Below are 144,179 nucleotides of genomic sequence, written 5' to 3' on the forward strand. Positions count from 1 at the left end.
GTAGAGAGAGAGAGAGAGAGAGAGAGAGGAGAGAACCGTTCGGTGAGAAGGAAGAAGAAGAAGAAGAAAATCTTGGAGATTTCTTCCTAGACTTGGATTGAAGCCTAATTTGGTAAGTACATGCCTAGATGAGTAAAATTTCTTGTTCTTGATGTTCAATTTTTGCTAGAAGTGCTGAATCTAAGTGGGTTTAGGGTAGAGATTGAAGTTTGTGTTGGAAACCCATGAACCCTGTTTAAATTCCCAGAAATTGACATGTTTAAAGTTGGTGTAATTCATGAATTTGGTATATTTGAGGCAGCCCATGAGTATGCTCTGGTTTGCTCATGTTTTTGTGAAGTTTCTGTATGAGTTTTGATGTGAATTTTAGGGTTTTACCTCAGAAATTCGTATAGCTTGTGGGTAGGCTATTTAGAGCTCCAACAGAATTGAATCTGCCTTGTTCTTGAGGAATTTTTCTCACCATCTTCCCGACCTTAATATTTTTTGATATTTTTACTGAAGATGCCTGTATGTGTTTACTTTACTGTGTAAAATTTTCAGAACCTAATTCACAATGTGGAAGAAGTTAAAATTCGTTAACCGGCCTGCTGTTGTGGTATCTGCAGTGCTGACAGCATCGTCGCTCTTTACGGGAACGGCTATAATTTTGAGCTCGGGCGATGAAATTGCGATCCGATTTCTGATTTTGAAACTAGACTCATAGACCTAAAAAAATGCATGAAGATTGTGTCTTATTTATTCTTGTGCAAAGTCATATTTTAGGTTAAAGGTTATGAACCTGCAGATTCTATGACTAATTTTTTAAGGCTAGCTATCTAATTTCATATTCTTACCATAGGACCTTATGTTCATTTAAAATAGGCTTGTTTGACATTCTCTAATCATGTTTTGTTGCCTAATTGTCTTAGGAGGTTCGGGTGACACGTGGATACGAGGTGAGTGATTAATACCCAAAACACATGGTTTGTTATAAGCTTTACGCTTCAATGATGTTTTATAATTTGATACGAACTCCATGGAATATCAATGGAAGGTGGACATGTTTTATATCTATTAATGGCATCCTCCCACGTCCCAGCTTGCTAGGGGACACGTGCTAAAAGGCTAGCAAGGCATGGCTATTATTTCGAATAACGAAAGACGTCTTAACTTATCCACTACCGGGGACGCCTGGTAGACATGAAATGAATAGAGGATGTGCATTACTATGCTATGTTGCTATGAGAAATGATTCGTTTTTTTTAAATGGTTTTATCATTGTCCATGAAAAGCATGTGAATTGCGTATTAATCATTCATACGAGCTTTGGCTTATGAATTTTTCCACCTTTCAGGCAACGGGACGTAGAGTGGTGGCATATAGCTTTCTTTTGGACGTGCTATGTAGATATGGACTTGTAGATAGGGAGTTGCTCTTGGTAAACACTTTTTTTGACATGTAAAAATGCACAACTCTGGGTGGTTTGCAATGTAGAGATCCTTGTAAAGACTTTTGGTTTGGCATATGTAATAAAATAGAATTTGCTTCCGCTTGTCGTTAATTAAGTCCCTTTAGTCATTTGCTAATGAGATGTTTAACTTTAATATGGCCTTAGTGATGTGATCACTGGCGCCTTGTTGTGACTAGAGCCTTTAGGGGCGGGCTAGGTTCGTGACAGCTATCACCAGATTGCCATGAGCAAAGGCGATGTCGAGAACACGGCCTTTATCACCCCCCATGGCATCTTCGGGTAACTTGTTATGCCCTTCGGTTTAAAGAATGCCGGGGCCATTTTCCAGCGAATGATAACCAAGATGTTCGAGCAATTACTAGACGACACTATGCTGGCTTACATTGACGACATGGTGGTCAAAAGCATGCGCGCCAGTGATCATCTAACTCACCTCGCCGACGTCTTCGAGATACACAAGAAACACAAGCTCCGCCTCAATGCCGAGAAGTGTGTCTTCGGTGTCGGTTCCGGCAAATTTCTTGGCCATCTCGTTTCTCGACGCGGTATAGAAGCCGATCCTTCCCAGATTCTCGCTATTGATCAGCTCTCGGCTGCCCACAACAAGCGCGATGTTCAGCGTCTGACTGGCATGGCCGCAGCCCTGAATCGGTTTATAAGTCGTTCTTCGGACAAATGCCAGCCATTCTTCGCACTCCTAAAGGGCAGCCGACGAAGCTTCAATTGAACAGAAGACTGTGACCGAGCCTTCCAACGACTTAAGGAGTATCTTTCCAAGGCTCCACTCCTCGTCACCCCTCGGAACCAGGAAGACCTGTTCCTCTACCTAGCTGTCTCTCTGCACGCTGTAAGCTCGGTGCTCGTCCGCCAGGAGGACCGGGAGCACCAGCCAATCTATTACTCCAGCAAAACCATGACTCCCGCCGAGACACGTTACCTCCCCCTGGAGAAGCTCGTGCTCATCCTCATCTCAGCCTTCCGAGAGCTTGCCCCGTACTTCCAGTCGCATTGCATCATCATCCTGACCGAGTACCCCCTAAAATCTCTTCTCCGGAAGGCCGACCTCTCCAACCGAATCTCACAATGGGCCGTTGAGCTTGCCAATTTCGAAATCCATTTTCAGCCCCGGACAGCAATAAAAGCCCAGGTGCTCGCCGACTTTGTCGCCGAGCTTACGCCGCCCAACACACCTGCTTCGGCTTCCACCCCGAACACCGAGGCAGTACTCCAGGCCAACCCTAGCATAGCCTGGCAGCTTTTTCACGGCGACGTTTGGAAAATGTACGTCGATGGCGCCTCCAACAGCCGAGGCGCAGGTGCAGGCGTCGTTCTCCTCTCGCCCTCCGGTGTCTTGCACGAAAGCTCACTATCCATCAACTTCCCAGCCTCTAACAACGAGGCCGAATATGAAGCACTCATCTCGGGACTCAAGACTGCCGAAGCAATTGGCATCGAAGAACTCGTGGTTTACAGCGATTCCCAATTGGTGGTTAACCAACTCTCCGAGGAATATGAAGCTCGGGATGACCGCATGCGTACCTACCTCAGCGCCGCAGTCCAGCTCATTAAACGCTTCAAAGCAATAAGAGCCGAGCACATCTCCAGGGAACAGAACGCCGACGCCGACGCCCTTATCGGGCTCGCTTCGGCATGCTCATCTACAGGACACCGTTCCATCTCCTTCAATTCCATTGACAAGCCCAGTTTTGAGCTTGAAGTACTAGATAAGGAGGTACTCAACATAGAGCTTCGCCCGAGCTGGATGGACAAAATTGTCCTCTACCTGCGAGATGACTCCCTTCCCACTGATAAAAAGGAAGCTCACCGACTCCGAAACAAGGTCGCTCTTTTCTGGCTCAGTCCAAACGGGAAGCTTTGACCGAAGATCATTTACCAGTCCATATCTACTGGTTGCACACCCACACCAAATACAGGGCATCATTGAAGAGCTCCACTCCGGCGACAGCGGTTGCCACTCCAGCGGGCGGTCCCTCGCTCACCAAGCCATTTCCCAAGGATATTGGTGGCCGACAATGAAGAAGGATTCTGAAGAGTTCGTCAAACACTGCAAGAAATGTCAAATGTTCGCTCCTATAATCCACCAGCCAGCCCGGGATCTTAGCCCTCTCACAAGTCCCTGGCCCTTTTCCCAATGGGGCATGGATATCGTCGGCAAGCTCCCCGTTGCCCCAGGAGGATTTAAGTTCCTCCTAACCGCCACAGACTATTTCTCGAAATGGATCGAGGCCGAACCCTTGGTAACTATTGAAGAAGCAGACATCATTCGTTTTGTTTGGCGAAATATCATTTCACGCTTTTGTGTTCCTTTCGCCATTATTACAGACAACGGACGACAGTTTATCGGACAGAAATACCGAGCCCTATTAGACGAGTACGGCATCAAATGGGATACATCCACTCCGGCTTACCCCCAGGGTAACGGATAGGCCGAGGCTGCAAATAGAGCAATGTCATCTGGACTTAAGCGACGACTCGAATCACGCCGAGGCAAGTGGGCCGAAGAGCTACCCAAGGTACTCTGGGGCTACCGTACTACGCCTCGGCGATCCACTGGTCGCACTCCTTTCTCCTTGGCATTTGGAATGGAGGCGGTCATCCCTCTCCAAGTCGGACTCCCGACAATGCGTACAGAAAACTTTGATGAGTCGGTCAACAATAACAGCATTGCTTCGGACCTCGACTTAGCCGAAGAGGAACGTGACAACGCAAGGATCAAGCTCCCATCGTACCAACAGGAGGTTGCAAAAGGCTACAACCGAAGCGTCCGCCTTAGGTCGTTCAAGCCTAACGATCTCGTCTGGAAAAAAGTGGTGGAGAAGTCCAAAAAGCAAAAGCTAATGCCCAACTGGGAGGGCCCCTACCGAGTTCTCAAGCACCTCGGATCAGGAAACTACAAATTGGAGAAGTTGGATGGTTCCCCCATTGCTAAAACATGGAATGTAAACAACTTGAAGAAATTCTATGGATAGTACTCGGTTACCGAAGCCCAATTCATCTCTTTTATGATTACATCTTCTTTTATATTGCATTTCCTTTTAAGTTTCACGGACAACTTGCTTATGTAATGACAGCACTTCAAGTTTGAATGAGAATTTTCTCTTCTTAGCACTGTGTACCCTTTGCCGTTTAAATTACTTACACTCGGTCCGTTCTTGCCCGGACCGTTTTACACCGACTTCAGGGATATTGTTCTCCCGTAGGTGATACCCTCGGACAAAATTCCCACAAAGCCGCCTCGGCCTCTTCGGTCGTTTGGATTTCTGGTCACTCGCTTTAAGGATACTCGGCTTCCTACCGAGCCCCTTATACTGACCCACCAAAAGTCTTTCACTGCTCGGACTCACTGCGTCCCGAACCTATGGCAGAAGCCATATCCTTTCGCGACTCTGGCCTACGTCCCCAAGCAGTAATACTATTTCGCGTCTACTCACTAGGCCCATTTCCGTTAACAAGCAGGGGCATGACAATCCAAAATTCAATAAATACTTGCTTCTGATTCGGTTCCTACCGACCCTCCTAAACGCAAGGGCCTCGGATCAGGTCACTTTTCCCTGATTAAACATCTTTTTTTGCTTGGCAAAACGCTTCGGTTAATGCTTCGGTTAAACTTGTTTTTACAACTTTTCAAGCCTCACCGAAGCAGGGGCATCGTAACCCAAGCAGCGAACCAATCATACAAGCATTTCAAAGATAACATTCAGGAAAAGAAAGCATTCATTCACAAAGCATTATGGGTTTTTAGCGTCAAACCATAAACAAAAAGGCACTGCTTCGGTATCGAACATTTACAAACCCTGGAACAACAAACTCCAAATGTCCGGAGCCGTCCAGTTAACTGTATTCAAATAAAAGATTACAGTGTTTTCAAAGTTATGAGGGATAGAGTTTCCCATGCATCATCGGGAGCAGGGGCGCGGGGGTCAGCTTGCTTCTCGGACGCTTAAAGCTCTGGGTTCGGCACCTGCTCGCTCTCCTCTCGGGCAGCACGAGCTCTTCGGGAGGGGGCTCAGGCACGGTTCGCAGCTCGGAATCTTCTGGCAGATTAAGCTTATTTACCAAGGCTTCGTGGCCATACCGAAGCCCGTCCATGAACCGATCTCTGAAGAGCTCGGCTTTTATCTCCCAGACTTGTTTCTTATATTCCACTCTAGCTGCGTCCCAGCCTTCGTCGTGGCCTTTATTCTTCGCAAATTCAACCTCCCGGGCTCCAGCAACCCTCAGGGTGTTAGCGTCCTCCTCGGCCTTTGTGGCCCTCCCCTCAGCAGCTACCCGCTCCCGGTCGCACCTATGAAAGTCGGCCAGGTAGAGGTCACAAGTCTCCCTCGCCACCTTCAGATCATCCTCTCTCTGAGCGAGGGTCTTCTTCAGCAGCTCTATTTCCTGCTCTTATGCCTTGCATCGGTCACTTACCACGAGCGCCCGAGCGCCGGCCTACCAACACAATTAAAAATAATCAAATTCCAACATTCAATTAAGGGGTCAAAGAAAAAGCAACTTACTTTCAAAAGTGCCTGCGCTATCTCTCCTATCAGATCCTTGGTACAACCCTTGACTGCTCGGGCGTCCTTCGGAAGAATACACGACCGAAGCAGCCCAAACGCCGTCCCGATGTTGGCAGATGCACTATCGGCGTGATGAATTAGGCGCCCCGCGTAATGACGAACCTCGGGGGCCCACGGGATCTCCCTCGCCGGAACACGGGTCCCCGCGTCGATTTCCCCCCCGCTCTCCACATCTCCCTCATCTCCTCTGACTCTTATTTCTTCTATCAAGATCGGCTCCCCGCTCCTCCCTTGCCCGAAGACTTCTTCCTCGATCCGAGCCCTCTTCTCTGGAGGCTCTTGAGGAGAAACTGGGACTACCCTCGAGGTTCCGGCCCCCGGTGAGCCAATCGTGATGCCTGCGCCCCGTCCTCGTGGCCTCTGGCGCAGCAGGTTGAGCACTTCCGTTCCGTGACCGCTCATCTCGTCGCTAAGTCCCGTCCTCTCTGGGGTCTCCCTGTCGATTTCTTCTCGGATTGTGCCTCGGGGACCAGAGTCACTCACTCCGTCTTCTGGCGCCCCAGCTCCTCTGCCTCCCCTCCCTTCTCCTCTCCTCGGCCATGCCCTCGTCCCGCTCGAGGAACACCTTGCTGCCTCAGCCTCTTTTTCAAATAGCTGGTGTAAGTCGATTTGTATCCGAGCAGGTCAGGTGCATACCGACTCGTGATAGGAATGGCATAAGCAGCTGTTATCCATGCTCGGATAGCCCTTTCCCGAAGCTCTGCAACAATTACCTCGGCTGAAAGAGAGGCAATGGAAGAATCAGTATACGATGAGGTTGAAAGGAAAAAAAAAATGCTAACATGTACTAAAAGTAAAAAGAGATTTCTACCGACCAGGAGCCCCAGTTTCAAACTGAACCGTAGTGGCAGTGTCCGCGCTTTCCCCGGGCCCAAACATAAAATTCCCGGTAACCGATACGTAAATGCTCGCCCATTCTTCCGAGTCGGGAAGATGGTCAATAAGGAATGTGTCATATCCCGTCCTACAGGAAAGGTAATATCGATCGCTCTCTTGGTTAACTCCAACCAGGTACACACCGAAGAGTTCCTCGAGTCCAACCGTAAGGTTGTACTGCCTCCTCAGCTCTTTGATGCTTGTGATGATCCTGTAGGAGTTCACCGTGAGCTGAGAAGATGTGAGAGAGAGGGCTCGGAGAACCCTTCGGACGAACTGATGAAGGGGGAATCTGACACCCCACTCGGTGATAGCCATCAAGGGGAAGATCAGTGCTCCCTCCCGGTGAGGAAGGTCCTTGGGGTCATTGTTCGGTAAAATCCGAACGTCAACATCATGAGGAACGCTGTACACCCTCTTGAATTCAGCATAAGAAGCCGAGGAGCCATCAAAATATTGGTTTTGATATGGACATGGCCTCATCGCCCTCCTGCGTCCCCGAACCTCCTCGGGGGCATCCGCGAATGGACCCGGACCTTGATTCGAGGTACTTGGGGCTTCCATCTCTTGAGGGTCAAACGTCGTCACCTCACGAGGAGCTCTCGAGGTATTGAGTGGTTCAATGCAATCGATTGGAGTTCGAAAAAATGCTAGACCCCGAAGTGTCTGGCGAATATCCTCGGGAATTTCGATGGGAGAAGAGCCTAAACTACTGGAACTGTCCGAAGAGAGCTCGATGACCATTCGCCTCTTCCTAATCAAAGAAAAGAATGCAAAAACCCGTTAGCTATATGCTCAGGGAAAAATCAAGGTCTAACGCTCGGGACGGAATGGTCATCACTCCTCGGAATCTTCGGGTATCGGCTCCTACAAAAGCGCTTCCCTTTCGGGAAGGATCCTTGAGGTTCAAGAAATCTATTCCTATGGTATCCGGATGAATTTAAGTCTCGGGATGAATTTAGGTCTCGGGATGAGTTTAGGCCTCGGAAAAAAAATGAGCAGCGCCGGGGAAGCCCAGCGCCGCCCTAAACCAGACGGCGGCGAGCGGTTGCTCAGCCGGAATGTACGTAGAAAACGACGAGAAACTCAAAAAAAAATGGTCAAAACATAAAGATTAAAGCAAGGAGATCGACATACCTCAAATTCCTACAAGATCTCCCAACCAAAACGCTCAAAATCTCGATCAAAAGGCGGAAGGCGACGGCGGCGGCAGTTCGACTTCAAGATCAGAAGAGCGTTATCGTCTTCTCTTTCCCTTTCTCTCTTATATACTAGGACAATTTCAGGGGACGCGCGGGAAACGAAGCGTCGCGCACCGAGCCGTTGGATCTCTGACGCGTGGCACCATCTGACGGATAAGGTCGAAAATTCTGCACCGAGGTCAGAACGCTGAATCGCCGAGCCATTGGGTTATTGACGCGTGTCACCGAAAGGACGGCCCGTACCAATCAACTGGTGTTGCACGTGCCAAGACAGCTATTGACTCATGTACCTTAGCGATGATCAACACGTGGCATCGAAAGCGGGGAATGGCGTTCCGATAATCTCCGATGTCGCTTTTTCTCTTCGGCGATTTGTGTATTGAAAGTCGAAAGCATAACGGATCACGGAAAAGATTAACTCCCTGAAGCAAAGAGCCGATGCATCAGGAAGTTAAGGGGCTATTGTGGAGGCTTTGGTTATGGCCTCGTTAACTTGGCCAAACCATCGTTAACCGAGGTCTCATGATTGGTACGATCCATAGGACAGTACAGGCGGGCCACGGCATATATCCTTCATTTATTCGCTCGGTAACAAATCTCTTGTTAATACTTCGGTAAAGTACCGAAGTAAGCATTCCGTTAGGGCCTCTTGGAAGAATGTAGCATAACAAGAGGGGACCAAGAGCGATACGTGGCAGAAAGGATCATCTAGGCCAGGTCTGGCCATGTGCTCCATAACCGCCTTATCCGATGCATCATCCATGATGTCATCCGAGACGGTTACCTGAGCGTATCCTTCACGCGCTAGCTTGAAGGCCAAGCAAACCTAGGTCTATAAATACAAAGGGATTCTAACCTAAAGAGGTAAGCCATCTTTCCCTAACCCTAACCCTAGATCTATATCCTCCCCTGAGATCTAACTTGATCGTCGAAGAGTCACTGGGCTATTCCAGCCCTAGTGACTTGTTACAGGTTCAGAGGCGGGGGAGCGGAGCAACGGAAGAAGAATACTAACTCAGGTCAAGGTCCCTCCAAATCGAACCCCTACAATATTTAATGTTAATCCAACTTTAAAAGGGGACAAGAACAGGAAACCCCATCTACAATTAATTCCATTTAGTTATGCAAAACCAGAGGGAGGAATTTGCCAAGGAAGGCATATCAACCGATTCTCATCTGTCTTTTTTAACCCGGCCCTCTCCATGAGATAAAGCAAGCCCTCAAGTCATGTTTTGATCTTGACAATAAGGTCCCCATGGCTAAGCCTCTGTCTCTTGAAAACTCGGCAATTTCTCTCGCGCCAAATACTATACACCACAGCAAACTAAATATGACAGAAACTAACAAATACTTGCTAATTAAGTTGCAATTAAAACATGTGTTTTGAGCCTTTACCCTTCCCTTCAGCCTCTACCCATTATCAAAACAATGCGAATGATCCAGTACCGGCCTCTGTATGAATTCTGCAAAATGTTGCAAAAGAAGCTATTGATCTGGCCCATGAGATAAAGATCTGACCCATGACATTGAGAATTCTATTAAGTATGGGAATTTTATTCCATAAAAGTACGATTTTTTTCTCTGTTTCGAATTTGTGAATCACGGCTAGTGGTCGATTCTTCAGTTAAAGTCATTTCCCATGGGCTTGACGGTCTAAAATTCAATTATGTTGAGCTAAACAAAAATAGAAAGTCTACGGTCACCGCATGCCTTGTGAAGCCCACTCCGGACCCCTCACAAATGATCCAAGCCGTTCAATAATTTTAAAAAAAAATGAGAGGGCAATGCGGAACATCAGCTCAATCCGATATATGTATCGGATCAAGCTTATCATCTTTCTGTACACTAGAAAACCAATCTTTCCATTTTTTCTGATTTCCAAAGATGAGAAGCTTGATCCGAGCACCTACACATATCAGATCAAGCTGATGTCCCGCGATGCCCACTCGGTTTTTTTTTTTAAATTATTGAACGGTTCGAATCATCCGTGCGGGGCTCATGGACTGCGGTGGCCGGCCACCGCATTTTTGGTGCAGTGGTTGTAGTGCTGCTCAAAAAAAAAATGCACCTTTCTATATATTTTTAATAATCAAATATTTTTCAAGGTCTGCTTGCGCACACCTCGCCGAATTTCAGAAACATGAATTTAACACTTAGGCTCCGTTTGTTTTGATGTAAAATGTTTACAATGGAAAACGTTTTCCATGTAAAATATTTTTGGGAAATTGACGGTCCAGGACGTGTTTTGATAATTAATACCCTCCAAAGACAAGCTAAGAACATTTATTAATGCTGAAAATGTCCTTGATGGGTATTAATTATCAAAACACGTCCTTAGCCGTCATTTTCCCAATATTTTTTCAAAAAACAAATTTCAAACTTTTATTTTCAGGTTTTTGGTTGGCACTTGAAAATATTTTCAGAAATCAACAAAATAGTGTAGAGAGATCTAGAGGGGGCTTAAATGGTGGAGATATCTGAAAATATTGGAATGAATGTGGGTCAGGAGTACTGAAGATCGAGGAAACTGAGTAGTGAGAATTGCTGTAGAAGGCAATGGTTCATTTCGAAAAATAACTTACGGAAGATTTAAGGGTAAGTCATTTTCATCCAATTAATGAAAAATGATTTGCATGTAAAATATTTTTCTCATTTTTTACACAACCAAACACCGAAAAATAGAAAAAAACATTTCATCGGAAAATATTTTACGCCCAAACAAACGAATTCTTAGTTTGGTTTTTGTACAAAAATGAAATGATACAAAGTATCATTGTCATCACGGAGACTATTGACAGTTCTGGAGGACGTTAATCGATACAGCATCCTTTTTTTTTGGGTAAATACGATACAGCATACTTTGGAAGATGAGTAGCACTTCCAAGTATAAAGAAAAACCTTAAATATGGCTCTTAATTTGAATGTGGGTAGCACGTGGGTGCTTCAAGCCAATGTATATATGTGTTGCTAAAATTAGAAAAATTTATAATAAAAAAATGTGCTTTTCCCCACGTTTTCACAAAATGTGGCAATAATTAGTACTGTGCCATTTTTAACTTATTCGTAATTTTTTATGCAAGTCTCGGTGTTTTTTTTTTTTTTCTCTCTGTATATAATATTTTCTCGATTTTTCTCAGATTCCAGTAAAGGACAAAATCATCTTTGTATTGAACTTTTTGTCATTCGTACTCTAATTTTTATCTTGTTCATGTGAATTTACTATGCAACCTCTTGATGAGCAAAAAAGTGAACTAATGACAAAGAGCTAACATGAAAAATTCACGCATGAATAGAGATAAAAAAGAGGGAGCGAATAATACAATGAAAAATGACTACAAATGACTACGCACCCATCAGCAAATTTTAACATTGAACTATTACTACCACCCAAAAAAGTGAAAAACTATTACTACCAATAAAGTTAAACTTCAATGTTCCACGCTAGCTACCATGTTCCTCTGCATGCAAAGATCACATTAATTGAGATTATTTTCTTCTCTATCTATTCAGTTTGCTTTTGCTCCTTTTAGTCATCCCGATTAATCAACACCAAAGCTGATCTGTTCCCTGGTTCCCTGACGGCAAGGCTCTACTTACCAATGTATTGTCTTCTGCTTTATTTGAATTTCTTATAGACAAAAAGTCGGTGCTGGGTAGTAATCACTCCATATTTTAACAAAAACACAATTTTAAAATACAACTCCGAACATGGTTATGTTTGGGGCCATTCCATGTATGTGGCCCCATGTGCATCCAACGGTGCCTCTGAACAGAGTTGTGTTTTGAAATCGCGATGGTGTCTTTCCTCATATTTTAAAGGTTGAAACCAATTTCCATATCTGTGGTGGGAAACAGAGAAGGAAGTGTCGTGCATTTTCATCTCCTTGGTTTTACTGTACGGAAAAGAACTAAACCCTTTTAGGACTTTGAAATTCTAAAGTTTTTAATTGTTGATTAATTGAATGGAATACGTCCAGTGTACGTGTTGGAAGGACTACTCTTTCAAACGTTCAGTTTTTGATATTTTCAAACTTTGGGTTTCGAAAAAGGGATAGTGGGGGTGGAATTTAGACATGGTCACGTTCACACCACAGTCCGTGAACTTTCATTTGGAAAATACATGCATGCATGTTGTTGATAAAAATATCACTATACTTAGGGGGTGTATTCGATAAGCTAGAAGTTATGACAATTTTTAGTAGCTTTTTGTAGTTAAATTGTTTTCACTAAATTAATTAATTGTAGAAAATGTGTGTTGGACCGTTAGTGGAAGAAAATGTGTTTAGCCTTCTCATGGTCCAAAGCCCTTGCTTCCTGGGATGGAACTTCTCCTCACAATTAGAATATAGCACAAGAAGCCGCGATTTCGCCTCGACTCTGCCAAATGTGTTGGATTAGTGCAAGAAAATATGTTGAATGTTTTAATTTAGTGGAAACAATTTTACTTTTGACCAAAACATTTAGATTAGTATGAGCAACTTAACTAAAGCCAAAAAATTGTAGTGAAAAAATTTAGTGGAAACGTGGCCTTTAACTTACCTATGAATATGTATGTGATTGCAGGTTGATCAACGGTGCAAAACCTACTGCCATTGGTTATTTTAAAATTGGGTCAAAATAGGGTTTTGTTATTGGAGATGCTCCTACCTAAAATAAGTTTTTCTCAAAATTTGATCCAGATTTAGGGAAGGGAAAGAGTAAAAACCAGAACTGCTCTAATACGACCAATCTTAAAAAAGACGTGTCCTTGAGCTCAAAAGTTAAAACTTGGGGATTCCCAGTTAGCTAATGGATGGAAGTCAATGAATTAATGGAAATACAAAGAGAGGGGAGTTGGTCAATTGAAAAAAAGTAACTCTTTCTCTCTCTCTAGACAGTGTACAAGCTAAGCTAAGCATTTCAAGGTAGGGGGAAGTTTTTGCTGCCTCCTCCCCTGCCACACCCACCCCGATCGCATGTAGATCCACCCCATCCTTTCCAAGAATATGCATCTCCTTAGTCCACTCCATCGATTGCTCCACTGATCGGAGTTCCGGTGACCTCTGATGCCGCCTTGTCTCTCCGTTGCCTCTCCGCTGTTTTGTCTCTCCGTTATCCTTATGCATCGGCGATACAGTGTCCTCGGTTTCAGCCATGCACGCTTCTCTCCTTGCTGGCTCGACTTCCCCCTCCGTCCCTTCCTTCCTCGTCGAGCGATAAGACCTATCTTTCTCAATCACCCAGCCGATCGACTCCCCCCTGCGATTGCCGCTTTCCTAGTCCAGTCCGATCTGCTGGATCAATCTTTCTGATCGCGCCCCCCCCCCCCCCCCCCCCTTTTGGTTTCCCCTTCTCATCCAATTGGTCTCCGATCTTCTTCCTCTCTTCTCTTCCGGTTGGATCTGACTATCCTCCACGTCCTCCCCTTCCCTGTCAGATCCAATTGGGCTTATCGTGCGTAGCTAAGTTGCATGCCTTGAAGGTTGGGAGGAGCTCCTTTAAGAGCTTAACGGAGGCCGGTTGTTAGGCAAAGGCTTCACAGTGTTTCCGAATTTCGAAGACGGCAGCCTCCTTGCGGCTGTGTTGTTAATTAGATGCATTAGCTTATTTTTTATTTTTTATTTTGTTATATTTGCTTATGTTATGTTTATGTGTTGCCGCACACATAATTTTCACACTTCCCACACTGTGCTCTGTTCCTTAGGCCTTTTGTTGACCTTCACTCGTCGTCGGTGTCCCTAGGCTTTTTGTTAGTCTTTTATCTTCTGGTGATAGCATGGTTCTTTGTGTATTTTGTATTTTGCAGGTCAGTATTTTGTGTTCTGTTCCTTAGGCCATTGTTTGGCCTTCGCTTGTCGCTGGCATGTCTTAATTATTGTAACGGTGATAGCACATTATACTTTTCTTACTATCAATGAAGTTCATTGATCTTCCAAAAAAAAAAAAAGGGGAGTCATTTCTCATAGATGGGGCAGAACTTTGACACAATGGAAACCTGAAGGATTGTTAGAGCATCTCCAACAACCTCCTCTCTTCTTCATTCTCGCCTGAGAGGCAAGGGAAACCCTCAAAAACCTTAACTAGTAGACTAGCTTAGAACTTGTCACTTTGAGGTGTTGCTACAGTACCACGCCACCAGGAGCGAGCCACTGTTCACTCGGCTCTCACTCTCTCTCCCACCAGATCTGCAAGGCTTTGGGGTTTCACGACCGTCGCTGTCGTCGGGTGTATGTTCGCCGTCGGCCGTCATCGACTTCTGTTTCTGAGCGTTCGTCGTCATCGTCCTTTGTTTGTCTGTCCGTCGATTTCATGGTGATTGTTGCTATGGAGGTGGGTATGGTGATTTTTTCTTGTGATGAGGACAGCAACAACTTACTCTTTGTGCAATTGAGGCAATTTCAGTTGATTGTTGGTGGTTTCGATTATACCTATGTAGAACCCTAATTTTGATTTGAATTTCCTAGCAAATTGTGGATTTGTAATGGCTGAGAATTGTGGGTTTTCAAAATTGAGAGAAAGAGAGAGAGTGCGAAAAAGAGAGAGAGGGGATGGGTATGGCTTGTGGTTGTGGTTGTTATGGGGATGACAGTGCCGGAGACTGTATTTTTTGGCGGTGAAAAGGAATAGAAGTAGGGGAGTTGAGTTTTGTTCGGCCTCCACTTAAGAGGTGATCATTTCCTTCTTCTTATTGGTTGAAATGATGTAGACCTCACCACAAAGTGATGTCATGCTTACCAAAAAGTGTATTGCATGGTAAGCATGACATCACTTTGTAGTAGAGTCTACATCATTTTAACCAATGAAAGAGAAGGTAATGTTCATCATCTTTTAAGGAAGGTGAACAAAATTGCACTCAGAAGTAGGAGAATCTCGATTGCTTTGAAAAATCCCTAATTTTGATTCAAGATGAACATTTGAATCAAAATCTAGAGGAAATGCGGTGGCTAGCTAAAGTAGAAATTAAATAAGTACTTTTTCTAGTCAATTTGGTTATTTTGTGCTTGAGAGTTTGAGACTATTGGAGATGCTGTTAGTGAACTTTAGCCAATTTGAACCTAAAAAAAAAACTCCAGTAGAAAGCTCCCCTTTTCATAACACGCACGCGAGGAGGTAAAATGCGCAAGATGGGCAGAAAGAGTAATCAAATATGATCAAGCCCTTTTCTTCATTTTAGAGCAACAAGTCGCTTTGATTTTCAAAAAGTAAATCTGATTTATATGCAAACAAACCCCTAATTTAGCAGTGTCCAAGTAAAAACTGGAGCATGGAAGGAAGATGACAATAAGTGGAAACAGGAAACCTGTCTGCATATAAATTGTTTTTTTAACACCCTCCCCATGGTTTTGATGAATTATTTATTAACTCTTCCCAACCATCGTCAACAAGGCTTCATCACCAACTTCTCCCCCACCCAAAAAACAAAAACTCAACCATATGATACAAACAGTTTCCAGTTATCACTGTAATTCGCTTACAAAAACCCAAAAACCGAAGTAACCACCATGCAGTTACCACGTCCAGTTTCCAATCAAATCAAACATCACATGCAAACAACATAAATAGAGGCATATATAACAAGGCAGATTGGATTCATATCGGCGCAATCAGACTGAATTTCAGACCATGAACTAGTAATTTCCAAATCTAGATAACAGCAATTTATTCATGCACACGACTGCGGCATCATGACAAAGAATTGGTTGCACTCGGTGTGTCACCACTGAACTTCTTGACCTCCACCGCCAGGAATGAAGACGTCACGACAAATTTGTCAGCCACGATTGCTGACTTCCCTTTGTGCCTCTCTCTCTCTCTCTCTCTCTCTCTCTCTCTCTCTCTCTCTAGCTACTTCTCTCTAAAATCACTCCACTGCGGTTGCCACAGTTTGGCTGAGGGCGTTCACGCCTCAGGATTAAGATTTAGGAGAAAAAGGATGGCAGTGGCGGGTTAATTTGATGGTGGTTAGAGGCAAAGAGGAAATGGTTGGATGTAGAGGGAGGGAGGACGATGGCTATCATTGGTGGAAGGGCTGTGAGAGAAGGAAGAGGGTTTGACTTTTGAGACAGACATTAGACATAACATGGGAAATGGAGGAAGGAGGGAACTATCTAGAGTGGATATGTGGGGTAAGTATACAAGACCTATTTTGACTGGTTGGACTAAAATGATGGCCAATTCTTTATTTTCTTGCTTTTTATGGTTCAGAAATATGAGCAAATCTCCATAATTCCCGTGCTAGAAAGTATAAATCGACGGTGTGGGACCACTTGGAAACACATTTTTAAGGTTGGGGGCGAAGTTAGCTGAATCGATAAATCAGGGACGACAAAAAGACCAAATTCCTACACTCAGCATATCCATCTCCTAGGCCTATATATGTAATAAAGATAATAGTTCTCCTCCTTCTTACGAGTGGAATGAAGAATGAATTGATCCCAGGTAGGCGAACGAATGAATCAGATATGTCTTCTAAGGGAAGTTGAACCCATATTTTGATATAAGAAAGGGTGCTAGAGACTTCAGCTGCACATGAATCAGCAACTTTTGAATCAAAGCGATAGGCCCCTGGTTCTATTAGTTCAAGCAGATCTAGGGGATTTCCTGCTTTCCCGCTTCAATCGTGAAACTTTATCAAAGACCGGGCTAATTGCCCTAAGGCAAAGAACTGATGCCACTTGTCCTGAACAGCTAACTGTCATTTATTTATCGAAGCGCCCCTTTCTTGATTTAGGAGTTCAACACCCGGTTAAACATGTCTATCGCAGCATAGTGTGCACCAGTCAATTGACCTTCATGAGCTTCTGGCTATGAGCAATGATTGAAAAATTGCATAAACATAAAACCAGTAATCCCTGAATCACCTACGTTGGTTTTTTTATTGCATTGATTCCCACCCATCTTAGCTATGGAATGACGTTAAGACAACTATTATATTCAAAGAAATCCTCAAACTTCAACTTATTCCCGATTGAAGTTGCCTAGATAATATAGAAAACTCAGGGTTCCAACCATGCTTGTTGCCCTATCTAGCCATATCCCCCTCTCTGCACAATGGAGGACGATATTCAATCAGACATATAACATAGTGGGAAATGGGGAGTCTTGGTTTTGCGAAGGCTTGATTATTGATCGTGACACCCTAACCGTATATAATGGTGTTAACCATATGTACCTTACTCTTCTTCCTAATTCAAAAAACTAGAGAAAACTGCCCAAAGCAGCCGACGTACGTGGGTATTCTTTCCGAACCACATAAATATCCATGTCGCGTATTCATTGTGTGTTTGCTTGATTCTTCTTCATGCGTGTTGGATTCGTTGCCCAAAAACGTCAATCCTTGTGAGTAGTGAGGATTGTGAACCTGGAAGTTGGACGAGAACCCTATTAGCTAAAAAAAATTTGTATATGGACCGTGATTCATTCGAATGGGACTCTTTGCTCCAATATTTCTACTTGTACGTGTTATAAATCACATAGAAACTTAATATAGCAGATCTTTTTCGAAGGCATTAATGCAAAAAAAGCGCCAAAAAAAAAAATCATCAAAACAAGCAACGCGACCATCTCCCATGGTAAATGTACCTATAATCCTGTCTATGCATGAAGCTCGCAATAGCAACTCGCAACTTAACAGGAGAAAGTATACCAGACTGCTAAAAACGAATCAAATCAGATGAAATTATTTCTCAACGAGTAACAAATTCGTGGAAAAAATGTTCCACCTAAGGTACCGAGGCAGAATCAAAACCTGGGATAATCATATTATTCATACAAATGGAGAACCATACTAGCAGTACTACGACAGCTAAGGAGCAAAACCACTATAACCAATTTGAGTAACAATTTCATAAAACACCTAATAATATTCATATCACACCGGCAACAAACATAGCCAACAATGTTACATTGCCTTCCCCTTCCTTCCATTGGCTCAACAATGCTAGAGCCTTAGATTAAGACAACAAAAAACAAGAAATCAAGAAAAAGCAAAAAGGGATGGAGTCCCAAGTAAGACACGAAGAGACAAAACATACCATGGGTTAATTAGGATTTTCCTTTGAGCCTCCAAAACCGGACCACAATCTTTCGAGTTACTGATGGAAAGGAAGTATACCTGTGAATTCCCAGGATATAAGCCTTTCAGTAACATCCTCTGGAAGTATCTGTTTTTATGATAGGTCATTACCAAGGTTGGATCACTCCAATCATTATAATAACAAATGGTGGGAATCTGGAATTTGCTTTAATTGGTGATGCACCAATGCTTAATGATTGCTCGTCATTAGGAATCTCCTTGTACTGCTCTTTTCTTTTAGCATCTCTATGTCCTTTTGATCGTGACTAGAAAACTGGTGAATTACTCACTATTTACTTCATTTACCCTGCCAGCGCATGTTTCAAGTATTTGTTCAATTCCTTCAGCTTTTGAGTACTGCATGTTTTGGATTCATTTAGATTTTGTTTCCTTCCTTCAGGAACTTGCCTAGCTACTGAGGAGTGCCTCCTGAATAAAAACAGGAACCCACATATTGGGCAAAGAGCAAATTGAGGATGAATTTAAAGCGTATCTTGGAGTCAAGAAGGTTATTTGGTTTCCTCACGGATTATTTGGCACTCATTCACCTTGAATACTATTTACACTGGTCAGCTCTATTTGGTTAAAACGATATTTGAGATGCCCTTTGTAGATGTTTCACCAATGATTTTTGGTCTGTATTACCAACAGCCTCGCCCACGCTGAAACTCTAATTCCCTAATTCTCTATTTTTGTCTATAATTATTTCAAATGATATTTGAGATGCCCTTTGTATATGTTTCACCAATGCTTTTTGGTCTTTATCACAAACAGCCTCGCTCACGCTGAAACTCTAATTCCCTAGTTCTGTATTTTTGTTATTTTTCTTTAGATGTTTCTGTGATATGGCATCCATATTACCACTCATGTTGGTTTCTGTGGGAAGTTTTGCATCTATTAGGTCCTATTGTTAAACAATTATGTTATACAGAAATATTTGATTTGAATATCGGAGTTTCGAGAGTTCCTTTGTGTAAAATGTTTGTGGTTTTGATGCTTCATATGAAATTTGCTTTTTCTATTGACTTCTGAAGACGAAAACATACTAAAAAGAAAACCCAAGCTTAAAAAGTATCTTATTAGTGAACTGAAGTCCTTTACCATGCCGATTTGCAGGTGATGACGATACTAATGGTCATGTTGACAATATGTGCTGTTTTGTGAAGCCTGGTGAGGTTTTGCTGTCCTGGACTGATGATGTATCAGATCCTCAATATGAGTGATCCTTACAAGCCATTTCGGTTCTCTCAAACGCTACTGACGCTAAAGGTAGAAAACTAGAAATAATTAAACTCCACGTACCTGGGCCGCTGTATATGACAGATGAGGAGGCAGCAGGATTAATTCAGGTAAATATGGTGCTTGAACTTTTTTTATTTTGTTGCATAAGGGAAATGTAGCTGAAACTACCTTTTCCGTTGCCCAAATTTACCGTTCAAAATTCAACTTTCAAGGCTTGTTTGATATTTCCTGCTGTCCTGTTGGGATTGTTATTCTCCTAAAAACCTTCCTGTGAAGATGCTGGAAGGCAGTGCTCCATTACTTCCTCTCTTTTTTTTGGTAACCAAATTCCAATCTCTTATTCTTGAACTCGACTAATGTATTTTTCTTTGTTGCAACGCACACGCACAGATGCATATGCAAAAAACTAAGGTGTCCATGTGAGTTTGTCTCCGTTACACTAAACGCTTTATGCAAGCCATTATATAACCACCTGAGGGGAAAAAAAAAACCTCGTAAATATTTCTGGAGTGCACAAATGTAGTTGTTTCTGCTGTCTTCATTTTCACTTTCCTGTTTCAATTGTATTTTAGTGACTGGTTCTGTCTTGTGAGACAGTAAATGAAATGCATTTAGTCTTCACCTGGTTAATATGTTAAGAGCAGGATGGTGAGGCACCCCCGGGCACAATGCTTGCAGCTTCTTATTTGAACTTCTACATTGCAAATGGAGGTATCATAAGTTCATAACACCACAATTTGGAGACCAAAAGTGGGATGACGAAGCCGTTCGTGTCCTCTCTTCAGCCTTTCCAGATCATGAAGTAAGTGATAATGCTGGGTTATTTGGACACTTCACAACCTTCATTTCTAGAGCGCATGGTGGATGATATATCTCTAGCTTCTAAATGGGTTATTTACCGCAAGACTTTTCCTCTGTTGTAGTCTTTGATACAACTCATTTGGATAAGTGATGATGAATAAGATGCAGATGATTGAAAAGGCTTCGAATAGTGGATCCGAACATAAGTACGATAAACGACCACTGTAGGGAACGTGGAAGGTCTTAACAATTGACCACTTTGCTAGTAATTACATGGAATAGAATTTGAATGTTAGAATTGGTGGTTTTACCAAAAAGCATCATCATTGGAGTAGTTTATTTGGTTACTTTATTATGACAATTATTAAGAATGCCATGGGACGGGGCAATAGTCCAAAATGCCCAAATGGTTTGATTTGCCAAATATGTTACGTTATGGATGGATGTTCTGCAACATGGCACTGTAAACGAATGCCTCTCTGCTTCTGAATTTTTGTAACTCGAAAATTTTGTTTTATTTACTACTACACAAGCACGTGAGATTTCCTTTTAGAGTGACCATAATTTTTTAAATCCAAGAATTGCATGTTATCCCTGATAGAAGGGAAGTGCTATTGCTTGAACTGTATTGAAAGTTTAAGGATGGTTTCTCTTGTTAAATTGTTTATTCAGTCGACCCTTTCGGCTTCTGGACATTTGGGAGTAAATTAATCTCTCTCTCTCTCTCTCTCTCTCTCTCACACAGAGCAAACTCCAGAAAGGCACCGTCGAGTGCTATGCAGCAGTGATGGTGCGCTGAGGTCCGAGGACACGAGAAGTGGTGGTGTGGCGGCGGCAAGGGGAGCGACGCAGGGGTAAGATTGGCAGAAGCTCCTTTCTCACGGAATCTCGCCAATATTGGTGAGAAACGAAATAGGGGTTTTGAAGGGATTCTGCTCTCTCACCCTCCCCCACCGTTTCTCACCTTCTTGTCCAACCAAACGTCCGAGAGAGAGCTCTCCCCTCAAAATCGTTTCTTTTCTCTCAAAATCACTGTTGGGAAAAATTCGGCAATAACAGAAAAAATTCCAGAGAACAATTCCATTGATAATTCGAAGTTACAGAATACATAACAATAGACAGATTATGAAACGAGATACAAACAGATTGAATGAAAATCAAACCGAGTCCTGTGTGATACCACAGTCTCCTTAAGAAAGATTCGCCGCCTACCGTCGGTGTTGTAGGTTCTTGTTCGGCGTCTTCCTCCCAGGGTTGGCTCGGCTAAACCGCAAGCCGTCGGAACACCGCCGTCGACCGCCTTGGCGAACTGACTACTGCCTGTCTTTCTCTCTCAAAAAACGAATTTCAGAATACGCAAGAGGATTGTGGAATTGCCTATTACTCCTCCAAACCGAGATGCTTCAATTTATAGAGTGGAAGAGGGCTGAATAACTCCTGCAGTGAATTCTGCCCATTGAATTCAGTATTGATTTCTGCCATCAAGAGCTTGGAGGTTACAAGAATAAAACAGCCATCAATTGCTGAATAAAACATCATCATGGCCATCATGGGGAGGAGTAATGCTGCGGGAGTTACGGCCACACACATCAATACGTCTATTGATTGTGGTGGTGCGTCCAGATACAACGAACCCGGGACTGGTTGCCTCGGAAGACCCTCCAAAATCTCGGTTTCATTCAACCGAAATTCCGTAAATTTCCAACAATCCCCCCCATGAATGGAATTGGCAGGCATCTGGTGCAGAGTACAAAGTTGATCCGAGAGAGCGACAACAGATAATTCCTGCATAGGATAGGTGGCTTTTGGCCTGGAACCTTCCCTTGTGATAGCCTATCGGATTTACTGGCAAACCAGTGTGCGGTCCCGCTTTGAACTGTTCCGCCGTCGATGTAAACCGAGACAATAGACGTCACACAGGACTTCTCCTGACGTAGTTCAGTTCTCACTGTTGGGTTCATTTTGGCCATGACACCCCCTACCTGGTTCTGCGAGTATTTTCTCGAGAATTTTTCCACAATTCTCAAAGAAGCGGCCCCACTTCATACTAACATAGGTGACCTTCCTATAAAGGGTATCCTGCTATACCCCGCCTGGCAATCCAGCGCATAGGAGTCATTAAAAGCAATGCTTAACCTCTTTCCAATTACAGGTATCACTATTTTACACCATAGGAATGGGCAGGAGACCGAGTCTCCTCAGTGATCGTTCTCAGCTACTCGCGAAAGATAGTCTCATTGAACCTAGATCTTGGGATCTCCAGTCAGCTAGGTTGGCTACCCCCGCGGTAACTATGAGCGTAGTGGCTTTAGCCCCATCCCTTTCGATGCTTGCTCAACTAACTCTCGGTTTAACCCTTTGGTTAGCGGATCTGCAATATTGTCCTTTGACCTCACATAATCAATAGCGACAACCCCACTTGAGAGTAGTTGTCTAATGGTATTATGTCTACGTCGAATATGTCTAGACTTACCATTATACATATTACTCTGTGCCCTACCAATTGCAGATTGACTGTCGCAATGGATACTGATTGCTGGCACAGGTTTCGGCCATCTTGGAATATCCTCCAAAAACTGACGGAGCCACTCGGCCTCCTCAGATGCTTTATCTAGAGCAATAAACTCTGATTCCATCGTTGAACGTGCTATACACGTCTGTTTGGAGGATTTCCAAGAAACAGCTGCACCACCAAGTATAAAGACGTATCCACTTGTGGATTTTGAGTCCTTCATATCGGATATCCAGTTTGCATCACAATACCCTTCCAGTACTGCTGGATATCTGGTGAAGTGCAACCCCAAATCACGAGTATACCTTAAATAGTGCAGAACCCTGACTATTGCCTTCCAGTGATTACGACCTGGATTACTCGTGTATCTGCTTAGTCTGCTGATCGAATAAGCTATATCGGGCCTTGTACAACTCATCAGGTACATCAAGCTCCCAATTATCTGAGAATACTCTAATTGAGATACGCCTTCCCCCCCATTCTTGGATAAATGTAGACTTAAATCCACAGGGGTTCTTGCGACACTTGAATCAGACGAGTTGAACTTTTCAAGAATCTTGTCAACGTAATGTGTCTGAGACAGCGCAAGTCCGACAGATGTTCTGGTGATCTTGACACCCAGAATGACATCTGTAAGGCCCATATCCTTCATGTCAAACTTTGAGTTTAACATATCTTTGGTAGATTGAATGACCCTTTCATTGCTACCAACAATGAGCATGTCATCAACGTAGAGACACAGAATGACGTACCCTTCGTCTGTGTCTTTGACGTAAACGCACTTGTCACATTCGTTGATCTTGAAACCACTTGACAGCACAGCACTATCAAATTTCTCATGCCATTGTTTCGGTGCTTGCTTTAGACCATACAAAGATCTAACAAGCCTACATACTTTCCCTTGTTGGCCTGGCGCAGAAAAACCCTCAGGTTGTTCCATGTAGATCTCTTCATCTAAATCGCCATTCAGGAAAGCTGTTTTCACATCCATTTGATGTATCTCAAGGTTCCGCAAAGCTGTGATTGCGATGATCATGCGGATGGAAGTAATCCTCGAGACTGGTGAGTAAGTATCAAAGTAATCTAGGCCTTCTTTTTGTCTGTATCCTTTGATAACAAGCCTAGCTTTGTACTTATCAATTGACCCATCTGCTATCATCTTCCTTTTGAAGATCCATTTGTAGCCAAGAGGCTTACTGCCTGGTGGCAAATCCACCAATTCCCACGTATGGTTTTGCAGTATGGAGTCAATCTCACTCTTAATGGCCTCTTTCCACAAAGGACCCTCAGGGCAGCTTACAGCTTCCTGGTACGTCCGAGGCTCATTTTCTACCAGATAAGTCAGAAAATCTGGACCAAAAGATGCTGATGTTCTAGCACGCTTGCTACGTCGTGGTTCAACATCAACTTCCTCTTCTTGGTCTTGTCTGCTTTCATTAGCCGAATGCAAGGTTCGTTTAGCAGAACTTGACTCTCCAATGGATCTATAAGGGAATATGTGTTCAAAAAACACTGCATTCCTAGACTCCATGAGAGTATTCTTGTGAATATCTTGTATATCTGACTCATACACAAGAAATCGATAGGCACTGCTATCGTCTGCATAGCCGATGAACACACAATCAACGGTTTTAGGGCCTATCTTCTCCTTCTTAGGAGGAGGTACAGCCACCTTCGCTAGACAATCCCATGTTCGTAAGAATGTATAGGTAGGCTTCCTACCTTTAAATAATTCATACGGGGTTTTACCAACATCTTTGCGAGGTATTTTATTGAGGATATAATTAGCGGTGAGAACAGCATCTCCCCACATGTTCTGAGGCAATCCAGAACTGATCAACATTGCATTCATCATATCCTTCAATGTACGATTCTTGCGCTCAGCAATACCGTTAGTCTGAGGCGAATAAGGTGCCGTGGTTTCATAGATAATTCCGTGTTGGGCACAAAATTCTCCAAATGGTGACTGAAATTCACCACCACGATCGCTTCTGACCACCTTAATCTTTCTGCTCAGTTGATTCTCAACCTGAGTCTTGTAATGAACAAACTTATCCAGGGCTTCATCCTTGCTTTTCAGCAAATACAGATAGCAAAACCGAGTGCTATCATCGATAAAAGTAATGAAGTACTTGTTACCGGCCCGAGTTTGGACATATTTCAGATCACACACATCAGTGTGGATTAAACCCAAAGGTTCTGTGCTTCTTTCAACTGTTTTAAAAGATGCTCTCGGCATTTTAGCCTCTACACAAGTCTCACACTTATGTTTTTTATCAATTTGGAAAGCTGGAATATGGTCCAAGTTAATTAATCTACGCATAGAATCATAATTAACATGACCTAGTCTACCATGCCACAAAAAGGAAGACTCAAGCACATAAGCAACAGGGGATTTCTTTTTATTGATAGTAGGGATAACAGTCATTACATTCATCTTAAAGAGACCATCGGTCATGTAACCTTTCCCTACATACATTCCAGCTTTAGTCAGAGTGACCCTATCAGCCTCGAAAACCAGGCGGAAGCCGTGCTTGCTCAACAGCGAACCAGAAACCAAATTCTTACGAATATCTGGCACAAACAGCACATTATTCAGAGTCAACTCTTTTCCCGAAGTCATCTTCAGGACCACTTTCCCCTGCCCCGCAACATCCGAGGTAGCTGAATTCCCCATAAACAGCTTCTCACCGTTAGCAACCGGCTCGAAGGTAGTGAACAACTGCCTGTCACAACAGATATGACGTGTAGCCCCTGTGTCTACCCACCATTCCTGCGGGTTTGAACCAACCATGTTCACTTCAGACACCATAGCCGAGAGGTTGATATCGGACACTCCTGTCTCCACCTGAGCCAAGTGCGCCTGAGTGCGAGGGTTTGGTGGCTTCGTACATTCTGAAGCTCTATGCCCGAATTTGTTGCAGTTAAAGCAAGTACCCTGAAACTTTTCTCTAGGTTTCTTGGCAACACCACCTCTCGGTCCCAGATTGACACTTTTGTCCTTCTGCTTGCCAGCTTGCTTGTCAGACCGCTTGTCAGAACGCTTGTCAGAACGCCTGTCATTCTGATTTTTCCTCCCACCGGAAGATTGACCATGCTCCATCATGTTTGCCTTGGCCATGTAGGAGGCCTTTGCACTCCTATCCATACCTCGATTCTCCTCTTCAATACGGAGCTTGATGAAAAGAGCCTCCAAGGTCATCTCCTTATTCTTGAACATGAGATAGCTCTTGAACTCTTTCCATGCTGGAGGTAGCTTATGGATGACCGCGGCCACCTGGAATGCTTCACTCAGAATCATCCCTTCAGTCCTGATCTCGTTGAGCAGGAGCTGCAGCTCTTGGACTTGGACTGCCACAGACTTGGAGTCCACCATCATATAATCAAGGAACCGGCCCACAACAAACTTTTTGGACCCAGCACCCTCGATCTTGTATTTCCTGTCTAAGGATTCCCATAACTCCTTGGCCGATGGAGCCTCGCCATACACAGAATACAGCGAATCATCTAGAGCATTCAAGATGTAATTCTTGCACATGTAGTCATGCTCTTTCCACCTAGCCACATCAATCCGCTTCTGAGTGTCAGGATCGTCCTCAGCAATAACGGGTGCTTCCTCGACAAGCCACTTTGCCAAGTTCAAGGTGGTGAGATAGAACAACATCTTCTGTTGCCACCTTTTGAAATCGACCCCAACAAATTTGCCCGGTCTCTCCACGTGAGACATTGGAACGGAGGGAATCCCAGGAATAGGAGCATGAATTGGAATAGCCACACCGCCATTTCCATTTCCACTGACCCCACCAGTCTCTTTGTCTTTGCCAGTGACAGTTGTTTTCTCTTGCACAGTAGTCATGCTTTTCCTGAAATTAGGAACAACCACATATAAGAGAACAAATCTCAATATCAAAATGACAAGCTATATAGCATAGATTAACAATCTATCAGATAAGCTAAGTCTAACATCCCCCACAATACCATGTAACCTGGGGGTCCCAGGGGGCGCGCCCCCTGGCGGGGGTCTCAGGGGGCCGTGCCCCCTGACGGGGGTCCTGGGGGCAGCGCCCCCGGGCGGGAGTCTGAGGGCAGCGCCCTCAGCGGGGGTCCAGGGGGTCGCGGGGGTCCAGGGGGTCGCGCCCCCTGGCGGGGGCTCGGGGGCAGCGCCCCCGAAAGGTAAACGGTATACACAATCTGCTACTAGCATGATTGTGGCCATCTGACTTCCCCTTCTGCAAAGCAGCGTAATTTGGGTACCGGCTAACACCACATAGGCCGCGCACCAAGGCTGAGTGATTCACGCCTACCACTGGCTAATCACTTCAGGCAAGGCACACACAAGGCCGCAAGCCACCTCTGGCTAATCACATGCCTAGCACCCAAATCGCCTCTGCCAAGCAGATCATAACAGTGGGATCAAGGCCAGGCGATGTCCAGGCAGACGCCAAGTAGATCACCCCAGAGGCCAACCAAAATTGATCCAAGGCCAAGCCGCGCACGACTGCCTTAGGCCGTAGCCTTTCTGTTAATTTCATTTCCGAGCAGTGGCCATGTCGCGCACGACAGGCCATGGCCGTAGCCAATTTGCAACCAGGTTTGATCGAGTGAGCAATTAATCTGCTGAACACATTGCTTTCTGTTTTATTATCTCGCATGAAAGCCAATCTGCCCAAACAGTTGAACAGATTGCTTTCTCGCCTTACACCAGTGGAACTCCACCATGGAGAACTGATCTGTTTAGAATCTGTTCTTGCAACCCAAATGTTAGTCCAAAACAGAAATTATTTTCTGGAATCCATTGCCGATCAGAGAACAAAAATCTTTCTTAAGCTTGTTGGGAAAAATTCGGCAATAACAGAAAAAATTCCAGAGAACAATTCCATTGATAATTCGAAGTTACAGAATACATAACAATAGACAGATTATGAAACGAGATACAAACAGATTGAATGAAAATCAAACCGAGTCCTGTGTGATACCACAGTCTCCTTAAGAAAGATTCGCCGCCTACCGTCGGTGTTGTAGGTTCTTGTTCGGCGTCTTCCTCCCAGGGTTGGCTCGGCTAAACCGCAAGCCGTCGGAACACCGCCGTCGACCGCCTTGGCGAACTGACTACTGCCTGTCTTTCTCTCTCAAAAAAACGAATTTCAGAATATGCAAGAGGATTGTGGAATTGCCTATTACTCCTCCAAACCGAGATGCTTCAATTTATAGAGTGGAGGAGGGCTGAATAACTCCTGCAGTGAATTCTGCCCATTGAATTCAGTATTGATTTCTGCCATCAAGAGCTTGGAGGTTACAAGAATAAAACAGCCATCAATTGCTGAATAAAACATCATCATGGCCATCATGGGGAGGAGTAATTGTGCGGGAGTTACAGCCACACGCATCAATACGTCTATTGATTGTGGTGGTGCGTCCAGATACAACAAACCCGGGACTGGTTGCCTCGGAAGACCCTCTAAAATCCCGGTTTCATTCAACCGAAATTCCGTAAATTTCCAACAATCACCTCATCCAAACGAGCTGTTAGAGGGACAATCTTTTTCGGAATATTGCAACATTAGTACAGTCAAACTGGAATCATGGATTCATTTGCCAATGTACAAAACAAAATGAACTATCTAATAGCGGTTTTAGGACTAGTAGGTTTATGTAAGTTTTATTCTTTCTGGTGTTAGATAATTAACAACCTACGTTATGCCAGGGTCTAGAACTATCATGATAATCACAATACAAACATTAAGCGGAAGTTTAAATAATCAAGAACGGCGTACCCGGATCCATTTATGCGGAACTTGAGCAATCCGGTAAGTGATTGTAGCGACCATAATTTTACTAGAGCATTAAGCCCTGGGTGGAAGATGGTTTCTCTCCCTTGACTCACTTTCTAGTTGTTTAGTATATGACGTTCAATTGATGGAACCCTAGATGCTCTTTTATAGGCAGAGAGAGGATCAGTTTCCTTAATGAACATTATACTCACTTCCCATCAAAGTAGAGTCTATTTAGGAAACGACTTCTCTATTTGATCAATAGAATAAAATCTTAGGCATAAAGATATGAAGAATCTCATTGGACCCATTATTCGTGTGTGCCATACTTAAAACATGTGGGCCACAAAGACTAATTACAAAATTTAGTCTTACATTCTCCCACTTGGCATATATGATAAACTTAAATAGGTCTAACAAGGTAAACATAAGGCGCGCCATAAGTCCATATCTATCCTTCTTAATTTGGTCACAATCATAATACTATAATTAAACAACTCACTAGTGCGAGTCATGGCAGTTCTACATCACAATGACGTAGTCCGTTCCATGTACCACAACACTAGCAAACTATTTAACATAGTCTTTAGGTGAGAAGCATTTTCATAAGGTCCAGCGATAATGTCTTTTATCAAAGACTATTCCTGTAATCACAAATCATTCACATACATGTACGTACACTATTCATTACAGGAAATTATCATAAACACATAATTGAGATCTCTCAAAGTATTGAATAACATCATCATCATATTGCAGTCCATAAGCTACAACTACTATGGGCTATGCTAGACTCATTCAATTAGTATAGTTCTTAAACGTCATTGCACTAACCCTTTCATTAGTGGATCTGCAATCATAAGCTATGTGCTTATGCCTTTAGTTACACTTTTGTTTCTGAAATTTTTCTTAGAAAAGAAAATAGTTGCGGAATCATAAACTCCTAGCGACTTGGTAATGGTGTCGACAACCCCAAGTCCTAAGATAAACTTCTCAACTACTATCCATGAAATATGGCCTCAAAGCATGGCACAATTCTATCAACATAATCGATGAAGCAATGATAGCTACTTTAAAACTTTTATTTGCTCCTTCACATAATAGGAACAACTCATCAAAAGTAGGCTTTCTACCATCAAAGCTTCAAACAAAAATCTGAATTTGAGTAGCTAATAAACTCAAGATCATCAGACTTCCTTAATGTGAGCATATAACCTTTAATTTAAAAGTTCATGAGAGAAAAAAACTTTTAAGTACAAACAATAAATATCATTACAGCAAGCAAAGTACCGTCAACATACATGTCAGAAAAAAAAAAAAACAACATAAACTTACTCCCACTAATCTTTGGATTTATACACTAGTTAATAGTGTTTTTCCTTAATTCCAAAGAAAACCAATGGTATCAGCAAACATAAGAAACCAATGGCAGAAACATAAGAAACCAATGGCAGAAGCTTGTTTAAATTCAAAGTAGACTTCTTAAATTTGTATCAAAGTGCTCTTTCACTTAAATAGAGAAACCTTCAGGTTGATTCATATAGACTCCATTATCTAAGCTTTCATTCAAAAGCTTATTTTCACGTTCAAACGTAACTCCCAAACATAAAGAGTTACCTACAAACGCCACAATAATTTTTTAGCGAGTTCTTCTCGGATACAAGAGAGAAGGGCTCCGTAAAATTATGCCTCCTTTCTGAGTGAAACCCTTGGCCACAAGTTTGACTTTATATCGTTCTATATTGCCCTCTAAGTCAAAAGTAGTCTTGAAGACCCACTTACAACATACTTTCTTGTATCCTTATGGCAATCCAACGAAATTTCAAACTTCATTATGTTCCATTGATTAAACTCATCATTTATAGCATCAATCCATTTAGTAAAAAATTATCACTTTACGTGGCTTGTGAAAATGAAATCGGATCAAAAGCATTCTTGTAGATAAATCAAATAATCATTCAAATAGCAAATCTCTTGTTCCTTTGAGATATTCTTAATGCTATCTTTTGTGATTGTTCTACAATTTCTTCATTGGTGTCAATCTCGTTGTGGAGTGATTGACAACTTACTTTGTTGTTCGAAGTCATTATGTTGTTTAACAACAGTAAGAACATCATTCTGAGTTATGGGTAAAGACACTTATACCCTAACTTTTATGTGACCACATTCCATGGTTTATCACTCCCACTGATTTCACCATTCCTAACGAATTTGAATGACCGATTTCTATAATTCTCGTACTATGGTTAAATAGTAAAACTCATACCCTTTGAATCTTCAAAAGCAACCAGCAAGGTCACCATAGCTCATTCTAAAATTCAAATTCTATCATGTGAATTAAAAAATCTAGCCTCTGCTGGACAACCTTAAACGCTCAAGTGTCCTAAATTCAAGTTCCTTCCCATCCACAGTTCAAAAGAAGTATTTGAAACTGCCTTACAAGAAATAAGATTCACATAAATGTAGAGATCTTTGGAGAATTTTTATATCCACTACATGATGGGTATTTTGGAGTTACAAATATACTTTTAACCATACAGACATACGATTACCTTTCAGCTATCACATTATGCTAAATGGAACAGACCTCTCATAATATTTATCACATATGTCCTACCTCATGACTTTAACATTATTTTCTATTTGCCTTTTCTATCTCAATAACATACACCTTAGCATTCATTGATTGAGATATTTATGTAATAGAAAAGTTTACATAATAGGAAAAGTCATCTATAGGTGATAAAATAGGTCTCTTAGATGAAATTTTTTATGTCTATATAAATCACTTTAATAAGTCTGTTATTTCTTGTGACTTACTCCTTATTGAATATGATTTGCTTGTACTTAATGCAAATCACATATACAAGATATTAACAAAAATTCAAGTCATATATTTCAATCATTCATGTCACAAGATGAAATAATTTTCGTTCATGAGGCTACTAACCAAACTAACATTACGATGCAGCATAAGGAGAGTTCTCAATAAAATGGTCATCAAATTTGAGTTCATTCAAACATAATAAAATACCATAAGACAATAATTGGTATTTTTCAATCACTATAAAATTTGGTTTTGAGACTTGAAAAACATAACAATAAAATTTAGTTCGAACAAAGGAAACTAAATTTGTAAACATTATAGAAACCAAAAAATGATGACCAACTCTTAAATACCAAATGATAAGTCATAAAGCCCTTTTAATAGAAACTGTAACCCAAATCTTTAAAACTCAATGGGCTTATGATTTTAACAATTTTAAATCTTTCCACATCTTAGTTATAAACATAAGTAGTAGCTCATAATCAAATCACTTCATAGTTGAGGGACTTACAATTAGCTAGGTTTGATTCGAAACATATATACAACATTAGTAATTAATTTCCCCTTTCGAATCACTTCCTACGTTTATGACAAACTTTCAGATAATGTCTCAACTGTTTATAGAGGTGACATATATCATTGTCCTTACATTCTTTCGAGTCCAAAATCATTAGCAGACTCATTAGTATGACATAATGCCAACTTCATGTCCCATTTAGACTTCCTCTACTTTAATTCTCAAGTACTTTAGTTGAGTAGACCAAATATAACATTTCAATGGTATCCTCAAGCATTCTAAGCACAATAAATATGATAGTGCTCACTTTAAACATTCACATGAACATAAGACTTAGTCTATTTCATTTCATTCATACTTAACCAAAATAAAAGAATTTCTCAAAAATAATAATTTATCAAGATCTAGTATTCAAAAGGAAATTAATCCTTTTCTTTTTCAAAATGAAAAATTCAATCATTTAAATTAAAATGAAACATACCAAGCATGTGAATGTGAAGTAGATATAATTAATAATGTACACATAATATATGCTCACTACAATAATGCTTTGAGTAACCAATAAGTTGACAAAATAAATTTTGTCCAAACAATAATAAATAGTGCAACAGTGATCTGCCTTGGGTTCATCTAATGTTACACTATTAATAGTTATGGTGATTCCCTTTCACCAATAGGACTAATCCATAAGGATTCATAATTAAGTAGGTTTGTTACCTTTGAGTATCCAAATCCAATCCCAATTATGAATACTTATAAATTATCCTATTCCAATTCATTAATCACTTAGAAGTGGTGCACCTTTGGGCCTACCTAATATCCATGCAAGTAGAGAACTGCGATTTGTAAAGTCATTACGATTGGGTCACTTTGGTAACTACCAAATCGACCATAATGTAGATTATCCGTTGAAACAATAATTTTTCACATAACTGTTAGGTAAATAAATAACAATAGTTATTCACAATTAGAGATTATTATCATAAAGTTCCGTATGCATAATGGTCTTACACAAAATCTCGCATCAGTTAATCCCGTTAGACAAGAATTGTAGACCACCAAATCACATACTAATAATTTACAGCCACAGCATTTGGGCTTAAAAAAATAGGTTCAAGTTATTCTCGTAGCCAATCAGGGAAAAATAATGGTTTCCAACTTCCATCAACTCATCCTCATTATGCCGCCATATAAACAATATTCATGCATATGGACACATCAGGCAAGCATTTTTTAATTTTTTAATATTTTTTTTCTGAACCACTTCATCATGGCAGTAAATACTGTGATGTGAATAAATTAGATACATGCATAATACAAGTACATACATACGTTATGTATACATGTCAAAATAACATGACTATGCATAATACACAATTAACTTGTCTCATACCAATGTGGAGCTCTTTGACTTCCCAAACTGTCATGCATGCGTACCGATGCCACGGTAAAATAAAAACTACTGTATGTATACAAAAAACAAAACTCAAAACTTTCGGTCAGAACATGAGTTGGTACATGTCCCGTAAAGGCCTTGTTTTTTTTCTTCTGTTGGAAGCCGATCAGGGGAATCGTTAATATTATTACATGAGCAAAAAATCATGATGTTCTTAAACACAAGCTCTGATACCACATGTAAGTTTTATTCTTTCTGGTGTTAGATAATTAACAATCTACGTTATACCAGGGTCTAGAACTATCATGATAATCACAATACAATCATTACGCGGAAGTTTAAATAATCAAGAATGGCGTACCCGGATCCATTTATGCAAAACTTGAGCAATCCGGTAAGTGATTGTAGCGAGCATAATTTTACTAGAGCATTAAGCCATGGGTGGAAGACAGTTTCTCTCCCTTGCCTCACTTTCTAGTTGTTTAGTATATGACATTCAATTGATGGAACCCTAGATGCTCTTTTATAGGCAGAGAGAGGACCGGTTTTCTTAATGAATATTATACTCACTTCCCATCAAAGTAGAGTCTATTGAGGAAACGACTTCTCTATTTGACCAATAGAATAAAATCTTAGGCATAAAGATATGAAGAATCTCATTGGACCCATTATTCGTATGTGCCGTACTTAAAACATGTGGGCCATAAGGACTAATTACAAAATTTAGTCTTACAGTTTATTCATTTTCATTTGATGTTCCATGTAGCATATATAAATATTGGTCCATATTACTAAAACAGGCTTAATCTTCTTGGTGGTTGTTTAGGTTGTAAGGGTAGAAGGTGCGAGGGAGATTTCTTTGGGAGGTGGAAATATACATTGCATCACACAACAAGAACCAGCAACTTTGTGAGTATTTTGAAACATGATTCTCTGTATCCAGGCATTAGCAGAACTTCTCGTAAAACAGATTGGATCGGGGGCTTATTTTAGTTATTCAAGATCACCTAAATGTGGGTGTGCATTTTTTTGACTGTCTGAGAGTGGTGAAGCCACTCTTTTTAGCCAAAAACAGGGCATCAACTTCCCATTACTTGGTGCATTTGGCAATGAATAGGATCCTGTACTGTATTAGAACTGGGAAGGCGAATTTGGCTTCATGTCAGATAAATGTTATATGGTTTAATCCCAATGAAACAATGTTATGGCGTTTTGTTCAATTTTATTTTTTGTTCCTTGTTCTTTTTAATGTGGGTATGATTCTCTCATATTTGATAGTAATAGTCAATTCAGATAAGCTAAGTGGGATTTGAATTTGGGAAGAGTTGTGTGGAGGGGTGTTTGATCGGATCTCCTTTGCTCGTCCTGGATTTGGATCATTGCCTGAGCTCCGCCTCAAAACCTGGAACTACAAGGCAACGAACCACTGTTACTGCCTGTCCGGCCGGTGACGACTAGGGAGGCACTCCGGTGGCCAAGTCCCTGAAGGAGGTGAATAAGTACATAACTCAAGTGTAGAGGGATATAAGCGGCGTACCTCTTAGGGTGGCACAATGCCCATCGAGATCTTGACATAGAAATCAAATCATCAATATATCACACCTACAACGACAATTAAACCTCGTCAAAGTGTAGTGTAGACATGAAAAATTGGCTTGGAAGAAACAAACCATGTGGCACAATTTCCATTGAGAGATCTCGGAGAAAACTTGCAAGGAAAAAAGGTATGGGTTGGGCTCCCTTTCGATCCACTCAAAGTCAAAGGAATTGTTCGGTTCAATTTTAGTAGTATTATAGTTTGTAGGTTTTTCGGGCTTATTTTATCGATTCAAATCATTTTAATACTAAGTAGTATTATTTCAGAGGTTGTCATGAATATTGATCAAATAAAAAGTACAATGATTAAAATGCATGTATCTATAGAGAGAGAGAGAGAGAGAGAGAGAGAGAGAGAGAGAGAGAGACCTATTCACCTAAAAAAAAAGAGCCCCAGAGAAACTGTGAAGAGTCCAGACAAATGTTTTTCGCAAAATTATTAGTATACGAAACGTCATCTCGTCTATGATATACTACTCCCTTCGTCCCTATTTAATTGTTCACTATGATTTTGCGTGCATTTTTAACGGCTTATATATCTTGACATATATTATGTTTTATGTTTTTGAAATCATTGTCTTATATAAAAAAATTTGAGATCTATCAAACAAGATTCATATTGCATATTTTTAGCAATATACGTCGAGAGATATACGTTGTTGAAAATGTATGCAAAACCGTAGTGGACAATTCAATAGGGATGGAGGGAGTAGTAAAAACTTCATCATTGACATTGGATAGTTTCTTAATTCGTGATAAAAGAAAAACTATGGGTACACAAAAAGTGTATATTGGATTGTGCAAGACCGAGTCACACATAAATGATCGGAGCTGTTCATTTTGTTTAAAATATGTTTTTAAGTTTTCTTGTAAAAAATACAACTCATTGGAGCATCGGTAAGAACTCGATCGATTTTCGTACCTATTCATTGGGCTGTCAATAATCTTATAAAAAAAATGAAATTAATCAATCAAACTCTAATCGGTGTCCAAATGAGCTAATTTTTTAGAAGCATGTTTAAAATAATGACTTAACCAAATTGAACGGCTCCGATCATTGGTGTAACACTCGAAAACGGGTTTCACATAATACACCGAATGATGTACCCATAGATTGAATCAAATTTCTAAAAATCTATATAATAAAACAGAGCTGCTTTTGAATCCAATAGATAACCAACGCTCAAGATTTATCCCCTCTTTCTACAGGCTCAAGATTTATCCCCTCTTTCTGCAGAAATCTAGACCGTTGGTTAATTGATGTAGTGCTCTCTCTCATCACACGCTCTCTGCTTCTCTCATTCACGTCTATTGCAAGGGGAAAAACGAAGGCAACAGCAAAAAACTAGCGGCAGCAGCAGCAGCGCCGTCTCCCTCCCTCCCACCGTTTCTCTCTACTTCAAGCCCTAATCACTGCCTTTTATCAAGTAGAAAGTGGAGCCCTAATCACTATCTTCTTTTTTCTCCCTAATCACAGTCGTTTCCAGAAATTAATTGGTGCATGCCAATACAACGTGCTTGAGGTTACGGTATGTTTCATCTCCGAAATTGAATTGAACTTTCGTTTCTGTTTTATGCTTCAAGAAACGAAGTTACAGTTTGTTTTCGAGTAGTGCCTTTTAACAATTAGAAGTTATATAGTATGTTTTTTTGGCAAAAGTTCAGGGGTAGTCTTCGGGCAAAAGTTTTTCAACCGGTTAAGAAGCAAACCAGATGTTCCTTGATTTATTAAGCTAAGGTGTTTGTAAGAATGCCTCATACAAGGTGTTCATTGGTTTATTGCACCAAGGTGTTTGTAAGAAGGCTTCATCCAAGGTGTTTATTGATCTTATTTCTTTTAGTTGTTGTTGTTCCTATGTAGACTACTATTGATGTTGGCAGGGTTATTCAACTCCCCTGTTTTGTTCTCTTGACGTGTAGTTGCTTACTCATGGCAGGGTTATATTTAATACTTACGCTTCGAAAGTTTGTGACATTAAGTTATCGAAAACTAAACATTTAAAGTTGTAGTAGGTAATTTTTTGTTTGGTAAATACACAGTAGTGGTATGTAATTTGGAGAAAAGGCATTTTGCAAACCACTTGAATTGCAATCTGACATGTTACGAAGGACCAATTGTTACAGTAGTGTGTAATTTTTTGTTTGATAAGTGACATAGCCTTCTGTCCAATTTTTTCTTTCCAATCTTGGTTTGTGATATTTTTTTAATTTTGTTTGTTCTTTTCCCTTGCATTAGGCAATGGCCAGCAAAGGAAAGCCAACACGTGTGGGCAATGGAGAAAAAGATTCACGGGTATCACCCTTTGACGTATCTTTTATCTTTATTTTAAAAAGAAAAATTGAGAGTCAATTAGCTAAACGACATTCTAATTTCTTAAAGTTGTTGTTACATATATTTTAGGAACAATCAGGTAAAGAGATATCAAAAGTGATCGGAACAACACTCGCCGATAAATACAAGTGTAAGACTCTTATTAATTAAAATTATGTTTGACTATCTACATCTTCTAACCATTTTTTTTTTTTTTTGTAATTCTTTCTCAATTGATGACTTTGTACGTAAAGATTCAACCACTCTGAGATGGAAATATTAAAGCAGAAATTCGCGATGGGCCCACCATGCTGTCCATGTTCATGAGATAAGTCTCCATATAAATATGGGGTCTCTTGCAAACCCTAATTAGTACTCGTAATGCAATTTATGTGTCTCTTAACAGGAGATACAAAGAATAAGGGCAATGGCTAGGAAAGGGAAGGCAACGTATGTAGTGAGCGGAAAGGAAAACTCCGAGGTACCACACGTTGACACATGTCTTCTACCTTTCATTTGAAAAAAAAAATAGTCCTTAAGTAATACTGCTACTTTTTTAATTAGTATTGGTATAATAATTATGACATAAAAATTGCTTCTACGCATTCTTTGGCCACAAGTTAGTAACGAGATATCAAAATTAACACCGGCACAACATGCGCAACGGGAACGAGAGTGAGTCCTAAAGCAAAGCACTGTTCGGCGATCAGAACAACACTTACTATGGGATACCAGGGTAAGACTCTTTTGAATAAAAACAATGACATGCAAAATGAAATTAAAGGCCACAAATATGATAGTCGATGCAACTGACTGAACAGTTCGCTGTCTATTTATAGACACAACCTCTACACGAAATAAATATTGGGGCTGTCCGTGATGAGCATTGTGCCAACATTGGCAACAACGTCCGTAGTCGTGAGGTATTCCTTAAGCACGTTCTTTAAGTTATAATTATTTTAATCAGCTTTGTTAATTTTACATATACATGTTTCATTATGCATTACTTCAAAGGATACACAAAGGGCAGACACAACTACTCAGGCAAGACAGAAGTCAAGTTATGCGGACAAGGGGAAAGGGCTTCTCACCTATGCTAATGAAAAAGATACTTCTTTGGTATTATTCCTACACAATACTTTGTGTCTCTTTCAAAAAAGTATGGGTGTGGAGTATTTGGAGTTTAAACAAATTTGAAATTATGTGCCATAATTATTGTATCCCTACCTTCTTTTATTGTTTGAATCTTTTGAATATTTACTATAAAATTCTTATAGGTAGAGCCACTTCGAGAAAGAAATGTTGGAGTTGAAATCCATAAAGAACGGAATGTGAACATCATATGTATTCATGAGGTACTTCCTACACTATTTATATAGAGACCATGAAAGTAACAACAAAACATGATACCCCTTTCCAATCATAGACCACGTCTATGTGGTCAAGATAAATTAAATTGAAAAAACATAGCTTGACATGTGTTGTCAATATTTTAGGTACCCAATAGTAATATTATATCAAAAAAAGTAATTGCCCAACGTGCACGACATTTAAAAATTTGTGTTTAGGCCCAATGTAAGATTTTTTTTTCGTACATGCTTTCATGGTTAATACTTTTTTTCATTATATACCTACACTTGGAATTTGTTAATTTTATCGTAGGTACACTATTATCGCGTTATTGGCCGCATTGGAAAAATATATGTTGAACACCTATGGATTGATTTATGCAATACATGCTTTAAGCAAGTTGAAGATCAGTACAGCTGGTTTGTGTGTAATCAATGCGGATGAGAAGATGTCCAGACCGTAACTAGGTAATCATTTTTATAATGAGTACTACAACTTAAATGTAACACATCTAAAACGGTTGAAATATTCGCATTCATTTTCGGTATAATGTCAAGATGGTCGTGAAAGACTCTATTGGCTCAATAGAACCCTTGCTAAAGGATACGAAGACATAATTTATCTTACAATGTGTCCCATCATATCTGAAGAAATTAATATTAAAGGTAAATACTTAAAAGTTAGATATAAATCATACTGTATAGAATTAAAATAATATGGTAATACCTTTATTTGTGATGTTTTGCCAGGATAATGGGGTGCAAATGCTCAAAGAGTACATTCTCAATTTTATGAATGACCATACGTGTTTATTATTCCTGCTCCAAAAACTGTTTGCCTTGACTATTGTGCCCCTGTGGTGACTTTCGTATTAAAAGTTGAGTAGTCAGAAGAGTGTTGGCACAGTTTCAAATGTAATAAACGATTACAAAGATTGTAGGGGTGATAAGTTGTCCTTTTGATTTCATTGTCAGTTCATATTTTGTGATGAATTTAATAATTCTCAATCTTATTTATGTAGGAATGTCGAGGACTAACAAAGGGACAATGGGGTCGTCATGATAAGAGCTTTGTTAAGACATTTGAAATTTCATAATGACATTTTATTTGTTAGGTTAAGTTTTACAAATATATATTTAGTTTGACAGTAGTTAATTTTTATTACGTATGTTGGGTGATTTATGGATTTTGGAAATTTTTGACCTACTTGAATATTTTTTGCACCTCGATTTGTCCTATGCATATACTGTAGTTTACTTTGTTCCTATCTATTTTTTTACAACATGTCCTCTCTTTACTCATTGTTCGACCTGTGCCTTCAGGCACAGACATTCGCTAGTCTATATATATAATAAAACAGAGCTGTTTTTGAATCTAATAGATAACCAACGCTCAAGATTTATACCTTTTTTTTTTGTGCATAAATCTAGACCGTTGGCTTAGTTGATGTAGTGCTCTCCCTCATCAAACGCTCTCTCATTCACGTCTACGAAAAGGGGAAAAACGATAGGAAGGAGAAGCACCCTCCCACCCTCTTCCCTCTCCGTTTCCACCTCCCTCCCTCCCACCCTCTATCTTCTTCTTCAATCATTGCCTTTTATCAAGTAGGAGAAGTTGAGCCTTACTCATCGTCTTTTTCTTCTTTTTAATCCAGGTACGCATTCTCCCTTGTTCTTCTTTATTCCATATATTGATTCTTTATGCTGTGATCGGGAATCTTCAATCTGACCCTTGATTTCGAGCGGTTACGTTGGTCTTCGAGTGGTGAAAACTACATAATGAATTTTTTTTTTTTTATGTTACAGTATGGTTTTTTTTTTTTTTTGGAATATAAGTTACAGTAATTTTGAAAAGTAGTCTTCGGGCAAAAGTTTTCAACTGGTGAAGAAGCAAACCAGATGTTCCTCGTACAAAGTGTTTGTAAGAATGCCTCATAGAAGGTGTTCAAGGAAACCGAAGTTACGGTGAAGCATTTGTCAAGTAAACATGTTAAGATTGATTAAGGTATTTGTCAAGTAAACTGGTGAAAACTATGGAATTTTTCCACACACAAAAAAAAATAAAATACTGAGCTGTTCCTATGCAAACTGACTTGAGGAAGTTTGCAAGGTTATTCAACTCCCTTGCTTTGTTCTGTTGTTTCTCTCATCAATGGGTTGATGCTGATGTGTAGCTGCATACTTATTGAATGGAATCATGTTTTTTGGCCTCCCTTGGGAGAACAGCCTACTTGGGTTGGGGTAATTTTCGTTCTCCTTTGGTCTTAATTTGAGGCCAATAGGTACACCCATTGTCAAGTTTTTGTCGTTTCAAAAGAAAGAAAGAAAGGGAATGCCTCATACAAATAGAATTGAATAAAATTGCTCTGTCATAGTTCATTAGGTGACGTGCATGCCTTTGTGGTAACTTTCATATTAAAACTACGAAATTTTTCCTCACAAAAAAGAAGAAGAAACATACTGTAGGCATTCCTATGCAAACTGACTTGAGGAAGTTTGCAGGGTTATTCAAGTCCCCTGCTTTGTTATGTTGTTTCTCTCATCAATGGATTGATGCTGATGTGTAGCTACTTACTTATCGAATGGAATTATGTTTTCTGGCCCCGCTTGGGAGAAAAACCTACCAAGGTTGGGATAATTTTCGTTCTCCTTCGGTTGTAATTTGAGGCCAATAGGAATACCCATTGTCAAGATTTTGCCGTTTCAAAAAGAAAAACGAATGTCTCATACAATTGAAATTGCTCCGTCATAGTTCATTAGGTGACAGGCAACATGCAAAGTAAAAAATCAATTTAGATTACTTTGCCTTTCACTAAAAAAAAAGGCATTCGGTTCCTTGAACTCCCCTGTTTAACCGTAAATCACATTGAGAAATGGTAGGGAGCCACATGTTTAGGTAAATAGAAACTAAAAACTACTCTAGTACATGTGTAACTCACCTATGTAACTCATTGGAGTTTCAAATTTTTTTGTTCAACTAATTGTGTTTGAAATCAATCCTGATTGTGTTTTTATTATAAAAGTTATGCATGGCAGTTTTTTGATCAATTGGGCAATTCAAAAACTGTGTTATATTTCTCAGTATTATGGACGGTCATACGTGTTTATTATTCTTGCTCCAAAACTGTGTCTTGACCATTGTGCCTCTATGGTGACTTTCGTATTAAAAGTTGATTGGTCAGAAGAGTGTTGGTACATTTCCAAAGGTAATAAACGATTACAAAGATTGTAGGGGTTATAAGTTGTCCTTTTGATTTCATTGCCATAACTATCTTATACATAAACCAGTTCATATTTTGTAATGAATTTAATAATTCTTAATCTTATTTATATAGGAATGTCGAGATCTGACAAAGGAACAATGGGGTCGTTGTGATAAGAGCTTTGTTAAGACATTGAGAATTTCATAATGACATTTTATTTGTTAGGTTAAGTTTTACAAATATGTATTCGGGTTGACTTTATTTAATTTTATTACATGTGTTGGGTGATTTATGGATTTTGAAATTTTTTGACAAGCTTTAATATTTTTTACACCTCGATTTGTCTTGCGCATATTTTACTTTGTTCCTGTCTATTTTCTTACGACATGTCCTCTTTTTGCTTATTGTTCGACTCATACCTTCAAACAAGGAATTAACTAGTTAACCCCTATGCTACGACATGGGAAAAGTTATTCAATGCCTTTGGTGCACCATGTCACGTTGTGCCTCAGACAACTACTCCACCACACAGCGTGCTAAGACCTAAAATAAAATTCGTGGATCCCACATAATGTATGGTGGAAAATGGGCTCAAGGCATCATGGAGGGGAGTTACTCCCTCCGTCCCTTTTTAAGTATCTTATTTCGTAACTCCAACTAATTAAAAAGACATCATCATTATACATTTCACATCAACTTTTTCCTCCACTTTCTCTACTTATCCATTTTCATTACACTTTTACTCACTAACTTTTTAAAATGGAATACACTTTTAGGGACAAAATAGATAATGCACCAACTTTTACCCACTAACTTTACAAAATGGACATTTATTAAGAGACCAAAATAAAATACTGAATTTTAAACGAGGACTCTAATAAATAAGGGACGGAGAGTAATAATTATTACTCGCGACATGGACCGTGATTAGGGCTGCAAATGAACTAAGCCGCTCGTGAGCGGCTCGCAGCTCGGCTCGTTAGTGGCTCGTTCAAGCTCGGCTCGAAAGTTAAACGAACGAGCTCGAGTTGATTTTTTCAGCTCGTTTTGTAAACGAGCCGAGCTCGAGCTAGGATAAGCTCGGCTCGAGTCGGCTCGCGAGCTGGGTATATATACTTAAGTTTAAGATTTTTATTGTTATTTCATAATTTGTTCTTTCCGTTTTCACTTTTTAGTCAACCAAGGGAAGTGAGAGCACATGCATATCAGTACACCTCTGCTCCATAGGAAAATGAAAGATATATATCTTCACAATCAAAATATTTTTGGTTGTATTAGGCCTATGCGAGAATATATATACATTTTTCGTTGGTTCATTAAGGCTCGTGAACAAGTTAGAGCTCAAGTCAAGCCAAGGCCTGCTCGGCTCGAGCTCGACTCGTTAAGTTTTCACTGAGCTCGAGCTCATGTTCGTTAAAAACTTAATAAACAAGCTTGAACACCGTAAAGCTCGGTTCGGCTCGGCTCGTTTGCAGCCCTAGCCGGGATTGATCCGACCAAACAAAAAAACAGAAAGGATGACCCGGGGCCGGGCACACTGAAATAAAACCAAAAACTAAACGCTCACTGAAGCTCATTGACATTGGAATTCGAAGATCCGTTTAGAGAGAGAGAGAGAGAGAGAGAGAGCAGACCAAGGGGGGTGGTGCTGGTGGGACGATGGGATGCTCTTTTTCAGGGCTGAACGCGCTGTACGACGCCGTTAACGGCGGCGGAGACGTGTGGATCAACAAGAACAGGTTCAGGATCGTTAGGCAGCTGGGCGAAGGTGGCTTCGCCTACGTCTACCTCGTCAAGGAGGTCCTCCCCGACTCCTCCGCCTCCTCCGGTCTCGCCTCCAAATTCACGGACGCTTCTCACTTATCTGGTTCGCAATCCCTCTATATGTGGTCCTGTTTCGATCGATCGATTCTGAATTTCAATTGATTAATTGTTTTGATTTGAGCTGCGACAATGTTAGTGTTTCCTGAATTTTGACTATCACTTGGTGTGGTGACATAGTTGTTTTTTGTTTTAATTTCTGATCCGTTGTTAATGTTTGGTTTTGGTTTTTTGATAGGTGTTTCGGTCTGGGTTGTAACGAAAATGTTGGGACTTATGTTAGTAGGAAACATTACTACCATGGTGAATTGTAGAGGTGAGCATCGTCCGGATCGGTTTGGTTTTATAATAAACCAATAACCAAACCAATATATACAGATTATGAATTTGGAGAACCAAACCAACCCACAAAAAATAGAGAACCAAACAAATCCAAACCATTAAAATACGGTTCGGTTTCGGTTTTAAACCACGGTTTGCTTTGAACTAAGCTATCACCTTCAAAAAATATTTAAAGTACTTAAAATTACTTAGATAAATTCAAAAAAAGCTTATATATTATTAAAACCAATTCCATTCAAATTACCAAAACACACTAACATCAACCAACTAATTAATTATTGCGGTGGATTTATAGAAGTTTAGTCTAAATTATCTTGGCATAGAAGGAAAACTAAATACTGCGGTGGATTTAATACGAACAATAAATTAGGAAAGTTGTTGACTAAGGCTCTCATATTTATTTGGTGAATCATAATTAAATTATATATATATATATATATATATATATATATATGTATTTTATTGTTCGGATCGGTTTGGAACCATAACCGTGAATCCACAAACCAAACCATATAACGCGGTTTCTAATTTTTTTAAATCATGACCAACCAATACTATTAAAAAACTGAACAAATCCTTTCGGTTTGGATTGGTTTGGGCTGGATTCACGGTTTGACGGATTTTTTGCTCACCCCTAGTGAATTGCATATTTAAAACATTGGGACACAACACTCAACTACAATACCAACCACACACGCCTACATGACACTGCATGATTGGTGGTTGCAAAATAGTTTCAAATGTTAGTGCAAAATCTGGAGCCTTCTTGAAGTTGAACACCTTGATGGAATCCGCTTCGAGTTATGTTACAATGTCGCTTTCCGAAAACAGTATTTGCCCCCACCAATTGGTGTGCTCTAGGTTGCAGCGAATTTGTCTCGAGGATAAAACAAATCCCAATCAAATAATCTTCAGCCTACGTATGCACAAATGAAGGACAGATGGAATATTGAGCCTAAAAGAACTAACAAACCAAGGTACTGTTAATCCCGTTTCTGCAGAATAACGGGAAAACAATACAAGAATGCTACTAACTAGAGAGGGAGAGATTCTGGAATTTGTGTGTGTACCGAATGGCATGAATATGGGTCTTATTTACAGACCATGTTGCGCCCAATCGAATGGGTCATGTCCCTAGACTGCACCTCTTAATCCGTGACCATTAGATTGGATCCTATGGCATGGATCGCACCAATTCGAACCAGTGCCGTAACCGCCCACACCCAATCGGTTTACCCAAATAGGTACATGGACCAGCATCATCGGGGACCGTTCGATTTTGATCGACAGTTGCGACCGAATCACCGAACAGGTGCACCCGTTTGTGGGCTTGTAGATGAACCCTTGTGACTCAAAACCGCTACAGTTACGCCACGCGGCTTCCATGTCAGCGACACGTCACTGCCAAGTTGCAATAAGAAAGGGCGCTTACGTGCTAAGTGCAAAGTGTGCTGACAAAGCGCCACATTGCAGCCACACAGCCCACTGCCACGCTCATGCATGCGGGTGTGTGAACCGTATGTGCGAAGCACCGGCTTCACCGGTTGACGATGTGAAGCACCTTAGGAGCCAAGCCACTCTAGAGCTAAGCTAACTAAGTGAACTTAGTAGATGTGCTCTCATATATAAGCCATTCAAACTATTCCCATCTAACCAATGTGGGATTGCCCCAAAAGTCTAAAAAGAAGCTTTTTAAAGAACGAGGTTTTAATAAAACACCCAAAAAACAAACCCATTTTATTTTGAAAAATCCCAACATCAAAGTGGTTGTTCTCTTGCAAAATAGTTTCAAAGTGGTTGTTCTCCTATTACCAATCTTGCAGTGCCACGTAGGCTTGTGTGGTTGGTGTTGTGGTTGAGTGTTGTGTCTCTAGCTATTGTTCTGCAACATATATCTCCAAAGTTAGCATAAAAACTTAACTTTGCTACCGCACTTCAAGTTACCATACTTCGAAATTTGAAGGGTGAAGATTCTTCACACTTTAATATTTTATTACTTTTTGCATATTTCTAATTTGGTTGATAAAAATGTAACATTTCTTTTACAGTACAATATGTTTTGGCCACTGTTCTTTATTGCTTAGTTACTTTAATTATGACTTTTAGAATAACATATCAAAATAGTACTCCAATACTTACTATTATTGGGTTTATGGAAGAAATATAAGAACTGAGATTATTTCAACTCACATACTTGAACATTTCTCACCCACTTCAACTCCTCATAAATTTAGTCGCATCTAGAACTCATTGTCAAATTGGTATAAGAAAAACAAGTCAATGGATAAAGATGAGAGTTGAGATTATTTTTAGTTGTGAAATATGTGACATATAGATTTACGTAAATGTAGGCAAGTTGGTAAAAGTAAATAAGGAACACATTTTCTGGTATATTCTTTTGCAACGGTAATGGAGTTTGAAGTTTGCTAAAAGAGAGCAATAGCAAGGATCAAAAAACCGAATCTTATATAGACTTAGTGACCAGCAAAAAAATAAAGTAACATTATTTTGATATTTGAGAAGTGAGAAGCATCTTCTGAATTTGAAGAGATAGATAAAAAATTCGAAGGGTGATTTCAAATTATTTGGTGTTTGAGGGATCTGCTCGAGCACATATTTCATGCTTGATCTCTTAATTTTTTTGACATTTGCTATTTGAGGGATCCGCTGGAGATGCTCTAGTGGTGTGCTATACCTTTGTTCTATGATGGTGCATTTTGTCATGCAGAGCAAAGCCCATAGTTTTTCCACGAAGTGTACTAAATAGAAAATCTAGAGAGTGGAGTTTAGGTGAGAGAAAACGTTAAAGGCTGGCCATTTATGCTCCCAGAAATCTGTTTTGCATAAATGATGTGGAAAATAGTATCTGTTTTGTTGGATGTTTATTGCATGAAGGAAGTTCCCTTGAATTCAGTAATCTTTATAAGCCTACCCTGATCATACCACATTTTAGGGGGTGTGATGGTTTGCGTACCCTGGTCTACGTCCTTGTACTGGTACGACCCACGTTGCATTTAGCGTAGTGATGGATAGAGTGCATTTGAGATTTGGGTTTGCTTTTAAAACGTGATGAGTTGTGTTTATCACCTATCTCACGTTCATAGATCTGCAAGGTGGTTTCGAGACTCCTGGCATTTCATTTGGGGAGAAGGTAAAAAAGGAAACAGCTGAACTTGTTTTATGGTTGGATTGGTTGATTTGCAGATGATGGAACTTATGCAATGAAGAAAGTTCTCATTCAGAATACTGAGCAGTTAGAGTTGGTGAGGGAGGAGATTCGCGTTTCTTCATTGTTTAGCCATCCCAATCTGCTTCCACTTCTTGATCATGCTATAATTGCAGTGAAGGTAAGCAGTGCACTCATCTGCATGTGTTAGCGATTTAGATAATTGCATGGATGCAGCTGTGTTTTGTTCTTCTTCTTGTTGATGTATGTGTTGTAATCCATGCTGCCGTGTGCGGAGAGGTTATCAATCCCAGTTGAGCTTTCATTATGTTCTTGAACATTTGGAAAAAGAGCTTGGGAAGTGAAAATGCACAACCACCATTTTCATCCCAAGATAATGAATCCTTGGCTTATTGCCTTTTCCATGGACTCTTCTAAATGTGTAAAGTACCTTTGTCAAGCCCTCCATACTTGGGGGTAAAGTTATGGGGTATGTCTTCAGTATGTTCAGTTAATTGTGTACCCAATGCATCCTCCTGTGGATGCTCATTTGTATATTGTCCTTAGAAGGAATTTGAAGAATCTGTCCCTAAGAAACATATTGCGACCACCACTCATGATTGAGTCTGTGTAAGATAGAAAGTTACCATGTGCACTTATTCTCACCTAGGACTTCGAATCATAATTTTCCGTCTCAAATCAGGTACCACTTGTAAAGGCTCTTGATACTAGAACTTCTGTTTCTTTGATTTGCACCATTTGAACTAGATCTGGAAACAAGGAACAATAATCTTCTCATTATGGCCATTGGAAGAAATCCAAGTCGTCGACCCTTGGATAATATATGCTATTGAGTTTTCTTGCAAAAGATACTAGAGCACCTTTTAAATGTTCAGCATTTGATTTATTTGGGTTCTAGAATGTCTGTTATTTTATCCCACATCACCATGCTTATTTGATTAAATCATCTATTGATTCCAATCCTGCCGTAGAGGTGTTTGCTCCTTTTATTCATTCATTTCTTTGCACTATACCGCTGGAGCATTAAACAGGATCAAAGGAACAAGATTTTCAGCAAATAATTTACGATTGGTCTTTTTATCAACTGTGCTGACTAAGTTGACAGATGGTTTTGTTTTCTGCAGTTAAGAGTTAAGATCTGACAAGAATACTTGTTTCTGATGACCTCTTTGATTAAGTGTGTCATACCTTTGTACTTTTAGAGGAGAAGAGTTATTTTACGATTTCTTTTATTGTTTACTTATGTTGGATCTTTCTCTTCTCGAGATATTGGTAGTTATTGAAATATTATCTTCCATTTGATAGCCTACACAAGAAGGATCTTGGAAAAATGAAGCATACTTGTTATTTCCAGTTCATTTGGATGGAACATTACTGGACAATGCTAATGCAATGAAGGCTAAGAAGGAGTTTTTTTCTACCTTGAATGTTCTTCATATATTTCGGCAGGTAAATTAAGATGATAATAGCTATTGAAGCTACAGTTTGATGTCTCCTTTTGCACTATTTTCCAAGGCATATATTAATCTGTCAGTCTGCATTGGGTGCAAAGGAGAGCGTTTTGCTTTTTACTGTCATTTGGCGAAATGGTTTTTTGCTATATTTGATTTACCAGTGTAGTCACATATATTTTTAATGAAACCTAGCTGTTACATGGATTGTCCTTGCTACTCAGCTAAAGGAGATTTATTTCGGAATTTGGATATATGTGACTCACCCTTGAATATTATTTAGAACTAGGCTGCAAGTATTCATATGAATTATGAAGCAATAGCCTTACTTTTTCTGTAATTATTGTGGCTTGTCTAGGTTTGGTTATGCTAATTGTTGCTGGATTTGAACTTGCAGCTTTGTTCTGGACTCAAGCATATGCACAATTTCGATCCTCCTTATGCACATAATGATGTGAAACCCAGTAATGTTCTTATCACGAATAGAAAAGGACAGCCACCTCTAACAATATTGATGGATTTTGGAAGTGCTCGTCCTGCAAGAAAGCAAATTCGCTCTCGTACAGAGGCACTACAATTGCAGGTAGTCTGTTAATTTTTCTCCTTTTGGATGTGCAATTACCTCTTCTTCATGTACGTGATTTGTCTTGTTCTTTCTTCAATGATTTTCTTTTTCACTAATTTTCTGGTTTCAACTCAATTGTATGGCTTATTTGTTTTGCACTTGCATCTTTCTTTATTGGCTGGACTAATGCCTTTTGTTTTTCTGGTTAAAGACTCCTGCCTTAATAAAATTGACGCAAACTGGGACATCAGTTGGCTTAGGCCCTTTGTTTTCTTGAACTTGGGAGCTTGACCAGGCTCATGGTTGTATGGTGCTGGCCAGCGATGCTAATGATAGGCTTGAGTTTGCGTAGCTTTCAGTCCTTTTGACTCTGGCGAATTATTGATCAGTTCTAGTACCACATCTGTCATAGAAACGTGGACACATTCACATGCAGTGCTTTTATAATGTAACAAGATAGGGGCCGGTTCCCCTAATACAAAAGTTGACACAAATTTTGACAAGTTTTTTGTGGGACCCATTTTGGAGTCCCACGCAAATGCTTCAATTTGTTTAGAATGTATTTTTAAGGGTTCTTGTAAAAAAATCAACTCATTTGGAAATCGGTAAGTGCTTGATCGGTTTATTCAGTTGGTTCCTGTCAAATTTTATAGGATAAAATTGACTGAACTGATCAAACCCTTATTGATATTGGAATGAGTTTATTTTTTATGGGGACTCTTAAAAACCCATTTTAAACGAATTGAACGGCTTCAATCATTTGCGTGAAACTCTGATTAGTGTTGTGTCAAAATTCGTGTCAATTTTTAGGTGAGGGGAACCGGCCCCAACAAGATATTTTATACTGAATAAGGAACTTCAGATGGAAGATTACTCAGGCATAGGGAATTTTGAAAAACATATATCAGGGATAGTTGGGCCGTGTGCTACAAAGACCAATAAATGCCAGTATAAGGGTGAATTAGATGCAAGTTCAAGGTTGTATAAAGAGGAAAATTCTCAAATATTCTAGCGAAGATGGTCAATGATGGTAATGAGCCAATGGTCCATTATTTCCGTTACTCCCTCTGTCCCCTATTGTTAATCTTCGATGTTGTACCTTCACCCGGATATGAATATATTATATTTTCATGGGTGCTTTTTTGGTTTTCTTTTGCATCGTGCAACAATTCTAATTGAGATCGTTTGAGGAGTATAAAAAATTTCATGTCCTAAAGCTACACTTTTCTTTGATCTGATTGGGACTATAAGAAATATGCCAATCATAAGGGAGGGAGGAGTAGCTTATTTGGATTTACTTTGAGCTATGTAGCCCGACCCCAATTGATTGGGACTTAAGGCATTGTTTGGTTTGTGTAGCACATAAGCACTAATGCAACATGAAGTTGACACGGAGACACATAAATTCCACAAAATGCAGGACAAGACATGTTGGGGACACATAGAGAGAATGTATTAGCATATTTCTTAGGTTATTAACGTTTAAATAGAAACTATGAAAAGTAAAGAAAGAAGAGTCTAATTGTATTGAATGTACCGTACATGCCATTACAACATTCACAAAAGAGCTCCAACGAAAAACATTTCATTATTGACACACGTCTTCATAATCTACCGATCATCGTCTAACAGGCAAAAAGAAGACTTTCCTAAATTTAAGAGAGAGAGAGGGAGGGAGGGAGAGAATTATATACATAAGTACATGTAGTATACTCATTGCGGCTAATGGCTCATTTAGAATGAGCAATTTGATTTACCCAGTGTTAAAAAAAAAGCAATAGGTAATACAGACAATTCTCGGCACCGAGGAAGCACCGCATCTCGTACATTGATTGATCTAGGAGGTTTGGAAAAAGATTCCAGGTTCAGTCTCATCTCCTACTTCCAATAAGCCCTACCATTCTATATGGATTGAGCAAGTCGACTGATATGGGTTTTAGCTTTCTCTGATATGGGTTTCTAACTTTACTCCTTGGTTGGGCACGTGGGGAGCAAATAGTCACCTGCTATTAAACAAATGAACGGTTGGGATTAAAATCAAATGGGAGGGCTGATTCTAGTACTTTTTAGGTTGGGACATGTATTCTTGAGTTTGGCCGCTATCGTTCTATTTCTTATGGGCTCTATTCTTTTATTATATGGTTTCGACTTGGGCCATCTTTATTAGTTAAATTGGATCAGAACTTATCAGCATTTATTGCCTCAAAACGCGACTTTTGATCCAATCTTACGTACAAAACTACTTCTAAAGTAAAATATTGGTAAGATATAGCTAAAAACATCCAATTTTCTCAAAAATAAGGTTAGAACATATGTATCAGTGGTTTTTTTAGCATTTGCTAGGGCTTTAAAAGAATTCACAACTGTGTTACTCGCAACCGTGACCGTTATGCCGACCGCGACCGCGATTTAAAACCATGCTACTTACCCATTCTGCAAGCATATTTGGCCCTTGCCAAGGTGTCTGATTGTTGGACATGGGTACTTGCAAAAGTTTAGAAGAGTTCATGTTATGTAGACCGTAGGTGGAGAGAGCGTAATAATATAGAGAAAAGGTCATTTCTCGGGAAGGTCATTCTTCAGGTTCGTATAGTGTGAGCTCTATGTATAATGCCCTTGAAGAAAATGTGGAGGAAAAAACACCAAATATGGCTATTATTTGGAGGAATGTTGCCCCTCCAAGGGTCCAATTGTTTGGATGGTTAGCATTCTTCAGACGGGAAAAAACATTTGATTTGTTAATAAGAATGGTTGTCATTATTGTTCAAAATGTGGGTTTGTGTTGTTTTTTAGTTGAAATTTTGGAGTCGGCGTATCATACGTTTTTTCTTTGTGGGTTTTCCTGGAAAATATGGTCAGTGTGTCTGGATCGGTGGGGTGTCTTGGGCAACACCAGCTGGTAATGTAAGCACGGTTATTGGTCAAAGAGTGGAAGATAATTTGGTAGGTGATACCTTTCAGAATCATATGGACCTTATGCTTCGTTCAAAATGAAGCGGTGTTTCTGATTTCTGCTCCAAAATGGGTAGAGACTAGAGATGCTGGAGCTCGTCAAATAAAGAGTGGCTTTTTGGTCAAGGTTAAAGATGGGTGAATCTGATTATCCAGTCAATGAGTTTATCATAATTTATATAGTGTGTTATGAACTCTAGTGCAAGCTAATTAGTCTTTGGGAGAGGTAGCTTTGTGGCATGCTACCACTGGTGGGGTATACATATACTTGTAGTTAGCTTGTGTGGGTTCTGCCGTTCTGGTTTGATTAGCTTCTTGCCAACAGTTTCTCATGCTTAGTTCCTTTCTGTTAAGTTACGGGTGTATAATTAATCTCTTATGTAAATAGATTAGTAGATAAGGGTGTAGTGTGTAGTTATTCCTTTACTCTTGTATAACTGAACGTAATGAGAAAAATAACCCTAACTTTTGGGTTCGCAATTCTATCGACGTGTTTACATGGTATCAGTACTTTTCTCGATACCTGCGACCTCCCTCGTTGGCCTTTGTGCAACCCACCAACTGAGGCTCTTGACGCCGGCGACTTCTCCGACACCCTTTGCTGACACCGGCGAGTCTCCAGTCAGTCTTTTCCAGCAATTTCAGAAGCCGACGAGGCTAATTATGAGAGTCATGAATAGTAAAGGCCAATAATGTATGCATGAATAGTAAAGACTGTGTAGAGTAGGGATGCAGACGTATGATGTATGTACAGTAAAGTTCAATTATGTGTTGTACGTAGTAGTGCATAAGCAATGATGTAAGTCTGTACTCCCTCCTTACACCTATAAAAGGAGGACTCTACCGATTGTAATATCCAGGTGAATGAAGTCAGTGTGTTTTCCAATAATACTTCTCTCTGTGGTGTTCACTCTATTGCTCTCTATCTTTCGATCCTAACCTACTTCGTGTTTGTACCCACTTCGTGTCTGCTAATTTGGTATTAGAGCCAATGTTGTTCATTCTAGCTTAAACCCCTTCTGGGAACTTCTTTTCCAAAACTACTTCAAATTTTTTCTAAAAGAAAAATTGAAGCGTATGCTCTGTGATTGCCTTCTAAGGATCCTCCACATCAGAAACTTAATTAACTATTTTGGTTAAAGAATTTTGTATTAGTGGGTTAAAAGAACCTTGAGACTTTGGCTTTTGAGCGGTGTGTCTCTATTTATTTACCCTAGAATATAGAATTTTATTAATCAAAATTAGTTAAAAATCTTACATTGGAAAGAAAAAAGATTTGTTGTGTGAGGAAAACGAAGAACTCAGAATTTTATCTAAAAATGAATTATCTGTTTTCTACTCATTCCGCCGCCACCTCATCTTTTGTTCCTTCACGATCATCTTCCAGCACAAATTCCTCCGCCTTTTCTTCTAATCTTGAGTACTTGTATGAATTTTTATCTTTTTGATGATAGTAAGGTTCCCCTTATTGATCTCCCTTTCCTAAATCCCTATAATGCTTTTGTCAGACCATAAACCTCTGTAGAAAAGACCGTCACCCAACTCTTCTCTACAAAAGGATCAACTTTTGTAAAAGAGTTTGTCCAAGCCTCCAAGTTTGATCAGTGTTTCATAGCAGCTACAGAAGCTGAACAATTTTTACCCTTGAAAATTCCAGTTGATTTGCCTTTCCTTTGGCAACAACAAGGATTTACTCATCTTCACTTTGGAGCAATCAGACTGATTGTCACTTTCCATGGTAGAAAAAGTTTACCTGTTACTTCCAGACTTGCTCTGGTAGACACCAGGTTTATACAGTACCAGCATGCGTGTATTGCTACAGTTCAAACCACCTTAAACGCTGGAACTGTGGTCTTTACCTTTTATCCCAATTTCAACATGCCATTAGCAGATCCTCATTTGCTAACAGCTCTGAAGGTTCAAGTTCAAATCGGTGGTGCTTCCCAAATCTCCACCACTTATGCAGTAACCCTCCACTACCAAATGGCCTATCGCCTTCAAAACCATGCTTTAGACATGTTATTACCTTCCTCCACAGATGAAGCCCTTTTTCTAACTGTTAACGCACCTCACCAAGCTTGTGTTCATGTTCCACGTTAGATTTCTCGTCCTGAGCTTCTCAAGCTTCTCCCAGAGTCTTGGGTTACAGCTTATGAGAAAAACCAACAAAAGCCTATACTTGTTCAATCCTCAAATCCAACTTTCATCCCAAAACCTGATGGTACAGTGGAGATTTCGTTCCCAAAAGAAGTCTCTGCCTCATCCTCCACCCATCCTGTCATTTTTCTCTCGAGAATTGACATGTTTGTAGATGGTTCTAGACTTGGCTCTCCAATTAAATATTTTCAATCCAGCAGCCTTCCAGTCTTCTATTTCAAAAATCTAGAAACAGGCCATTGTTATTTTGACGCCTGTAACTGTGATGAGTGTCTAGAAGACTGTCTTCTAGAAGATGACGAGGACTTTGAAGATCCATGTCCACTATGCTCTGCTTTACCTCCCACTCCTTGTAAATCTCCACCTCCTCCTCAAACTCCATCTAATAATGGCCCTTCTGCTCAACCCAGTGGGTGTTTTATGTTCACCTCATCCTCTTCCTAGACTGAAGTAGATTTTCCTCTTTTGGAATTCCATAATTCTCAAGAAAGGACGACCCATCGTCATAAAATTTCAGACTCTACTACCATTCTTCTTCTACTACTATTCTTCCTGATGGTAGCACCAAGGCAGTTTCAGCAGTGGAAGCAGCAATAAATTGGCAGTCAGCAAATTCTCTAGCTCAAAACAAAATTCTCCAGAGAATTGCCAACTCTCAACAAAATTTGGAGAATGTTATCCATAAGAAGTTATCATCTTTGGAACTTCTTATCAGAGAATTGCAGCAAAAAATTCAAAATGTTCACCAGAAACTTCTCTAGATGGCATATGCCATCCAAGCATTTTCAGCAGCTTTTTACCAAAAGGATGGTGAAATGAAGCATCTAAAGAATTAAATTCATTCACATCAAGCTCAGCAGTATTCTCAGTAAAAAATCCCATTTGACATGTTCCCTTTTTCCTCTCAAGAATGTTTTTCTGGGTATCCTCAAATATCTCAGCCTTTACCTATAAACCCTACCTCAGAATTTGGTGAGTCCAATATTTTCGGGAGCTCATCAGCTTTTCTTCCTCCACCAAAAAGACTATCTCCACCAAAGCTTCCTTTCCCTAAGCCCCAGATAAAGCCTATCCAACCTCCAACAGTTCCGTCTCCACCATCTAACTCTACCTCTGTTCCAACTACCCCTAATCCTTCTAAACCATCTGATCCAAATTCAAAGTCACCCCAATTAATGGTTCAGTCAACGTCTACCCCTTCCAAAAATCCAATCTCCACTCTCCTACATACCCTAGCCACTATACCAGAAACCCCATCTTCAGAACTAACCATTGAGTTTGATTCGGATACTGAATCTATTGACTCTATGCCAATCTCTCATGTTTTCATGATGAACCCAGAAAATTCTCCAGAGGAACATGTTGAAGATCCTATTATTGAAGAAGGTCCTGAGTTTGATACACCTCTAGAAATTCCTACATTTGATTCCTTCTCACATTCCAACATCCATACTGAAGGTTTCTTCTTTGATAGTATTCCCCCATCAAAATGGTTGGATAGCTTTATGAGATTCATGCTTGGTGCACTGCTGCTATGCTTTCCCCCAAATGCTACACTGAGTATTGTCATTACTAAGTGTACAACAAAATTCCTTGGCCGTCTTCGTCAATGGTACTTGGCTCTTGGTGAGTACCGACAGCTACAGCTTAAACAACTACCAACCCTTGATCAATTCATCTCAGTCCTACATACTAATGCCTTGTGCTCTTCCATTTTCAAAAAGAATTTTTCAAAAAATACCCCCTAGATTCTCCCTACTTCCAACATTTCTCTCTTTATCTCTCTCCACTTGTTACCCCTATTATTTTTCAAAAAAAATTTCAAAATACAAACCAAACAAAGCATAAGTTTCTTGGAGATCATAACAACACAAAAGAGTTTGTTCGAGAAGAATATCTCAGTATGAAGTGCTGTTCATTCAAAAGAAAATACTTGGAGATTCATTATGACCGTATGTCTTAGAGATTTTATCTTCTCAACGGCATCATCCAACCTCAAGCAAGCTTTTCTCAATTCCCTTCCTGAACCATTGGGAAATGAGACAACAAGGTTACTTCAAACAAAAGGTTTGACGCTGAATACATCTCTTGGTGGTATTTACCAGCACTCTTTGATTGCCTTGGAAAAATTGTGCAATCACCAGAAATTCCTCAGAACTCTTGAAGAACAAGGAAAACTTCTTGACAAAGCATGTGACCGGCCAGACCTATCTATAAAGTGCAAAGACAAGAAGTGCACTTGCCGCCTGCATATCGGAAATCCAAACCCTTTCAGAAATGGAAGTTCCAATCTCCTGGCAAGTTTCCAAAGTTTTCAAAATCTGGCAAGTTCTTACGCCAGGAAAAAATGGAAATTTTTTAAGAAGAAGAAGTTTAGAGGGCAACGAAAGTCTGATCACTGCTACATATGCAGAAAGAAGGGGCACTATGTCAAACAATGTCCAAATAAAGCAGCAAGAGATAAAATGGTGAGCTCTTTAGCTCTCATTGATGATGATCTTGAGAATGCCGATGTCGAATCTTTGTTTTCTATTGATGATGAAGCAACAGCTGAAGCAGTCCTAGCATTTACCTTTGATGATTCATCAGAATCAGATGATTCTTATGATGATTCTGACTCATTTCCTTATGAAATCCAAACATTTGGGTTTTCAAATATCATGCTGGCTCAACCCTTAACCAAGGTCAAAATCTTGCTTGGAAAATATGAGAAACCCATACCAGTCATCGCTTTCTTTGATACTGGTGTAGTAGCCTCCATTCTCAACCCAGCAATCCTCCCCAGGTCCTACTGGTAGTCATGTTTCAGACCCTTTACAGCAGCCAATGGAGAAACTTTTGTCATCACTCTACTCAGTAAGCCTATTACAATCCAACTTTTTCCTGGCTACACCATAAAACACCAAGTCTATGGTTCTGATCTCCCAGGAAAAGATTTATTGTTAGGCTTTGATATTCTCCAAAATCTCAGCAAAATCTCCTGGCTCAAAAAAGGCTTGAGATACAAAAACCTACCTGTTACCCTGGACCACTTAGCCAAATCTATTTTCCATAGAAAATTTCTCCTCTATCAAAGAAGCCATAATCCAAATTTCTTGTGTTGAATCCCATTCCGAGTTCCTCACTAAATGCTCCAACCCACTATGGAAAAAACCTAGATTTCTTCATTTCTCTTCCCTTTAAGAAAAATGAAGATATCAATCCCACCAAAGCTACCCATCATGGAATGAACCCAGAACACTACCAGCTTGCTCTCCAAGAGCTCCAGCAACTCCAGTCAGAAGGTTTGATCGAGCCCACAACCTCTCAGTGGGCATGTGAAGCATTTTATGTAAATAAAAGGACAGAGCAGATAAGAGGAAAACTTCGCCTGGTTATCAATTATCAGCCTCTAAATCATTTTCTACAAGATAACAAATTCCCTCTTCCTCGGCGAAGTGTTCTTTTTGCAAACTTGTCTAAAGCCCAATTTTTCTCAAAGTTTGACTTGAAAGCAGGTTTCTGGCAGTTGGGCATTCATCCAGATGATCGTCCCAAAACTGGTTTTTGCATTCTAGATCACCACTTCCAGTGGTCAGTTATGCCTTTTGGATTAAAAACAGCTCCCTCATTGTTTCAAAAGGCCATGATTCGAGTATTTTCTCCCATTCTATCCCTAGCACTTGTCTACATTGATGATATTCTACTCTTTTCTCCAGATATTGAGTCTCATGCTGTCTTACTACAAACTTTTCATTCCTTAGTCCAAACCCATGGTATCATGCTCTCAGAGAAAAAAATGCTTCTTGCTCAACCAGAAATTGATTTTTTAAGGATGCATATCTCTAAAGGTCAATATGCCCTCCAACCTCATATAGCCTCCCAACTTGACCATTTTCCAGATGAAAATTTTACAGTTAAACAAGTTCAACAATTCCTTGAACTCCTCGGAATTGTTAACTATATGGCTGATTTCATCCCCAACCTTGCCCAATACCGTACTCCTCTCTCAGCTCTACTAAAGAAAACCCCTCCTCCTTGGTCAGCCCATTGTACCAAAGCTGTCAAAGACCTCAAAGCCATAGCCAAAACCCTTCCTCCGTTAACCATACCTTCAGATGGGAAAAAAGTTCTTCAGACAGATGCCTCTGATTTATATTGGGGAGTAGTTCTTTTGAAAGAAAATTCAGATCAAAAGTGCAGAATTTGTGGATACAAGAGTGATGCATTCTCTCCAGTAGAACTTCATTACCACTCTACTTACAAAGAAATTCTGGCAATTAAAAGGAGCATTGAGAAGTTTGAATTTCATCTAATTGGTCATTATTTCCTAATTGAGACCGATATGATGAGCTTTCCCAGCATGCTCAAGTTCAAACAAAAGCACCTTCCAAAGGCGCAGTTACTTAGATGGGCAAATTGATTTTCCAATTGGAGTTTTGATGTTGTTCACATAAAAGGAAAAACAAATGTTCTCTCTGATTTTCTGTCAAGGCTCAAAAAAGAAATCAACTAGTTTTCAAAAGCACATTCATTTGTTCCTGGTTGTTTTCTAATGATTTCCTGTTTCCACTTAGTTAATCTTCCTGTTCCCCTCCAGTGTCATATTTTAGAGTTAACCCTTCTTTCTAGATGTGTCCAAATGTGTCAAAATCTTCAACATCTCTGCATTTTCAAGTATGGTCTTGATGAAGGTCCCATGGGAGGTTTACCTTTCCATCCTGTCTACCCCTTTCCCACCCAGTTTGAAATATATGACCGCAATGTCTTTTATTTCAAAAGGGAAGCCTATCTCCTTTTATGGTATCTAGTAGATGTTTATACTACAAGAGTCTGTTTAAATAAATCAGCAGTATTGGTATATCTAGCACATGCGACATTCAATCAGGTCCATCCTCCAGAGGATTTCTTTTTGAAATTCCTCTTGCTCTTCGGAAGCATATCTTTCTGGCAACAGAAGATTAGAAAAATCCCTAACAGCGCAGGCGGGAATCTCCAATTTGCTTTTTGGACAAGTCGCAACAACATGAGTCTTCCTAATCCCAATGGTTCTATTACTTGGCGAAAGGAATATCACACTATATTCCTTTCTGCATATCCAGAGTCTCAAAGGATCCAGATCAACAGTGGAAATTAGCTTGTCATGACTCAAACACTCTGTTCACTCAATGGATTGACACCTGCAGAAGTTCCCTCATCTCTCTCCTCCATTATGAAATTGCAAATTGGAAATTCAATGATACTTATCCGAAAGAGTGGCGCCAAAATATCCGCTATCTTTTGGATCAGTATTACTTGACTGACAGAACTGAAGACTATTCTGGACAAAGTGGTTCAGATAATTCAGAGTGACAACCATGTGCTTATGACAGATGTCTCTCTTACGTGGTGTATGAATAAGTGAAGTGAAAGAAAGTAAAATAAGGCTACAAGATTCTTGCTTCTTTGTTTTGCTCCTTTCATTTCCGGGAGGTGGTGAAATAATTGGTGTGTGCTGTTATTGGTGTGTACTGTAATTAGGTGATGTGTAAAGTAGTATGTTATAGGTGTGGAGTAGTCATGTCATTCCTTTCCTGAAGGGGTGAATTATGAGAGTCATGAATAGTAAAGGCCAATAATGTATGTGTAGAATAGTAAAGACTATGTGTAGAGTCGTGATGCAGACGTATGATGTATGCACAGTAAAGTTCAATTATGTGTTGTACGTAGTAGTGCATAAGCAATGATGTAAGTCTGTACTCCCTCCTTACGCCTATAAAAGGAGGACTCTACCAATTGTAATATCTAGGTGAATGAAGTCAGTGTGTTTTCCAATAATACTTCTCTCTGTGGTGTTCACTCTATTGCTCTCTATCTTTCGATCCTAACCTACTTCGTGTTTGTACCCACTTTGTGTCTGCTAATTTGGTAACCCATACTTTTTCTGGTGCCGTTTTTCCTAACCCATCATCTTTCCAGCAATTTCGGCTCCATCCATACCTTTTTCTTGCTCGATTCAGACGAGAGGCAGCCCCTTTCAGTCGCATCAGTGCTTGTCAGCCCCGTACAGTCCCTTTGGATCTCGTTCTGCCCCTTACAGTCCCTTTGGATCTCGTTTTTTTGCTGACTCATCACAATCTCGACAGTCAAACGGTGGTAAGGATCTCCAGACTCCTTTTTTGGACACTCGAAACTGTGCTTTGGGTTTGGTTTTAGTTGGATAATACTTGGTTGCTGCGATTGGTGTGGTTTTGAGGCTGTTTTTTGGGTTAAATTTACTAAATATTGCTTACTTGAGGTTGCTGTTAGTCTGTTGCAATGTCAAAGGAGAAACAAAAGGCTTCCGCTAGTACCAATGTTCTGAATACCGTACCGGCCAGGTACCGGTTTTCCTACTGGTACGGTACGTACCGGTACCGGTCAAATACCGGGTACCGTTTCGGATTTATCGCAACTACAATATATATAATAATTATATATAATTATTAATTATAATTTAAAAATATCCCCCATACCATGCAATTCATCATAAAATACCTATATTAAGACAACAAAATTCACATAAGTGACTTCAAATTAACAAGAAAAAGTTCAAACTTCCAAGAGCATCCGCAAAACATACGCAATGTCAATTACATATCCATCATCTCAAAACATACGCAAAGTTCACCAAAAGGGACTTAAGAAGTACATCTAAAAAAAAGCATAGGTTGTCATTCAACATAAACATAAGGATCATTGTGTCCTCCAATGTCCCAATAATCATACTCATACTGGCTCTCGTTCTCATTTGGAAAATCATTAGCGGCATCATCAAAGTTAGGCTTCATCTAACGTCAATGCCTCTAAAGATGGTGGTTCAATAATCTCCCATGCAATATCCTCTTCGTCAAGTAGACTAGGCTCTTCACTCACCCAATCATCCAACACATCTATGTTCTCAAGACTAATCGGGTCAAGTGCATCTTTCGTTTGCCTAATAATCCTACAAAAGTAATTATCACAATTTATAAGATCCATTTTGAAAGCATATTAAATAAAGATTAACAACTTTGAAACAATTACCTCTCTCGAAGCTTCAAATTATAACACACATAGACTAAATCATTGAGTCTTTTGTGCTCTAGTCTATTCCGCCTCTTGGCATGGATAAACTCAAACGTACTCCAGTTTCTTTTGCATCCAGTTGCACTGCAACATTGGCTAAGTACTCGAAGCAAACTTTTGTAAATCTAGAACTAAACCTCCGAATTGCTCACACCAAGAAACTAAAAGATTGAAAACTTAACAATTTACTAGATAAAAATTTAGCAACTTGCAAGATAAAATAGGCATGCTGAAAGAGAAAAGATTACCTGGAGGTAGTTTCTCTCGTTGATGAATAGCAAGGGGCATATTGAAGTCACTAGTTGCCTGCTTGTATTCCTCCATTTGTGCACTTATTTGGTCTTGCAAATGGTCATCCGGCACCAAGACTGTAAGAGCTTGAATTATTCCTCGAGCAACTTCCTTTTTCTTCATGAAAGAAGGCCTAAAATATATTCCGGGATTGAGAAAGCAACCAGCAGCATGAAGAGGGCTGTGAAGCTGCCTATCCCATCTAGCATCAATCACTCGAATGTATGGGCCATACAAAGAGAGCCTATTGTTCAACCTCACTTTAATTGCCTCTTTTGCCTTATCAATTGCTTCATACAAGTATCCCATTACAGGCTTTTCATCACCATCGGTTAGACGGAGAACCCTCACCAAAGGTTCACTAACTTTCACCACAAGTTGATAATTAGACCAAAATTCTCTATCCTCCAAAAGAATTTTAGCACCTTCTTTCCCAACATTACATTTAGCATAGCGAGATCCAACCCATTTGTCACTAGTGAACATTTGTCTAAGCTCTTTCTTGAAATTTAGAAGGCATTGAAGACTTAAAAAGTTTGTAGCAAACCTTGTGACGCTGGGATGACACAAGTCTCTACCATTTGTGAAGTCTTTCTTTATTGTGTTGAGAACCCATGCACGATTGTAAATGTATCGAGTTTCCTACAAAAGTAATAATCACAATTGATAAGATTCATATTCATAGCATATCAACTATACAATATTCATAACATCTTAAATGTTACCTTTTTAGCCTTTTGGATGGTAGCATCTATGTGCGGAAAGTGTTGAGGCTTTGCAAAATTCTCCAACATCAAGTCCAAGCAATGAGCCGCACAAGGAGACCAATAGAAGGATCCATAATGTGCTTGTAACCTCTTTCCCGCTGCTTTGTAGGCAGCCTCATTATCCGTAACAAACTGGACAACATTACTTGGCCCCACTAGTTCAACAATTTCACAAAAAATACCAAACAGTGTATCTGCGTCTTTAACAAGCTCCGATGTGTCAATTGACTTCAAAAACATAGTCCCTTTAGGACAATAAACAAGAAAATTTATAATCGGAGTTTGATTTTGGCTTGTCCATCCATCAGACATAATTGAACATCCATAATTTGCCCATACCTCTCTAAGTTCAAGAAGACTCTAATTTCACGAACACTATTATTCAAGAGAGGGCATCTCATGTCATGATATGAAGGACACTTGAAGCCCGGTCCAACGGCTAGCATTGCATCAATTGCCAGTTGATAATACGGAGATAAAGTCACATTAAATGGAATGTTAGTATCATACCGCCATCGAGCAACCGCCATTCTTGCTTCATCAATGGTTTGTTTAGATGACAATGCACTTTTTATAGAAGGTTGGGCACCCGGCATTGTTCTTGGAGCAAAAAAGCCACCAATTGTCTTCTTTTCTTTTTGGTCCCATCTCCGGACGTTCTTCTATCAAGTAAAGACTCGTCCTCCTCTTCATCCAAAGCTTGATAGGAAGCTCATTCTCCAACCGCTTTGCTAATTCTCTCCCTTCTTTCTTTGTCTTGCTTATACCCTTTAAGCATTTGATTCATTTGCCATTTTACATCCATTGGGACATTTTTACAAGCTTCCACCTCTCCCTTCACTCTGGCAAGATGTTTTAATTGTGTAATTCCACCACCTTTAAGATGCTTATTACAAAAGTGGCAAATGGTATTATTCTTTTTACCCAAAACCAATTTACCATAAGCCCAAGCAGGGTCATTAGATTTTGCGGGAGCTGAAGTCATTGATGGAGCATGACTAGAAGCATGATCACTTGTCATTGATGGACCTGAAGACTAGGGGTGGGTAATAGGTAATTTCGTGTCATTTTCGTGTTATATATCAAAATCTCATTTATAAAATTCCACAACATTTTTCAACTTATCAAATCTTTCGTGTCATGTTCAGGTTGTGTCATTTTCAGATTGTGTTGTCATGTCAAAAAGTCTTACTTTTCGCTAAATTTTTATTTTTTTTAGTTGACAGTTCATCAAAAATGTCCAATGTATAGAATTACCCATAAAAATATTTATTTTTAGCTCAATTATATGAATTTATTTTGTTTTTCGTGTCAGGCATGCCCACCCCTACTGAAGACATTGTTCCTGAAATACCAAGTTATTGAACTACTTAACAGACATTATAAAAAAAATAAAGCTTTTAACATCAGATCCAACCTAAAGTAATGAACCTCATAACTACATCTTAATTCAAGCACCTTCTACGCTTGTGATTCTGAAATACATCAAATTACTAGGAAATAGCCATAACTCTCTCAAATGTGCATCCAATCAGCCAAAATATGGAGCATTACCACTATTTAAGGCTTTATTACTGTAGTTAAGGGACTGGGTAAGCTTCTTTAAAAACAAACAAAGCCTCACCTACTACAGTATCTATATAAAAGAACTATAGTAATTTCACCTGCAGACGTTTTGGTTTCACAATATAATTCACCATTTAGAGTCCAAAATCAAATATTGCAAGTGTATAAATCGCGCAGAAAAATTCTATTAACAATAACACAAGTCATAATAGTTTTTTAGATATATTGTGCACCAACAGAATGCATTTAGCTGCGGATAAAAAAAAAAAAGAATGCATTCAGCTTCATATAATCTACAGGGCAAAGAACTCAATACCCAATAATGACACCTGATTCACGATCATAATAAGGAGACATATCCTTTTATCAGTATTAACTTAGGGGTGCAGCAAAGAACCTGTAAATCCAATCCAAAGTTCCAAACCAGCCCAAACTTGGTTTGTTGCCGAGAGAGAGAGAGAGAGAGAGAGAGAGGCATCTGCAATTGTTGTCGTCGCCGTGGGTGAGATTCTGAGCCGATGAGGTGAAAAGGGTCGAAGACTCAAAGTCTCCGTGATTCCTAATCGATGAGGCGTGAAAAATGAAAATAGCATTTAGGGTTATTAGATATAGGGTTTTGAGGGGAAAATAAAGTTTCAGGACGTCATTTGGAGCTTATTATGAAATTACCCAGATTTGCAAAGTTTCGGACGAAATTACCGGTAACCTTGTCTCGGCCGGTATTTTTCGGTACGGCCGGTATCACGCGGTAAGGGCCGGTATTGGGTCCAGGACGGTATTAGGGGGTTAGGGTACTGGTTACTTGTCAAAATGGTATGTACCGGCAGGTCCCTACATGACTCAATTCATCCATGGCTAGTACAAAGGATGAATTGAGTCATGTAGGGACTATAGATAATTGTACTCTGAATATTTGTCATATTAAGGGCTTGTTTGATAACCTAAATTCAGCACTTAATACTAAATCAATTAAGTAATAAGTGATTCAGTAGGTTTGATAACCACATTTCATATTACTTAACAAATTAAGTACCACTTAAAATATAGGCTAAAAAGTTGAAAAAAATTAAGTAGCTTTGAGCTACTTAATTCTGGCTGAATTTTTGTGTTCTTACATTCAACCGTCATACCACCACCACAACCACTTCCACCAACACCTCCACCACTCCACCACCACCACCACTACCACCACTACCACCACCTCCACCACTCCGCCACCACCACCTCCACTACCACCACTCCTCCTCCACCACATCACCACCACCACCACTCCCTCCACTACCACCACCACCACCACATCACCACCACCAACTCCACCACCACCACTTCCTCCACTACCACCACCACCACCAGCTCCACCACCACCACCACCACATCACCACCACCAGCTCCACCACTCCACCACTACCACAACTCCACCACAACCACCACCACCACTACCATCACCATCATTACACCACCACCACCACCATCGCTCCACCACCACCGCCACTCCCCCACCACTACCATCACTACACCACCGCCACCACTCCACCACCACCACCACCACCACCACTTCCTCCACTACCACCACCACCACCACCACCACATCACCACCACCACCACTACCATCATTACACCACCACACACCACCGCTCCTACCACCACCTCCACCACCACCACCACCGCCACTCCACCACCACTACCATCACTACACCACCACCACCACCACTCCACCACCACCATTACCAGCACTCCTACTACCTCCACCACTCCCCCACCACCACTCCACCACCATTACCAAAAGTTTATTGTGACCGTTAGTAAATTAAGATAGAATTGGAACAAAATTAATTCATCATTTTTTTAATTCAGTACTTAATATATTTATCAAACAGCTTTTCAGCTTAAAAATTTCAGCATTCAGTTTCCAGTACTTAATTTTTCAGCTTTCAGTTTTATCAAACAGCCCCTAAGTTAGATGGTACGAACTATTTGATTTGGTCTCGTATTTTTACTTTGGCTATTGAGGCCAAAGGGATGTCCGAATTCATTGAGGGTCCTGTTACTCCACCTGTTGAGGCGGTTGAACTTAAGAAGTTTAAATCTCAGAGATCGTTAGTCATGATATGGTTGTTTTAACTCTATAAGAGCTGATATTCGTCATACTTTCCTTCTTCTTGATACTCCACATCAGATTTGGACTACTGCAGCCCAAACCTATTCTCAGCAAGGTAATGATGCACAGTGTTTTGAGTTGAGGAATAGACTCCGTACATTGGAACAAAATCATCGATCCGTCGCGGTGTACTTTGCTGACTTGAGTGGAGTATGGCAGGAATTTGATTATTATCAGGGGTTTCAGGATGTTTGTGCTGTTGATGCTGTTATTTTGCTGAAGAGGATAGAGAAGAGCGTGTTTATGACTTTCTTGCTAGTCTTGATGTGGAATATGATCCAATTAGAGTGCAAGTGTTGGGTCGTGTTCTGTTTCCGTCTTCGAGAGAGGCCTATGCCATTGTTTAGCAAAAGGAGAGTAGGAGGGGTGCTATGGTGCATACTCCTACTTTTGATCGTTCTGCTTTCATTGCCATTCCTCAGGGTTAGTTTGGTTCTAGTGGTGGGCTTGTTCCACAGAGTGGTAAGTTACAGTCTGGTGCTACCAGTGGGCCGATTGATCGTGAGTCACTCCGGTGTGATTATTGCCACAACACTGACCATACCAGGGATTTCTGTTGGAAGTTACATGGCCCCCTCTCGTGGGCGGGGGGGTTGGATGCAGTGGTCGCGGTCGTGGTCTCTTGGGTTCTCAGGCCCAGGCCCATGTTTCGGAGTCCACAGTTGCTACCTTGTCTGATTTTGGGTTCAATACTGGGGTTCAGGCGTCTTCTGATTATATTAGTGGATTTTCTTAGGGGGAGATGCAAGCTCTCAGGTGCCTCATGGCTCGGACTGATTCTCCATCTATTGTAGCTCCTACTTCCACAATAGGTCCCACTTCATCCTATTTTGCTCATATAGGTATTTCGGTTAGTGCATTTACTACCTCTTTTGCTATTCCTTGGATTATAGATTCCGGTGCTTCAGATCATATGACAGGTTGTTCCTCTGTATTTGATTCTTACTCTACTTGCTCTGGTAAGGATAAGGTCAGAATAGAAGATGGATCATTCTTTGTTATTTCAGGAAAAGGTTCTGTTCGCTATTCTCCCTCTATTTCCCTCTCTTCAGTTCTACAGTCTTACTCGTTCTGCAAATTGTTCAGTGACCTTTTTTCGTACTCATTGTGTTTTTCAAAAACTGGACACGGGCAAAGTGATTGGCAGTGGTAAAGCACAGGGTGACCTCTATTTTTTGGAGTTTGCACATCGTTTACCCATGTCATGTGGTCTTGCTCTGTAAGCAGATATGAGTTCAGCTCTTTCTATGTTACATCAGTGGCACTGTAGATTGGGTCATTCCTCTTTTGGAGTTTTAGAGAAATTTTTCCCTAGTTTAATTAAGCATTGTTCTAGGAGTCGGTTTTTTTGTGAAGCCTGTGAGCATGGAAAACATAAACGTGCATTTTATGCACCTATTAATAAACGAAGTGCCTCTCCTTTTATGGTTATTCATTCTAATGTTTGGGGTCATTCTACTGTTACCTCTTTTAAAGGGTTTTGGTGGTTTGTCACTTTTATTGACTGTTATTCTCGTGTTACTTGGGTGTATTTTCTTAAGTCAAAAAATGAAGTCTTCTTTTGTTTTAAATCTTTTCATGCGATGGTGCGCACTCAATTTGACACCGTAGTGACAATGGCACTGAGTATATCCATAGGAATTTTAGAGCTTTTCTGGATGGACATGGTATCCTTTTTCAGACAACTTGTGTTGACACTCCACAACAAAATGGAGTTGCTGAATGCAAAAATTGTCATCTTGCTGAGGTTGCTCGCTCTCTTTTGTTCACCATGAATGTTCCCAAATATTTATGGGGAAAAGCGATTTTGACTGCAACCTATGTTAACAACCATATGCCATCCAGTGTTCTCCACTTCAAAACTCCTATTGAGTGTCTCTCTAACAGTTCTCATGTCTTGACTCTTCCCCCAAGAGTTTTTGGTTGTGTATGTTTTGTTCATGCTCTTCATCCTTCTGGTGGCAAGTTGAGTCATAAAGCCCATAAATGTGTTTTTGTTGGGTATCCTCCTACCCAGAAGGGCTATAAATGTTATGATCTTCACTCTAGGAGATTTTTAGGGAAACCGAGTCTTTTTACTCTCCCTCCACTCCATCTCTTCAGGGGAGCAGCATGTTAGTCAGGAAAAGATGAGGGAGGAAGATGTGTTTACATCTCAGAATCAAGGGTCATGGTCACTTCCTTTTCGTAGTGAGGGGGAGAATGAGAAGTCTGGAGTGGAACTAGTGTCTATTGATAGTGCAAAACAGGACATTGGTGGACGAGTGGAAGGGGACAGACCAAGTGAATGGCCGACTACCTTGGCAACGTATCAAAAGAAAGGAAAGAAAGGCAAATCTTCATTTGTACTTCCACCTTGCCAATCACCATTCCTTGCTTCAATTCCGAACTCCTTAGCTGACTCATCTGGTAATGAATCTTCTCCCATTGAACCTCCTATTATAGATTATGGTAATCTTCCTGTCGCTCTTCGGAAAGGTGTTAGGTCATGTACTCAGCATCCCATTTCCCAGTATGTCTCTTATGATCGTTTATCTCCTTCGTACCATGTCTTTGTTTCATTTCTTTCTTCTATATCTATTCCACAAAATTGGCAGGATGCGTTTTATCTGAGTGGAAAGTAGCTATGGTAGAGGAGATGACGGCTTTGAAAAAGAATGGCACTTGGGAGTTGGTGTCACTCCTAGGGGAAGGAAATCAGTGGGATGCAAGTGAGTTTTAACTGTCAAGCAGAATGCTGATGGTACAGTTGAGAGATACAAGGCAAGACTTGTTGCCAAGGGTTTTATTCAAACCTATGATATTGGCTACAAGGAGACGTTTGCTCCAGTAACAAAGATGAACAGTGTGCGAGCTCTAATTTCTTGTGCTGCCAATTTGAATTGGCCTCTTCACTAGTTTGATGGGAAAAATGCACTCCTTCATAGAGAGTTAAAGGAGGAGGTGTATATGGATGTACCACTAGGTTTTTCTTCCTCTGAGACCGAGGGAAAGGTGTGCAAATTGAAGAAGGCTCTTTATGGGTTGAAGCAATCACCTAGAGCTTGATTTGACAGATTTTCAGAGGCTATGTTGAGGTTTGGTTACAACCGAAAGGCTTTCTATGGCCATTCTCCCAGAGCAGAGCTTGAAGCAAGGGTCAGAACTTTAGGCGGGGGCCTCTGTCGATAGAGCTAAAGCAGTCATTCATTAATCCACCCTCGACATACTAAGGAAAACGGCTGATCCAACTACGGAACAAATACAGACATAAACAGAAAAAGTACCGTACGGAGCGAGCGCTCTAAACAGCTGCCCGAAAGCCTAGTGAAGGAGTCCTGAAGTGAGCTTCGCCTTTCTTTTCTCTTCCCGCTCTGAACCCTGGCATCTAACTAGCAGCCATCTTAGGAGCAATCATTAAAGGCGTGAAATCGTGGAAACACCTTACGGGTCGGACATCCTTCTTGCCTCCCTATCCCAATCAGGGGTATGCTGGGCGAAGAGCAGCACCTTACGATGTGTAGACTTCCCCAGACGTAGCCCTCGCAGTAGACTTTGCCTAGCCGAGTAAACAAACCGCTCTATCAGTAGCACTGCACTACCATGCATACACTACGAGCTGCTGTAAGCGCTGTTGCACGAGTACTGTATCACGAGTGCACTACCGAGTACCACGAGTACACTGACGAGAGAGGCGAACCCAACCGTCTTCAGTAGGGCTCATTATCTATGTCGGATGCTCTTTGGTGCTACCTTCCGTCTACTATCTTCTGCCCTTTTCCTTGCGGCTTTTCCTATTTCAAAGAGGACGTCTGTCTTATGTTATGAATCGATTGCTTCGAAAGGCTACCTTCCAATGGGACGCTCGCCGGATCTCCTGTTGTCTGATCGATCTTGATGGTCAAATCTTGGTAAATTCTTTCATTTAGCAAATGCAAAGAAAGATTCGAAAGCGGATGGTTCCGCACCAACATTTGTGGGTCCTTGGCCACCACTAGTGGAAGAACCACCCCTAGAATAAGAATCAAAGCCCGGACTTGGAACCGCCTTGGCTGCCCGGATCTCGAAAACTTCCTCTTTTCTTGCATTTCATGGTTTGCTTTCTTCACGCCACGTCCCGTTTTAGTGTTGATGCTTCAAGGAACAACAATATGTTCTTTTGAATGACTCTTGAATTGCACCTTTTCGACGTAGGTGCGACGAATCTTTCTACTTTGGGACGACTTCCATGCCTTTCTTGGTCAAACCAACCGCCTTCTTTCGTAATCTTTCCCAAGTTCCAAAGCGTGCTTCCTGTTCTGCGAGCTCAATCGTAGTAAGGGATTGCCAGGCCAGGAGTTGCAGTTGCCGCTCTAACTTCTATTGATAGGCCCTATGGGGCACTTTCTATGACCGAAATCAACCATTTTTCGTTCACGTCCCGTTCGGTTTAGCAAATCAACTACGAATGCCCTCGCCACAGATGCCCGAACCGAAGCATTTCCTGGTCCTGTACTTTTGAGTCCGAAAGTTCCATTCCTGGCCTTGATGAGTCCGAAGTTTCCGTTCTGATAAGGTGTAATGAATTCCATTTAGGTTTGGCAAAGCCAAGTAGCAGGATACCTGTTCTTGAGTCATATCTGCTGTCTCGACTATACACACTATTTCCCATCCAATAAAATGTGACAATGAAGGCCAAGCTTCGCTAAACGAGACTCAAGAGATTCACCCTCTCCTCGCTTGCCTTCTATTATATTTCGATCGCCGCCCACTTTTCTTTCTTCGAACTTCCCAGTGAAGTGGTCAACTTTCTCTCCAAAATGGGATCTTCTGAAGGATCCGTAATCTTTCTGAGCGAAAAATGGAATATTTCGTGATCTTTCGTATCGTGTGATATTTCGTTTAGAAAGTTGTCAAGCTTGCTTCAAAAGGCTAACTAATTCTTTCAGGTTACGTGAAACTGAAGCCAATCCTATAGGTAGCCAATGGGCTAGTATGGGCCACGAAGAAAGTAAGGTACTACCTGCTGGCACATCCGGTAGTTCTGGTTTCTCGTTTAGGGAGCTGGCCATGCCCGAAGTCCTTACCTTAACATAAAGGGGCTTTGGAACCCAAGCATATTGAGCTCGACTACCACTTCATTCGCGAGCTTGTTCGCTTCATCATTGGTATGCCCGCGGCCCTCTTTCTTCTTGTTGTTGCGGGCGCTGGTGAAACCCTTTGTCACAGCAAAGGGGAGGTCTAAGACCACTAAGTTGACCAATTGACTGAACGCTTTCTCGTTCGTTGATCGATTCACGAAGAAAATCTCCTAAATAGAGGAGTGCCGTCTCCTACCCAGTTCGTACATCCGTCTCGTCCACCTCGGCCAACTCGTTCCGTCTTCGGTCTGTCTGTTGACTCCGTTTCGGGCTCTTCACTCTTTTCACAGAATTTCACTTGCTCTAGAGAAGGCTGGCTTGGATTTCTTCCCAAGTCCCACTCACTCTGAGGAGAAAAGGTCGTGGAGGCATAGCCAAATGGTAGTTTCTTAACTAAAGCGAAGGAGCCGCGCTAGCCTATTATGAGAAAGGGCCAAGCCCAATAACAACCTCTTCTGGTACCTTTTCTTTGTTACACAATCCGTTGTTGAATAAAATGTCCTGCTACCGAGTAGTACCGGCTCTAATCAACACTTCTCTTTATGTCATCGCTGGCGAGGGTCATTCGAAAGAGCCTACCCAAGGGCCTCTCCTTGACTTTGTCGATGGCTTGGGGATTGAGTTTGCTTGCTGCTTGCCCGGATGTTGGAGATCATGACCCGTTTAGCTGATTCAAATAATTCATGTAATAGATCGATCTAGTAATTTATGTCACTAAGTGGGCAGCTTTATTATAACATTAGAGAAGCGGAACTTGCCTTTTCTTTCTAAGAAGAAAGATGGAATCCTTGCCGATTGAGAATAACAAGCTGTTTGAGCGGGATGGGACTCGGCTTCTTAGACAATAAGGTTTTGAGCGGGTCTAACCGCAGCTAAAGGCTTCTAGCCTGAAGAATAACAAGTAGGAATCTAGATTACGAATACCAAGTAGGAAGGCTGCTTTCTCGTTCTAAGCGTCGATACGAATCAGATGAATATCTTCCTTCCGGGCTCTTTCCTCGATTTGAGAAGACCCCATCATCTGGTGTCGTGGGTAAGGGGCCTTCCCTTCATTAGCCAAGTTGGAAATGGAAGTAGTTGGCTTGCCCCGAATAGCCGAATCCAGGAATCATTTTTGATTCGGAAATGAGAGGAATGTCACCCCATCGACTGAGAAAGAGATCGGTGGTCTATCGATTCGAGAGCTAGCCGAATAGCTTAGCTATCAGTGACATGCGAACAACCAGTTCGTCAGTCAAGTTGTTGGTGGGCAAATACACGCATGATCGGGAACCAGACGGAAGTCAGCAGTCATTTAATCCATCGGGATCAGCCAGAGGGAGACTTCCCGAGTGGACAACCTGCTATCAAAGTTGATGGCCGTCGATGAATTTACCATCTCTCGGCCATCAACTTTTTGAAATGCAATACCGAAATGAGAAGCATATAGCCTTTACCTACCCCACTCACCGACCTCGTCCAGACATTGCATTTCCAGTTAGCGTGGTCGGCCAATTTATGAAGACCCCTCGACTTCCTCACTGGGAAGCTGTTATACGTACGGTATCTGAAGAAAGCTCCCGGACAAGGACTGTTGTATAAGCACCATGGGCATTTGCATATTGAAAGTTTGTCAGATGCTGATTGGGCTGGTTCTCCATTAGATAGGAGATCCACTATCGGCTATTGTACATTTTTTGGAGGTGGAAAAGTCAACATGATAGAACGAAGCATATAGAGATTGATAGATACTTCATCAAGGAGAAGCAGAGCGAGGGTTTGATATGTATGTCTTTTGTGAGATGTGAAGATCAATTAGCTTACATATTCACAAAAGGACTTGGTAGCAAGAGTTTCTACCCCATTGTGTTCAAGTTGGGCTTTGATTGATATCTTCGCACCAACTTGTAGGGGAGTGTTAAGTTACGGGTGCATAATTAATCTCTTATGTAAATAGATTAGTAGATAAGGGTGTAGTGTGTAATTATTCCTTTACTCTTGTATAACTGAACGTAATGAGAAAAATTACCCTAACTTTTGGGTTCCCAATTCTATCGACGTGTTTACACTTTCTTTCCCTTTTGTTTATATTTGTCCTTTGCTGATAAAAAAAACATGTATAGAGAAATGGTATCTGAGTTGCTTCGAGGGGTTATTTATGGTATCTATATCTTGTATAGTTGTATGCATTGATTGTTCACGGTGTTTATGAGAGCGTCAAACCATGGGGACCGGCTAAATCAAACACATTGTCCTGTAACAGGAAGATTTTTATAATCCTATGGCACAACTTTTTATAAATCACAGCCGTCTATTTCCTTATTCAATCAATCCAGCGGCTAGGATGATTTTTCAAATAAAAAACCTCAATATTTGAAATCTTCTGTTTTGATTGACCGGCTATTTTTAAATTGGCCATATCTTTTAAGGATTTTATAAATTATGTATAATGGAACCAATTGGGATCTATCCATATTGCATATTTTTCAAGTTTCATATTGAAAGATGTATGCAATTTTAAATGGCACTACTATCAGAAAACCTATGCATGAATTTATCTTTTCGATTTAAATTTAAGGGTTAAGATGCACATTTTTCATAAATCATAACCGTCTATTTTCTCTTTCAATAAATCTAATGGTTAGGATGGCCCTCCCTCTCTGTCTCTTTAAGTTTTCACGTTCTTAATTCCGATTAGTTTTAGATTGGCTTTCTTTCCTCTCCCTCTCCCTCGGGAATATGTTTTGCAAACAATATAAAATAAAAAATCTTTTATTGGCTACCCAAAACAAATTATTGTCTAAGAAGGTCACTAGGTTTCGAAATCTACTCCAACGATGTGTATTGAAACTTTTTTCCAAAAAATTGAGACAATTCTTATCTAATGTCAAGCACTTAAACTGTCAAAGGTTATATCAGGACTTTGCAAATGGTAGCTATGCTATGTCCTTCAGAGACGCATGTCTTTGGGAAAGGTTCTCTCTCTAAGGTTGGTCAATGTGGAGCCATCCCAAGGTAGCGAGCCAGGCAATCATTCCAGTCTAGCCAAGCCACATATGTCAAGATGAGGTTTCAAGGCTTTGCTCCCAGCCTAGGTTGTTGTTAGGGGTGGCAAACAGGCGGGTTTGGGTCAAATTGGGTAAGTTGTTAGTGGGTTGGGTCTTTAATGGGTCATTGACCCATTTAGACCCATTAACTATGAGTCTAATTACCCATACCCAACCCGACCCATTTATTTTAAAGCAAACCCGACCCGCCCATTAACCCAATTACATATATACTAAAAATTATGATCGAAAAATTAGAAAAGTAAAAAAAAATTATGATCGAAACTCATAAATTTTTTCAAAAAGACGAGAATAAGTAATTTTTTTTGTCTTATTGATTTTTTTTGTCTTTATTCAAAAAATTATAAGTTTCGATCAAATTTTTTTACTTTTCCAATTCCTCTCATCAAAACAAATTAATAAGTCACAAAAATATGACACAAAACAAAAAAAATGCAAAAAAAATTTGAATAAGGACAAAAAAATAAGTCAATTTTTTTATCCAAACCCTTTGCGGGACTACCATAAGAGAAATTTATTCATGGCGGAGCACAATTTCACGGGTTCATTCGCGCAATTAATGGATGAGATGTATTTTCAATTTTGACTGGTCAAAATAATTGTTACCGGTCACAATTGATTTTTAATTCGGACCATTCAAAATATTTTTGGACGCGTGTGATTTAGAACAAAACAATTGAATAAAAGAGAGAGAGAAGGCCATGCTCCTGGGGGTTCGGGGGGGGCGGGGGAGAGAGAGAGAGAGAGAGAGAGAGAGAGAGAGGGAAAAGAGACCAATTGATGGGTCTGGCTTTGGAAAAGAGACCAATTAAGAGATGGAATTTGGTGGGTTTCTTTCATTACCCATTGGGTCATTTAAGTTGACCCAATTGATGCTCAATTATAACCCAACTAATAATGGGTTAGCTGGGTTTGAACCCATTCTTACCAAACTAATAAATGGGTTGGGTTGGGTCTATTTTCTAGTTGATGGGTCTGGGTTCAATTTGCCACCCCTAGTTGTTGTCAATAGGCCTTGAACTACTTGGAGACCAAGTAGGAATATGAGGTCCTTGTGCTGAGATTCCTTGGCTGAGCCAATGAGTCTGCTGATACATGTCTTAATTGGCCGGCCAATGAGTCTCATGAGTGTTTCGTAGAATCTCTCTTTATTGGGCCTAAGCATAGTGTACAAAGTACAACATATGCTACCTTTGGCTGCCAAAATCCAATTTCTGGGCACCATATTATTCTGGGCACCATATTTTTTAAAGTCATGGCAATGTATCTTCGATTACCTTGGCGTTGGCCCATCCATTGCCTAGCAAGGGTTATATGTGGCACCATATTATTATGGAGATGGCATGATGGAAATGACCTGATTGGGTTGTGTAGAAAAGTCTAAACCCATGTACCAACACAGAGATATTTGAAATAATGTTTATATTGATTGCTTGGGAAATACCGTGGGAAATGGCTGAAGGGCATTCATATGGGTATTTGGAAGAGGGTAGTCGATAATGGAGATCTGTCAGCATGATAAACAATATTAATTGTTTCTATGATTTGAACAACATTAATTGTATCTATGATTTGTTGCCTCTTACAACAGTTGTAGGTTAGATTGTTTTCTCTGTTTTATATTTTGCATTATAACAAACAGGAAATTGACTTCTACACTCTCCTTTTTACCACATACACTCCCTTTTTTGTCCTTATTCATGTGAATTTACCTTTTTACCCTTTCATTAGTTCACTTTTTCACACATTAAGGGGCAATAGAGTAAATTCATACCAAATAAAGACAAAAAAAGGAGTGTATGTGGTAAAAAGGGGAGTATAGAAGTCAATTTCCTAACAAAAATAGTTTGTTTAGTGATTGTAGGTGGAGTCTTTTTCCTGTATCAATGTTCTGATGTTGCTTACTTTGGTTTTATTTTTTGATCGGCACTTTCTAGATAGTTTGTAATTGGTTTGTTTGCACTGCAAGGGTGTACTCTTGGTTCTGTTTGGTTGGGTTTTGGCTTTATGAAAATTATCTTACCAAAAAACTATGTAATAGTTTATTGGATTCGGCTACATATTTTTGCTTTATACTTCATAGAAACTTTGTTGTATGCTGGGAACTTTTTGATGCTATTATCTTTTCTTTTTGAACACTGCTTTTGTAGTTTATTCAGCCTAAACAGTACTGGAGGGCTAAATTTGTTTAATTCAATGTATATGTCGATAACTGGTTTTTGGACATTTGTTATTTAGGAATGGGCATCTGAGCACTGTTCGGCACCCTTCCGAGCTCCTGAATTGTGGGATTGCCAAAGCCATGCAGATATCGATGAAAGAACTGATATCTGGTCTTTGGGATGCACTTTGTTTGCAATAATGTAAGCTTCAACCTGCAGCCTTTGCAACAAATCCTTGTTTCTGGCTATATCAAAGATACAATGCAGCTTTTTCTCTCTTGCTGGTGCAGCTGTTATTTTGTTGCGCACCAGATCACACAATGACCAATTAACAGTCCTCAATGTTGGATTCTAACCATATACACTCTGACCATCAATTTTCAAATTTGGATTGAGGTTATGGAAGTTTTTCAACCCTTAACATGTATGTGCTCATTTATCAAAAGTTCTCTGCCAATTGCCAAATCACATTGACTTTGACAACAATTTAGTTTTTGAATCCTAGACATGATTCCAGCCCTAAAAATTGATGGGCGAACATTCTTGTTTTACAGTGACTTCATTCTTGCATTGCACGGATATATAACAAAGCTATGATTTTGTTTGTGTGTTTGCTCTCTCTCTCTCTCTCTCTGTTTTCACATGCAGATATACGAGTTAGGATTATTTTACACTTGCAGGTAGAAATTGCTATTGCTTTATTCATCATCTTCTCCAACTCCACTTTTTTAATTAGCTATGATTCTTATGAGTACCATCTTTCTCATGTGTATAAATTTGTTTCATCTGATTGCCTGCATTCCCTCTTAATGTTTGACAACAATATGAAACTGCATGGATAAGACACTAAGTTGTTCACTTTTCACCTGAACCTGCTTGCTTGGCCTGGTACTTGTTTACTATGGTGGGTTGTATGACTATTGAACAACCAATCCTGCAAAACAAGAACTATACAAATACCCAGGGATGTGTTCTTAGTGATCCCCTCACTATTAGTTGGTTACTTGTCTTGTGGAATTTCATATTCCTTGTTATTACGGCGAATTGAACATGGTCTTTAGGTATTGATTTTCTTCCCTTGCCGCTGCAACTTACAGGTATGGTGTATCTCCATTTGAGTATGCACTTGGGGAATCTGGAGGGAGTCTACAATTAGCCATAGTAAATGGGCAGTTAAAGTGGCCAGCTGGGCCTAATCCTCCATACCCAGAAGCTCTTCACAAGTTTGTAACTTGGATGCTCCAACCCCAGGCCACAGTTCGACCACGCATAGATGACATCATCATTCATGTTGACAAGTTGATCTCCAAGTTCTCTACTTGAAGAAACGTGGGTTAAAAAAGTTCTTAAATCAGTTCACAGGTACACCATCCACATTTTATGTGAAAATGCTGTAACAATAGCAAATAAGCAGTTTTCTTTTCTTTTTTCCCTGTTTTCCTTCTCGGATTGCTTTGGGCTGCTGCAATGGATTGCTTTGGGCTACTGCAATGGTTCAACCTTACTGTATTATCCAACTGCATGTATTTAATTTTTTCTTCTGTAGTTTAAAGATGTTATATGTGCAAGTGCAATGCTAGGCTTTGAAGACCCACTTGTATAGAAATGGTGATGGCATGCAATGAAATTTTTTTTTGTCATATTTTGCAATTAAGTGAGCTGCATTAAGTCGTATTATACCTACTGATGATTCATGATGCATTTGGATGTCTGACAGGACGAGATGTGAACTCAAATGAGCTTCACGGTCTGATGACGATTTTTTGAGACATATGGTCATAGGACTACCTGGGTTTGGCACAAAGGTAACTACTATTGTGGTGACCGCATAAAATCTCACGTATTTTTGGTAATTGCAGTATTTCATTGTGGATGGGAGTCATTTCCTTTAGTTTGTTGTCAATCTTCGTTCATGTTGTGTGAATGTATATGGGCCAAGAATGCAACTGTTAGTTTGTGTTTGGGGTAACTGATTGTTTGTGTCCAACTACACAAATCAACACATTGATTGTGTTGCTGTTATGTGCATGGTTACTTAAAGAATATTAATCCCCAAAGAATCTGATATTCTCCATCTCAACACTAAAGGGGAGTGGCGGAGCCAAAAATTGAACACGGGAGTTGTACCGTTCGAGGGGTACTTGTCTTGTTGTATGTTGTGCGGAAAATGGTGAAATAGAAAACTAAGAGTAAGTTATATAATTCTGCTATGCAGTGGACTTTGTTTTTTTTGTGAAATATAACAAAGCCTTGGTCCAACTCTCTTGTGGTATTCATATGAAACTCGTTGAAATGATATTTTTATAATCCAAACTAGTTAGTTTTCAAAATGCAATCATTACCTTATTAGTACAAAATATTAAGTTCATGTACCAATAAATACCTCGTTAAACCACGTTAGTGCATAACAAAATTACTGTGTTTGAAAATGGGGTGGCACTAGGGCTGTAAAATAGCCGAATCGCGCCGAATATTAGAATGTTCAGATTCATTTATTAAGTTTGTTAGTGAACTTGAGCTCGAGCCGAACTCAATGAAAATTATGATGAGCCAAACTCGAACCGAGTTTGCCCAAGTTTGGGTCGAACTCGAGCTTGTTCACGAGCTTTAACGATCCATAATATCATATTTTTATGCTCTTATACAGGTCTAAAATTGCAAATAATTTTTATTATGTACATAAATAAGTTCATATACATATAAAATGATAAAAACATATACATAAGTAAATTTTTAGTAATTGTAAACATTTAGACTTGTACAAGTTTTAAAATTTTCACTATATAACTATATAAAATCCCCATGATACACATATACTCCAGGTTCATGAGCCTAATCGCCTCGAATAATGTTGCATTCATGTTCGGCTCATTTATGAAACGAGCTTAAAATTGAGGTTCAGGTTTGGTTCATTTAGTAGACGAACCGAACTCGAACAAGCCTTTACCGAGTCGAGCCTCTAACAGTTTACGAATGTCTCAATTCATTTACAACCCCGAGGTGGCACCAACCCCCTGTGGCTTGTCGTCTTCGTCTCCATATGTGTATATATGTATATCCTTGTACATGTACAGACTTAACAAAAATTTCCTAAACTAAATGTTGGAGAGAGAGAGAGAGAATTTCGTTTTGTCTTTGTTCATATTGTTTGTGTTTGTTAGTTTTGCACCAACCTTTTATAATTTATTGGTTCGCCTCGAAGAAAAGAATCGTAAAAGTAAAAATTATGACATTTACCCAACGTTTTTTGGAAATATCCAATAAGAAGTAAAAAAAAGTCGGCTTTTTAAAATTTTTCTTTGATATTTTCAAAAAATGTGTGTAAATGTCTGACTTTTTTTGAATTTTTCTTGAATATTTCTAAAAAAATGTGTCCATTACCTCCAAATTATAACGTCAAATAGATACGAATTCTGCCCTCCGGCTATCACACATGACCTGAGGAAGGAAGTAAAGTGGAATCTATCTCGTTTTTTGGAGAGTGAAGGGATTCACCAAGATAGTCTTGCTCGCTCTAGAGGGAAAGGGCAGTGCGCCTGGGTAGCATAGTGAATGTTGAAAGCTCTGCGTAGCATTCTTATTCTTAATGAACAGGAGTAGTCAATTGTAGAAGTAGAATAAGCAGCTCCTCTCTCTTTCGGTAGAGAGTGGTGGCTTGTGTAGCAATCTGGCAGAAACTCTTTCAATACGCTACCTCCGCTTGATTATTCAATAAATGAATGCAATGAATGCATTGTTGATAAAGAGAATAGCCGGCAGGCTTCCTACGCCCTTTTGAAGATGTAGAAGTGTAAATGTCATAATTTTTTATTTTTTTGATTCCTCTCGTCGAGACGAATCAATAATTTATAAAGGTTTGGTGCAAAACTAACAAATATGAAATTTTTTAAATAAAAGCAAAACAAAATTTTCTCACTTCAACTTTTAGATTAGCGGAAACACCCCTTAGCTATTCATGCAGAAGACTATGTTTAGAGTATGGGTGACAAATTGAACTCAAATCCATTTACTAAAAAATAAACCCAACCCAACCAATTTATTAATTGGGTCCGAATGAATCCAATCCATTCAGCCCATTTATTAATTGGATCTTAATTGGGTTCTAATGGGTCTACTTAAATGACCCAATAAGTCACTAAGAGCATCTCTAGCCTTCACCCATATTTTTCCTCAAATTTGAGTCAAATTTTGGGTAAAAATCCATTTTGAGTAAAAATCCATTTTGGGTAGACACATCTCCAACCATCAAACCCAAATTTTACACATCTCCCTCTTTCTCTCTCTCTAATTAGTCGTTGGAGAAATGGGTCAAGGCAAAAGTTGTCTCAGATTTGGGCAAAAAAATGGGTAAAATCCAAAATGGGGAAGGGTTTGGGTCAAAGATTGGAGAGAGATTTTTGTGGTTTTTGCTCTATTTTTAAATTTGAGTCTTAAAATGGGTCAAGGCTGGAGATGCTCTAATATAACCCATAAAAAAAAAAAACCCTCCGATCTCCTGATTCCTGAACCACCTCCTGTCAACAGTGCTACTTTCCCCTTTAGTATCTCTCTCTCTCTCTCTCTCTCTCTCTCTCTGTAGTCGATTGTGAGGTGGGAGGAGTTGCGGTGGTGGCCTGGTGGGAATGGTGGTGGTTGCTCGGGTAGTTATGGAGGTACACAGATGGTTCTCTCTCTCTCTCTCTCGGGTGTAGTTGCTGGGAAACAAGAAAAGAAATGGGAGGGGAATATATAAATGGAATGGGTTATTGCATGAGGGGTATAATCCCATGGGTATTGTTGTGTTGTCTAGACGGGAGTGAATTAAGGAGGAAAATGGGAATTGTGTTCTCTCTGCCGAAAAGTTTGAGGATGGGTTTGGTTCGGAGCAAGCACAGGTACATAGTCCGACCGGACAATTACTCGCCGGACACGCATGCACACAGACGATTACGGAATAAAAATTGACGTGACAGCATAATTAATTTTTCGTATCAAATAAATCAACAAGAAAAAATAATATTTTTGTTTTGGATTATTATTATTATTATTATTATTATTATTATTATTATTATATTTTTTCAAAATAGTGGGTCTTTATTGAAAATTTGTGAAATAAACTACCATGCAAGAACATAAATGAGATCATGAGAATGACCAAAATCGAAGCTCACGACAACACGTTTTTGAAGGGGGAAGTGAAGCTTTCTTTCTTTGTAATTAGATCAATTATTGTCCACACGCCTATCTGTATGGTAATGTAACGATCTTGACCCACTCTAGTAGGTCTTAGCCGTAACAAAGCGCCGGTGAAACCATCACCAAGGCCATATTAACCCTACTACATCTTATAATCATAAAATTAAAAGGAACAAGAGTGTGTAATCAATGGAGGCATGACCTATGCAGCCTAGTATAATGAGAACTTACATTTACAAAAGACTATAAACCCCAATACACACCTCAGAGTTGTGCTTAGAGGTAAAGTTTAGCAAGTAACTTACAAGTAATTACAGAGTTCAAACGAACAATACGAAAGTACATTTCATAACCACAAATTATCCCCCACGTCTCGAATCCATAAACAAGTGCCACGACGTCTTACATCTTATTTCCTGAAAGGTGGAGAAAACACATAAGCTAACGCTCGTATGAGTGACTAATACATAATTTACATGCTCTCCATGGACAATGCAAAATAATTTGATAGTATTTCAAAACAAAAAACTCAAATCCATAAGCCAAATATAATGCACATTCCGCTATTCAAAATTCAAAAGCTACCAGATGTCCCCAGTAGTGGATAAGCCAGACGTCTACGCATTATCCCAAAACACACACCAACCTCAAACACTATTGCTAGCCATTAAGCCGTCCCCTAGCAAGACCGGACGTTGGGAATGCCATTAAATAGATTAGCAAATATTTCACAAATAGGTCCACCTTCCATTACTATTCCATGGAGTGCACAATTTATAAAACTTGTTCAAATAAGCTCGTTAAGGAAAACAAGTTCAAAACCATGTAATTTAGGTATTAAATCACTCACCTCGATCCGAGCTTCTAAACCATGTTCCCTACATAAACATATAAGATAATTATGATTAAGATTCAATGAGCACGTTTAAACTTCTATATGCTCTCATTAGATCTCTCCAATAGCTTAACAAAAGGTCCAACCTAAGGGTGGGTAAACTCGAAACCTAACAAAACTGCAAAATCGGTATGGAGTCCAAAAACCAGTCCCTGTATTTTGGCTATAGAATTTGATAGGATGGGAATTAGATGCTGGGACTACCACCATTGGAAAGTAGACTTTCGGGACATCAATTTCGATATAAAATTTGCCTGAATCGGAGTCCGGATGACAAAGATATGGTCATCCAAAGTTTAGCCTACTAATCTGTCTTGTTCAGCGATTTTTACCAAGAATCCGAAATTAAAACTCACTAAGACTCTTATAATCAATCCCAACTTCACCAATCAGAATCTAAAGGTGAGAATAACAATCAAAACTCATGATTCAACTAGATTTTAGAACATTGAAAGGAAATCGAGCCTAGGTTTTCAAAGATTCTATGAGAGTCTATCAAGAACTTAAAAAAACCTCCATAAACAAGGATTTCATAACCCTAAGGTCTAAAACCCTGAAATTAACCCACTTGATCAAGGAGTTGAACTTGTAAAATATGAAACCTAAGATGGAGGATACACAAATTTACTTTGTGAAGCTTCAATTAACAATCTAACCCTTTCCCCCTTCTCCCTTCTTCTCTTTCTCTCTCTCTCTCTCGTTATTTCCCAGGTGAAGCGGTGTGCTTACAAGCAAAATACACCGTATGTTTTCCTTATTTCCTTGTACGAAAATGCTAGACACACAACCACTCCCACACAACAACTCACAAAACCGATGACGTCATCATGACGTCAGCGCAAAACGACGTCGTTTTGATAATTTAAAAAAAAAAAAACATTCGGAACAGAGAATCCCCCCTTTTCCCTTTCCCTTTCTCGTTTCCTCCATTTTTTATGCTCAAAACATTCAAAGGGGCTCCCACCACCATTGACGACTACGGTATTCTTCCCACGACCATCGGCGACCACCACCACCACGGATTTCTGAGAACTCCAACGTTGTTACACCCACCACGAGTTTGATTCTGGGTTGATTTTATTGGAGTTAGGATTTGTTTGAGAGTTGAGCTGAATCTCTCCCTCTCTGACTCGTTTTCTTAGGGATTATTTGCTGAAGAGGACGAAGAAGATAACTACTGAAGGTATCTCTCTCTCTGTATTTTTTCTGGATTGCAGAAAATTCGAATGCGTGTATATATATATTTTTGTAATTATGCATTTTGATTCTTACTAGATCAGGACTTTACTGGTACATATAGAATGGAATTTTAGATACAATTCAAGAAACCCTAGCCTGAATATAGAATGGAATTTTAAAATTCCATTCGAATGTGTATTTTTTTCTTACTAGAATGGAATTTTAGCCTGAATATAGAGGATGAAGATACAATTCAAGAAACCTTAGATTGTTCGAGTTGTTTACACTGGTATGTAGTTGACACAGCTTCTGGTGGTAAGTTGAGAACAAAGCCACAACAATTAAAATTTCAGTACAGATTTCACTTTGCATGCTATAATACATGTTTACATATTTTGGTACATCTCTTGCTCACATGAGAAAATGGAGAAGCCGTATCTACTTGTCAAAGGTTATCCTGGTCTCATTTTAGTATTAAGTAGAGAAGCTATAAGTGGTTTCAGTTTAGAATATTGAAAGGACCGTTTAAAGTAAAAGTATGTGTATGTGCATGACATATAAGTGGTTTTGGTTTCGACTACATGCATGTTCAAATTGATTTGCAATTGCGAATAATGTTATATTATATACAAAATTTCGGCTTAGTCTTCTTGTATCTTATATTGTTGTGCAATCTATTTATTGCATTGTCAGTTGATTATATCTCTATATAATTGTCTCATTTTTTTAACCACTAGATGATGTCGTCGGATTCTGTTCCATCGGCAATGCCTCCAAACAAAGAGTGTGTAAAAGAAGAAGAGGTATGGAGTGGAGACCATGAAGACGAACAAGAGGTATGGAGTAGTCCTTCAAACAAAAAGTGTGGTGAAATAGATACTAGCAGAGTTGGGAAGGAGGCAACAGAAAATTGTGAAGATAAAGTTGAAGAACCGAAAGAGGGAATGACCTTTGACACATCGGAGGAAGCTTATTCATATTACTCAAGCTATGCTAAAGAAAAAGGGTTTGCTGTGGCAAAAAGAACATCGAGAAAGGGAAAAGATGGAAAGTTGAAGGATTTAACTATAGCATGCAGTCGTGCTGGAAAGACAAGGGTGACAACAAGCAATCCGGTCAAACCACGGCCACAATAAAAAATTGATTGTCAAGCTCATGTTACCATTGTGTTGCACCCGAATGGAAAGTGGAGGTTAAACCGGGTTGCTTTAGTTCACAATCATGAACAGAGCCCGGGAAAGGCAAGGTATTTAAGGAGCAATAGGGTACTCGATGAACACGTGAAAAGAAAACTTGAATTGAATGATAAAGCTGGGATCAATCTGAACCAAACTTATACCTCACTTCAGATTGAGGCTGGGGGACCTGGTAAGCTTCCATATATCCAGAAAGATTGCCGAAATCATGTGGATAAAGTGCGTCGTTCACTACTTGTGGAAGGAGATGCTCAAGCGATGCACAATTATTTCATGAAGATGAAAGCCGATAATTCTGACTTCTTTTTTGCACTGGATTTGGATGATGAGGGTCGACTAAGGAATGTCTTCTGGGTTGATGCAAGGAGTAGGGCAGCTTGTAAGGAATTCGGTGATGTTGTGACCTTTGACACAACTTACTTGGTAAACAGGCATGACATGCCTTTTGCTCTGTTTGTAGGCGTGAATCATCATGGCCAGTCTGTTTTATTGGGATGCGGGCTCATCTCTCACGAAGACACGGAGTCATTTTCGGGGTTATTTAAGACTTGGAAGACATGCATGTGGGATTGTGCTCCGAAAGCAATTATTACCGACCAATGTATGGCCATGAAGAATGCCATAGAAGATATATTCCCTAACACCCGACATCGATGGTGCATATGGCATATTATGAAAAAGATCCCAGAAAAGTTGAATGGGTGCAATGCCTATGAGAATATTAGTTGGTGTATGCGTAGGGCAGTTTATGCTTCACTTACCATAAAACAATTTGAGGATGCTTGGGATGTGTTCATCAAGAAGTACGAGCTTCAAAGTAACACATGGTTAGAGGGGTTGTATTTGGAGAGGAAACGGTGGGTGCCTGCTTATTTGAACGATGTTTTTTGGGCGGGGATGTCATCCACACAAAGAAGTGAGAATATAAATGCGTATTTTGATGGTTATGTTCATTCAAAAACGATCCTGAAACAATTTGTAGGACAGTATGAAAATGCATTGGGGAACAAGGTGGAAAGTGAAAATCAAGCAGATGCGAAAAGTTGGAACACTTTCATCCCATTAATGACCGAAGATGAGTTGGAGAAGCAATTTCAAAGTGTTTACACCCATGCAAAGGTTAAGGAGTTTCAGAAACAAATTTTCGATAAAATTCACTGTTTTTGTGATAAGCCGGCTAAAGTTGATGATATCGGGTCTGAACATGAAATAAATGAGTGGGTTACATATGGCGAAGGAGAAGAGAAAAAGAGAATTCAAATGGCATTTACTGTTAATTTCAATGCTGAAACCAATGAAACACATTGTAATTGTCGATTGTTCGAGTCTAGAGGAATGGTGTGTAAACATCAACTATTTGTGTGGCATCAAAAGGGAATTGAAAGAGTGTCTGACAAGTATGTGTTGAGAAGATGGTGTAAAAATGTGAAAAGGATCCACACAAAAGTTCGAATCTGTTACGATAAGTCGTCAACGTCAATTGAAGCACGTCGGCATGACAACATGTGCAATATCTTTAATGAAGTTGCTGATTTAGCGGAAGAATCTCAAGAAAAGTATGATATGGTGATGAAACGGGTACACGAGCTAAAACGAGAGCTGATGGAAGCTTCGGTTGATTGTGAAAGTAATGTGGTTTCACTTGGTGATGACACAGGAATTCGTAAAAGTTCTTTTTCACTTGGAGATGGGGTTATACCTCCTAAACAGAGCACGAGCATACTTGACCCGGAAGGTCTTCGACGAAAAGGGAGACCGCCGTGCAAAAGAAAGATCAGTGCTGTGGAAAAAGTTGTTACGAAGAAAAGACAAATATCTAAGAAGCCATTGTCCAACGAAAAATCAAATGTATAAGTTTTTTACGATTCGTTGCTTACTAGTTAATATGGACATATAGATTTGTTCGATGAATGTGTAATAGTTATATTATTTGCTAATTTCAGGAGGTTGAGGAGATTGCGGTTAGCCACCATATCGGGACACAAGAGAGTATCGTAAATGTAAATGTAAGAAATTTTATTGACTTCTTGCATAATTTCATGTGTCATGTAATTGTTATTCAAAATACTTTTTTTTTTATGGGCAGGGCCACCCAAGCTACATGGGACACTCAATGTGGCCAAACATGATGCCCCATCCCATGCGACCAAATATGGCACAAGGTGGAAGCATCTTTCCATTTTCCCCAACTTTATGCCCCACCGGAACAAGTTTGAACCAATTTATGCCTTCTTTTCCAAGTTCGCAAAGCTTATTAAATGGTCAAGTTTGGATGGGTCAATCAATTATTGCGGGTAGTGAAGGTTGGGGAGGAGGACAATCAGGTATTTTGGAAGCTCAAGGTCAATATTGGGGAGGACCACAACCAAGTATGCTAGAAAGTCAATGGCAAGGATGCGGAGGACAACAAAGTTATATGCAAATGATGAATGCGCCGGATAATGTTGAAGAGTAGTTCACTTGCTTGTATTGTTTTACATCGTGTCCTATGTCTGTGTCCCCTTTTGTGTCCTGTTTCCCTTTTCGTGTCCTTGCATGTAATGACCTTTCATGAAGTAGATGGTTTGGAGATTTTTGTTTCTTGTTGACTTTTTTAATGAAATGCATTCTACTTTATTCTTTTTGATTAATGGAAATGGACATAGACATGTTAGAATGTTAAATTGGTTGTCTGTATTCTTGTTGCTCTAGTTTTATGTTGAGATCATGATATTATTATTATTATAGAACATGAGATTGATAGTTTGGACCACTTCTATTCGACATTATCATGCTACTGTATTTGATTCTTGAAAAATTTCAGCATGGTCTCCCCTATTTTTTGGTCCTAGCCGTCTAGCGTCTCAGTCAGTACATCAATAACAACAATAGAAACAACATGAAGTTATGCACAAGCCCACGCCGGGCATTTCTCATTCTAAATCACCATTCACAAGTCACATTCATAGCCAAAACCTATTGCCAAATTATCATTTCACAACGAAAACCATAATACAATAAATTTAAAACCCACGCCGGGCCGTTCTCATCAAAATAACAATTACATACGAAGTTAGGTTTCGCAATATTACAAGTTGATATTACAAAACTTAGTACATATTGATATTCCAAACTACAACAAATTGATCATTTTCCATGGCCTTTGATTCACTTGAATGACTTCAATCTCTTTCACTGCCTTTTCAAGTCTCCACTAGTTTTTGCAAAGCTATTGGTCCCATAGCTAACTTTCGCAGCAGCTGAGCTATCCTTTACAGTTGCACGATCACATGATTTCTTTTCCCATCCTCTAGATTTAATAGATGGCTCTCTCTATTGGCCGCGCCATATTTTTACTCCGCTTGAACTCCACCAACGAACATCTACATTAATGAAAAGAATAACATTACAAAGTTGAGCATTATGCGACCAATTTAAATTGGAGATAGAGTAGCAAGCCATAAAAAATAAAAGATGGTAAACAGATTCATCTAAAGATGGTCAAGCCATTAACTAAGTCCCAGTTTTGAACAAGGTTATAAGTGTTCATATTGGTGGATTGTTTTGGTGGTGTGTCCAGTTTGTGTCCCGTGTGTATCCTACAAGAATTCTCAAGCTTCGTGAATTATCATATGGAACTATGGAATGCTGGGTCCTGGAAGCAATGATCAGTCAGTCCAACCATTTGAGAAGGGAAGAAGGTATCCTATAGTCAAAGCAGCTGTTGCTGCTCATTCTCTGCTGCTGTACAGTTAGTCCAACTCAGTGTGTTGTTGAGCCATGGCAATCTCGTTAGTCATGTTCGCTGATTGGACCATGTGTGGACTGCTAGTTTTGAACAAAGGATTCTAAGTACTATAAGTTTAAATACTTCTATCGTCAAGTTTTTCAGCCCCCAAACACAAGTTCATGCACCTAAACAACATAGAAAATCACATAAAATTTCACTTTGCAACAAATTCCCATCATTCACTAAGAAATGCCCAAGAATTTGCATGTAAATATGCTCTAACTAAGCTATGAAAGTGGAAAAAGAAATCAAACATCCAGCTTTTGCACTGCTTACTTGGTAGTTGGTATTCCAAAACTAAACCAAGACCCAATTTTGCAAGGCAAACTGCTGATCTTCAGAAAGTATTTAACCTAATAACGGGTAAGAAACACCAATGAACACTTGGACTTAGAATCTGCCCCAAATCATCATCAAGCAATACTAAGTAAACGCATTACGCTATTACAGTCACCAAAGTTTCATAGCAAAGTATGAGATACTTACAGCATAACAATTGATTGTGTTCCCTCTATGCGTAGATTCCGGATTCGAATGTTCAATTGGGGTAACAGGTAAAGACGAAGTCATTTTCATTTTGGGTGCAAAAAGTTTTGTGAGATTGTCCTTTGAATGGGCTTCTCTTGTGACCCAATTGGTGAATCCCCCAAAGCTAGGATAGCAGCCTTCTCTATCTCTGAGTTACTATTCCAAAATTTGAAGCTCAGTTTTGGAAGGAGATTTTTCATTGATGATTTACGTCTTGATGACAATGGACTTAGAGAATCATTGAATCCGTAAAAACAAGGGCTGGGCCTTGGTGAAAAGTTCACTCTTTTAGGAGTCCGATTAGGTGTTAGGGGCATAGTTATTCTGATAAAATCCTCCGTAGAACCCTCACTTGTTGTTGAGGGTATCTCTAAGGACAGAATTTGCTTCTTCTGGTTTTGACTGGTTTGGGGTTCTTCAATTATTTCACTAACATCTCCAACCTACAATTTAGTGCAGGAATGAGAAAAATACATATTTGACCTAGTTCATTACGCAATAACATTACTCCCAAAATCGAATCGAATAAGAACGGTCAACAAAATATACTATCATGCACATCATCTCTAGAAATTCGTAAATTATGAAGCACAACAAAAATAAGGAATTACCAATGTGTAGGTGCATTTCAAGACATATATTCCAAAAAACAATAATCAAGTGCAGGATTACAGGCTTTGTTTATGTTTTGTTCTAAAAATTGATTAGTTCAAGTAAGAAAAAACAATTACTTTGGCTGCAATTTTCACGAGCAACTTTCAGCAAACTGTCTTTATTTTCTGTAGAATAAACACTCATCCTTTCCATATCATCTTCATTTTCTAGCGAGATGGTTGTCGAGAACATTGAAAACTTTTTGATTAGGGTTTTTTTTTTTCAAGAAACTCAATTTAGGGTTTTTTTTCCTAGCAACTCAGCAATTAGTTCAAGGAGAGAGAGGGAGAGAGACCTTCGTGGTGGGGGTAACGTCAGACTGCCAGAAGCCGGTTGTGGTGGCGGTCGCCGACGGTGGGGAGCGCTTCCCTCGTCTGCGGTGACCAGGAGAATCAACTCGAGATAGGGAGAGGGGATTTGAGAACAGAAAACTTGGGGTTGGGTATTGGTGGTGGAGGTGGGAAGCGTGTCACCGGTGGAGGTGGAAGCGTCGTCTTCGCCGGTGGTGGTGGTGGTGGGCGCAACCCTCTCTCTCGATTCTCTTCTCATCGTGAAGGTGGGGATGGAAGGGAAAGAGAGTTTCGTTTCAAGACCTGGAACCAGGGTTTTTTTTTTTTATAATCAAAACGACGTCGTTTTGATGACGTCAGCACGTTGTGTAAATGTTGTGGCGTCCGTACGTTGTGTGCCTAGCATTTTCCTTATTTCTATCATCCTAGGGAAAATTATCCTATGTGCACCTGTCCTTAGTGCCTTCCTTATCATGTCTAGCCGATTAGTGACATCTAGAGCATATATAGGTGATCAATTCCGTTCAACTAAAATAACTACGCTAGTTAACTACGAGATTTTACTAAAAACACGACAATTATTCACGTATTATGCATAATTAAAAATCAGGGTCATTACAAGTAATTTTAGTATATAGGGGTATTTTAGTCATTTAGATTTAAAGGGGTAATATGGTCATTTTAGTGTAAATTGGTATTTTAGTCATTTTAAATTTTAGTATATAGGAGTATGTAATTGGGTTAATGGGCGGGGCGGGTTTTGTAACGCCCTGATTCTCGAACACGTTAATTAAATTATTTTTAATTGATTTAATAATTCATAAAACTGATTTAAAAAGTAAAATTTTATTAAACAGAGTTTAGTAGCAGAAATCTCAAATATTAAATTCAAAACTACTTAATTGTCTTACAACTCAACAAAAATTAAACAGGGGACAAATGTGATAACACTTTTGAAAATTTAAATAACATTATTCCAAATTACAGAGCTTCTAAGGGTAAGGCATCCAATGCTCGACAAACTCTCCTTCCTCAGCTAGAAGGTCCTCACCCTGGTACTGATCATTTTGTAGAGGATTCTGTTCTTCGATCTCATGATTACCTGACATGAAACGCCAGCCCAACAACACTATAATGAGTTTTGAAACTCAGTAGATAAATCTTACCCATTAACCACTCTACAAACAATCACATTTATAATAAAATGATGTAAGAATCGAAGAGCACAAAACTTATTTCATTATATAACCATCAACTTAAGTAAATTCTAGAATCTCAACTTCTATAATCATTCTAACACCGCAATATTCACCACGTTCCAAACTCAGAATTTCACTGGCTATACTTTACAGGTCCTACTAGGCTACCCTCAACATCTCGTGGTCCCAGTAGGCAACTCTCACAATTCTAGGTCCATCAGGCTGCCCTCAAGGTCCTGCTAGGTTACCCTCAATACCCGAGGTCCTGCCAGGCTACCCCTAAGGTCCTGCTTGGCCACCCTAGTTACATCGAGTCTTTCAGGCTGCCCTCAAGGTCCTACCAGGCTACCCCTGATAACACTAGGTCCTGTCAGGCTACCCCCGAGGTCCTGCTAAGCCCACCACCTTTCATATCTTTCCTTTTCCCGTATCCATAATAACATGGAGTATATAATTTCTCTAAGTCCACAAGTCATCCAATGTCTCTAATGACCTTTCTATGTTCTCACTTAAATCAACAAAGCAATCATTTCAAATAAGGAGTAAACAGATCATAATATAACCACATACATAGGATAACTGAACCACCGTACACCAAGCTTCAGTGAGCTTAAGTCCAAACTAACCTCACAACAATTTCAATATGTTTCAATACCAGAGTAATTGCAAGTGGGTCAATAATAACAATTCATAAAGAGTCAATGAAAACATAATATTATCAATAGTTCAAAAGACAAATTAAATTTCACATAAAGTATTCAGATTTGTCCTTATGACTTTTGAGTTCATTAAGATTTTGCACTTAAGTTCTTTTTAGAAGTTTCTATTATCTGAGGATTGAATAGTTATTTTGTAAGTCTTGGATTATCTTACTAATAACTATCAGGTTTAGGGTTCGACAAGGACATAATATTTCTTTTGCAAAGGACATAATGTTTCTTTTGCAAAATGATCACTCTTTTTGCTAATCTGATCATGTATGAAGTTGTGTTTAATGAAGTGTAAATTCTCCTTATTTTTATTTAAGATTTTAATAGTTTGACTCCTAGAGAAGATAACCAGTATTAAACTTTTCAAGTTTTGCTTTTCTTGCTACAGTATACCTTTTCCCTTCCAAATAACTTCCATGGACACTAATACTAAATTCATTATTCCTAAGCGTTCCCTTAGCAAAATCATATCTTATAATTAAAGTGTGTGATAATATCTATGCCTCACTTCTTTTGTATTTTTATACGGCGCATGATTTTTGGAGTGATATTACCGGTTATCATTGGTCTCACTAATTCATACTAACAGACTCCTTGTTTCACTAATTTCCTAATACCAGCTACTTTATAAATGAATTAGTTACAGTTTCTAAATATGAGTATTCGCTTAAGTCATAATTATTATTATTATTCATACTAGTACATATTACAGTACCTTAAATTTTTACAAGCTAGAACGAATATCTAAATTTTCCCTTTGAACCTAATTTGATACATATGTACGGACTAACACTTGAATTTATTATGTACATCTAGAGTCCAACAGTATAGTCCAAGCCATCAATAACAGTAATTAAACATGCAAACAATGACCAAATAGCACACACAACAGATCGATCACAAACGATCGATTTCAAAAACAATTTTCGCTTTCAAGTCTAGAACACGGTTACGTGAACGTGAGTTAGCAGGTGGCAGCCGTAAGGTCGAGTTACACGGCCTTGAGGTTGTGGGTCATGGACGCGAGATGCCGACTTGTTCTTGTTTTCTTTTCATGGGCTCGATTAAAGCCACAATAGTACTAAAAAAAAAAAGGGAAAAAAACTGTAATAGTCCTTGTAGTTAAGTGTTCGTGTCAATTTGGTCCCTGTAGTTATAATTTGCTCGATTTACACTCTGTACTTTCCATTTTGTTTCAATTCGGTCAAATTACTAACTTCCGTTAGTCCGCCGTTAGTCCTTTAAATTTCAAAATCATATGGCCCCCTTTTTTGGGGTTAAAACAGACCCGTTCGGCTAAATAAGCCAACTTCCTTATTTTTTGTCCTTATTCAAATTTTTTTTCGTATTTGTTAGTTTTTCGTCAATTTTCTGGGGGTTATTGCATCGTCATGACGAGAAGAATCTAAAAAATAAAAAATTATTATCGAAATTCAATTTTTTTTAATAAAGACGAAAAAATTGGCTTAGGTTTATTTTTCAACATTCCTAGTCAGGAATCAGTACATGGGCCAAGTGTAGGAAAATTAATGGAATGACAGGGCACTATTTTTTGTAACCACTTGGGCTGTTAAGTTAGGTTTATTGTAACCTAGTTGAGTGGTTTGTTATGTCTATGTATTAGGTTATGACATGGTAAATTTGGAACAGAGTTTATATAATATTCTGACTTTTGGACATGGTTATTTATCATGTTGTGACTTTTGGATCTATATCATGTCGTGACTTTTGGACATGGTTCTATGTGCATTTTCAATACTATGCAGAAAAATAAGGCATCTCAGTATTTGTCCACAAGTTGAACATGTAGACAATATCAGTGGTTATGATGCCTCATGACTGATCATGAAAATGCTGAATTCGATGGCAACTTTTTGTAGAAAATTATAACCAAATTTCTTCCAAAGTGCCTCCTTATCAATGGAGAATGGAAGAATGAGCTGTGTTTTGGTTCAGAGGTATATTATGGCAAGAGGGGAGTGAGTAACCCTATTCAGCTAAATAAGTCAACTGGCTTATTTTTTTGTCCTTATTCAAATTTTTTTCATATTTGTTAGTTTTTTGTCATTTTTTTGGAAATTATTGCATCGTCGTAACGAGAGAAATCTAGAAAGTAAAAAATTACGATCGAAACCTTATTTTTTTGAATAAAGACAAAAATAAGTCAATAAGCCAATTTATTGATTTTTATTCAAAAAAAATTGGATTTCGATCATAATTTTTTACTTTTTAGATTTCTCTTGTCATGACGATGTAATCACCCCAAAAAAATTGACGAAAAACTAACAAATACGAAAAAAATTCAATAAGGATAAAAAAATAAGACAGCTGGCTTATTTAGTCGAACGAGTCTATTTTAACCCTAAAAAAGTGGGCCATATGATTTTGTTGTTTAAAGGACTAACGGCGGACTAACGGAAGTTAGTAATTGGACCAAATTGAAACAAAATGAAAAGCACAGAGTGTAAATCGAGCCAATTACAACTACAGGGACCAAATTGACACAAATACTTAACTATAGGGACTATTTCAGTTTTTTTCCCAAAAAAAAAATACAATCAATATACTTAGAGTTAAGGGGTAATGAAAAATCTACCTTCGTCCTTAGAGTTCTAGCTAGGATTAAAAAAAAAAAAAAGTAGAGGTGAGCGGCGGCGGCGGCGATGGACGATCTTCTTCTTTCTTCTTTCTTCTTTTTCTCGTTTCTTTCCTTCCTTTTTCCAGTACTCTCTCTGCAAAAACAAAAGAAAAGAAAACAAGAGAAGAAAAAGGTATTGGATGCTAATATTCTCTCTCTCTCTCTCTCTCTCTCTCTCTCTCACACACACACACTTGTTCTCTGCCGAAAAAAAAAAAAAAAGGGAATGGGGAGAGGCTTTGATTTCTTTTAGAGGAAAAACATAGAGAGGTGGGAGTGTTGGAGGGAGGTGGGGAACTAATATTAAGGAGTAGTGGAGGAAGGTGAGATGCAAGTTTGGAAGATAAGGATGGAGGCGGTAGAGTGTGAGAGGGAAGTGGAGGATTAGTTTCAATAGAATTCTAATTAGTGTTTAGATAGGAAGGGTAAGGGATGGATGTATATCTCTAAAGTATAATATATTTCAAATACGATTTTCTAAGTAATATCAATTATACACATAATAATGTATTTTAATTAATTAATCTAACTAATTATTGAATTAGTATTTAACATTTTAAATTTGTATTTAAAAAAAAAATAGGGCAATAATCCGGATCGTTACAGGTTTTATTTCAAATAAATAAGTTGGGTTGGGTATGGGTAATTGAACTCATAATTAATGGGTTCTAAATGGGTCAATGATCCATTAAAGATCTAACTCATTTACAATTCACCCATTTAAACCTAAATCCGCACATTTGTCACCCCTAGTTTAGAGGTAGGACCTGTGGTGGGGTAGGCCACACACAGTGTGGTCGCAGCTTAATTCAGGAGATCCCTGTGTGTGATTGGAGGCCGTGCACTAGTATTAGGGAGTGGACATTGTATAAAACCTCAAAAGCATGTCCACTTTTTTTTTTTTTTCATTGTTCCAAAACTCAAAAGCATGCCCATTTTTTTTTTTTTAAAATCAACTTGAAATAGGAAGGAAAAAAAAAAGCATGCCCACTTCCTCAATGGAAAAAACGGATTTATGAAGTTCACATCAATTGTTTGGTACTACTTTTTTTTTTTTTTTGTACAGAGGAACAACCCTACAACCAGTTCACTAAATGAACCTGATAGCGCAACCTAAACCTCCGGGAGAGCTAGCGCAGTCACACCAGTCACAGCCCCCTGCTTACTTCAGGGTAACTCACTCGGTGGAGAATCGAATCTCAGACCTTGAGGAGTACTCCAAAAGTTTGGACATCCGCCCGAACCACTGGGACAACCCATGAGTGTGTAATTGTTTGGTCCTTGAGGCTCTATTTTTGTTTGGTTTGCAGAAAGAACATTGATCAATCTGTAAAGATTACAGAATTTTAGAGATTATATTTAAATATTAATAAATTGAATAGAAACGAATTCAAATCTGAGTAGGGGCAGATACCAGTGGTCTAATGAGTTCTACAATGGGACTCAATTCATGAGAGTCATCGAGTAGTAGTAGCTCTGTTCTTCCAGTTCTCGTAACAAGTCCACTTCGTATATATAATAATGTATCGTATCATGTACTTCTACTTATTTACGTTATATTTCTCTGGTTGTTAATTGTGTATTTTACTGTACTTAATTAATGCTCACAATGCTGTGCTTAAGAAGCTTGTGATTGCTAAAGCCTCAAGGTATGGTTATAGGACCACATTGTTGTGTTTAATGTAAAAAAACATCCTGTAGCCTGTGGGGCTTGTTTGTTTGTTTGTTTTTTTTTTTTATAACTATAGGGCCTGTTTGTTGGGGATATAGGACCCAGGTATAGAACCACCTAACCCGATATAGAAATATTCCTGGTTAAGGGTATCCTGGATTTGCATGTAAAATAGGGAAAGTTGGAAAGATTATTAAATTATGAAGCTCGTCAGTCATTAATGTTTTCCTGGTTCGAGTGATTTGGGGAAAGAAAGAGTCATTTGACTGTCCTCTAGAAGCTTAATAATAATTAATAATCCTAATAAAATACCAAGAAGTGTTCCACTATCCAAAAAATTTGTTGGCATTGAATGGGTCTCTCCCCAACAAACATATGAGAGATGGAACCAGAATTTTACTCTAACATCGGTGAAATATATATTAAAAAAATAAAAATTAAAGATGCATTACAATATTAATAGTCATCGGCTCCAGAAAAAATTAAAATAACATAATAAAAACTAGAGGTGGCAATCTCAATTCATATTTTTCTAACCCGCCCAATCCACCTGTAGCGGGCCGAACATAATCGTCCGCGACCAGCCTTCGAACCTTACTTGGGCTGAGACTCGGCGACTTACCAAGCGAGGCTCGGAGATGAGTTGTTTAGGTTCGGCATCGTATGTTGTTCAGGCTCGGCTACCATTAGCGGTGAAGACCCCGCCAACACATATCGGGCGCGGTTCGGCCGGCTGATTTGGGCCTGATACCGGGCTCGGCCAGGCATGGGGCTCGGCATGACAATGGGCTCGGCCACCCGTTGAGTCACATGCTCTCTCACGCGACCGAAACGGTTATGCCAAAAGATAATGATGAGCGCACATGGGGAGTGCCAGCTCATGCCAAAACGGTTACCAGATCTATGCTATGACGCTACAGTGACGTCACCTAGCCCGTGCAAGGCACATGCCTGTATTTTGAGAGCAAGCTAAGTGGGCTCTATAAATATTGAAGGATGACAACCCTAAAGAGGTACGCACTCATACACGCGAATACCCACTAAAAACCCTAGTCTCTTCCCTTTCTTCCTGCACATACTTATCCTCTCGCCGGAGGGCTTTGCCGGGCAACCCCCGGCCAGGTCTTAGTCGTGCGCTCACTGTGCAGGCTACGTGGAGAAGGCTAGGAAGTTACTGAACCAGCGGAGGAAGGACTCGAACTAGATATCACGGGCCACACACCACCCATATTACATAACGGGTTGATATGAGTTCAACCCATATAAATCCATATTTACATGGGTTTAGATGAATTAAAAATGGGTTCAATATGAGTTTGAATAAAAAACCCATTCTGCACAAGAGTTGTTTTACTTCCGACGGGGGAGGAAGGCGGTTGTAAGGAATCGCTTGTTCTCCAGCTTCCATGACACTCGAAACGGAACTTCATTAGATAATTCTTCCAACTGAAATAACAAATGAAAATCGATTGGTTCAGGAAAAACATGAATTAACAACAATGAACTTATTCTTATCAAGTTTCTCGCGACAGTCACAAATTTTTATTTTTATTTTTGAAACAGAAAATTTTTATTACGGAGAACTCAATAGTCACAAATTCATTACCCGATTTATTCTTAGTTAAAAAGCCAAGGGAAAAAAAAAAGTAATGATTTTTTTTTAATAACAGACAAAACCATTTCAAAAGTTGGGGGTGCTGTAGTGCACCCCCGCACTACACGTGTAGTGCGGCCAGCCAATCCGGCTACACTCATATGCCGCTTTTTTAAAAGAGAAGAGAGATTAGATCATATGTTTACTAATTCCAACACCCGTTCAAAATTTAGATAGAAAAATTGATTAGGATTCTTTGAGGTTAACCTTATCTACTATTAGTATACAGGAGTATATAATTTTTACGAATTTTGACATTTTCAAGCCAACTCGGCCTTCGACTCGGCTCAATGCTATTTACTATCCGTGTTGCTTTTTGAAGCATTCACAAAGAGGACTCATATTCAACTCATACCGGGGGAAGAATAGAGGATAAGAAAGGGGAAAAAGAAGGAAAGGAAAATAAATAAATAAATAAATAAATAAATTTAAAAAAAAAAAAAAAAAGGAAAGGAAAATGGGTCGGGTCGGGTTTGACTTGACCTGCATTTGACCCGACCTATTTCAACCCATTTACTATTTGACCCGTATTTGACCAGCCCATATTCGACCCGTGACCCGTTTTAACCCGCCCAAACCCGACCCAACATGCCCATTTGCCACCTTTAATAAAAATTATAGTAAATGATATTTGTCATTTTCACATGCAGTACAAAAAAAGACTAACTTTAATTTTGGGTATCGATAATACCACTCCCAAAATTTATAATGTCACTCCCTGTATCCCTATATGGATTTTCCAAATTGATAACTGCACTCTTTTTTGGTAGTGGCATTATAATTAAATTCCCTTAATTTTTTAGGTTAAGTTGTTTTAGGGTTAATGTAACGTCCCAAAAATTCAACCCTAACACGTGTCATAAAGACATAAATATCGCATTGAAAAGTCAAGTCTTCGTCAAACATTGAACGTATTGGCCAAAAAAAAAAAGAAAAAAGAAGAACTTTCCTTTCTTTTTAAACCTTGATACAACTTATCAAAAAATTAAAAATTAACACGACGAACATATTTTTCACAATAGCTAACAAGTTCCTATGCCCGAAATAGATTTCACCAATTATAACTCCATACAGTTAAACTAGATAGCTACGTTTCCATAAGTCTCAAAACAACATTTTTAGTACATAATCTTTAGTGCTAACATAAGTTCTGCAAGCCATAAGACGAAATACCCAAAAGATAATTACACAACTCCTAGTTTTACAGTTCCAAAATAATAACACAAATTTTCAGTTCACGATCACGCTACAAAAGACATCAAACCTGAGACGGCCTTATGGCGTTACATGATTCAAAGACATAAGTTAAACAAGATGATATCACATAAAGGAATTCCATGTGTCCACAACTTCACTGAGTTCACGGCACCTCATTGCCACCTGAAATGATTTAAACAATATGAGGCAGAGCCCATAGGAAACATGTAATACCCGCCCCGGATATTTCGGTATTTCAATTACTTTTAATTGAACTATGTGTTTTAGGGGTTTAAATCGTAAACAATAGAACTTGCGATGATCCTGTGTGTGATTTGTGATTGGAGCAAAAGTTAGGACGTGGTTCCGCTTGCATGTGATAAATTCTCTTGTGCCCTTATATAGCAAAATATCCTGGGGATATTTATCTTTCTCCATACATATCTTGTTTCTACGTAGAGAGAGAGAGAGAGAGAGAGAGAGAGAGAGAGGGAAGGAGAAAAAGGAAAAAACTAAGATGCAGGGCTGTTCTTTACGAAATTATTCAAGGTACGTAAAAAGCTTGTTAATTTCTGATATTTTTACTGAAGGTTCATTAGTGTGTCTATTATATCGTATTAAATTTTCAGAATTTTCTGAGAAGTGTAGAAAAAGATAAAAATCATAAACCTAACTGTGGTCAGGATCCTATTTTTTAGTAGACAGCTTACAGAGCTGCGTCTTTTATCAATTTTTTTTTATAGTTAAGAGATCCTCCTGATTATGGGTCCTTATGAGTCTAAAAGATTGATAAGTTGGTGTTGTTTTGGTGTATCGTTAAGAGATCCTCCTGATTATGGGTCCTTATGAGTTTGAAAATTTGATAAGTTGGTGATGTTTTGGCGTTAGAATTACTAAAAAGTATTAAGTATTCAATTTTTAATGAACTTTCGAACACAGACTATTCTGCTGGAAATTGTGCTTTTTTGCACAGAATTTCTGAGTTTGGAGGTGATTTTGACTACGTTTCTTTATTGTGAAAAATCAGGGAAAAATCAGGGATGAACGTTGGTGTACGGTAATAGTGTGTACCAAATTTAGGGTTTATTAGATGCATATTCTAAGTTTGGCGGATTTTACAAGTTGGTGTGTCCCTGCTGAGTTTTGTATGTGTTGCACTGATACATTTTGAGAAAATGATAATATCTTTTAGCTCGGGTATCGGGTTAGCGCACGGGTTATTGATTCTGAAACTAGACTCGTATGTCTTTTGGAATATGTGAAGGTTGTGGCTTAGTTTGTACCAGGTTAAATCAGTTTTTGATTTGAAGTTGATAGATGTGCAGAATCTGTGATTATGGACAGATTTTTGTGTAACTTTAGACGAGCATAACTTTGTCGTTTGGACTCCGTTTTTAACAAATTTTATATCAAAATTCATATACCGGAGGTGTACTTTCTAATGGTGGTGGTTTCATGATCTGGTTTTAACCCTATAAGAAGTTATAGGCAGAATATGACAGACTGGTTGTAGATTTCAAACTAAATATAAGGGTGATGTGGTGTTTGAGTGTTACGCTTATTTAGGGACACTTATAAACCTTTAAAATGGACATGCTTGTATGCGTTAAGCATCGTTAACCTATTGTTAGTGTTATAGATTATTTTTAGGAGTTGGTGGTGACGTTTAAGCGTTCAATAAACTGATATGGTTAACTTGTGACTAGGTAACAAGCCAGTCAATTGGAGAAGTTCCGAAACCGTAAGTTTGGCGTACCTCAGTTGATACAAAGGTGAGTGTGTTTGATATGGTTCTTCTCCATATAATATTATTGTGGTGGCGAGTGTATATCTTGCTATTCGTGATTAGCTTTCGATATGGTTATTTTTAATGAGATGTTGTAGTGAGGGGTGTATATCATACTATTGTTGTTTAACTTTTGATATGTTGTGAATGTTTGCGTGTGAGGCACACCATGTCGTAAGTCATATCGTTCAATGGAAGATGGTTAGGAGCATGGTGTGTGGGACATGGGATTTGGTTGTGATAAGCATGTTTGATGAAAATGCATGCTGATGGGTGTTGATTGAACCGCCGAAGGTTAGCGTGTGAGGCATACCATGTTGTATGTCATGCCGGCTAATTATCAGTGGATGAGAGCATGGTATGTGGGACACCTTGTCTTGGGTACATAGGATGTGGCAGACGTGCCACTACATGTGATGTGATTACATTCATATTGTTGTGCATTGATTATTATTGCTCAGTTGGGTGGATATGTTGGTTAAAACTATTGTATACATTCTAATATTTCAGTTACATTGGTGATGTGTATTCATGTTGATATTCCTTTGGGTATTGTGGTATTATGTTGAGCATTTCTATATCTCACATACTCTGACTTTCCTTTTTGGTTTGCCAGATAGCAGGTTGCTTAGAGTGTGTCCACTATCGGTCGTCGTGTTGAGGCGTTTTGCTAGCGTCAGGTGGGGTTTTGGTTACGTTGTTGTGGAGTGTCTTAGTTGGTGCAGAACTTAATTTGTAAGAAGTTGTAGCTAAGGATAGTTAAAAATTTTAAATTGTGTAGGTTGTAATTAAGTTTGGTCGATGGCTGGTGTTCTATTTGAGGTTAGCCTTGAACATTGTGGATAATTGAGTTTGTTGTAGGTGGTTGATGAAGAAGTTGGTTTATTCAAGTTATAAGTAAGTCGTCGGTAGATGGGTTGAAGTATAGAATTTTTAAAGTACTATAATGCAGATGTTGTTTCTTGGTTGTACGATATCATGATTGGTTAGTTAATACGTTGACTCATTTTTTTATGTTATGTTAAGGTGTTAAGTCTTCCATTGGGTGTTTATTTCTGACAGGTTATGAGGTGTGGTTTAGTCTTCTGTGTGGAATGCCACGTGGTTGCGCCGACTCGGGCCCACTTTGGGTGCCGTTTACGGGGCGGGGCATGACAAAACAAGACTAAACCAAATAATATGTTCAAGTTTAACATAAATATCGTAAAACACGCACAAGTTGAAAGTCCACACATAATTATCAAAGTGTCGATAAGTATCCCTTAATAATAATCTTGTACGGTTCTCTACCCAATCACCATTGCCCAACATTCCTAGCTTTAACCCAAAGTCATAAACCATACGCCAACTCTAATATCTAACCAAGGGTAACCGGGTACAAGTACCACCCTATGAACTGGGGTAATTGGGTACAAGCACCACCCTCACAAATCAAGGGTAGTCGAGTACAAGTACCACCTCATGAATTGGGATAACCAGGTACAAGCACCACCCTTGCACCAGGGTAATCGAATACAGTGTACCACCCCAACATTAATTTTCGATCTTTCAACGAGGAGCTTACCAAGCCCAGCTTATTTTTCCTAGGTACACCACTTAAATCTAAACCAACATAATCGGAGCACAATCATCTCAATCTATCTCACCGAACGGGATAATTCATACCCAAATATCATTCGCATAATTCCCATCAATATCCAAGCTCCAAGTATTCACTAAACTTCAAATACGCATAAACTAGTTCACTAACACATGTAACTTTTAAACATTTAGCATCTCTACATCTCAATAACACATAAATGTCAAGAATTTAACAAATATCAACAAAAACCCATGCTTTGCATGTGAGATCTTAAAATCCTAACACAAATTTTCACATAATCTTAAAAAAATACTCATGCTCTACAAACAAATCCACAATATTTACACTATAAAAATAAAGGGTGGGGCTAATGCCACGACATATTATTGGCAGTCACTATTATACCCTTCTTCCCAGTCAAACCGAAGTCTCCACGTGCTTCTCCCCCTCTCTCTCTGTTCCACCATGTTTATGTTTCTCCCACAAAAAATTTACCCAGTTTGCCTTTCTTTCCATTCTTCTACTCCTTGTCTTCTCTCCTTATCACTTGAAAATTAAAACCAGCCAAGACATACAAAACACCCATCCAATCCAATTCGTAACCATCCATCCACTATGACCAATCTATATGGATAACCCATCTCAATTCTCACCAAACCCCTATCCATGCACACAAAGAATAGACAATAAAGGGATAATTCATTTTTTGTTTGAAAAAGAAAACAGAAAACCTTTCACTGAATCAATCAGAAAAGGAGGAAAATTAAGGAGAGGAAGAAATGAAATCGTAACCCTTTTTTTCCAATCTATATGGATAACCCATCTCAATTCTCACCAAACCCCTATCCATTCACACAAAGAATAGACAATAAAGGGGATAATTCATTTTTTGTTTGAAAAAGAAAACAGAAAACCTTTCACTGAATCAATCAGAAAAGGAGGAAAATTAAGGAGAGGAAGAAATGAAATCATAACCCTTTTTTTCCATCCATTTTCCTCCTTTACATCCCTTGATACCGTCTGATTTCGCAGATTCGTTAGGTGAAGTTTATTAGCCGAAGAAGGGTAAAGGTTGGTTCTCGATTGATTCCAAGATCAGCGGCTTCGTGCTCGCACGGTGGGTTTGGAACCAGTACTTGGTAGCAGAATCCAATTCGAAATCTTAAATCAAACATCTCCGGCCACCAGTCCCATTTTAGAGAGGCTTGAAAATGAGAGGAGCAATTGAAGCATGGTAAAGTACTAAAAAGAGCAGTGGGTCGGTAGACACGAAGAAAAGCAAAAGCCAAAGTTGAGAGAGAGAGAGAGAGAGAGAGAGGAGTTGAGGGCAAAATTGTCCCGTCGTCTAACTGGTCGTGGCATTAAAAGAAGTTGTCGTGGCATTATCAGCCACCAAAATAAACATATCAAGAAAATTAGTCATATATCTTACCTCAAAGATGCAAATACCAAGTCCTACCTTTGAATCCTCTCCTAACCCACTTCTAGCTCCAAAATCTTTGAGTTCTATGTATGAAATTAAGCTTTCATTTCCTTAGATTCTCCAAAATTTAGAAGATTTGAGAGGTTGATTGTGTGTGTAGTGAGAGAAAATAAGGAGTCAAGAGATGAAGAAGAAGTAAAAAAAAAAAAAAAAGAACCCCTGGAAATGGAAAATGGAGGAGCCGATCTTCCCGTGGAAATAAAAGTCTGATTTTTGGAAAAAAATTACACCATAGGTTCCTCTAGGTCTATGGTAACACTAATCAACTCTATAGTAACACTAATCAACTCCCTAAGGTTCGATAATTTCTAGTTCGGCCACCAAAACTCAAAAATTTGCACCGAATGTATATCTAATCATATTAAAAGTCTCGGGATATGCATATGGGTTCCACGTCACTCAGACAACATGCCCACACTGCAACCTACAATCAATTAAAATAAATAATAATAAAATCGGGTTCTTACAGTTAGAGTGTGGAGTTTTTTTTTTCTTAATTACACATCATCATTTATTCACTTTGGCCCAATATTGAATTTAGTTTTGGAATTATTTTTTGGATCTCATTCTTGAAAAAAAAAAAAGAAGATTTATGACTAGTATATAATAAACAAAAATAAGAAAAAAAACCTAGCAATGAAATGACGAGACTATATAAGTTGGGGATAAATTTTTGTTTCACATATAATAATTATATTTTCTAAAATTCTTGCCATGACGGCCGCTTATCAGCTCAATCCTACTGGCTTCTACATAGATGAAAACTTCACAGTATCTTTGGTGTGAAACACCAATGTAAACGGCGAAAGAATATCTAGTCTTTTTTGAAGTAAAAAAAGCATTTACTAGGTAGCTTATTGGCCCCATTGATACAGTGAAACACATTTTAAATGCAACCCATGGGAGGAAAATAAAACTGGTGAATCAGATTTGTCCAGCATTGACGAGTTTGTCACATTATCAACCAAAATACGTAACGTATTAGTATTTACTATTTAGTAGTAAATTTGTAGACGGAAAACACTTACCAAATTGACTATATAAAATGTATGAATGATAAAAAAAAAAAAAAAAGGTTTTAAAATTGTGTTTCAACAGTATAACTTCAAAAGTCATGGACCCATGGTACACTTATATTCCCGATTCTGTTGCCAATTTCTCTGTTTATAGGATTATAATCCGCAAGAAGCACATATTCCTAACTCCTGGTTTTGACGAGTGAAAGCATGACTGCAAGTAAATGCTTATTACTTAATTTAAGTTCATGGGTCCTTCTCCCATTACCGACAAAAAATTGTTGAAGAAACTAGAGATTTATCCGTCCAGTCATTAATTTTAGGACTCCGAAATTATTTGAGTTGCACATAAACTGATCCGAATACCAAATTAGAAAAGAGGAAGAACACATTCCTTCCTCACATGGGGCCGAAGAAAATAACAAGGCTATAAGGAATCTCCCAAAAGGACAAGAAACAAGAATAATACATGGGTCTCACCTGTCTCAAGTTAGTACTAGTTACCATATAACGAGTCAATGCAAGGAATTGAGTGGGGAACAATCTAAAAAGCATGCTTGAGAATGGGAGGAGGCAAGGTATGCCCCAAGGCCATTTGGGCTATAGCCGTTAAGTCCATTTTGTTCCCTTACTAAAACCCAAGGGGTGGGTCTCCTCAGAAACAGCAAGGACTTCCACACGTGTTAAAGAAGCAACAATAAAGTGGGTGTTTGCCAATATATATATATATATATGAGGAATTTTCAAGTAAGGGATTCCTCATTTTGTTAAAATGAGGGACTATCATTTTCAATCAAATTTTGAAAATTCGAACCGTTCAATGTGTGCAGAACGTAATTTTAAGGGTCTCCGTGAGAAATCAGCAAAAAAAATGACCGGGAAGGGCGTCATCCGAGCAGTTTTTTTAACCGTTCAATGAAAACTGCTCGGATGAAGCCCTTCCCGGTCATTTTTTTTGCTGATTTCCCACAAAGACCCTTAAAATCACGTTCTGATCACTTTGAGCGGTTCGGATTATCGAAATTCAATCGGGAAGGGGAGTCCCGCATTTTAATAAAATGAGGGATCCCTCACCGGAACCTAACTCTCTCTCTCTCTCTCTCTCTCTCTCTCTCTCTATATATATATATATATATATATATATATATTAATAAAGGAGAATGGTTTTTAAATCTTATCTCTCTATAAATCATAATCATTTGTTTGCTCCATAAATCCTACGGCTCTGACCCCCCCCCCCCCCTCTCTCACTCTCTCTCTCTCTCTCTCTCTCAAACAATAGTAATTAATTGGATCTCACATTCAAAATTCATATCTCACTCTCTCCTCCTCCTCCTCCTCCTCCTCCTCTCTCTCTCTCTCTCTCTCTCTCTCTCTCTCTCTCACACACACCCTTCTTCTAGGTCTCCACTCCCAAAGGCGACGCTCCCCCCCTCTGATTTTCTTTGAGATCGAACACCCTTTGAGAACGAACTCCCCTCTAGATTAGTTTTGGTCACGAATCCAATAAATGATTCCTCCTCCTATCTCTCTATCATTTCAATAGTTTTATAATTCATTTTAGTTGTGTTCAAAATACGTTGCGTTGTACCTTCAGACACGGGCAAACCCTAGTATATATATATATATATATATATAGTTTACTTCTAATAAGGGCGCCCTTACCGTGATACGGTAAGGGCTTCCCCTTTTCTCCCCTTTCCCGACCAAATTTCGATGATCCGAGCCGCTCAATGTGTTCAGAACGTGATTTTAAAGGTACCCGCGAGAAATCAGTAAAAAAAAATACGGAAAAGGGCTTCATTCGAACAGTTTTTATTTGAACCGTTCGATAAAAAATAAACAAAAACTGCTCGGATCAAGCCCTTTCCAATCATTTTTTTTGCCAATTTCTCGCAAGTACCCTTAAAATCACGTTCTAAAGACATTGAGCGGCTCGAATCATCGAAATTCGATCGGAAAATGGGAGGTCCTTACCTTAACAAGATAAGGGCGCCCTTACCTGATATAATAAAGATATTTTTCAAGACCTTGTTATGCATATTGAACATTCTTTTTAGAACGGAAAGAGTGATTAATAAAACAAGATATAATAAAGATATATTAAAAGAATAATATTTTAAAAGAATAGAGTTGGAATAGAGAGGCTGGTGTAGTGTGACGTGAAAAAGTGACTAGCTAAAATAGAAAAATGTGTTATGACCAATAATCAGGTGCAAATTATGTTGAGGCTAGTGTGGATGCTCCAAACGACAAATTGACCAGAGAGCGAAGTCTAAACCAATTCAATACATGGGGAGAAAGCTGAAGAAGAGGGGACAACTCCGTTGCAAAGCTTTTAACCGGACTTTCCGATGGGGAATTGCTAATGCCATCCTAATGAGCTGTGAATATGGGACACGAAAAGAACAAAAAAAAACACAATTTTTTGTGTCAAATTGGCTTAAAAAGTGCATCAAAAACTGTATTTTTTCGCATTCTTCTCGCTTTACCCAACGGTCGATAGCATAAGCGTTTCAACCCCAAGGGATTTGGCCAACTGAGAATAAGAAAAGCAATATATATATATATATATATATATATATATATATATATATATATATATATATATATATATATATATATATCCTCCATGAGTTTGCTAGTTCAAACCCTAGAGAAGGAGGATAAAAATTTCAAACCTTGGAGCCACTGGAATATTTGCCCAATCGTTAACTTCAAAGACCCGGAATTAGTCGAGGGACGCACAAACACGCACTTATAAAAAAAATAGCATAACCGTTTCAAATATACTACTCCGTAGTAAATAAGCTTAGAGGTAACATTTTTTTTATTTTTTTTGGTAATTAGCTTAGAGGTAACATGGCTATGAACATGGTTGTTCATTCATTTTTCCCTCCGCTCAATATAGATCAGTACTTGTCCAATGAAGAAAGGGCTCAAATTAAATGAGTGTGCCAGTTTTTAGCAGGGGAAACACCAATCCTAGACTAAAGGGTATGGTCTTTATGGGGATGGAACTGACTGTTACCAACTGCATAATAATAACAATGGAGTAATAAAGCACCACCATATATACGTAATGCTACATCACATGTCAGGGTAGCTCATAGTATTTAAGATCGTAATTGAGAAGATTAATTTGTAAATTCAAAAGGTCTTCTCTTCATCACTCAAATTAAATGATCGTAATTTGGTTATGAAATAATCTAAAAAATATCCACATGTCTCTAGTTGTTCTAAACATACTCAAAATTATGCTTAATATTATTAGTAGCTAGAAAATGTTCAACTATGGGTGAGGCCACAGATCCAGTATACATCCACCTCGGTCATCCCTTGCTCGCGATGCCATGTCTCACCTGCAGTGCGGTGCTATGCATGGCTTGGTGCGTCCCAAAACCACATAAAGAAAAAGAAGCATGTGTAACAAATGTGTGAAAATAAATACTATTGCTGAGAAGCCATGTTGTCTTCTCTGAAATTTCTCACAGGTGAAAAACGCCTTCCCTAGTTTTTTGAGAAAAGTCCTTTCTAACTATGCCAAAGGTAAATGGAGATGTTTCTTTGAGAGGAAAAGTGCTTTCCTAAGCTACAGTATTTAAGAACCCCGTCATACATTCTCAGTATCTCCATATATAAACTGTCCTCTCCCTCATCTGTATCTTAATTGATAGCTACTTTTCAATTAATGACAATGCAGAGGAGTAAAGATGAGTGTATCTTCACCTCTGCAAAGTGATCCATGCTGTCCTTTCAAATTCAAGGAACAAATTGGGTCCTCTTTTTTTAAAATGCCTTTTTGTAACGCATGTTTCTCTTTCTTTGACAGCTTCTAGCTGTCTTCTTTTGATAGCAAGTCAGAAAAAATTAATGGGGGAGGATTTAGATTTCCAGGAGGTGAGATTTTTATTCCAGCTATTAAACAGAGGAATTAAATTTATGGGTTTTGTGTAGCTTTCAAAAGCATAAAAAGGGTCAGAGGCATAAAAGACCTAGATCCAGTTCTTTTGTAGTTTCCATATTATATAAGAACTCTGTTTCTGTCTTTCGGTCGTCTTCTCTTTTCTTTGTCTTTTGTTCTCTCAAGGGTAGTGTTCTCTCTTTCTCATCTTCCTCTCGTGTGTTTAACAATGGAGTCTTCCCAAGTGTTTGGAAATGCAGAAGAGTGTAATAGCAGTGAATCTGGGTGGACTACGTATATTTGCTCCCCCACAACCAATGATGATGAAGATGATGAGGTTGATCGTGATGATCATATTGATGGTGGAGATAAGAATGATGATGATGTGCATGATGTCAAACATGATGAAGATGATCATGACAGTGATGATTCCATGGCTTCTGATGCCTCTTCTGGCCCAAGCCACCGACGAAATTCATGGGGAAACGGAAAGGATGAAGGGAAGAATAGCTCGAAAAAGAAAGCCAAGGATCCGGTGGAAAAGAATGGGAAGAAGCAAGGGAAGGAGGAAGGGTCTGTTTTTACTGCAAAAGGTGCTAGTTTTGGGGTTCAAAGTAGTGAAAAGGTAAGGAAAAACACTTGGTTTGGGAAGAGAAAGTAAGAATCTCATCCCTGCTCTCTTTTGGATTTGTTTTGAACGTGTATGTTAGCATGTGCTGATAGTGTTTCTAGATGAGCACTTAAGCCATGCTATCGGAACAGAATTTTTGAACAGAAAGCTTAGTACAGGGTGGTGTCGATTTCGTGGTCGTTTCATTTCGAATCTTGAAGTACTTTGGCTCGCCGCCTATTGTTACCGTATGAATCGGTACGAGTTTTCTGTGTAAAAATTCTGTTTGTATACCGTTAACCTTTTGATTAGGAGATGTTATTTTCAGCTTTTCAACGGTGGATCACGAATATATGTAGTAGTTAGTTACCTTGCTAAGCTATGCTTTTGGAATATGAAGGCTCCGTTCTGCTAGGATTCTTATTTTTTAAGTATTTATTTCCTGCTTTATGAATTCAAAAAATAAATACTTATTTGAGTTCATGTATTCCAGCAAAAAATTGACAACATTTTAGAGAAAGTGTGTTCAATTTCGCTTGTATTGAAAAAATGAGTTTATAGCAAGACTGACAATTTTTGGTAGCACCATAATCCACAATCTCAATATATATACCATTTTCCATAGATCTTTGCATATACTACAATGCATCAACAGCATTTCTAAACTTGTTTGGTGTATGATGCTGAAAAAGTTGCTCAAAAAAGCTGTACTTCTTGTTAACAGTCACTTTTGAATGTTGTTTTTTCTACAAACGCCATCACAGAGCTCACCAATTCCGCATCTCCAATATATTGATGGTACCATCGTTAGTTAATAGGTGAAAAACGAAAGTTTTTCCCGCTCTTATGCAAGAGCTAGCAAACAAAGGAAGCTGAGAGATAGTCAATTGGTAGGCACAATGTATTCTCATGTATTTGACCAATGTTCAAACTTCAATAATTATAACTAATAATGTTGACTTTCTTGGAGAAATAAAAGAAGAGGAGATGCCATCAGGTCCTCTCCGGTCTCGAATTTATACTGAACCACCAGATAGGCTAAAATCTCGGTCTTCCATCTAGATAATCTATTTGGAAAGTATGATTGAGAAGTAGTTTCCCAAATTGGCTAAAAGTACTAAAATCCTGTTGTGGTCTGTTCTTTGGAAGCTTTCTCCGTAGTTACAAGTTTTCTAGAAAAATCCATACTTACAAGTCAACTACTACAGGTGAGAAAGGGAAGATATAGGGCTCCCAACTCATAGAAAGCTCAATACAGTCATCGGATTGGAGATCTGTAGCATCCAAAGCAGAGAACATTATTCAAGAACATAGGCTCCGTTTGTTCGATGTAAAATGTTTTTTAAGAAAACGAACTTTAAATTTTTATTTCCCGGTATTTGGTTGGCACATGAAAAATATTTTTAAAAATTGGCAAATACAAAGAGAGAGAGAGAGAGAGAGAGAGAGAGAGAGAGAGAGAGAGAGCTTAACGGTGTTATTCAATTTAGGAGAAATAGAGAAAGAGAGAATTGAACGTGGGTCAGGACTGACGATTAGGAAACTGAGCTGTGAGAATTACAGTAGGAGGTAGCGGGTTTATTTCAGAAAATATTACGGAAGATTTAAGGATAAGTCAATTTTATCCAATTAATGAAAAATGTTTTACATGTAAAATATTTTGGAAATTGATTTTCGAGCTCCATTTTTACAGGCAAGCGCTCCACTTTGTATATGAAGTTACTAGTAACTTTACGTTAAAAGTGGAGCGCTTGTGTACAAAAGTAGAGCGCTGTAAACACCCCAATTTGGGCTTCCAGATTAGTTTACTTACGGTATTTGATTCCCCGATGATGAATTGGATCAAGAACACCCCGGGAATGATAAGTGCTTGAGCTTTGAGTGTTTGAAAAACCCTTGAACCTATCCTAATCCGAAGCTACTTCAAAAAAGCCAAAAACCCTGCTGACACGCGCTGGGGCGCACCATCGTGCGCCAGACTGACTCCCACGCGCTACGGTCAGATGGACAGGTGGTGGTCAATAGTCAAAGTTTGACCATTGACCCTCGCGCCAGGGCGCAACCATCGCGTGCCGGAGCGAAACCTTCGCGCGCCAGACTAGCTCCATCCGCGCCAGAGTGCAATGCCAGTCCCCACCAACCTTTCCTAAGGTGGAAACTTTACCACCAATGCAACCTCAGCCAGCCTCGTGGACTGGCAGAACTCCTCCCTTTGCAGCCCATATCTACCACCATTTCTCCCTATAAATACCCCATTTCTTCTTCCATTAAAAGGGTTCAAAAAAATTGATACATCTTGAGTTAGAAAAATATACACCTTGGTTTCAAAAATTGGAAGAAAGGTTGCACACATCATCCTCCATTCTCACACCTCAACCAAGTAACATAGCATGTTCTTCCATCTCAACCTTTTCAAATACCTCAATCAAGCCTTCAAACATCAAAGCTCAATCACCCGTTCAAACTCAATTTAGGTATAGCAAACCTACTGTTTTCTGTTCTGGTCCCTGAGGGGGGCTGGCAGGGCCAAGGCTGGTAATCAATACCAGTTCTGGTCCTAAAGCTAGCAAGGTTTCAAAAACCGTAGAGGCAAGAACCAGCGCGCGACGAACCCATATAGGCGCTCGACACTCTATGGTTGCACGCGCTTGTCCGCGTGGCGATTGGTGTCTTACTGTTTTGTGTATTTATTTACATATAGGCCACTGCAAGCATATAAACAACCAGTTTACTCCTTTTCCTTTGTTAGAAATGTTAGTTGTAGTTCAATATGTATTTTTGCTGTTATGGAGTACCCTTGGGATCATTCTGGACCTGTTCCAGAACCCACAAACATGCAAACCAAACACTGGTCTGGTTGCGCCAGGACGCGACAATCGCGCGCAGAGCGCAACCATTGCGTGCTGAAGTGCCACACTCGCGCGCCCGAGCGCTTTTGACCAGTGGTTGGCCTTGCACGGGTAGCTTGGCTTTATGCCATTATTTTGTCCTCACACTGTTTATGGGGTGTTTTGTTAATTTATAGGGCTTTTTCAGCCTTTAAATTGCATATTAACTGTATATTAGAATTGTTTATCAACTACTTGGTTTGTCCTGGGTGTGCACTAGTCCTTCCAGAGCCCAGAAGAGAGTAAAAACAGAGGCTGTGAGCAAAGCAAACTCACGCGCGCAGGTTGTAATCACATGCAGTGATCCGCGTGGATTGGATCAGTGCATGTAGATTCCTTCTTATACATGTCAATTCAATACAACGCATCGGGTTTGCTCTGTTAAACAGAACCTGGCATTTCCCCTACTTACTAACTGCTCATCCATGTTATGCAATCACATCCTACAAACATGTTACAGCTTTAATCCCCATTAAACTGTTCCCCCGCCCCTAATTGGCTAAAGAATTGATTAATGAAATAGAATTGCAAATGTTTTCGCAAATGCTTAAGTAGAGACCGATCTCCGGATTGGGCGAAAGGGGTGCCTTAAAACCCTTCGCCTCTCGTAACCTGACTCCCGAACCCAGATATGGTTATGACGGACTGGTGCCTTCACCTTTTTTCAAAAATCAAACAGCGCAGCAAACGTTTCAAGTTCGGTTCCTTGGGTGTCGGACCTTCAAACCCAAGTGGCAACTCTAAATTGAGCGCTCGTCTTTCAAAAAAGCGCGCTCATCGATCTGCCTTTTCTCAGGGCATGCTGCCCACAGTAGCCACTCTGTTGGGGATCAAATCAATATTTGTCTATACTTAGATTTTAATACGCTTGAGAACAATCCCACAAAAGTCTGTCAAAATAGTGAGCTTTGTGCTACTAAAGAAAGGATTTATGATTTAACAGGACCTCGTGTCTGGCCATCCTGACTGGGGCTTTTCTGATTATTCTTTTGTGTAGTTTCTTCAAAGTATTGGTTAATAAAGAGAGCCATATTTGAAAAGGCATTTGCGAATTTGCGATTCTATTCCATTAATAAAATTCTTTAGCATTTTCATATGCATCGATGTGGGATAAGCCTCGTTGGATCGTTTTGGCAATTCGGCACGGTTTACCGGAGCCCGGGGACCCCGAATGACCAACAACCTTCGACGATGATGAGTCATTCTACCGTTTGATTGTTGCTCTGCGGTTACGCGGGTAGCGGGAGGTATTTCTTGGCTTTAGTCCGAGGAACCCGTTACAAGCCAAAATCAGTCTTTGCATATACAAAGCATTAGAACTCTTCAAACTAAGACAGGTACCTGCAGGGGAAGATTTACTTGCATATAACCCTCATATATTGTCTACGTGTTACTGTTTTTCCTATCGCATGCACTGTACATACATACCGTTTTGCGTAGGAGCATGTTTAGGGCGGCTTCTAGGTTGTCTCTCTTTCGAGTCTGTCTTATGCTTATTAGGACGCTGCCATGGCCCGATGAAGAGTCATGCATCTTGATGGTGCATGTTATCAATTTTCAAAGTCCTTAGATCAACAAGACTTTGGGAAATCAAGACTTTCTAAGTCCTTGTCTAAATACCCGATTGAGGTTTCAAACAGAAAACAAGGAACAACGGAGAGAATGTCATGATGCTTATACCACCTTGGTTATCGTGTGCAGCACGTATACCGTTTAGGCTATGGCGTTGTGTCGCCTACGCCGCCCCGGTTAAGAAATCACGTCATCTACAAGGAGTTGTTCTAACTCCAAAGTTGAAACTTCGAGAACGGAATAGTCAAAGGCTTAGACTATTTTGACATCTCTTAGTGTTAGTCGATTCAAACAAGGATACGCCTCGAAAAGAAATCCGAAGATTTTGGCAGCATTCGAACATCATGAGACAGACTCGTCTGTAGTTGTAGAGTCTATGAGGACACCGACGACGATGACGTGTACATTGCATTTCTTTTTGCAATTAACTGTTTGTTGCAGGAATGTCACTGAGCTTTCAATTACTTTAATGTCTAGTTTGGAACCATTGGGTACCAAAAGGAAGAACCAAACCTACTTGGGAACGTCTTCAGAATTCGGTTCAAAGACTTGTCAGGCTAGATTCCCTGTCAGTCGCAATGGAGGCTTTTCCAGGTTCACTGTTGGCCGCCCTACAATCGGGTTCGCCATCGATTTTGCAAAAAGCCAGGCCACCGGCTTCTCCATCTTCAGCTTTTTCATCAAGCTCCTCTGAAAAACCTGCAATGACAGATCAGCCGCAACCGTTCACTCTGGAAGCCATGCTCATGAACCTCCAGAATAGTATCACTACTATGCAGCAGAGGGCCACTCAGACAGATGCTAACATCACCCGCCTGAATGACCTTATCAACACTCGTCTTCCACCAGCGCTAGTGCTTGAAGAGGAAGGCGAGGTCGATGAGGATGTTCATGCAGAACCTATCGTTGTCGAGGATCCAAACCATGCAGGGGGTCTCATTGTTCAGCCAATCCCTAGAGAGGCTCGTGCGCCTGCTCCAAACCTGAACCTTGCTGCTGTAAGGCCTGTTCAAAACTCTGACATGGTAGCTCTCATGGCCAAGGTGGCTAAGCTGGACAAAGCTGTCTCAAAATCCGAGGAGATCAGTGCAGGAGGAATTGACTTGGATCGTCTCTGCCTGTACCCTAATGCTAGGCTTCTCGACAAATTCAAGATGCCCGACTTGGTTAAGTTCGACGGGAGCGGTGATCCCAAGACTTATCTCTTTGGCTACCACGCTGTAATGAAGCTGCTGGGTGTGGAAAGTGAGGCTATGTCTCAGGTGTTCCCACAGACTCTTTCTGGGCGCGCCTTTCAATAGTTTCTATCTCTTGACATCTCTAAAAGAAGAACTTGGGAGGACATTGGGGCTGCCTTTGTTGCACAGTACAGTTACAACTCTCAGCTCAAGATGACTACTCGTGAGTTGGAGTCCACCAAAATGAAAGCAAATGAGTCCTTTGCGGATTTCATTAAGAGGTGGAGAGCCAAAACCGCATTAATGACTGATCGCCCAAGTGAGAGGGATCAACTCCGCATCATCTCGTGCAATCTTCAGCCCGACTATGCCAAGAACCTTGTGTTGGTTCAAGCATCTGCAAACTTTGAAACTTTCTTTGAGTCTGGATTGGCAATTGAGGATGCCCTGTAAATTGGAGTTCTGCCAAAAGGAAAATCTTCTTCTTCCTCTACTCAAAAAGCTAAGCGAGGGCTTACTCTGGAAATAGTAGCGCGCTGTTCGAAAACATCAACTACTCCAATACAGCTACAAGTGGGAGCGATGCTCTGGCTTTCGACCCCAATCGCGCTGCCGATGTCAATCAGGTTCAAAACGCCCAAAGCTACCGGGCCCGAACCCAACCTCGAAGTTTCTCTATCTTCGAGGCACCTCTATCCGCAGTGATGGAAAAACTCGTCAAATACGGGCATCTTAAGCTTTTGACCCCAACCTCCCCACTAAAAGTCCTACCTTCTGGTTACAAGCCTCACCTCTTTTGTGCCTTCCACCAAATGCCTAGCCATCCCACTGACGCGTGCTTTCGTCTTCGAAATGAGATTCAAGATCTCATTGACAATGGCACGATTCAAGTTCCACCAAAACCTAATGTCATTTTCAACTCCTTGCCTCAACACCACTCTGACCCTCTGGTTGGTTAGATATCTATTACCTACACTCAAATCAACCCTAACTCCACCATATTCAACCCTAGCCACTATATCATCCCAGAAAGCCAACCCAAACCAGTCGTATCCATCCCGTTCGAACCGGAGATTGACATGATGGTTGTAGGTTGGGCAATTGAGGTCTTCACTGCCGACACCTGGATTGACAGTAATGAGGAGCTTACAAAGGAGTGGACTGATGGGCTGAGGTCCATTGTTCACGGGAGCACCGAGTAGGTTTGGTCGAAGGAGGTGAGGAAGCCAAAGTGCTGTTGCTTAGGCCTAATATCCTCTAGATCCCACATCTCTGTGAGGAAACTAAGGGTAGCTTTTAAAGTTGCATTTTCAAATCGCGTCTATTTTGCATTGACACTCTTGAGTCTGAGTTTGACACAGTGTATGTCAAGTCGTCTAAGTCTAGCTCTGAGTCGGAGTTTGTGCCTCTTGGCCCTCCATGTCGTAGCTTCTATTCGAGTCTTTTGCTGTACTTGGCAACCTCGAGGGGCTTTCTTTTTGAATGAATTATCTTGCTTCTAAGTATTTTGCTGGCTTTTGAATAAACTATGTCGACCCTAACGACAAAGGGATAGATTTCGATGGGAATATCCTCAAGGAAATGTGTTCCCTCGCCGAAAGGGAAGACGAAAGGCGTGCTCAGCCTATAAATTGAAATAATTATTTTCAATTAAACTTGAAAGATGAGGTAGACCTCCGGATGGTTCAAACTGATTCAACACCATCCCCAGAGGAGCACCGCACCCAATCAAAGGCTTTGCATAGTCACATCAAGACATGCCTAACATCATCCCGAGATAAAGAAACATCGAATCCCCGGCTACCGGGTGCCAGCCATGTGAAGCAAAGCTCAGAAAGTCTAGGCCACGTACCATGTTCAAGTTTGCAGGAACAGCATTCCGCTAAGCACAAGTCAGAATGTTCAAAAATGGCCCGGACCAAGGCATCTCAGCTGAAGTGCGTTGGACCTTGCGTTATCAAAGCTATTTTATCTGGGGCTGAGGCCAATGGTCGTCTACCTCGATGGCAACAAATTCAATACATTGGTCAACTTGGATCAATTCAAGTGCTACTTTTCCTTGAGAGAAGCTCATTGGGCTGAAAACCCCAAGGGTGGGCAGTTCCAAGCAAAAGTTAGAGTAGCCTGCTAGACCAGAAACCTATGAAGGTGGTCTAGGCAAAAGTAATAGGCAATGTTTGAAAGCTCGCTAGATTGAAAACCCGAATGGGCGGTTCTAGGCAAAAGTTAGAGCATAAAAGAAAAGGTAAAACACACGAGTGAACCTTGGCCTGAACTACGTTTTGACCTGATTCCCCAGAATGTGGGATACGTAGGCAGTCTTTCTTCGAGACTTGGTCATATTCTATCAACATGGTCCATGATTGACATTTTTTGTGCACACCAAGGGTCGAGAAGGGTCGAGAACAAGACAAGCTTCATCTGCAGAAGGGGGAAAACCTTTTGTCTTTTAATTTTATTGCAAACTACTACTTCAATTTCAAAGCTGAGCAAAAGCCTTAAAAGATTTTAAGCATAAAAAACAAAACGAAATGTTGGCAATGCCTAACGGCTCACAGTTTATTCTAAGTTCAGTGAAGTCTAGTTTGAGCAGCTGCAGCAGCTTTCAGTCACACGTGCTAGTTCGATACTCACGCGCGCTTATTCAATGCGTACATATTCAATTCGAGCAACAAACAATGGCAGTCAGCTACTGCCTTCGAGTCCTGTTCAAGGGGTTTTTGCCAAGTTTTTTCATACTGTGCAGACCTAGTGTGACTACACGGGGGTGTTGGTTTCAGTCCGGGCCTATATGTGTCTTCATTTGCGTCTTATGTTCGTCTTTGTGGCATTTTTCCAATTTTTCAATCCATTGTCGTTTCGGGATGCTTTTCTTAGTTTTGTTAGTTCATACAGGTTGATGTACATCTATTTGACCTTACATAAGCGTCAGTTTCACCTGTTTGAAGGGCTATTGTGAGTTTTGGCTCGTTAATGCCCAAAATTTCATTATTTTCCATGTGTCTAAGGGTCCGTGTTGAATCCTAGGGCTCTTTCTCCCTTTTTGTTCGAGCTAGGCGAGTCTGTACATATATGTGTGTCTGTGTCGACTCAGTTCACTTGTCAATGCAAATTAGATATTAGCGCATGGTTTATATGTCAATAAACTGGAAAAATGCAATTTTTACATTGCTACCCTAGTATCTGTAACCCACAAGCTATGGAAGCTTGTTAAGGGCAAGAGCATGTCGGCCCAAGGCTAAGCAAAGCCTATATCTGGGGCACGTCTGCCCAAGCATCGAAGAAAGGGCGCACAGTCCCAATGCTGTTACTATAGCAATTGAGCACGTTGGTCCACTCAATGTCTCTTTGTCTGGGTGCGCATCTCAGAAGCAAAGGCAGTAAAGTACTAGGGCTCAATGGTAGTCCTTAAGCATTGTTGTCCTCCTAGGAGCCGCCCTTAGCTAGGGTCTGCATTTTCAATTTATGCATTTTGTTAGTATACATCTTTGCATATTGTGTATATCAACTGTTGAAAACAGGAAGGTGGCCAGTTTGTGGGAGTTATGCCAGAATGGTAGCCATCATGCAATTTGTTTACCAAATGGCCATGATGCAATCTCCTGCAGAACCAAATCAAAGACAGTCGGTCCTGTCAAATTTCTCAACGGCTTGATCATTCTGCACACTGATCTTTCCCTCTCCAAATCAATGACAGCCGGTCCTGTCCTATCCACAACGGCACATTTATCCTGAAGTATGATCAGCCGGTCCTGTCCAATTATCAATGGCACAATCATCCTGAAGCATGGTCAGCCATATCATCAACAACAGTCAGCCATATCGTCCGACTCAGCCATTCCCGATGGTCAGCCATATCATCAACGACGATCAGCCACATCACCTGTCTCAGTCCATTCAGCGATGACAATCAACCACGTCGTCTGTCTCAGTCCATTCAGCGATGCCTTAGTCATTCAGCAATGTCCAGCCATGTCATCAACGATGATCAGAATATGGTTCGATGGTCCAGCCATCCGCAACTAGTTATTCCCCAAGAGAGTCTGCATCGGCCTGCCCTGAACGACTACCTCTACATCAGTCTAGCTTCAAGTGCATCTTCCAGCAGCCTTATTACTCTGTCTCGGATGGTCTTTGATAAGGAGATTGGCTCTGATTCCCAATAGATGGAATTCAACCTGCCTGACGCGACGTACCCATGTTTGTTGGAATGCTTTGTGCCGAGGATAGCTTGATCCCCAACAACGACGGCCTGCCCCGTCCAAATCTGCAACGACAGCCTGTCCTGTCCAAATTCGATCAACAAGCGGCGATCCACTCGTCCACTTCTACTTCCATCCCCGGCAATGGACCGCCCGTCCATTCCACCAATCAGGTTCCTTAAGTTTACAAGTCTACTTTGCTAGTATGTTTTTTTTCTGGATTGCCTTAATGGGTGTCTAGAAATCTTTAACGTTACTTGTACCAAGTCAATGGTGCTTCAAGTGCCGTCAAAGAGGGGCTACTGTAGACACCCCAATTTGGGCTTCTAGATTAGTTTACTTACGGTATTTGATTCTCCGATGATGAATTGGATCAAGAACACCCCGAAAATGATAAGTGCTTGAGCTTTGAGTGTTTGAAAAACCCTTGAACCTATCCTAATCCGAAGCCACTTCAAAAAAAGCCAAAAACCCTGCTGACACGCGCCGGGGTGTACCATTGCGCGCCAGACTGACTCCCACGCGCGACTGTCATACGGACAGGTGGTGGTCAACAGTCAAAGTATGACCGTTGACCCTCGTGCCAGGGCGCAACCATCTCGCGCAGTAGGGCTGTCCACAGGCCCGACCCACCCGACCACCTGACCCGACCCCGACCGAAAAATGAAGGCAATGGACGGGTCCGATCAACCGATCGGTTGGATTCGGGTCTATTTTCTCGGATTTTCTAGTTGGTCGGTCGGGTGTCGGATGCACCAGATTATTTCTCGGGTGATTCGATCCGACCGACGGATTTAGTATAAAAACTGGAAAAAAAAACCCCTAATCCCCATTTTGGCCATTCCCCACTTCTCAGTTCCGAGACGCAGCCCACTCCTCACCAAACGATCGAATGGCGTTCTCCTCCCTCGACTCCTCCTCCATTTCCCACAATCCAATTCTCCTCCTCCCAAACGCCCACCACCACACACTCCGCTAGCTTTCCCACCAGTCCTCCGCCGGCTACGGTGGCGTCTCCACCTCGTCCTCAATGACGTCGAGAAGGAGAAGACGAAGAATGAAGGTTTGTACTTTGTAGATCTGTTTTAGACCGAAGGTTTTTAGAAGGAGAAAGAGAACTAAGGTTCGTACTTCGTAGTCGTTCGTCATCCTCTGGGCCGCTATAATTTTGGAATCAAAAATTTGATTTTCAGATTTTTTTTTTTGTAGATCTGTGATTTTTTTATTTTTTTTGATCAGGTAGAACTATGATTGTTAATCGTGATTTTGTAATATTTTGTTGTGAATCGTGATTATGATCTGGTCTCAGTGGTCTGTGATTGCAAAGTTTCCATTTTTTTTTTCTTACTGGCTGAAGAATGGAATTGTTGTTCGGGTGGATTTGGTTGAAGAATGCGACTGCAATTAAGCTCTGGAAATGTTTGGGCGTTTGGCCCAACCCACGAACCCGACCAAACCCAACCAAATCCACCCGACAAGAATTCGGGCGGAGACCGACTACAAGTTCGATCGGTTTCAGGTGACTGTTTCAATAATCCGACAAAAGTCGGGTCGGGGCCAACCCGACCCGACCCGACCCCGACCTGTGGACAGCCCTAGCGCGCCGGAGTGAAACCCTCGCGCGCCGGACTGACTCCATCGCGTGCCAGAGCGCAATGCCAGTCCTCACCAACCTTTCCTAAGGTGGAAACTTTGCCACTAATGCAACCTCAACCAGCCTCGTGGACTGGCTGAACTCCTCTCTTTGCAGCCCATATCTACCACCCTTTCTCCCTAAAAATACCCCATTTCTTCTTCCATTAAAAGGGTTCAAAAAAATTGATACATCTTGGGTTAGAAAAATATACACCTTGGTTTCAAAAATTGGAAGAAAGGTTGCACACATCATCCTCCATTTTCATACCTCAACCAAGTAACATAGCTTATTCTTCCATCTCAACCTTTTCAAATACCTCAATCAAGCCTTCAAACATCAAAGCTCAATCACCCGTTCAAACTCGATCTAGGTATAGCATACCTACTATTTTATGTTCTGATCCCTGAGAGGGGCTGGCAGGGCCAAGGCTGGTAATCAATACCAGTCCTGGTCCTAAAGCTGGCAAGGTTTCAAAAATCGTAAAGGCAAGAACCAGCGCGCGACACTCTGTGGTTGCACGCGCTGGTCCGCGTGGGGATTGGTGTCTTACTGTTTTGTGTATTTACTTACATATAGGCCACTGCAAGCATATAAACAACCAGTTTACTGCTTTTCCTTAGTTAGAAATGTTAGTTGCAGTATTTCTGCTGTTATGGAGTACCCCTGGGATCATTCTGGACCTGTCCCAAAACCCAAAAACATGCAAACCAAGCACTGGTCTGGTTGCGCCAGGGCGCGACAATCGCACGCCAGAGCGCTTCTGACCTGTGGCTGGCCTTGCACGGGTAGCTTGGCTTTATGCCATTATTTTATCCTCACACTGTTTATGAGGTGTTTTGTTAATTTGTAGGGCTTTTTCAGCTTTTAAATTGCATATTAACTGTATATTAGAACTGTTTATCAACTACTTGGTTTGTTCTGGGTGTGCACTAGTCCTTCTAGAGCCCAGAAGAGGGTAAAAACAGAGGCTGTGAGCAAAGCAAACTCACGTGCGCTTGTGTGGTATTCGCGCGCGCAGGTTGTAATCACATGCAGTGATCCACATGGATTGGATCAGTGCATGTAGATTCTTTCTTGTACACGTCAATTCAATACAGCACGTCGGGTTTGCTCTGTTAAACAGAACCTGGCCTTTACCCTACTTACTAACTGCTCATACATGCTATGCAATCACATCCTGCAAACATGTTACAGCTTTAATCCCCATTAAACTGTTCCTCCGCCCCTAATTGGCTAAATAATTGATTAATCAAACAGAATTGCAAACGTTTTCGCAAATGCCTAAATAGATATTGATCTCTAGATTGGGCGGGAGGGGTGCCTTAAAACCCTTCGCCTCTCGTAACCTGGCTCTCGAACCCAGATATGGTTATGACAGACTGGTGCCTTCACCTTTTTTCAAAAATCAAACAGCGCAACAAGCGTTTCAAGTTCGATTCCTTGGGTGTCGGACCTTCAAACCCAAGTGGCGAGTCTGAATTGAGCACTCGTCTGCCAAAAAAGCGCGCTCATCGATCTGCCTTTTCTCAAGGCATGCTGCCCATAAGCGCCAAAATCAGCATCCTATATTTTTCTCATTTTTTATACAACCAAACAATAGAAAATAAGTAAAACATTTTACGCTCTAACAAACAGAGCCGTAAAGTAATTTTGTCAAAATGAAAGTTTCCGTTGCTGTTTTTGGATGTGGTAGGGGGAAAGTATATTCTGAAAGCAATTTTTTTGACTTCAGGTCAAAAAATTGAAGAGGAGGGAGCTTGAGGATGTGTATGAGAGAGAGAGAGAGAAGATGCTTGTTGTTGTTGTCCAAAAGATTAGCTGTTGATTTGCTAGAGGGATTGGGATACATTCCGTAAAACGACTTACAGAGGTTCTGCCCAAAAGTTATTTTACCTCTATTTCAGGAAAAGATTTTACAAGTAAAACATTTTTCTCCTATTTTGCACAATCGAACACTAAAAATGGGTAAAAACATTTTACGAGAAAATATTTTACAGTCAAACAAACGAAGCGATAATGCAAAGCTTGGTTTTCACCTGGAGTTAAACTCCTTTGAAACACTAACATAAAACAGCTAGCTAAAAAATAGAATGTTATTGCGATGAAAGCTACAAACTGTTGGTTACTTTTCTATGACAAAATATAAAAGAAAAAACCTGCAAACAGCCACATCACATTCTGCATACAAACAAACAAAGACAGTACAGTACACATGTAATTCCCAATTGATAGGGGTAAGATATGCTAAAGTGGCTGCTCAAAAAATAAAATGAATAACAAACTCTGTTTGTATAGGATTACTCGTCCAAAAATTGCTCCATGCATGCATTAGTTAAAAAACTATTAGAGGGAAACATTTATGATGAGAAAGACACTGTTAAAGCTGATTAAAGAAAATGGCAACATACTTGCTGACAATGATTGATTTGTGGAATTTTCAAGAATATTGCTTATGTGAGTTATGTCTATAATGGATAGAAAGCTGGTGGTGAAGACTTGAGACTTAAGGGTTTGCTTATTTCTAAAGTTTCAGGTTCGAAACATCTCGTTGTTAATTATCAATTTTTTAGGGATCAATCCATTATCCATACTAAGCTTTGCTCTAGCTTTAATTAGGATATCCGCAAGTGTCCAATGGAATTGATTCCCAAAAATTAGTGGCGTAATCTGATCCAGGTGAGTTATAAAAAAAAATGGACAGGAAGCTACTAGACATGATGCATGGCATTTCCTGAACACTCTGTCGAAATAAACAGAACGAAAGAACTGGGCACGAAAATGGGGTTGGGTGGTCCTCATGAGAGGTACCAACTATTGCTTTCCACTCTCAAATGTGGCTTTACAAGATCTCATGGGTACATGTGACCAACAAGGGCAGCACATGGCTCAACCTATGCAATGGCACACTGTGGTCGGCGGGCCCGGTCCGGCCCATCCAGCTTTGAAATAACAGTAAATATGATTTAGAGTAGCAGTGAGAGAGCTGCACTATTAGTTTGTATAATCTGAATAATTTAGATTTGATTTAGTAAAAAATTAAACTTATTTTACATTGTGTTTTAAATTTCTCTCAATTTTTATTGGGGACAAGAATAAGTATATAGTAAGAGTTTTAGTTGCCCGAAGAAAAATAAAAACATAATTTTGTCAATAAACTAGATAATATAGTGGGTGCAATGTCAAATTAGAATATGTCTCTTTGGTCAGCCTTCTTGGGCCAAAATCTTATTCACCCATGCACTTGAGAATGAATCGAAAAAAGTACACATTGACACACTAGAAAGATTAGAGAGAAACTCTGAAACTCTATTAATTTGAAATGAAATTTCACTTAGGAAAAAACATAGCAAATGCAATAAATCGGAGTCTTCTATGTTATTGGCATAACATAGATTCCAGATTTCCATAAATAACCATATTTGGCTGTGTTGTTACTTGTTTAGTAAGATGCAGGGAACATATTTTGACAAATAACATTATCTGTTGATTTTATTGGCATAACATATAGTTCGGATTTCCATACATAACTATATCTGTGTTGTTGGCAAAAGATACGGAGAAAATATTTTGGTAGATAACATAATCTATTAATGTTATATATTGGCCCTGTTCATGAGTCATGCAAGGCTCATTTATTGCATATCCACGCCTGAGATTTTTCCAGATTTGAGCGTGGCTTGAGAAATCTTCATAGGCTTCTAATCTTTGACTTCAATCACCCACATGGGAGAATGAATTGCATTCAATGCAACCCACGCCAAATCTTCTGAGTAAATGCAAGTTTGTGTTTGTTTAGGATGGAGCCAAAACATTGCCTCAAAAGTCAACAATCTCCTCATTGGCAACAATTCTCCAAGATCAGTTGCTGCCCCCAATGAGCCCTTAGGCGCTCTGAACTTGAGAGATGTTGATCAAGTTCAAACAATGATTGAACTTGATCCCAGTAACAACCTTCATCATTATATCAGCTGGGTTGTCTGCAGTGGCAATCTTCTCAAGCAATATGTCCCATTCTTCTAGAATTTCCCGAACAAAGTGAAAGCGGACATCTATATGCTTTGTCCTGGCATGGTGCACCTGATTCTTTGCCAAATGAATGGCACTCTGACTGTCGCATTAGACATTGACGTGCTCCTGTTTGGCACCCAAATCACCAATCAAACCCTGCAACCAAATGGCTTCTTTTATGGCCTTAGTCACAGCCATATATTCAGCCTCCGTAGTAGATAGTGCAACCGTGGACTATAAAGTTGAACGACAACTAACTGGTCCTCCTGCCATAGTGAAAACATAACCAGTAGTTGACCGTCTCTTATCCAGATCACCAGCGTAATCTGAATCCACATAGCCAACTGCAAATGTAACAACTCCGATTTTTCGTTCAATAAAAATCTCGTTGTTATTTGAAATTTCTTAATTTCTCTTAATTGCTCGTTGATTTTCTTATTTGATTTCCTTGTGGTTTGTATTTAAGCAATCGATCGCCTTATCATCGTATTTCTCGACTAGAAACCCTAATCGCACTTTGGACCCTCAAGGATCGTTTCTTGACTTTTAAGCCCTACTTAGCAAGCCTAGTTAGCTTCTAATCGGCTCGATGGAGTAACCAAACTAGAAAGTCACCTAGTTACTTTTCCCTAACCAAAGATGGACCGTTTTGCCCATCTTGAACCTTTTGAACCTTTTCAAACCCTAGACTAGAAATTGTTTTATAAATTTTCTTTTATTGTTTTAGTTATATTCTTTACCATTTGGACGATAAATGTTAGGGGAACTATTATCCATTGGATAATAGAAACCCAATTCTTTATATTAAAAGGATTTTGAAAGATTTGAACAAGTACTTTGATCTTTTAAAGAAATGACATTTGAAAAGTACTTTTGATTATTATTATTTTTTAATAAAAGTACCCAAGAAACTATGGACCATTGGACAATAACCGTTAGGGTAATCTTTACCCATTGGACAAAAGCTTTTTCTTTATTTTATTTGGTAAGTATATATATATATATAAACACATGTGTATTTTCAAAAAGGACATGTAGTCTTTTCCAAAAACTTAGTTTAGTATTTAAAGTACCCGTACCTTATTATCCTTTGGATAATAACCGTTAGGGATTTTATTATCCATTGGGTAATAGGCTCATCTTTCAAACAAAGTACTTAACCCATTAAAATAATATTTTGTTAAGATTCTCGGGAGTACAAAAGTACATTATTATATTAATTAAAGTACTCGTACCTTTTAATTGTTTATTGGGGAAATCTTGACCCTTTAAAGACTAAATTGCCCTTTTGTACAAAAGTACCTATTGTTTATTTGTATTCTTGCATAGTAGTACATATATATACATATGTATATAGCTAGTACATGGGAGAGAGAGAGAGAGAGAGAGGAGAGAGGAGAGAGAGAGTCGTGAGGGAAAGAGAGAGGGGAGAGGCCGAGAGAGAGAAAGAGGGAGAGGGAGAGAGAGAGAGGGAAAGAGGAAGGAAGAAGAAGATGGATTTGATGTGTACTAGACCTTGGTCTTCCAAAGTACTTCAAAATCCTTGGTGATTTCTTTTCCTAGCCAAATCTTAACTCCATTGTCCTCCATTGTACAAACTTCAATTGTTTAAGCCATGAATCTTGTACCCATGTCTCCCCCTTTCCAACATATCTTCCAAAGATCAAATCCAAGGACCAAAGTAGCCATGCAAGCCTACCATTTAGCCATTGATCTTCCAACCAAGCCTTAACTTCACCCATCAACCTTTCAATCACCATGACATGTGAAAGAAAGGTGAGGAAGAAAGAGAGAGAGAGAGAGAGATTCGGCTAGAGAGAGAGAGAGGGAAGCCCTTGCCTATAAATAGAAGCTCACCCCAAGCTTAAACTCACACCTTCAACCATTGCTCCAACTTTTCTCTAGAAATTCCAAAAGTTCTTGCTTTCAAAGTTCTAGTTTTCTTATGTTCTTGAGTGTTCTTGAGAGAAACCACCAAACCACCTTCCAAAACCACCGTTAGATCTTTTAAAGTAGCTTGGTTAAGTTAGAAAGTTGTTTCTAGGAAAAGAAAGTACAACTCTTTTCCTTTCGAAGCAAACCGACGCCGTTACGCCGCCGAAATCCAAAACCGACGACCGAATTTTCATAACCGACTACTACCGCCAAGAAGCACGGTAGGATTTCCTTAACTTCCATCCCGGTAGAAATTCCTTATCCCTATTCCTAAGTATAAGGTAGTTTTGTATCATAACCCTAAAATAAGTTCATTTGAAAGTAACTTTGATCATTAAGTTTAAAGTAGATAAGGTTATCTTTGTTTAAGAATGTATGAGATGCATGATGTTGTTATTATGATTCAAGCATGTTATGTGGTCAAGAGTTGGATAATATTGTTGTATTCATTTTGAAAATTTATAAATGCTCGTTATGTGGAAAGTCCTACACCACGGAGTCTATGCATGTAACGTGACATGAAAACCAAGAGAATAGAGACATGGCACCTAGGGTGTGTTAACGAAGATAAAAATGTGTATCCGAGGGAGGAAATATTTTGAAACTACATAATGACCGGTTTTGGGTGCATTATGTGAGTTGTGTGTGTGTATGCCAATGGGAACCCGGCGCGGCGGAACCATTGTGAGGATACTTGGGAACCCGGCGCGGCGGAACCAAGGTTGGGTGTGTGCTTGGTTATCCGCGGTACGGAGCCAATGCGGTTGTGTGCCAATGGGAACCCGGCGCGGCGGAACCATTGTGAGGATACTCGGGAAACCGGCGCGGCGGAACCGAGGTTGGGTGAGTTAAAAAGGAGTTTTTGGGTAAAAAGGAAAGTGAAGTAAAAACATGGTCTACGATGAGTCTAAGTAATGAACACAACGTTAGTCAAGTAAGGATTGTGGATTTGAATACTTGTTTGAACTATATGCATGATCTAAAGTAGAATTGTTATTATGATCTTTCATCCATAAGTTAAGGGTTAGAGGGTTTGGATAGTTCTATTGAGCTTTTTGGCTCACGGTGTTGTCTTTTGGTGACCCTGGCATATTATACCGGTGGCGACGCGGGTATAATATGTCAGATCTCATAGATGAGCAGGGCGAGCTTTACACCTTGGAAGCCTTCAGAGCCGAGGAGCTAGCTGTGATGGAAGAACAAGCAGAGCTGTAGTTAGGAACCTTAGTTTCCTTCCGTTTGTAATAAAAGTACTCCTTTTTATGTTTTTGTTGTAATAAAAGAGCCAGACTCAGTTTTTATTTCAATAAAATGTTTTATTTAACGTACCCAAAATTCGGGGCGTTACAGCAAAGCTGATCACCAATTTTCTGATCTCTCCCAAATTTTAGGCCAACATTAACTGTGCCCTGAATGTATCTAAGAATCCATTTCACAGCCTATTAGTGACCCTTTCCTGGACCATGCATATATCTGCTAACCATACTTACAGTATGTAGCAGGCCGAGCAAAATGGCTCGGGCCATTCCGAGCGTGATCTAGTATTCCTTTCAACTCCAAGACATCTTTCTTTGGACGTTCGGATCAGCAACTGTAGCCGAGGGTCCCTGTAGCCGAGGGTCCCTCTAGTTACTACTTCCTTTAATGCTCCATTCCCTACACCTGCTCGGGGTGGAGAATACGTTCGTTTGGATAGCTGCCGAAGGTCCCACAACATGCTCGGTGCCGAGCGTAGCTTGGCCGACGATCCAGCTTATCCGCATCAGAACAGTAACCATGGCAATGATGATGGTTGTGACGTCATCCAAACGGTTATGAGGACAATGATGGTGGCACGTGAAGGTGCCAGCTCATCATGAAAACGGTTGTAAAACCCTAAACGTGATGCAATAGTGACATCAGCCGATGCGTGTTGAGCGTTGGTGCAATCTTGGAGACCAAGCTAAGGGTTCCCTATAAATATCCCATTATGCCTACTTGGAAGAGGTACGCTCAAACAAAACCCTAGCTCCTAATCCCTAACTCCTTCTTGCAAGCAATCTGACTCTTGCACCGGAGGGCCATCCCGGAGTACCTCCGGTGTGGTCTCTTAGTCGTGCTTCGTTTTGCTGGACTGATCAAGGAGACAGGAGCTAACTTCAAACCAACATTGAGAAAGTTCGAACCATCCGGAACGGAGCCCCCACAATTTGGTGAACCCGACGTGAACTTGATTCTCAGATCCACGGCGGCTCCTCCACCTCGACCACTTCTTTCATACCTAAAAACCTCACCCCTCGAGATCTCCACCAGTCTCCTCCAAAGAAAAATGGGCGGAGCACCACCACCACCTCCTCTCTTTCAACCCCTCAGTTCCTCTTTGCACATCACCTCTGAAACTGGTATCAACGCTGCCTCCCCATCTCACCCTCCTGGATTTACTCCACCAGGCGTGAGCTCTTCCATCCAACGTCCAGTGGGCCTGAGTGAAGATGCTCTAGCATATGTACAAATGCTAGAACAGCAACAAGAACAGACCAATGCTGATGTAGCCATTTTAAGAATGGAGATCGAAAAAATTAAGGCCAAAGAATTTCCTACGGCATCCCACTCTGGATCTCAGGGTCGGCGCTGGAGAGGAAATCTGCCACCCCTTCCTCCTTTGGGTGTTGATGCGCGGCCAAAAAGAATCTCAGTCCACGACCGCCTGAACCCACCATTGACAGACCATCGAACTGGGGATAGCGCTCGCCTTAGGCAGCAGCTCTCACCAGTTCATAAACGTCCCGGCAATGGTGCGGGACATAGAGGAAGAGAAGGACGACGAGAGGGGAGCCTGCATACTGTTTTCTCAAGTTCATCGGCTGGAGACGAATACTCCCAGGGCTCCCAAAGCTACGATACCGTGGAATTTCAAGACAACGACAGGCTCTCATCCCATACAAATCCGAACGGCAAAGAAGCCGAACGCCAAGAAGAAACGGGAAAGGTCCCCAGAGCCATCGGATCGAACATGATGAAGTCCCTCGGGAAAAGGCCTATGAAGGACGAGCAACAAATTCAGTAAGCGCTCGGAGGCTAAACTGTGAAAGGAGTGTAAGTGTCGTCGTTCGGCAAGACGATCGCCCTAGCCAACGAAGGGTTTACCATACCAAAAATCTTCCAGAAGAAGACTATAGAAAGGTCCCCATAGAGAAGAGAGAGAGAGGATTTCAACGTCGGCAGGATGAGAACGAAGGAAAACAAAGGGAACAAGAATGCCGAGCATCGAAGAAGTCTCGAAACGCTCGGGAAGGTCTTCCCCCTTGGCCAACCCACGAGTACCAGTTGAAAAAGCTGACGGAATCACCCTTCTCGGCGAAAATCCAAGCCACGTTGCCGAAGCTAGGTCTACATCTCCCAAAGTTCCAGAAGTTTGACCCTAGCACGACCGAGGCATACACCCATTTCATCAGTTACAGAAGCACAATCTCATGTGTCACCGACGACGACGCCATCATGTGCAAAGCATTCCCCTCAAGTCTCGGGCGCCTCGGCTTGCTTTGGTTCAATCAATTAGAGGCTGGATCGATCCATAGTTTCAAAGAGCTTGAAAGGGCTTTTAACTATCGATTCATCACTAGCAACAAGCAAGCCAAGGAAGAAGATGCGTTGGCACAAATGAAGAAAAGGCCCGGCGAAACGCTTCGGAAGTATGCTGAACGTTACTGGCAATTGTTTAACGAAATACCCGGTGTTGATCAATACTGGGCTGCAAGGAACTTCAAGAATGGGTTGGAAACTGGAAGCAAGATCTTGGATGAGCTGGCAATAAGGGCGCCTCATGGAATGAACGAGCTAATGAGGACGGTAGAACAGTTCTGTTCCGACGAAGAGTTCCTTGCCGAGCAAGAACTCCAAGGAGGACAAAACTCAACCGTACCTCAAAGCCTTCATATCCCCACGCCCCAAATCGCACCACCAAAGCCTGTTGTCGCTGTCCAGCCGAAGAAGCAGGTCAACACAGTCAAGGTGGCAGACAAAAAGGGTCCAAAAGCTCATGACTATATAGCTGAAACCACCGTTTTCAAAGAGCCAATTTATTTCCTCCTCCGTACGATTGAGAGGGAACCGTTCTTTGTTTGGCCGAACCCTCCCAAATTGAACACAGAAGAAGGCAACAACAACAGTCGGAAGAGATGCTCGTACCATAATGAGCTCGGGCATTACACCACGGCTTGCTCTCCCTATAAAGCACTTTTGGAAAATCTAGCGGCACAAGGACTTCTTGATGATCATATTGACTGGACAAAAACGCCGAGGAGAATGCCGAACGCTGGTGGACAAAACCTAATTCCACGTCCAGTCGGAGTAATCAACGTTATTCATGGGTCAACAACAAAGGAGGCAGCAAAACAGCTCCGTCAAGAGCTTGTCAAAGCTGAGAATGTTACCCAAATTTTTTCCATCAATCGCGCTCCTAAACGAACCAAATTGCTTGAGCGCCCCTGGTCTATCACTTTCACCGAGCAAGATCTTCAACGTGTCCAAACACCCCATAGCGACGCTCTGGTGGTCACAATCCAAATATCAACTCACTCGGTCAAAAGGGTGCTTATTGATCAAGGAAGCTCGGCAGAAATGATGTACTTATCTCTCTTCAACGAGCTCAAAATCCCACAGTCGTGCCTTTTACTAGCAGAAGTCCTTTTAATTGGTTTCAGTGGCACTCCAGTTTGGCCTCTCGGAAGGATTACCCTCCCTGTCGTTACGGGCTCGGTTGCTTCTAATCAAGAATTCGTCGTTGTGGACGCGCCGAACCCATACAACGCAATCCTTGGCCGAAATTGGCTCCATTCAATCAAAGTTGTCGCCTCAACCTACCACCAGGTGGTCAGGTACATCGGCGCAAACAGCAGACAAGAAGATCTGTTCGGAGACCAGTTACAAGCCAGACAATGTTACGTCTCGGCCATCGGAAAATCATCAAGCTCCAAATGAATACATTGGGTTGAAGTCCCTGACAAACCAATCCTCGAAGACGTCGGATCTCTTCCTGAAGAGAAATCAACTGAGGATCTTATTAAATTCCCACTTAACGAGGATGCATCACGATATTTCATGCTGGGCACTGGTTTGTCCCAAGCCGAGAGTGAAGAAACTTTGCAGTTCCTCAAGAGCAACATTGAAGTTTTCGCGTGGACGCCGTATGATATGCCAGGCATTGACCCAAAGCTCATCCAGCACTCCCTCAAAGTTTCAAAATCAGCAAAGCCTGTGATTCAGAAGCCTCGGCGGTCGGCCACTATTCATGCCGATGCAGTAAATGAAGAAGTTGGCAAACTCCTCGAGGCTGGCGCCATCAAAGAAGTGCAATACCCCACTTGGCTCGCAAACCCTGTGGTGGTGAAGAAGAAGAATGGAAAATGGAGAGTCTGCGTGGACTACACCAATTTGAATGATGCTTGTCCTAAAGACTGTTTACCCCTTCCAAAGATTGATCAATTGGTAGATGCAACGGCGGGTCATGCTCGGCTGAGTTTCTTGGATGCTTATCGAGGTTACCACCAAATAGCCATGGATCCCGACGATATGGAAAAGACGGCATTCATCACACCTAGAGGCCTCTTCTGCTACCTGGTTATGCCGTTCGGTCTTAAAAATGCGGGGGCCACATTTCAAAGAATGGTATACCTATTGTTCGGAATTCTCATCGGCGAAATCATGGAAGCTTATATTGACGATATGGTCGTCAAAAGTCTGAAAGCCGAGAACCACCTCTTTCATCTTGCCGAGGTCTTTGCAATCTTGAAGAAGCACAAGTTACGGCTTAACGCCGACAAATGCGCCTTCGGAGTTAGCTCAGGAAAGTTCCTCGGCTACCCGGTTACTCAGCGCGGTATCGAGGCGGATCCGAACCAAATCTTAGCTATTCAGCAATTAAAAACACCATCCACTCCTCGGGAAATTCAGAAGTTAACAGGGATGGCAGCGGCTCTCAATAGGTTTATTAGCCGCTCGTTAGATAAATGCCATACCTTCTTCCAAACTCTTAAGAAGCAAAGCCGATGAAGTTTTAAATGGACGGAAGATTGTGATGCAGCCCTCACCGAGCTAAAATCCTATCTTTGTTTGGCTCCTCTTCTTGTCAAACCAGTAGCTTTTGAAACTCTCCATCTCTATTTAGCTGTCTCTCCACATGCCGTAAGCTCGGCACTTGTCCGACGGGAAGGCCTTGAGGACCAACCAATCTACTTTTCTAGCCGAACCCTACTCCCAGCAAAGACGAGATATTTGCCACTGGAGAAGCTACTTCTAGCATTGGTTACAGCAGCTCGAAAATTGCTCCCTTATTTTCAAGAGCACCCCATCATAGTTCTCACAGAGTTTCCACTTAAAAACCTCCTGAGGAAGGCTGACCTATCAAGCAGAGTGTCCCAATGGGCGGTCAAATTAGCAAATTTTGATATCCACTTTGAGCCTCGAACTGCAATCAAGGCCCAAGTATTGGCGGACTTCATTGCTGAATTCACCCCTGGAAGCCCGGACGAGGAAATATTATTCAAGCCTAATTATGGGATGCTAGAACAACAAGAGGCTCGGAAAGCTTGGAACTTATTCAGCGGACACGTTTGGAAGTTGCACGTTGACGGGGCATCAAACAGCAATGGCGCGGGTGCAAGGGTTGTCCTTGTAAACCCTTGTGGCATCTTTCATGAAAGTGCTATCACAATCAACTTCTAAGCCACAAACAACGAAGCCGAATATGAAGCTCTGCTTGCTGGTCTTTGAGCCGCGGCAAGTTTACAAGTTGAAGACCTACAAGTGTTCTGCGACTCTCAGCTGATCGTCAATCAAGTAACAGGTGATTATGAAGCTCGGGACCCAAGAATGATTAAGTATCAAGCTACCGCTCTAGAGCTAATCCGAGAGTTCAAAGGATTCCAAATCGAACAAATCAACAGAGAGAACAACACTCATGCCGACGCTTTGGCAAGTTTGGCCTTGGCAAGCAAAGCATCCGATTACCGACACATCAGCCTCAGCGAGATCCACCAGCCAAGCTTCGAAGTCTTGGAAGAAGTATTTAACATTTCCCTCGGCCGAAGTTGGATGGATGAAATCGTCTCGTTTCTCAAAGACGATACGCTACCCTCGGACAAAAAGGAGGCCCACCGTGTACGCAGTAAAGCAGCCTACTACTGGATCTCTGAGCTCGGCCAACTATACAGGAAAAGCTTCGCTGGGCCATATCTTCGAGTTGTTCACCCAATCGAGGTCCCAGTTATTTTAACCGAGCTCCACTCTGGCAGCTGTGGTTGTCACTCTGGCGGCCGTTCCCTATGTCAAAGAGCTCTCAGTCAGGGATACTTCTGGAAAGGTATGAAGAAGGATTGTGAAGAAGTGGTCAAAAAGTGCAAGCCATGCCAACTTTTTTCCCCTATACCAAGGCAGCCCGCTCAATCTCTCAAACCGATCACTAGTCCATGGCCCTTTGCTCAGTGGGGCTTGGATATAGTTGGCAAACTTCCAACTGCCCTTGGGGGCTTCAAGTTTTTGATCACTGCAACGGATTACTTTTCAAAGTGGGTGGAAGCCGAGCCATTAGTCACAACGACTGAAGCAGGCGTTCGGCAATTCATTTGGAGGAACATTGTCACAAGGTTCGGCGTGCCTTATGGAATTGTTTCGGATAATGGCTCCCAATTCGTCGGAAAAGAGTTAACTGGACTCTGTGCTGAGTTCGGAATTAGATTCTTCAATTCAACCCCATCCTACCCCCAGGGCAACGGCCAGGCCGAAGCCACTAACAAGACTGTATGCGCTGGCATCAAACGTCGGCTAGACTCTAAACGAGGAAAATGGGCCGAGGAATTGCCTAGGGTCCTTTAGGCCTATCGCTCCACTCCCAGACGCTCCACTGGCCAAACTCCCTTTGCAATGGCCTTCGGCATGGAGGCTGTCATACACTGGAATCAAGGTTCCCGACCCTGCACACCAAAACTTTTGATCTAGAATCTAACAATGATGCAGTGGCAACCGAGCTTATCTTAGCCAAAGAAAAGCGAGACGATGCTCAGCTCAAGTTAGCCAACTATCAGCAGGAAGTCGCTCAGGGCTACAATCGAAGCATAAGGCTTAAGAAGTTCAGAACCGATGACTGGGTCTGGAGGAAGGTTGTCCGAGCCAATCAAAAGACAAAATTCAAACCAAATTGGGAAGGACCCTACAGGGTGATTAAAGAGGTCGGCAATGGCTCGTACAAGTTAGAAGACAAAGAAGGAAGGGAAATTGAGAACCCCTGGAACGCTCTGAACCTCAGGAAGGCCTACCTTTGAAGTCTCTCCTCGGTCTCAATCTATCTCACCAGCTCTAAAGTCTATTACTTTTCTCTTACCAAAACACTGTACTTGTCTTGGCCATATTTTATTTAATGAAAAGTCTCTCCTACTTCTGAAGCATCAATGTTCTCTATATTTGATTACAAACTTCGATCGCTATAGCTCGGTATTCTAACCGTTACAGTTACGTTCGGATTTCTTTACTGCAAACATGTTATGGCTCGGACAATTTGATTTCCAGCCACAACATGATCAAACATATTGGTTCGGCTATGTTCATAATTTGACTTGAACAAATTGCCACTTCAAACATTTACTTAAACATATTACATTGGTATAAGGCTGGCATTTTGAGCCGAGCCTTATACCAGCGTAGGGGCTGTTACAAGTAAATCATAAACAACTCGGATAATTTGAAATCCAAACACAAAACAATAGATGAACTTGAAAGTTTGTCCTCAGCACGGCTATGTTCATAATTTGACTTGAACTAAATGGCCACATCAAAAAGAAACAATCGCTCCACCTATTACCTTGGTATAAGACTGGCATTTTGAGCCGAGCCTTACACCAAAGTAGGGGCTATCATAAGTAATTACCAAAACCTTGAAAACAAGCCAAGGTTGCTTGACCTTCGGCGGCCAAAATCAGAAATTATTTCTAAGGCATAGAGAAATATTCAGTGCAACAACAAAGTTGAGAATTTTTTCTAAGTCATTTAAACATAAACTTGAAATCCTGAAGCTCCCACCAAGAGGGCTCGGCTTGGTAAAACGTTCGATGCAAACCCCCTTAAAACTATTACATCTGGCATGGCAAAATCCCAAATGTTCGGTGCCATCCAGTCCAAAGAAGCAAAGTTCAAAATACTCTGAAACAAAATAAAAACTTAAGGGAAATCCTAAACTGGGGTGTCTTCGGCAACTTTGTCTTGAGCCTCGGGATGGCTCTCATCATCTCCAGCCTTTTCCTGTTGATCGGCCAAAGGCGCTTCGGTCATCTCTTCATCATCATCCTCCGGAGGTAACGGTAGGCACTCCTCTTCGGTGTACGGAAGCTCCAACTCAGGCACGATCGGCTCAGGAAGCTGCTTCAAAAAGCCAGAATCGGCTTGAATTGCCATTACGGCAGCCATCGCCTCGGCACCGGCAGTGTATCCCAGCTTAAAGAAATCTGGAAGCCGAGCTTCAAGCTCGTCATTCACCATCTTATGTGCTATCTGGGTATACTCCAGTGCGGCTCGGTTGATTCCGGCCTCATAGCCTTTGGCATCGGCAGCTTTGAGTTTCTCTTTCTCTTCCACCTTCATTTTTTCGGCATCGGCATCGGCAGCAGCCTTAACGTCGGCAAGCTCCTTCTTCAGCTTCTCCACCTCTACCTCCGCATCCTTTGCCTGCTGATCTGAGATCCTCCACTTGGTTCGGTAGGAATCTCGGTCAGACCTGTATCGTTCACGCTCGGCAGAGACTTTGGTGGCCTTGTCATAGGCTTTCAGGGCAGCTTGTCCAGCCTGTCAAAAACGTGGAGATAAAGATTACCACAAGGCAAGCACAAAGGAAAAATCACAAGTACAAAAACTAAGCAAAAGTAATACCTGCACAAGATGGGAGCACATTTCCCCGAGCCCAGGGATCAGGTCGGTCGGCACTTGATCATAGTCTCTCAGAAGAGCTAGACCTCTGAGGAGCGCCACTGCAAGATTTGGTTCTTCCTTAACAGAATCACTCAGTTGCAGGACCCTGCCGTCAGACATGGTGTAAGAAGGGCTGAATTGACGACGAATGGCTGCCTCCGTCGCAGGGTCGGTAAGGTCGATATGAGGTTCGGGAAGATTCCTCTGCTCCTTGGGCGGAGAGGCTCGTGCAACGCTCGATGGGGCAGACTGAGAAATATTCTGTGGCAAAACATCCTCGGATGTCTTCTGTCTTTTTTCCTTTTGCTGTGTCTGCTGGTCGGAAGAGCCTTGGCTGCGAGCAGGGTTTGCCGATTTCGTTGGAATGACAGGCCTGGGGATATTTCTCCTCGACATATCTTCGTCAGCAAGGTCGGTTAGAACGTCGGATCTAAGTGGGGTGAGCCACTCCTCGGCCGTATATCCAATCTTCGGCAACCGCACTCCCTGTTGCCGCTTCTCCCGAACACCTTCGACGTTTAAAGCACCACCCTTTTTAGATGCTCCGGTTGTCTTGGAGGCACCTACTTTCTTTTTCCCTGGTTCGGCTTCGGTGTCTTTACTCTTCTCCTTCCTTCTCAACACACCCTTGTATGAGGGTCTATAATCAAGAAGGGTTGGAGCGTGTCGGCAAGCCTGGGCGAGGAGCGTGTCGCAAGCTTTCTCTCGAGAATTTGTATTAAGTCCCTTTGATATAGGACCGAGCTCTGCAAACAAAAAATAGCAGGAATGCAAGCGTTAAGCAACAGAAGAAAAGCCGAGCGAAATTTTACTAGATTAAGAAAGGAACGGTTCGTTGGTACCTCTCGTATCCTTAACTTTAGGGACTGCGTACCGACGCAGACCGTCGCCAAACTCGTAGTTCCCGTGAACTTCGAGGTAAAAATCGGCCCATTTATCCGTGTCGGATAAACCCTGGATCAAAGGGCTCTTTTTAGGTCGGGTTGAAAGGTACCGACGGCCAGATTTACCATGACGAGACATGGTGTAGGTGAAGAAGAGGTCCGTCGGCCTGAAGTCCAGATCTTGGCTCTCCATCAGAGCAATTACCGACATGATGATTCGGTAACTGTTGATTGCCAATTGATGGGGTGCCAAACTAAACTTCCATAGTATCTCCCTAAGGAAGGGGTGAAGGGGGAACCGAAGCCCGGCCTCGCAGATGGCCATTAGGGGCACGGTTATATGCTCGGGACGGTGATCCCTATGGTCTTTTATATCGGTGCTCTTGACTCTATGAATCAGAACATCGTCGGGAATGTCGTACTTCGTACGGAACGCCGCATACTCTCCCGGATCGCCACTAAAGTAGTGGGCATAAGGGCATAGCAGTCCCTTATCAAAGAGATCAGCATCGCTCGGCGCCGAAGTTGAAGCCTCGGCCCCTGACATAAGCCTCGACTTGGCTTCTTGGCCCACCCGTGGCTCGGTCTCAGACTGGGTGTCAGAAGAAAAACTAACACTCCGTAGTAAATCCGTCTGCAGCGTACTCGAAGTCACGCTCGGCGTTAGAATCATCTGTCACTGGAGAAGTTACCGACATCCTTGTTGAAGAAGATACAACCGCTCGGCTACTCCTCCACCTACGCCACTCGATAAGTTCGCTGATGAATTAACGATCGGATTCGGTTTCCGAGCAATCCGAGTCTGAAGACACGTTGATGACCTCGTGAGCCAGACCTAAGAAAAGAACAAAGGGGTATTAAGCTATTGAAATCTGCGTCGGCAAACAAAATCGTTTGGAAGTTCGGTTCATCTTATCGGCTCACGAGTCATATGCTAACCTATAGTGGGCTCGGTACTCCTATAAAGACTCCCTACGTTCGGCAAACCAGAGAATTGGGGATCGTTCGGCTATTTATCCCCATCGGAAGAAATCGTTCGACGAGCCCCAGACATCCTATGGGGCTCGGAACAGGGATGAACATCATCGTTCTTCCCAGTACTCTACTATTCATACAGTACAAAAACCCCCTAAATCACCCCAAAAACCCAGAAAATGAGCATGAAAAGCAAGAGAAAGAGTAAAACGACAAGAATCGGTGACATACCTGAAGATTTCTGTTGGAATGGGGCTTGAAATTGAGGATCTGGATTCAAGCTGAGTTCTGGAACGGAATTGTAGAGAGAGAAACTCCAGACGCTAGAGAGAGAAAGTGCAGAAGAGCCTTCTCTCTCCTCACTCACCACTATTTATAAGCGGAGCGGGCCTTTTCGAATTTCCCGCCCATCATTTCATCGCCGAACCCCTCGCCAACCTCTACGTGACACGTGGCGACTGAAGTCCTTGCCCATGCCAACCGTCTCCACGTCTGCCAAGACGTCCTTTCAACTGACACACCCGTTCAAATACTCGACAGCTGTTACCTTATGTGGGGCTCGGATTAATCTGCCGAAGGTTCAAGCTCGGCCAAGTCTTAAATCAACCCATACCGAGTGAAGAGCTTCGGCATGGGTTGAGGGGCTATTGTAGCAGGCCGAGCAAAATGGCTCGGGCCATTCCGAGCGTGATCTAGTATTCCTTTCAACTCCAAGACATCTTTCTTTGGACGTTCAGATCAGCAACCGTAGCTGAGGGTCCCTGTAGCCGAGGGTCCGTCTAGTTACTACTTCCTTTAATGCTCCATTCCCTACACCTGCTCGAGGTGGAGAATACGTTCGTTTGGATAGCTGCCGAAGGTCCCACAACATGCTCGGTGCCGAGCATAGCTTGGCCGACGATCCAGCTTATCCGCATCAGAACAGTAACCATGGCAATGATGATGGTCGTGACATCATCCAAACGGTTATGAGGACAATGATGGTGGCACGTGAAGGTGCCAGCTCATCATGAAAACGGTTGTAAAACCCTAAACGTGATGCAACAGTGACATCAGCCGACGCGTGTTGAGAGTTGGTGCAATCTTGGAGACCAAGCTAAGGGTTCCCTATAAATATCCCATTATGCCTACTTGGAAGAGGTACGCTCACACAAAACCCTAGCTCCTAATCCCTAACTCCTTCTTGCAAGCAATCTGACTCTTGCACCGGAGGGCCATCCCGGAGTACCTCCGGTGTGGTCTCTTAGTCGTGCTTCGTTTTGCAGGACTGATCAAGGAGACAGGAGCTAACTTCAAACCAACATTGAGAAAGTTCGAACCATCCGGAACGGAGCCCCCACACAGTATGTGAAATATCAGGTCTCGTACATACCATCGCATACATCAAGGATCCCACAGCGTTGGCATACGGAACTTGAGCCATATGCTTTCGTTCCGTATCAATACGAGGTGACATCGAAGCGCTGAGCTTGAAGTGCGGGGCTAACGGTGTACTTACGAGTTTAGCTTTGCCATCTATGCCAAACCGTTGAAGTACAGTCTTCAGATACTGAGTCTGCGACAAGCAAATTGTGCCATGCTTCCTGTTGCGCTGAATCTCCATCCCAATGACCTTCCTTGCTTCTCCAAGGTCTTTCATTTCGAATTCTGAACTTAGTTGTGTCTTCAACCGAGAAATCTCCACCTTGCTCTTAGATGCAATTAGCATATCATCGACATATAAGAGCAAATAGATAAAGGAACCATCCCGAAGTTTATGAAAGTAAACACAATGGTCAAAACTGCTGCGAGTATACCTCTGCGTAGCCAGAAACTGATCAAATCTCTTGTACCATTGTCGTGGCGACTGCTTCAAGCCATATAGTGACTTGCAGAGATGGCAAGCCCAATTTTCCTTTCCAGAGACCTTGAAACCATCTGGCTGTGACATATAGATCTCCTCGTCCAAGTCGCCATGCAAAAATGCAGTCTTGACATCGAGTTGCTGTAACTCGAGGTCATACTGCGCAACTAAAGATAATAGAATGCGGATCTATGCATGCTTCACCACCGAAGAGAAGACCTCATTGTAGTCAATCCCTTCTCGTTGAGCATAACCCTTTGCCACCAATCTGGTCTTATGTCTAACACCACTCTTGACTGAACTGTCTTCCTTATTGGCGTAGACCCATTTGCATCCTATTGCTTTCTTCCCTTTGGGAAGCGGTACCAGCTCCCAAGTCTGATTCTTGTGAAAAGAACTCATCTCCTCATCCATAGCCTGCCTCCACTAAGAACTGTCAGAACCTGAAACTGCCTCCCTGTACGTATTCGGAACACCTGTGATTACCGGAAGGGCGTATGCAACCATACCATCATATCGGGTAGGTTTTCGAATCTCCCTCCTCGGACGGCTAGTAGCGATAGACTGAGTTGGCGCTACAGCCTCGGGAACTAAAACATCATCAGACTCGGAACTCGAATCTGAAACATCACTGTTGTGCTCCTGTGGTGGCGAAATGGTAGGAACTAGAACTACAAGAACTTCCAGCTCCACCTGTTCCACCTGCTCTGACTGCTCCACCTGATCTGAACACCCTAGAAAGGTGTTAACCTTTCGAGAGTTGGTCAGAAGCATGGCCGACTCATCGAAAGTAACATCTCGGCTGGTAATAATCTTCTTAGACTTCGGGCACCAGAGTCTGTAGGCCTTTACACCTGGAGTAAAGCCAACAAATATAGCCTTCCTGGCTCGAGGATCCAGCTTAGATTCTGTGACATGAAAATAAGCAGACCAAATACATGCAGCTGATCATAATCAGTCGAAGATTGACCAAAATATACCTCCATGGGAGTCCGTCCACCAAGTGCCTCTGACAGTAGCCTGTTGATCAACTGACAAGCATAGGTGACTGCCTCTCCCCAAAATACTTTGCTCAAACCGGTGTTGGACAACATACACCGCACTTTATTCACCAAAGTGCGGTTCATCCTCTTTGCAACTCCATTTTGCTGTGGAGTCTTCGCGGCGGTGAAATGTCGGACTATCCCCTCCTCCTGACAGATTTTGAGAAAGGGATTTGAAGTATACTCACCACCATTGTCTGACCGAAGTACCTTGATTTTTCTACCAGTCTGAGTCTCCACCCTCTGCTTCCAACGAAGGAATGTGTCAAGGACCTCGTCCTTACGTCGCATGGGATAAACCCATACTCTCCGTAAAAAATCATCAATAAACGTGACAAACCATCGTTTGCCACCAAAAGTAGCTGTCTTTGTGGGCCCCCAAAAATCTGAATGAACATAATCCAGAATACCCTTCGTACAATGAACTGCAATGCCAAATTTGACCCTGGTCTGCTTGCCCAGAACACAGTGCTCACAGAATCCAAACTTCCCTGTCTTGGCCCCCTTGAGGAGACCTTTCTTCACCAATCCTTGTAAAGCTTTCTCTCTGGCATGACCTAGGCAAATGTGCCAGAGTCGGGAAATGTCATCTGTAGCATCATCTGAGCTGCTGCTGGAGATGGCTACTCCTTCTGTAACTATGCGCCCATCGAGGAAGTATAAGTTTCCCCTCCGAGTGTTTTTTAGGACCACTAATGCACCATGAGTTAATTTCAGGACTCCACCTTCTAAAGTTATCTTGTAACCTTTCACATCCAAGGTTCCAAGAAAAATCAAATTTTTCTTCAAATCAAGGACATAATGGACATCCATCAAAAGCTTGGTTGTACCGTTGCGCAACTTGAGTCGGATTATACCTATCCCCTAAGTTTTGCAGGCATTATCGTTGCCCATCAAAACTACGCCACTGTGAATCTCCTGAAATTTTGAGAACCAGTCCCAATGGGAACACATATGGTAGGTACATCCCGAGTCCAGAATCCATTCTTCTGAATTCATGCCTGATGAAACAATCAATGCTGACGCCACGTCGTCAACCTCTCCTCTGGCAACGCTCGCTCGCTGTTGTTCCTTGATTTTAGGGCAATCCTTCTTCCAATGCCCCATTTCGTGACAGTAGGCACACTCGTCTTTTGTAATCTGCTTCCTGTCACCGGATTTCTGATTCCTTTCAGCTGATTTGCCTTTTGACCTAGACCTAGACTGTCTCCTCCCGGACTGTCTATTCCTCGATTCAGTCCTTCCCTTTACTGATAGTGCTGATGAAGAGGGATCCCGATGAACTTATTGATCCTTCTTCTGTACCTCGTTATTAATCAAAGTAGGGCAAACGTCGTTAAAACGAATTTCATCTTTTCCATACAGTAAGGTAGTAACCAAGTGGTCATACGTATCAGGCAAAGAATTTATCAACAAAAGTGCCTTATCCTCATCGTCAATTTTAACATCCAGATTTTGCAAATCGGCCAAAATTTTATTGAAACTATTTAGATGTTCGTTCATTGACGCACCTTGTTGATACTGAAACCGGTATAGTCTTTTCTTCAGATAGAGTCTGTTCTTTATGGTCTTCGTCATGTACTTGTTCTCCAATTTTTGCCATAACTCCTTGGCAGAATTGTCCCTCATGACGGAATACTTGATGTCTTTGGACAAACAAAGACGGATCGTGCCACAAGCTTGCCGATTAAGCTTGTCCCAATTGGAGGCGGACATATCCTCAGGATGATCCTCCAAAGTAAATTCCAAATCTTGTTGATTTAGAATATCCAAAACTTAGCATTGCCACATGCCGAAGTTAATTGGGCCATCAAACTTATCCTTTTCAAATTTGGCATTCGAAACCGAGCTCCTCCTCATGTAGGAACTGACCGAGGGCTCGTCTGAAGTCTTCTTATCTGATGATTTGTCCATAGGTGTTGAAGAAACAACACTAGGGCTCTCCTCGTCGATGCTGGACATCCAACGACGTAAAAAAATGAGAGTTTTTACGGCTGAAAATACTCCTAACAAATTTTTCGGAGCAGAATCTCGAGAAACGAAGCACGGGGTTGGATCCAGAACGTCAAGATAGTCAAAATCGATTACTCACGGGCGCAAAACGAAGTTCGGATGGCTCCGAAATCACGGAAAACAAATTTTTGGAATATTCTGTTGACTGGACAATTGACTGGACCACCTTTGCAGAGGTGTCGAACACGTGGCACCCACCTGGCGCTAATGTGGAATGACACGTGGCTGATAACTCAGCACTGGTGGGTCCCGGATGCTGACGTGATGGATGACTATGTGACACGTGGCATATGACGTGTTTGCTGACTGGATGACAGGTGTCGATGACGTGTCGACAAGTGTCTGCTGACGGCGACACATGGCGTGTTGACTCGTCGTTGACTACTATATGGTGCGTGAGTTTCAGTGATGCACGTAGATCAAACGCAGGTTGCACGCGGCTCATTTGCACGGCGCATGAGATCACCCCGGTGATCGGTTGACGAAAATTCTTGCGGGGTTTTGATCGTCTCAACAAGCTGGATCTGGGTCCTTGATCAAAAAAAATTTTCAGATCACTTTTCAGAACTGGGTTCTATCTGGACAGAACTCGTGATGCACACGCCGTCG

At 40.7% G+C, this 144,179-nt stretch overlaps 3 protein-coding genes, 2 long non-coding RNA genes and 1 pseudogene across 8 annotated transcripts in view; 5 read left to right on the top strand and 1 right to left on the bottom strand.

Moving 5' to 3' along the window:
* Positions 1 to 1,566, top strand: part of LOC131336492 (uncharacterized) — a 1,573-nt gene extending 7 nt beyond the window's left edge. The window contains exons 1-3 of the long non-coding RNA XR_009202851.1: positions 1 to 112; positions 912 to 938; positions 1,337 to 1,566. The exon at positions 1 to 112 is cut by the window's left edge and continues 7 nt beyond it. This is a non-coding gene — a long non-coding RNA (uncharacterized LOC131336492). The remainder of the gene's footprint in view (positions 113 to 911; positions 939 to 1,336) is intronic.
* Positions 1,567 to 18,264: 16,698 nt separating this feature from the next.
* Positions 18,265 to 34,336, top strand: LOC131298647 (agmatine deiminase-like; annotated as a pseudogene).
* Positions 34,337 to 37,753: 3,417 nt separating this feature from the next.
* On the top strand, positions 37,754 to 38,546 carry LOC131336465 (uncharacterized). Its single transcript, XR_009202833.1, has 4 exons — positions 37,754 to 37,877; positions 37,981 to 38,064; positions 38,156 to 38,260; positions 38,419 to 38,546. It is a non-coding gene; the product is annotated as an uncharacterized LOC131336465 (long non-coding RNA).
* A 4,696-nt stretch (positions 38,547 to 43,242) lies between these two features.
* Positions 43,243 to 78,415, top strand: LOC131336044 (uncharacterized). Of its 3 annotated transcripts, XM_058371662.1 has the most exons (8): positions 43,244 to 43,560; positions 47,061 to 47,203; positions 48,349 to 48,492; positions 48,892 to 49,077; positions 60,106 to 60,282; positions 76,400 to 76,524; positions 77,421 to 77,685; positions 78,041 to 78,415. In XM_058371662.1, exons 1-7 carry the CDS (start codon positions 43,353 to 43,355, stop codon positions 77,644 to 77,646), a joined length of 1,209 nt encoding a protein of 402 aa, XP_058227645.1. In that variant the 5' UTR covers positions 43,244 to 43,352; the 3' UTR covers positions 77,647 to 77,685; positions 78,041 to 78,415. The 3 variants fall into 3 exon arrangements, with proteins under 3 accessions (XP_058227646.1, XP_058227645.1, XP_058227647.1); XM_058371664.1 differs by lacking the exon at positions 60,106 to 60,282 and having other exon boundaries at positions 43,249 to 43,560; XM_058371663.1 differs by lacking the exons at positions 60,106 to 60,282; positions 78,041 to 78,415 and having other exon boundaries at positions 43,243 to 43,560; positions 77,421 to 77,977.
* Positions 78,416 to 84,674: 6,259 nt separating this feature from the next.
* On the top strand, positions 84,675 to 87,255 carry LOC131336368 (protein FAR-RED IMPAIRED RESPONSE 1-like). Its single transcript, XM_058372169.1, has 3 exons — positions 84,675 to 86,616; positions 86,712 to 86,774; positions 86,855 to 87,255. Exons 1-3 carry the CDS (start codon positions 85,027 to 85,029, stop codon positions 87,221 to 87,223), a joined length of 2,022 nt encoding a protein of 673 aa, XP_058228152.1. The 5' UTR covers positions 84,675 to 85,026; the 3' UTR covers positions 87,224 to 87,255.
* Positions 87,256 to 87,655: 400 nt separating this feature from the next.
* LOC131336377 (uncharacterized) lies at positions 87,656 to 90,327 on the bottom strand. Of its 2 annotated transcripts, XR_009202796.1 has the most exons (3): positions 90,015 to 90,326; positions 89,024 to 89,508; positions 87,656 to 88,130 (listed from the first exon to the last, which is right to left on the bottom strand). XR_009202796.1 is itself a non-coding variant. In XM_058372176.1 (2 exons), the coding sequence occupies exons 1-2, from the start codon at positions 90,266 to 90,268 to the stop codon at positions 88,064 to 88,066; spliced, it is 321 nt and encodes a 106-aa protein (XP_058228159.1). In that variant the 5' UTR covers positions 90,269 to 90,327; the 3' UTR covers positions 87,656 to 88,063. The 2 variants fall into 2 exon arrangements, 1 of the variants encoding a protein (XP_058228159.1); XM_058372176.1 differs by lacking the exon at positions 89,024 to 89,508 and having other exon boundaries at positions 90,015 to 90,327.
* Positions 90,328 to 144,179: the final 53,852 nt, after the last annotated feature.

This window comes from Rhododendron vialii, chromosome 8a (assembly GCF_030253575.1).
Source record: "Rhododendron vialii isolate Sample 1 chromosome 8a, ASM3025357v1".
In the NCBI taxonomy this organism is placed as follows: Eukaryota; Viridiplantae; Streptophyta; class Magnoliopsida; order Ericales; family Ericaceae; genus Rhododendron; species Rhododendron vialii.

What these genes read in the sequence shown, in the direction of transcription:
- LOC131336044 (XM_058371662.1), top strand. Translation starts at nt 43,353, where the DNA reads ATGGGATGCTCTTTTTCAGGGCTGAACGCGCTGTACGACGCCGTTAAC. An exon ending in GGACGCTTCTCACTTATCTG is followed by an intron (nt 43,561 to 47,060) that starts GTTCGCAATCCC and finishes GTTGATTTGCAG; the next exon opens with ATGATGGAACTTATGCAATG. An exon ending in ATCTCGACAGTCAAACGGTG is followed by an intron (nt 60,283 to 76,399) that starts GTAAGGATCTCC and finishes TTTGTTATTTAG; the next exon opens with GAATGGGCATCTGAGCACTG.
- LOC131336368 (XM_058372169.1), top strand. Translation starts at nt 85,027, where the DNA reads ATGCACAATTATTTCATGAAGATGAAAGCCGATAATTCTGACTTCTTT. An exon ending in TGTCCAACGAAAAATCAAAT is followed by an intron (nt 86,617 to 86,711) that starts GTATAAGTTTTT and finishes TGCTAATTTCAG; the next exon opens with GAGGTTGAGGAGATTGCGGT. An exon ending in AGAGTATCGTAAATGTAAAT is followed by an intron (nt 86,775 to 86,854) that starts GTAAGAAATTTT and finishes TTTTATGGGCAG; the next exon opens with GGCCACCCAAGCTACATGGG.
- LOC131336377 (XM_058372176.1), bottom strand. Translation starts at nt 90,268, where the DNA reads ATGAGAAGAGAATCGAGAGAGAGGGTTGCGCCCACCACCACCACCACC. An exon ending in ACGTTACCCCCACCACGAAG is followed by an intron (nt 88,131 to 90,014) that starts GTCTCTCTCCCT and finishes TCATTAATGTAG; the next exon opens with ATGTTCGTTGGTGGAGTTCA.